At 38.7% G+C, this 142,853-nt stretch overlaps 10 protein-coding genes, 1 long non-coding RNA gene and 1 pseudogene across 15 annotated transcripts in view; 5 read left to right on the forward strand and 7 right to left on the reverse strand.

Moving 5' to 3' along the window:
• Positions 1–4,927: 4,927 nt before the first annotated feature.
• LOC143854347 (transcription factor HHO3-like) lies at positions 4,928–10,415 on the reverse strand. Its single transcript, XM_077364242.1, has 5 exons — positions 9,956–10,415; positions 9,612–9,874; positions 8,155–8,386; positions 7,235–7,311; positions 4,928–5,615 (listed from the first exon to the last, which is right to left on the reverse strand). Exons 1-5 carry the CDS (start codon positions 10,056–10,058, stop codon positions 5,280–5,282), a joined length of 1,011 nt encoding a protein of 336 aa, XP_077220357.1. The 5' UTR covers positions 10,059–10,415; the 3' UTR covers positions 4,928–5,279.
• A 5,164-nt stretch (positions 10,416–15,579) lies between these two features.
• On the reverse strand, positions 15,580–21,940 carry LOC143855062 (transcription factor HHO3-like). Its single transcript, XM_077365229.1, has 5 exons — positions 21,613–21,940; positions 21,258–21,529; positions 20,517–20,730; positions 19,121–19,197; positions 15,580–16,234 (listed from the first exon to the last, which is right to left on the reverse strand). Exons 1-5 carry the CDS (start codon positions 21,785–21,787, stop codon positions 15,899–15,901), a joined length of 1,074 nt encoding a protein of 357 aa, XP_077221344.1. The 5' UTR covers positions 21,788–21,940; the 3' UTR covers positions 15,580–15,898.
• Positions 21,941–24,222: 2,282 nt separating this feature from the next.
• Positions 24,223–31,398, forward strand: LOC143854918 (uncharacterized). 3 transcript variants are annotated; one of them, XM_077365058.1, is made up of 11 exons: positions 24,223–24,452; positions 24,736–24,864; positions 24,949–25,060; positions 25,184–25,296; positions 26,244–26,386; positions 26,491–26,664; positions 26,768–26,858; positions 26,959–27,130; positions 30,707–30,823; positions 30,912–31,007; positions 31,166–31,398. In XM_077365058.1, the coding sequence occupies exons 1-10, from the start codon at positions 24,366–24,368 to the stop codon at positions 31,004–31,006; spliced, it is 1,233 nt and encodes a 410-aa protein (XP_077221173.1). In that variant the 5' UTR covers positions 24,223–24,365; the 3' UTR covers position 31,007; positions 31,166–31,398. The 3 variants fall into 3 exon arrangements, with proteins under 3 accessions (XP_077221173.1, XP_077221171.1, XP_077221172.1); XM_077365056.1 differs by having other exon boundaries at positions 24,949–25,296; XM_077365057.1 differs by having other exon boundaries at positions 24,949–25,296; positions 26,494–26,664.
• Positions 31,399–34,974: 3,576 nt separating this feature from the next.
• LOC143855056 (large ribosomal subunit protein uL24z pseudogene) lies at positions 34,975–35,671 on the forward strand (annotated as a pseudogene).
• A 17,575-nt stretch (positions 35,672–53,246) lies between these two features.
• Positions 53,247–54,662, forward strand: LOC143854541 (AP2/ERF and B3 domain-containing transcription factor RAV1-like). The gene has a single exon (XM_077364562.1). The coding sequence runs from the start codon at positions 53,532–53,534 to the stop codon at positions 54,441–54,443; it is 912 nt and encodes a 303-aa protein (XP_077220677.1). The 5' UTR covers positions 53,247–53,531; the 3' UTR covers positions 54,444–54,662.
• Positions 54,663–66,199: 11,537 nt separating this feature from the next.
• On the forward strand, positions 66,200–77,310 carry LOC143854659 (TPX2 (targeting protein for Xklp2) protein family). 3 transcript variants are annotated; one of them, XM_077364726.1, is made up of 9 exons: positions 66,200–66,457; positions 73,734–73,816; positions 73,896–73,957; positions 74,077–74,169; positions 75,085–75,204; positions 75,302–75,400; positions 75,484–75,549; positions 75,627–75,721; positions 76,999–77,310. In XM_077364726.1, exons 1-9 carry the CDS (start codon positions 66,414–66,416, stop codon positions 77,135–77,137), a joined length of 801 nt encoding a protein of 266 aa, XP_077220841.1. In that variant the 5' UTR covers positions 66,200–66,413; the 3' UTR covers positions 77,138–77,310. The 3 variants fall into 3 exon arrangements, with proteins under 3 accessions (XP_077220841.1, XP_077220842.1, XP_077220843.1); XM_077364727.1 differs by having other exon boundaries at positions 66,211–66,457; positions 75,484–75,543; XM_077364728.1 differs by having other exon boundaries at positions 66,429–66,457; positions 73,734–73,820.
• A 3,559-nt stretch (positions 77,311–80,869) lies between these two features.
• Positions 80,870–83,984, reverse strand: LOC143854459 (uncharacterized). The gene is made up of 5 exons (XM_077364448.1): positions 83,598–83,984; positions 83,466–83,510; positions 82,854–83,129; positions 82,499–82,695; positions 80,870–81,419 (listed from the first exon to the last, which is right to left on the reverse strand). Exons 1-5 carry the CDS (start codon positions 83,806–83,808, stop codon positions 81,258–81,260), a joined length of 891 nt encoding a protein of 296 aa, XP_077220563.1. The 5' UTR covers positions 83,809–83,984; the 3' UTR covers positions 80,870–81,257.
• Positions 83,985–91,905: 7,921 nt separating this feature from the next.
• Positions 91,906–105,838, forward strand: LOC143854133 (uncharacterized). The gene is made up of 9 exons (XM_077363939.1): positions 91,906–92,085; positions 96,323–96,496; positions 99,230–99,632; positions 100,235–100,509; positions 101,022–101,090; positions 101,197–101,253; positions 103,202–103,254; positions 103,398–103,473; positions 104,643–105,838. The coding sequence occupies exons 1-9, from the start codon at positions 92,042–92,044 to the stop codon at positions 105,673–105,675; spliced, it is 2,184 nt and encodes a 727-aa protein (XP_077220054.1). The 5' UTR covers positions 91,906–92,041; the 3' UTR covers positions 105,676–105,838.
• Positions 105,839–109,631: 3,793 nt separating this feature from the next.
• LOC143855119 (proteasome subunit beta type-5-like) lies at positions 109,632–116,479 on the reverse strand. The gene is made up of 8 exons (XM_077365311.1): positions 116,327–116,479; positions 115,341–115,464; positions 115,124–115,253; positions 113,322–113,428; positions 113,000–113,134; positions 112,813–112,916; positions 112,634–112,734; positions 109,632–110,129 (listed from the first exon to the last, which is right to left on the reverse strand). Exons 2-8 carry the CDS (start codon positions 115,452–115,454, stop codon positions 110,002–110,004), a joined length of 819 nt encoding a protein of 272 aa, XP_077221426.1. The 5' UTR covers positions 115,455–115,464; positions 116,327–116,479; the 3' UTR covers positions 109,632–110,001.
• A 7,413-nt stretch (positions 116,480–123,892) lies between these two features.
• On the reverse strand, positions 123,893–130,749 carry LOC143855015 (coiled-coil protein (DUF572)). The gene is made up of 5 exons (XM_077365174.1): positions 130,595–130,749; positions 127,481–127,623; positions 126,325–126,433; positions 124,950–125,109; positions 123,893–124,838 (listed from the first exon to the last, which is right to left on the reverse strand). The coding sequence occupies exons 1-5, from the start codon at positions 130,595–130,597 to the stop codon at positions 124,318–124,320; spliced, it is 936 nt and encodes a 311-aa protein (XP_077221289.1). The 5' UTR covers positions 130,598–130,749; the 3' UTR covers positions 123,893–124,317.
• A 4,948-nt stretch (positions 130,750–135,697) lies between these two features.
• On the reverse strand, positions 135,698–136,649 carry LOC143855140 (uncharacterized). The gene is made up of 3 exons (XR_013237707.1): positions 136,599–136,649; positions 135,879–135,934; positions 135,698–135,767 (listed from the first exon to the last, which is right to left on the reverse strand). It is a non-coding gene; the product is annotated as an uncharacterized LOC143855140 (long non-coding RNA).
• Positions 136,650–138,788: 2,139 nt separating this feature from the next.
• PAB5 (poly(A)-binding protein 5) overlaps positions 138,789–142,853 on the reverse strand; it is an 11,593-nt gene continuing 7,528 nt past the window's right edge. The window contains exons 5-7 of the mRNA XM_077364210.1: positions 142,022–142,321; positions 140,010–140,228; positions 138,789–139,158 (exon numbers count right to left, since the gene is read on the reverse strand). Of these exons, the coding sequence (XP_077220325.1) occupies positions 138,964–139,158; positions 140,010–140,228; positions 142,022–142,321 (714 nt within the window). The 3' untranslated portion in view covers positions 138,789–138,963. The remainder of the gene's footprint in view (positions 139,159–140,009; positions 140,229–142,021; positions 142,322–142,853) is intronic.

The raw sequence follows: 142,853 nt of genomic DNA on the forward strand, positions 1-142,853 counted from the left end.
CTGTCCCCTTGTCGAGAATAGCACCCTCATAAAATTCTAGAAAGAAACGAAGAAGATCCGGTTTGACTGTGTCCCAACACGTCTGAAAGAAAGCCAAGCAGAATTCATCAGGACCAGGGGCTTTATCCTGAGCTAGAGAGAATAGAGCAATTCGGATTTCCTCCTCAGAGAAGGGGATTTCCAATCTAGCAGAAGCTTCCAGGCTCAAATTTGAGAAGCAAATGTCTTGGGGTATTGGGCGAACAAGCCCGTCAGCGGAGTACAAAGATCGGTAGAATGCAATAGTTTCCGCAATAATCCTCTCCCGGTCCGAGACAACAGCCCCTTCCACTTCTAAAGATTCAATTCGATTCCTTCGTTGGCGAGCACTGGCTATGGCATGGAAAAAGGCTGTATTTTTATCCCCTCCCATCAACCACTTGACTCGGGATTTTTGCCGCCATGAGATTTCTTCAAGCCTTAACAACTCTTTATGTTCTTGGATGAGCCTTCCTTGATTCTCAAAATCAACCGCCGTTGCCGATCCCCGATCAGCCAATGAATGGATCTCCAACAATCGCTCCTCAAGGACCCGCTTCCGGCCGAGGGCAATCTCTTTCTGCTCCTTAGCCCATGCTTTTAATTTCCCTTTGATGAACCTTAATTTTTTGCCAATGACGACATCACTGGGTCCCGAGAAGGCACAGTCCGCCCACCATCGGACTAATTGAGCCTCCAAGAGGGGATTTTCCAGCCAAGCTAATTCAAATCGGAAGGGAGGGGGGCCCCAGGACTCCATTTGGGGGGACAAAAGAAGAGGGAGGGCAATGATCGGAGACAGAATGGGGTAATGCCTGCTGGTAAACGTCTGAGATAGCTGCCAACCAGTCGCCCGATACAAGAAACCTATCAAGCCGGCTCCGGTTCGAACCTCTTGCCCATGTGAAAGATGCACCACCCAACGGTAAATCGGCTAGCTCGTTGTTGGCGAGAAAATCAGCAAAATGTCTCATACCCACAGTAATGCGCTGACCCCCAATTCGATCTCGTGAATCAAGAACTTCGTTGAAATCCCCCCCAATACACCAAGGAGCGGAACATTGGCCACGCCTCTGATTTAATTCTTCCCAAAAAGAACACTTTTCGGAAGGGGACAAAGGACCATACACGCCTGTGAATAACCATTCTGATTGATCATTACATTTGCGGAAGGCTACAGATAGTGGAAAGACCCCTCGCCAAACATCGGAGCTGGCCCACAAGACCATGCCACCAAGATACCCCCTGAAGCTCCTTTGGATGCTACGAATGCAAAATTCCATTCAGAGTTGAACCCCATGCTCCTCATATCTATGGAACTGATTTGCTCCATCTTAGTTTCCTGTAGACAAACCACCTCGGGTCGTCGGTGTTTAACTATTGCTTTTATTTGAATTCGTTTTTCCCGAGAGCCCAAGCCATTGATATTCCAGGATAGAATCTTCATCAACAACTAGAGTGCGGTAAGATCCTCCCCTCCCCAACTCCAATATTTCTTCCTTTTTTCTTACGCTTGAGACCACTGCTATGCGATCCAGAGTCATAATTGATATCTGAGTGGAGCCGTATCAATTCTCTCTCCGTACGTTTCAGATTTGCTTCGGATATAGGAGCAGGAGATGACACTCTAGCAAGCTCCCTCAATTCTGCCGTCTTTATGTTGGATCGGTAATCTTCAACTGGCCCCGGATAAACTAGGCCCAAGTGGGAGCTGAGAGACACGGTATGATCCACCATCAATTCAATCACCTGATGGATAGTAACTGGACCAGAGTCAACCCGGGAAGAAGAGAGTGAGGGGTCACAAAGCAGGGGCTGGAGGACTGCCTTGCTACACCATCTCGGAGAAGAGGGATGGGAGGATTTGCCGAGTGAAACCTAAACCAGTGAACAAAAGTGCCACCCCCTAGGGGTACCATAGAATAAAGAACTCATATCACCCCAGCAACAATTGTCAAATAGCACCACCCTTGGCCCCACCCGGCACTGAAGGGAAAAACATTCTTCTCGAGGTAAAAAGAAACACCTGCTGGTGGGATTTATTGTCTTAGGTCCTCTCAACATGCGGACCCCAGACTCCTCTGCTGTCGCATAAGGAGATCGATTGTTGCCCGAGATACGGAAATTAGAAATAAGACTCATCTGGGGAGAGCTCAAAACTGCCGAGGAGGAGGGGGCGGTTGATCCAAAATATACGTGATGAGGCCCGAAATCCCTCTCCCCTTCCTGGGACCCAAGATCCACCAGCGAAGAATCCCAGCTGACTTTGTCGCCAACCCCTTGAGCATCAATTTCCGTGCGCTCCGAAGCGAGCACGAGACTGACACCCACTCGAGAGGAGTCTCTGTGATACGGAGAAGATAATACGGATATAATATCTGCGTAGCTGTTAACCTGGGAGTACGGAGAATTGGAGTAGGAAAGTCCCTGAAGAGGCCGATCGGCACTGTGCCACCTGGGTGCATGTGTGGGACCCGAAAGACTGAGAGCCGGCAACTCCTGCTGTTCCCGAGAAGAGGCGATGGGAGGGAGCACGGATGCCACCAGACCGGTGTTGGCAACATTGAAGGCCGACTCTGAGAGGATCTCTGGGGCGACAATGGATGTAGTGAATGCATGCTGGACTTCAATGATGGATGCATTAAATGCATGCTGGACTTCATTGATGGATGGTAGAGCTTCATTGATAGCACTCATGTTGTTAGTAATGAGAAAATTAACTTCTCCATCTACACCAACCTCTCCCCTATCCTCATTTAAATTATGAAGGACCACCTCCTCCTCAACCAGCATCCCATCTGTAGCAATAGCTGATATACAGTGTTTTTCTCCTTCGTCAAGTTCCCGGGAAGCGAGAATCCAGCGAAGGGTGCCGTCGATAGAGCTCGGGATAGAGAGTTCATTGCCAGGGCGACCTGCAGTGACGATTTTCAGCCTACCCACCCCATACCCGAATCCAGCATAGCATGAGACACCCACCTCCACCACCTGGCCTAATTTTTTACCGATGCGCCGAAAATTGTCTGCACACCAAGCTTCAGGCGGAACGCCTTCGATTTTCCACCAGGACGGCTTCCCCCCCTTAGAAAATTTTAGATCCCAATGTTGCAGGTCTGCCAAAGGAGAATCGAATGAAGAGCTCCAGTCGCTGATCAAATCCGAACGATTAACACCTGCAGGGATGGCAATGTGTATTTCCAGAGGAGCAATTTTGTACACCACTGCTGCACTCCCTTGACGGCTATTCTGAACAAGCCACATCTCCAGGGCATCCAGATCACCATCCCAACCCTCCTTCATCTTACCCCATAATCCCAAGTCTGTATTACTGATAGATTTAAGGGGGACTACCTCAATGTTGAAAGCTACCCTTTCTGAAGTTGCAGGAAGCAGAGAGTCCGATCTAATTGTCTCGGCAGGGTGCTCCTGGGGTTGAGGAGGAAGCGGACGACGCGCCGCCGGAGCCGCTCTCTGTAAGTGTCGACCAGGAAAATTGAAGTCCCAACTGGACCAAGCTTTGTGACATTTCCAGCAGCTGGCCCTTCTGCTAAAATTCCGGAAATTACACCGGTGGCATTTCCAGTCGCCCAAGGCTCGACTTTGTCTGCAGTGGAAGGCATTCTCTAGGCGTCTGTTCTTCCTGTTTCGGACGGGAATCCAAGCCGCCTCTTCAGATCGGAGAATCCGGAGGTTCACCTCATCGGTCGGCCCCGACCGAAACGGATGCCCACAATCCGTCCGGGCACCCAATTGACTAGGTTCAGGTTGGAGTCGCCGGAATCCAAGCAGGGTTAGGTTCGCCCCCGTTGCCCATCTAGAGTTCGCCCCCACTCCACGGCTGATCCCGCCGGAGTTCATAAAGATCACCAACGGTTCCTCCACCCAGCAAAATGTGTCGCCCTCCAACTAGTGTGAATCCACCGGATTCGGAGTCGGATCCCCAAGAGGAAACCGAGAGGGAGGAAGACACCGAGTCAGAGGGAACTGAAGACGGAGAGGAAGATGATACAGAGGAGGAATCCGATGATGCAGCCGTCTATAACGCTGAAACCTCCTCGTCGGAAACCTCTCTGGCGGGATCGGAGAGGGAAGAGTTTGAGGCGATGATGGACAGCTACAGATGGGGGGAGGGATCTACGGCGGCTACGGCATCTCCGATGCCGGCGAACTCAGAATCACTCCGGATCGCTTATCAGCCGCCCGAAGTTCGCCCATGGGAGAGCTACCCCCGCCGAGTCCCGTATTTTTCCTTGAAGAGACCTCAGATTCCTCTTCTGAGTAGATGGAGCGCGCCCATGGGAGGCAGGAGGAGAAGGAAAGACCGAAGATCGACCGCCGCCGGAGAAGCCTACTCGCCGGAGATCATAGATGTGGGTTTAAGGTTGGGTTTTTGTTACGAAGCTACAGTGTCTGGGTTTTTTGAAATCGCTGCTACAGTATTTTTTCCTCAGAGCCTAGATTAGAACAAGGCTGTTTTTTTGAAAATAATACGCAGATTTTACAATCTTGGATTCCCTCAAAACTGTAGATGGGGGATGAGAGAAGAAAGAGATCAGCCGTCGTTTTCTGATTTCTTACCCCTCTATCTGACAGCAAGAGAGCAGGAGATCATTCCATGTTTCCAGGTTTTAAAAAATCTTGGATGGGGGAGAGATTTATAAAACCTGTATTTCTTACTTAAAATTCAAGAAATGCTGTCATAACAGCATACAACAGCTTGATCATGAACCTCTTTTGCACTGTTTTCAAACTAAAACCTAGATTCTAGAATATGCATATCCAAACGGCCCCTAAATATTATACAAGTTAGGGATTTTTATTTCAAAAAAAATAAATCTTTCTTTTCTTAAAGCATTCATACCACAAAGGCAACCACTCTTAGCAAGAACCGAATCAATAGATCGAAAGATTAAAAACAAACATAATAAACTGAAAAGTAAGTGTTTTGTCCTCTAAAATAGTACAACAAATAAAAAAGCAGTAGAACAACCATTAGATAGCCTGTTCACATGCTAAGTATCTCTTTAATCGAGCATTATAAGCTAATTAGTCAATAGAGTTTTGCTCATTGAATGTGGCCATAGCTTATTTTGTTCATCGAAGGATTAGCTTATCCAAAGATTTCTATCCCTATGGACAACATCCACAATAGAGATGTGTTCATATATCAAACTTGATATTTATAACTCCCCTCAAATGAGAGATGCAACAGTACAAAGATTTGCTACAAAAAATAATTTATCAGTGTGAAATGAGTAGAATTATAAGGGAGGAGATGTGGTGGTGGATGTGGCGGGAGAGTTCAAATTGGTGTCATTGTCGTCTCCGAGACTATGTTCTTCTCTAATGCTCCTTTCTTCCAAATGCAAGGGACTCGTGGAAGTCTGCTGCGATTGGTTTGGACACTGTTGGTGCAGAGAGGGCAATGTGGCTACAGGAGCATAGATCTCGTGGGTGGCAATGCTCGCAGATGCTACTGATGATCGATATTCGGACGGTGGGACCCATATGCCCCCTACTAAAACGAATTGATGGGGTTGAGGGGTCCCATTGGGTGGAATTGTTGGGGTGGGTCGCCTTGTGTGCAGCCGATATTTCTGAAACAAAATGCAATCAACGTGTGAAATCCTTCGATGGGCGGAGGGGAAAAACGAATGCAAATGTAGGGGAAAAAAGTTAACACTAATTCAGTGAAGGCACCTTTGGCTACCATGATTTTTTTGCATGATAAACTAACAGTTACAAAGTCCAGGAATAATTTAGTGAGGAAAATATCTGAAAGATTAAGAAGTTTTGTAAAAGTTGGGAAAAGAGTTGAGGAAAACCCATGTACTTTTCTATATACAACACGCTATGTCGCTATCGTGTGGCTGGCCCGGGGAAGAAAAGGGGTCGAATTTATCCAAAAGATAACACTAATTCAGTAAAAGTTGGGAAAAGAGTAGACAGATTTGCCCCCTTTTCTTCCCAGTGTCGCCCTCGTAGTGTAAAAAGAGAACCATAAACAAGGTTTTAAATTTCGACCGAAATCCGAAATTTCGGTCCGAAATCATGAATACACGAAACGTTACAAAATTTCGGTCGAAATTTCCCGAAATTGCGTCCGAAATTCAAGGAATTTCAACCCAAATGTCGCTATTCCGTGGATTTTCCCTTGAAATCAGGCGGATTACTTTCTTTCCCGCTTACTTTTCACACAAAAAAGTGTGGCTTATCCTTGCTAAACTGCTGTATGAGGTATATAGATAGAGAGAGAGAGAGAGAGTTGCAGAGATAAAACCAGAGATGAGAGAGTTCTAATTTGACGAAACAGGGGAGAGAGATGGGGGGGGGGGGGTTGTTGATGTGAGAAAGAGAGAGAGACGTGGGGGTTGTTGATAGATATTAAATTTGACAACAGCTTAATGGGACACGTGCCCCATGGTACCCAGCTTGATTCCACTTTTCACACGTTACCTCATTTTTTAAATTATTATTTTATTCTATTTCATAAATTTCATCTGAAATTTCGGGTTCGGTGAGGACCGAAATACATTCCGAAACTGAAATTTGAAACCTGGACCATAAATACGGTGCTGGCCCGGGGAAGAGAGGGGGCGAATTTATCACTTCCCTTCTCCCCCCCTTTTTTTATTTTTTTAATTTTATTTTATTTTATTTTTATGACGAAGGGTGTCGGTAGGACTATTCCCTACGGATGCGTACAGCACTTTCCCTTCTCCTTTTCAAGGTATTGATTGACGAAAACGAGCAAAACGCAGCATACCCATATGGGAGAAATTATATGGTGGCCGACGGAGAGAGAAAACATCAACTCCTTGATTTTTTATCAAGGAAAAAGTCAAAAAAGAGAGTTTGACGTGGATCAAAAATTAAGAGGGAGAGTTTTCTCTCTCTGCCCTTATTGGTGGACGGTCGGCCACCATATAAAAATTCCCCGTATGGAGCTCGTGTTTGGTGATTAAGACAGTCGGTTTATCATATATTTACAGCAAAATTTACCAAACTGACTTTGTTCTTTCTGTCAAATTTAAAAAAAAACGCTACTGTTTGGTTTCGTTGAAGAGAAAGGCATGGGAAGAAATGAGACAATCGCAGTAGAAAATCAATGCAAAGATATCCAAATATCTTCTAACAGTGACATCACGTGATAATCTTATCCATTTAAAACCAAAATCAAAGGTAGAGAAAGAAGTTTTGAAAAGGGAGAGCTCACCTGTAAATGGCTTTTCACTTCGTCGTTGGTCAGCCCATCTACCTTCATCAATTCTTTAACCTGCTTTGGAGTTGCAGCTGAAACAAAACCACACGAGCTTTTTCAATTTGTCATAGTAGGAAATGATATTTTCACACCCATTTCCAGCATTTACCCCCTCTTCCTTTTCTTTTTTACAGCCCTTGATCGGAGATCTGTGATGGTAGTGATCATATACACATTGCACACAACCACATGCATTGATTTCTAAATTATATAATATGTATTATATATTGTGAATTGACAAATGTTTTTCAACTGTGATTAAAATCATATGGCATGTGCAGTGGGGGCACTAGGAGAGGATGAGTTTGCCACATCTATTTGTGAACCAACATAGAATGGGGTGACTCATTAAGTGGTTGACAATATCGAACCTTGTGAAAGAGTAGTTATCTTAGGTTAGTGTGTATAATTGGTAGTGATGGACCACAGTAGGAATGAGAAGTACTATCCCCAAAAATATTGATCTTAGCCATTCATTGCTTGTGAATGGACCTCAAACATGGGCTACGAATGGAAGTCTTCCAATTGAGGGGATGGAAAACTTTTTTAAGGAAAATTGGGGGAAAATAAAGCAAAGGCCACTGCATAGGGTATGGATGCTCGGAGAATCAGAAAAATCATCCATGTGATTACATATGCGTTGCAAAAGAAAGGATTGACAAGGGTGCTATAGAAAAGAATCCCTAATCTCACTTCCAATTTCCCTTTCATCATCCAATCGCTTAATCCAGGTACCTTATTTTTGAAGGTTCCCATGTATTCTTGCAGGATCTTCACATTTCTTTGTGTTTTTGTAAAAATGAAGTTATTTTTAATAAGGGGTGGAAATATCATTTTCCAAACACAATATACATGTTAATTTATAAGAGACAAACCATGAGAACCACCCAGTTCTTGAAGTGCATGTAAGAAGCGCTGGTGTAGCTCCTGCGACCAGCATCTCCTCGCCTTCCGATTAGATGATTGCCCACACTTCTCATCTCCGCCACCAGCACTCGAGCTCCCTGCCGCGGTAGTTGTTTCTGTTCGTTTGTTTTGATTACAAAAGGGGTGAAATGCACCCCCACCCTTTTTCGGTTCCACCACTAACTGTTTCTGTGCTGGATTCTGTAGAAAAAAGAAGGCAGAAGAAAGATGTGAAACAACCAATTTTACTCCAAAAGCTTAAGCTATTAAAGTAAACGAGATGATAAATTAGCACCCCTGGATGATTAGCACTCCTTTAGGGTGAATTGACGTCAAAAATGATTAGACTTTAACGCTTTTTGACGTCAATTCATGTTAAAAGGGTGTGAATCATCATACGGGAAGTGCAAATTTATCATCCGCCTAAAGTAATTTAATCATTTATACTTAACTAATGCGGATGCTTAAGAGGGAAGAAGAAGAAAATTAGAAATCAAGAATACAATAAGAGAGGAAGAACCAAAATGGGAGCAATGCTCAACCCAATTGATATTCCATCAATTACATAAGTTTGTCAACATCCAAAATCCCCTCTAAAGATGGTTTCTAACTCTTTAAATAAAATAAAACCAAAGCAAATTCGTTCAAGCTCCTCCACTAGCTAGCTTAAGGACTAACATAACATCAATTGCACTGGAACTCACTAACTTTGACTGTTTTGGACACCTAAAGACACAATCCACTAAAACTACCATAACTTTCTAACAACTTGACCAATTTTCAAGCACAAATACTTGTTGGAAAGATCTCAAAAAGACCTACAACTTTGTACTTTACCACTTTCTATAATTCTACCATTTAGAGGTCAAAAGCCGAGGTTAAAAAACATGCCACCAACATTACTGCAGAAAAGCACCTTGGAACTCCACCGCAACCACTTAAGCATGACATGGCTGCCATGTTGGCACTGCATCATACACTCTAAGTGCCTCTGTTTTCTTTTGGGGTTGTTGGGTTTTGAACCTAAGACTCATACCTTGTGAAACAACCTATTAAGCTTTTGAGGTAATTGGTTGTTTCACAAAAGAGAGAAACTTCCCCTAATTTCAATAGCTTAGAAAAAAAAAAGATTTGCTAGCCAATTTCGAGGAAAGCCGTTTCGGGGTTTGATATTGCATGTGAGAACAGCCACACAGGTTGACATTTTGGAGATCTTGTCTTATTTATTTAATTCATCTGGGGTGGCTGTTCTCATTTGCAAAAGCAAGCAGCGAAATGGCTTTCCGTAATTTACTAGCAAATCAAAGTAGAAATATATGAAAGGGAAATGATATATCCACATCCTATTTTCACAAAAGGGGGTGGAAATATTAGTGAAAGGCAAGGTGAAGAAATAACAATTAGTGGGATTAAATAATAAAATTACATGTTTCTCGGGAAGAGGTGGGTCAGATTGAGAGTCTTGATTCCATAGCTGAACGGATCTAAGCCAATCGGGTTTGTTGCCATCATCATCTTTATTCCTGGTACTCATCCCTTGTTGGTTTTCATCTTGAGAAGAAGAAGAAAAGCTACGTTTGAGAGGTATGAACTCTTCTAGACGAGGAGGACTTTCACTAGAAGTTGCTTCACAATCGGATCCTTGGAATAATAACTCAGTCCGAATCTGATGTTTACAATCCTCAATTGCTGCCAAAAAAAGACCCAATTAAGTTCTTGAACACATAGAAGACTGGAAGAGAGAATTAAAGAGAGAAAGATAAGATATACCTTGGGTGATAAGTTGGAAACTCAGAGGAAGTTCTCTATGGAAGACCTCAATCTTCTTAAGCTCTTCTTCTAATGCTTCAACATATTCCTTTAATCTAAGCATCTTATCAGTTAATAAAAAGCAATGTTTTGAGATGGAGATTGGAGATTTTGGGGAGGAGATTGGGGGATTAAAAGGGTTTTGAGCATTGAGATGTCCGGAAAAGGGAAAGGAGAAGGAGAATCTTAGGGGATCTGTTTTAGATTATATTTTGAGGAAAGGGAGGATAAAAATAGTCGGATGATTTTTTCGCCCCCAAGGATAATGCGCCCCACTGTTAACGTGATTTGACGTCAAAAAGCGTTAAAGTCTGCCCGCCATTCACGTTAAGGGGGCGTATAATCCTACAGTGGGGTGAAAAAATTCTAGGTAGGAAAGTAAAGATTAAGAGAAAGGGCGGGGGACGGCGGAGTCGAAGTCGAAGTCGCGGCGTCGCGTATGAATATAGAAGAAAAGAAAGGAATCTTTGAGAGATGAATATTCGCTCTGGTTATGACGTCAGCAAGAGTGGGCCCTAAAATGGGATAAGAACGAAGACCTCGACACCCCGAATATTCTGAGTCTTTTTTCGCGATTCCATGGGCCACCAACTTTTCCGGTTTCTGTCATGGTAATGATATCAGCACAACCATGTTTTGATATTTTCACTAAATTATCTTGTCTTTTAGTATTCAAAGAGCTGTCAAAACTCAAAACAAAACCCTAGTACATTACCCAAAAGGCTCTCAGGAGCCGATTAAAGAAGAAAAGACAGTTGGGTTTGTGCAAATATCAAAATATGATTGTGCTGATAACATTTTCCTTATGTCAATTTTGTCTATAAAAACTTAAATAGCATGACAAGTGCTAAAAAGACTAGGGTTTTACTTCACCCTCACTCTGAGCCTCACACTTACTACATAATCGAGTTTGTTAATCTAATCCACGAACACAAGTAGCAACCTATTATGGGTCCACCTACCGTGATCAGATGATCTTAACCCTTTGTTTGTTGGCTTATTTTGAGTTTTGTTACCATGATTTTATGGACATTATGTCCGTGCCTTGGTGATGTACATTCACCCTTTTTTTCCCTGGGCCACCCTCCTCTCTAGCAAAGAAAAGGGGGTGAAAATCTACATAGGGTGATCCTAACCCTTCAACCTACTATAGAGGTTTTTATAATGGGTGGCCCCTATACATATCGAAGGGTTAGAATCATCCGATGAAAATGATTTCTTTGGGGCATGGCCTATCTACATTGGAGCCCAACAAATGATTCGTTTGGATCTTCAAACAACGTGGGACTGAGTTTATTGTTAAAAGAAATATGCAATCCTCACACCAAAAGAAAGCAAGAACTGCTAGGCGAACAGTCACCGTCATTATCAAAGTGAATTATCAATTTTTTAGTGGGGGCTGCATTAGCATTATCTTCTCATCCCAAACAGATAAAATCAATCTTTTATCTCTTCTTGACAGAACCCTAAATGAGGTTTATTTTTTAACATATTTTGTTATAAAATTAAAATTGCTAACATGTCCTCGTTTCTTCGCGGAGAATAGTCACCATCTATGGGTTGCCTGCCTCTCAGTGTTCATAGCTGCAGTGATTACCATTTCCATAATGTTAGTATTACAAAATAAGATTGCGACCTTGAGATCTGTGAATTTCGTACCGCTATTTTTTATTTTCTTTCTCCATTCCTTATCCTATATACTTGCAAAATATATATTTTAATTTGAACGAAGTTTTCTAGTAAGGGAATTATTATTTTTTTATGGGTAAGCTGACCCCCACCAGATACATTTATAAGAATACAGCAGGGAATACAAGGAGCAGCCCCAACTCTAATAAGAGGGGGAACAAGCTAGAAAAGCAAAGACCAAAATAACAAGACCAAAGAGCAACAATAAACAAAGGCCACAAAAAAGCCCCGAAGCAACTAAAAGGCAAGCAAAATAGAGAGCTCCAAAAAGAAGGGGCAACACCAAAACAAGCCCAAAAGTAGGACCTCCACAATTAACCTTTGGGGAACGTCTTAGAGAGGGAGGAAAGCACACATAATGGTGGTTGAAGGAATAATGCAGGTTTCCCCCTCTTTTTTCTGAATTTTTTGCCAATCACTTTTTGAATCGACAAGTGGTGATTTCAGCTTTTCTTTGCCCTTGGCTATGGGAAGATTGGGGCTAGGGCTAATTTCTTCCGCAAGGGAAGCAAAACTGTTAGAGAGAAGTTGAGAAGGAGGACTTGTAGGGGCTTTAAGAGGCTGCTCAAGATGAATAGGACTCCTAATGGGTTCATGGGCAGGTTCGATTGTCCTTTGGACATGCCTCCATACCATCTTTGGAGGGGGTGAGTGAGCTGGACAATTACCAGAGTGGTGGCTGAAGTCCATACAATTTGAACAGGCTTTTGGCTTTCAATCGTATACAATTTCCTGAATGATTTCACCGGAGGATGTACGGAGTTTAATAGAGTCTGGGAGGTGTTGCTCAGCTGAAACCTGAATACACACTCTTGCGAAGCTTAATCTTGAAGCCTCAGCAGTGTGGCTATCCATAAAAAGAGTTTTTCTGATCATGCTACCAATTCTACTCAAACAGTGGGGATTCCAGAATTTCAGATGGAGGCCAGGAAGTCGAACCCATATTGAGATTTCTGGAAGTTTTTTCTTAGCAGGGGGGGAGTCTAGGTCCCATTTCTGTAGAATAAGAGGTTTTCCACCATAGTGCAGGTTGTTTGCTTCTAAAACCCTGGTGCATTCTTCATCGGAAGAAAATTTGAGAAGATCCTGAAACATAATTTCCATGCTAGCTTTTTCCTCTTCTCCTGGAAAGATATGGTTGAGCTTGGTAGGAGAAGGAGGGCTAGGTGAAGCTGGGGTGATAGGGTTATCATTGAAGAGGTTTTTCCAGGGAGAGTTCTATCCTTTGAATCGGAAGCACTCTTCCTGGTACGAGCATCATCATCCTTTGTAGATTTCAGAGGAGTAGGATTGCAAGGAAGAAGGCTTCTAGCTTTCAGAGGTGAATTGGGAAGAATTGGATTGAAATTAGATGATATCTCAGGGTAGTTCCATTTCAAAAAAAAAAAAAAAAAAAACCATTTCAAAAAAATATCTAAAGTAGTTTTTCCCAAGAACTTCACTAGAAGCAAACTCAGAGGACAGGGGAAGAGTGCTGTCATTTCGAGCAACTAGGGGTTGAGGGTGGTGGATCGATAATCCAATCACAAGGAATCTCTTATATCTTATATCACTGATTTTTTTTTCTTATTAAGCATTAGAAATAAGAGAGTTCATCCTCTGAGCAATCAGATATAAAAGATTATAAATTTATGGAACTTAAATTACTAGAGCACCAACTATATTTGTTTTTCTAACAAAAACCCTAAAGAAAGGCAAATAATTACACTTTAAGGGTTAAAAAAATGGCATCTTTATTTAAAAAAAGAAAAGAAAGAATGAATACCAAATGTATTTTGGCATAGGTATTATTTAAGGATTTAAAAAATAAAAAAAAAGGTTACCTTGCTGATTAAATCATGATTCTCGCTGACTAGACAACAAAATGGCCGTTTGGATACACAGATTTTACAATCTTGGATTCCCTCAAAATTGTAGATGGGGGATAAGAGAAGAAAGAGATTAACCGTCGTTTTCGGATTTCTTACCCCTCTATTTGACAGCAAGAGAGCAGGAGATCATCTAGCCACTAACCCATGCAACTTAGCAACTGTCAGGTAATGAGCTTAGCAATAACAGTGCTTGTAGCTCATCATCTAGCACCTTTTTCATAGCGGCAAGCTGATTCACGATGCTCTTCATCTCATTCAGATGCTCTGTAACTGACCCATTCTCTCTAAACTTCAAGTTCACAAGTTTTCTGATCAAGAACGCCTTATTTCCAGCCGTCTTTCTCTCATACAAATCATGCAACTTTTTCCACAATGAACTTGCACTAGTTTCTGTTGCCACATGGTGGAACACAACATCATCTAGCTATTGTCGGATACAAGCAACAGCTTTCCTATCCAAGTTCTTCCAATTATCAGGTTTTACAGATTCTGGCTTCTTCCCTATACCTTCAATCGGCAAATAGAGGTCTTTTGAATATAACAGGTTTTCCATCTTGGCTATCCAGATTAACCAATTTCCTCCGTTTAGGGTAATCATCCTTGATGAGGTACTTGCCTCCATCTTTGATTCACAGATAAATAATAACCAACAACGAAGGCTTTGATACCAGTTTGTTGGGGAAAACACGGATACACCGCGGCGGCTAAATTTCCCCCTTCTATCTGCGAATCAAGAAAATAGCCACGAACAAGAAAAAACAAAGCGCAGAAATAGTAATTCACCACACAAATCAAGAACACACGATTTTAACGTGGAAAACCCTTCGATGTGAAGGGAAAAACCAAGGGACAAACTCCGAAAGAAATCCACTACGAAAAGAGAAATACAAAGTCTTTCTTCTCAAGTTTTCCCAAAAACTTGAGAAATACACAAGAATAGAAGATTAACAATCAAATCTTGGAGGAAATACGGATTACCTCATGAAACCCTTGCAAAAGAACGCTTTCCCACCTCAAAAAACCAAGCGTGAGAGATCTTCTTCTTCTTCTCTAAGAACCACTCCAAAACCCTAGGTTTTGGCTTCTTTTCCCTCTTCTTTCTTGCCCAAGCAAAGACTTCAAGTTTCAATGGAGATTAGGATTTCCAAACCCTCTTTAGGATTACCTCAAAGCAAACCCTAGATGCCCAAGAGAAAAACCCCTTTTCTCTTCTCCCTTTTTCTCCTCTCCTCACGTTTTTGTTTTTGTTTTTCACTGTTGTGAAAATGCCACCACGGACTATCTCTCTCTCTCTTTTAATTAAGAGACGAGTGGGTGGGTTGGGGTCACATGGGGATGGACCCCACAACAATATGTGCATTCGCCCCTGCAAGCAGGAGTCTGTTGTCGCCGTATGTTAGTATCACACAATATGGTTACGAGCTTGAGATCAGTGAATTTTGTAACCGTATTTTTTATTTTCTTTCTCAATTCCTTCTCCTATATACTTGCATACAATATATATTTTGAACAAAGTTTTCTAACAAGTTAATCTCTTATAACTTATATCACTGAATTTCTTTTATTACGTATCAGAAATAAGAGAGTATATATTATCAGCATAGGGAACAGTGTTGGTTCATGCCCTAAGCAATCAGATATAAAAGATTATAAATTTATGCAACTTTAATTACTAGAGCGACAACTATATTTGCTGTTCTAACAAAAACCCTAAAGAAAGGTAAATAATTATGTTTTAAGGATTATAAAAATGGCATTTTTATTTAAAAAAAGGAAGAATATCAAATGTATGTTGACATAGGTACTATTTAGGGACTTATTAAATTTTTTTTAATTTCTTTCTTTGGAAAAAAGGTTATCTTCCTGATTAAATCATGATTCTGGCTGACTAGACAATAAATATTATACAAGTTAGGGATTTTTATGTGAAAAAAAAAATTATTTTCTTGACTTATTCATAACATAAAGGCGACCACTCTTAGCAAAAACCAAATCAATAGATTGAAAGATTAAAAACAAACTTAATAAACTGAATAGTAATTGTTTTGTCCTCTAAAATAGTACAATAAAAAAATAGTAGAGCAAACAATAGATAGCCTGTTCACATGCTAAGTATCTATTTAATGGAGCATCCTAAGCTAATTAGTCAATAGAGTTTTGCTCATTGAATGTGGCCATAGCTTATTTTGTTCATCCAAGGATTAGCTTATCCAAAGATTTCTGTCCCCACGGGCAACATCCACAATAGAGATGCGTTCATATATCAAACTTGATATTTATAACTCCTCTCAAATGAGAAATGCAGTAATACAAAACATAATTTATGAGTGTCAAATGAGTAGAATCATAAGGGAGGAGATGTGGTGGTGGACGTGGCGGGAGAGTTTAGATTGGTGTTATCGTCATCTCCGAGACTATGTTCTTCTCTAATGCTCCTATCTTCCAAATGCAAGGGACTCGTCGGAGTCTGCTGCGATTGCTTTCGACATTGTTGGTGCTGAGAGGGCAATATGGCTACAGGAGCATAGATCTCGTGGGTGGCAATGCTCGTAGATGCTACTGATGATCGATATTCAGACGGTGGGACCCATATACCCCCTACTAAAACGAATTGATGGGGTTGAGGGGTCCCACTGGGTGGAATTGTTTGGGTGGGTCGCGTTGCGTGCAACCGATATTTCTGAAACAAAATGCAGTCGATGAGTGAAATCATTGGATGGGCAGAGGAGAAAAACGAATGCAAATGTAGAAAAAAAAAAAGTTGACACTTATACAGTGAAGGCACCTTTTGCTGCCATGAATTTTTTTTTTTTTTTTTTTTTTGCATGATAGACTAATAGTTACAAAGTTCAGGAATAATTTAGTACGCAAAATATCTGCAAGATTAAGAAGTTTTGTAAAAGTTGGGACAAGAATTGAGAAAAACGCATGTATTTTTCTATTTACAACACGCTACAGTGGGGCTGGCACGGGGAAGAAAAGAGAGTTCTTTTAAGCTCTGTTCACTTGTTTTCCCAGGGAAGGAAAAGAAAATGTTTCCTAGGAATCTGCGTGGCATTAGGAAAAGAAATCCAGGGAATCTGTGCAGGAAAAGGTTTCCCCTGACTGTTTCTGGACTATTCACTTGCGCAGGAAAAGGTTTCAAGGGAAACTGCTTGCCCTACTTTTTGCACTAGTTTCCCAGGGAAAAGAAATCCGTGTGTTTTTGGTCGGAAATGAAATCCCTAAAGAAGGGGAAATGGGCTTTTCCATGTCATTTTTTGACTTATTGCAGAAATTTCACATGTATAGTTCTATTTTCACTGGAAAGCAAGTGAACACCAGAATTCTGTCTTGTCAAGGTCTTGTCAAAGAAAAAAGAGGTTGTTTTCCAAGGATTTGCTTTTCAGGGAACGCAAGTGAACAGAGCCTTAGTGTAAAAAGAGAATCCTAAATGAGAAAAGTACAGAATGTGGGTAAAAGTTTCGAGAAATTACGGATTTTGCGTACTTTTTAAAACAAGCATCAAAACGCGAGTGATTCTTCAAAATTGGTGGGAAAAAACCCTAGTGCCCTTTTGACATCAACAGAGTGCTCGTATGTTGCCCTTCTTGACAAATTGACAACCCAACGTCAATCATTATCTTTAAAGTAACATTTTATTATTTCTCACTTATCTTTTAGGTGAAAATGGCTACATTATTGAATACTAGTGGACAACCCGTGCGAAGCACGAGGCAAAATATAACTAATTCGCCAAAATTTTGCTAATATACGTAGGATATTGAGAGATAGAAACAATTTTGCTAAAATCATGGGACATAGTGGAGATTTTTTCTCCAATAAATAGAAACAATTTTGCTATTATACGTGGGATATTGAGTAATAGAAATAATTTTGCTAAAACCGTGGGATATGGTGAGATTTTTTCTACAGTCCAAATATATTGCCTTATAGAGAGAGTTTTACGTTTTTTGAGGAGGGGTTCCACGTGGCACACCCACATATTCCAGGATTTTGTTTTTCACCTCTTTTGGTTGAGAACGACGACGTTAATAAATATTTTATTCTTTCTCACGTCTCTTTTGGCTTATAACGTCGACGTTATTGATATTTTATTATTTCTCACGTCTCTTTTGGCTAAGAACGCTGCCGGATTCTAGAGTACGCCGTCAGAATATCAAGTACGCCGCCAGATTCAAGGAACACCCACCGTTCAAAGATATTAAGTACGCCGCCGGATTCAAGGAACACCCACCGTTCAAAGATATCAAGTACACCATCGGCAAGGAACACCCATTGTTCAAAGATATCAAGTACGCCGCCTGATTCAAGGAACAACTACCGTTCAAAGATATCAAGTACGTCGTCAGCAAGGAGCACCCACTGTTCAAAGATATCAAGTACGCCGCCGGATTCAAGGAACAACCATCGTTCAAAGATATCAAGTACGCCGTCGGATTCTAAAGTACGCCGCCGGAATATCAAGAGGTACGCCGCCGAAAATAAGGTGCAAGCAGAAATAGGGTGTGCGCCGACAGAATTCAGGGGTACACCGGCGTTAATAATGGGTACACCGAAGTTAATAATGGGATACGCCGACGGAATCTCATACAAAGAGACGATATTATTAGAAGACGCCATCGTTCCATATTGATGTCCACGTGTCGTGGATCCGACTGTCTATACATATTGACGACAACCAAGATTTAAACGAATCCAAGGGATTCTGGGTTCAAAGGAAAATTTCAAATCCAAACCAAACTAGATGTGTACAGAGGTGCCATCGTTCCAAATTTTTTTTAACTCGTGTAAAGTACCCATCCGTCTTTGGTTATTTCTGACGGCCAAGATAGAAACGAACCCAAGGTTACGTTGGTTCAAATTCACATTCAGACAAACTAAAATGAAGCTAAAGAACGTTTCTGTTGATGTCAGAAGGGTACTGGGGTCTTTTAATACCTATTTTTGAAGAATCTTTTTACCACCCATTTTTTTAAGAATCAACCAATGCTTCTTTTAAAAAGTACAAAAATTTGTAATTTTTCGAGACTTTTACCCACATTCCGTACTTTTCTCACCAGAGGGTGCTGACCCGAGGAGGAAAAGTGGGCGAATTTGTCAGCATACCCACATGGGAGCTCGTGTTTGGTGATTGGGACAGTAGGTTTATCATAGATTTAAAGCAACTTTTTACCAAACCGACCTCGTTCTCTGTGTCAAATTTTTTTTTAAAAAAGCTACTATTTTGGTTTCCTTGAAGAGAAAGGCACAGGAAGAATCGAGAGAATCGCAGTAGAAAATCAATGAAAAGATATTCAAATATCTTCTAACAGTGACATCACGTGACACTCTTATCAATTTAAAACGGGCAGTGATATTCCCCCCTCTCTCTCTCTCATGGCCCCCTTAAACAGTTTTCGTTAACTTTTATGAAGGAGTGGAGAAGCAACCGTTAACTCCGAAAGCATAAAATTTAACGATTTCTGTTAAAGGGGGGAAAATATCCATCAGGAGGGGAGTATCACTGCCCTTTTAAAACCAAGATCAAAAGTAGAGAAAGAAGTTTTGAAAAGGAAGAGCTCACCTGTAAATGGCTTTTGACTTCGTCGTTGGTCAGCCCATCTACCTTCATCAATTCTCTTATTTGCTTTGGAGTTGCAGCTGAAACAAAACCAACCCAGCATTTTCAATTTTTCATGTACCATTTGTTAGAAAAATTAGTAGGAAATGATATTTCCACACCCCTTTCCAGCATTTACCTCACTTCCTCGTCTGTTTTTCCATCCCCTGATCGGAGATCTCCGTGACGTTAATGATCATTGCGTGACAATCCCCATACACTTTGCACACACCCACATGCATTGATTTCTAAATTATATAGTATGTACTATATACTGGGGAGTGATAAATCGACCCCATATATCTTAAATCGACTCCCTATGTGTCTTTCTCTCATAATGTGTCCCATATGGGGTCGATTTATCACTGCCCCAAATATTTTCTATTGAAAATTGATTTTCAACTGTGTGTTTATCAATCATATTGCATGTGTAGTGGGAACATTGGGAGATGATGAGTTTGCCACACGTATTGGTGAACCAGTTTAGTATGGGGTGACTCATCAGGTGGTTAATAATATCACACCATATGAAAGGATAGTTGTCTTAGGTGAGTGTGTATGATTGGGGTGGTCGTACATGAATGGAAATGAAAGTCAAAGGAAATGAAATTTTTTTTAAGGAAAATTGAAGGGAAGATAAAGTAGAGGCCTCTACATAAGGTATAGATACCTTGAGATTCAGAAAAATCATCGATGTGATTACATGTGTGGCAAAAGGAAGGATTGACCAGTCAGCACCCTCCTTAGAGAATAAGAACTCACTGAAGAAAAGAATCCCTAATCTCACTCCTAATTTCCCTTTTAGCATCCATTGGCTTAATTTCATAAGCCTTATTTTTGCAGGTTCCCATGTATTCTTGCAGGATCTTCACATTTCTTTGTATTTTTGTGAAAATGAAGTTAATTTTTAACACGAACAGACAAAAGGCTGGGATATATATATGAGGAAACTGTTGGTGAGCTTAAGCTCACCAAACTTATGGTGAGCTTAAGCTCCCCAATCACATGGCTCCCCAATCACATGTGGTGATCCAAACCATTCATTTGCAAGGCCTTATGATAGATAGGGGGTGTACCAAAAATCAGCTCCATAGGATCATCCTAACCCCTCCATTTGTGGAGGACAAAAAATGGGCAGATTTGTGTCTGTCCATTTTTGTCCTCCACAAATGGAGGGGTTAGGATGATCCTATGGAGCTGATTTTTGGTACACCCCCTATCTATGTAAGGGACTTTAAAATGAATGCTTTGGATCATCCTAACAAAGTGGGCCCCCATGTGATTGGGCGCTTAAGCTCACCATAACAGTTTCCTCATATATATATATATATATATATATATATGTTTATAAGAGACAAACCATGTGAACCACCCAGTTTTTGAAGTGCATGTAAGAAGCGCCGGTGTAGCTCCTGCGACCAGCATCTCCTAGCCTTCCGATTAGATGAATGCCCGCCCTTCTCATCTCCGGTACCGCCACTCGAACTTTCTGTTCGTTTGTTTTGATTACAAAAGGGTTGAAATGCTCCCCTACCCTTTTTGGGCTCTACCACCAGCGGTTTCTGTGCTGGATCCTGTAGAAAAGAAGACGAAGAAGAAGAAGAAGAAAGATGTGAAACAACCAATTACTCCAGAACCTTAAGCTATTAGAGTAATTTAATCATTTGTACTTCAAAACAACCAACTCTTAAGTGCCTTCAATTTTTCCTCCTCCAATCCCTCTGATAGCAAGGGGTGTGGAAATATCAATTCCATACTTACTTTTTGCTTTAGAAGGGATTTATATTTCCCACCCCCTGCTATTAGAGCAATTAGCAAGGGGTTGGAGGAACTTTGTTCGAAACAAGCAATTGATTTGCTCGCAAAACACGTTGACATTTTGGCAGATTTTGCCTTATTCATTTATTTCATCCGTTATCACACGCCGCAAATTGGCTTTCCTCGAAATTTCCTAGCAAATCAAAAGTAGAAATATATGAAAGGGAAATGATATATCCACCCATTTTACTGACCCCTTTGTCTAATTTTTGGAAGAAAAGGGAGTGGAAATATCATTGCAATGGCAAGGGTGAAGAAATTATAGATTAACAAATAAAATTACATGTTTTTCAGGAAGAGGTGGGTCAGATTGGGAGTCCTGATTCCAGAGCTGGACGGATCTAAGCCAATCGGGTTTATTCTCATCATCATCTTTATTGCTGGCAGTGATCCCTTGCTGGTTTTCATCTTGAGAAGAAGAAGAAGAGCTACGTTTGAGAGGTATGAACTCTTCTAGAACAGGATGACTTTCGCCCGAAGTTGCTTCATAATCGGACCCTCCACGCAAAGGGAATAACAACTCAGTCCGAATCTGATGTTTGCAATTCTCAATAGCTGCCAAAAAAAAAAGACCCAATTAAGTTCTTCAACATATAGAAGAGAAAAAGAGAGAGAGAGAGATAGATAAGATAAGATACCTTGGGTGATAAGTTGGAAAGTGAGAGGAAGTTCTCTATGGAAGACCTCAATCTTCTTAAGCTCTTCTTCTAATGCTTCAACGTATTCCTTTAATCCACCCATCTTATCTGTTAAAAAAAGAAAAAAGGTATGTTTTGAGATGGAGATTGGGGAATTGAAAGGGGTTTTGAGCATTGAGAGGTCCGGAAAGGGAAAGGAGAAAGAGAATCTGAAGGGATGTATTTGAGTATACTTGGGAGACAAGAAACAATAAAACAAAAGGGAAAGGGGGAAAAAGGAATGAGAGAGAAGGAGGACGGGGGAGTCGAAGACGGGGCGTCGCGTATGAATATGGAACAAGGAAAAGGATGGAATCTTTCAAGGGGTGGAAATATGAATATTCGCACTCCTCTTGTAATGACGTCAGCATGAGTGGGCCCTTAAATGAGATAAGATCGAAGACCTCCACACTCGAATATTCTCTGTCTCCAACGGGGAGAGAGAGAGAGAGAGAGATAGAGAATTGGACACGTGGCGAGTGGACAGGGGTGGTTGGAAGGTCTTTTCGCGACTCTGAAATTGTATCTTGACAGATGGCCCATCTCTAACACCTAACATTAAACGGTTTGCCTGCATATGGCCCATTCCCCCCTTTTCTTCCCTGCCAGCCTCCTCTAGTAGCGGGGGAGAGGGGTTGGGGTGGCCTGGCAAAGAAAAGGGGGTAAAAATCTAGATAGGGTGATCCTACCCCTTCAACCTATAGACAATTTTAATAATGGGTCTCCCCTCTACACATCGTAAGGTTAGGATCATCCGATGAAAATCATTTTTGGGGGCACAGCCTATCTAAATTTGAGCCCAATAAATGAATGGTTTGGATCTTTGAACACGGCGTGCTTGACCTTATTGTTAAAAAAACATGCACTCCCATGTGTGGAAACCTTATAAACTCTCGAAAGGGAGACCGAGAGAGAGCTAGAACCGTTGGGCGAACAGAATCACGCAATTGGGGCCGTTGATTAGTCGGTCCGATTGTGAAATAAGAGCTGAAAAAGAGGCAGGTAAGAGTATAGACTATAGAGGGCATGGAGAGATCACAAGAAATCCGTAAAAAAAAAGTGAAAGATTGGGTTTTTACCTGTTTTTCAAGGACTTTTCAGGCTCCCCTCAGTCCCACCCTCCCAAGTATCTCCCTCTCGGCCCGTCTCTCACAATTGGCCTACCAATATTTTATCACGGCTGCCAAACATGCCCATGCCCTTAGGGTTCGGCAAAAGTGAGTAAATCGTTGATGTTTGTAGGCATTCATGTTATTGATGGAATATCAAATAGGTACCGGAGTTAGACCTAGTGGGTTACCTCGTGATGGTCTACTAGATTGATGATCTTGCTCCACAAACATATGACATGTGAACCCAAGATTCATCATTTGGGTCAAATCGTAACAATTATCATTGGCTAGAGGAGTGTAGGGGTGCAACTCGGGTAGGGTTGAGGCCAACCTTATCCCAACCCGAGATAGCATTCCCTAAAACCCAACCCAACCCGACCCGAGCCTCGGGTTGAGGATGGATAACCCTAACCCAACCCGTCTCAAATCGGGTCGGGTTGAGTTCGGGTTCATCTAGGACCAAATTTAAAAATACAAGGAAAAAATATAATCCTAAGAAAATCACGAAAAAAATTAGAGGATGGAGGTCGGGTTCGTGTTGCCAAGGTCTCAACCCTAATCCAACCCGAAATTAGATTGGGTTCCCTTTTCCCAACCCTAACCCAACCCAAGCCAAAACCGGGTTGAACCCGTCGGGTTCGGGTTCAGACCGACCCAAGTTGCACGCCTGGAGGAGGGTGTTCATATATTATGGATGCTCATTTTTTCCAAGGAAAAAATAGAGGGAAAACTACAAGTGGGGCCCGTTGCTCAATGATCAAAACCATTTATTTCCCTGGCCTTTCCGTGGATGGGTCACACAATAAAATTCAGCCGTATTACGTGATTCTAACACACCAATTTCTGGCGAATACGGTGAGAAAACAAAAAATAATTGTCTTTATTCATCAAAAGAAGCATGTGTCAGCCCGCATAGTCCATTATTTTTTCAAAAAGTACTGTACGGACCATACCATAGGTTGGTCCAAACCGTCCATTTGATGGGTGACAATGTAAATAGGATGTGGCCCAAAAATCATCTCCATAGGATGATAACAACCCTCCAATATATAGAGGTAAACATAATACACTACCGATTGGAGGGCTATGATCATCCTATGGAAATAATTTCTCGGGCACAACCTATTTTCACTGCGACCCATCAAATGGACGGTTTGGATCATCCTATGGTGTTTTCTCTACAGTACTTTTTGAAAAATAGTGGACTACGAGGGCATACACCTACCTGCCTGCCTTGATATTTGATCCAACAGCAGTACTATCTTCATGGGATATCTATAACAAAGGCTTAGGAAATAAATGATTTTGGACCAAAAACAAGTGGCCCCACTTGTCTCAATGGTTGGATATTCACTCTCTGTGGGCCCATTCCACGTTGCTTCCTTCAGGTGGAGAGCGGGAATGTTTCAAATTTCAACATTTCACCCTACAAAAAGGTTTCCGACTATGAAATGAAGAAACCCGCCACAATTTTTTCACCTCTCTCACCCGCCAAAATCAAAACCGAGAGTAGGCCAGAACAACAATTTCTCACAACATTGCAAGCAAAGGAGCAGGACCCACATCACCAAACCCTAGCTTTTGCTCCATTCTGCAAAATCCATGGCAATGGAACCCACGAAATCTCCAAGGGTTCCCGTAGTCTTAGGCCCAATATACGATTCTGAGAATGGCAAGACTTTCCACCAGGTTAAATTTCAAATACCCACATACCAAAACAAGTAAAAATAGAGCAGAGAGAGAGTCTATACGTAGTAGCATTGTATTTTCTCTCTGTGCATAAATCTTTCTTTTGTTTGTTCAAACAAGGATTTATACAGAGAGAAAATACAATAATACGACGTTTAGACTCTCTTCTTATGGGTTGAATGCTAATTTTTTTGTTTCTAGCAAGGTCAGATTTTTTTTTTTTTGGGTGACTTGGTTGACAGGTTTATGTGTTGTTTATGACACATCCATTGATTTTAAACAGAGCTTATTACCTTATAAAAGAAAGTTTGGAAAGGAAAACCCTTCTGTTGAACAATGTGGCTCGAACTTGCAATGTAAGACCATTAAAGATTTACCCACATCTCCGAATAAATCGGATGTCACTAGCAAGGTATGGTAATTTATTCATTGTTGGGAAATTTGTTTGAATGCTTTGTATTTTGGTTGTTATAATCCATCCATGGGTTTTTGTCAGGGGTTAAAGCCTACGAAAGGATGCCTTGGAAAGGAAAACTCTTTTGTTGAACAATGTGATTTGAACTTGTGTAAGCCTTTACATGGCTGTAATTATCTGAAGGTGAACTCTGGTGAGTTAGGAGAGAGGCAGCAGAAAAATAATACTTATTCTGAAGCCAAGCCTTTTTCGATTGGTAAATGTTGTCAAATGGATAATTATAATGTTAAAAGCCATAACGAAGATCCCCGTTCAGGTATCAAGTTGCCTCAGGGCAATGTCTTACCAAATGTAGCTGGCATTGAGTTATATGCAGATGATGTTGGACCAGCCTTGCAGTTTTTGGAATTTTGTTCTGCTTTCGGAAAGGTAAAATGTAATATGGTTTTGTTTTCCCTTTGGGGGATTAGTCTACATGGAATAGATAACTGAAAAATATTTCAAACATTTTGCTCTACATTGAGATTGTTGAAGTATACACGATTAGATGACACCAACTCTAACAGCTTAAGCTTTTAGACTAATTGGTTATTTCACATATTATCAGAGTCATTGCCTCATGGCAGGTCCTGGGTTCAAAACCCAACAACTCCTTGATATTAAAAATCCATGTGTGCACGTATCACAAAAGAGGGGTCACATGTGCCACGTGTATGGCCAGACCAAAAGAAGAGGGGTCACACTCGAGGTCGAGTTTTGAAGTATAAATGATTAAATAGCGTCAACTCTAACAGCTTAAACTTTTAGAGAAATTGGTTGTTTGAAGGAGTTAAAGATTTCTTATAGCTTGAATGGATGGATTGGCGTGTTTTATGATAAAAAGTATATGCTTGACTTTTTTGAGCTTCTAATGTACAGTCTGGCAATGTCTGTATGGTATCAGTGAGTTGTTGGTTCTGGTATGGATGCAGATTCAGATCTAGTTTGTTATGTGAAGCCTTTTAGTTGATGTTTGTAGTTTGAGTTCAAAATTAGAACTTGCTTTTGATTTTTATTTCATTTTTTTGTCTGAAGTCCACCGCAAAATTATGCCTCTATTCTGATCAGAAATCTCTGTGCCTACATTTGGTAGCCATTCTGGTTGGCATTGGATTTACTACATTATTGTTTTTTCTAGCTTTTATCCTCAAGTTACATATGACACTGAATTTTGCAAAAAATTTGCTTTTTATTTTTAAGCCCTTTTTATTTCCAGTACATCAATTTCTCTTTATTATGTCTAAATAAAGTCTTAACTAAGGTTTATTTGATTTGTACTCTGAGCTTTGTTTTATGTTGTCCCATGCTTTACTTTTAAGACATTTGCTACTTTTTAGGCTCTTAATCTAAAGAAAGGTGAGCCAGAATCAGTTCTTCGAGAACTAACACGTGGGCGTACCAGGCGTCAGGGATTGTATTCTTCAAATGTGCAGTTTCATATCAAGTTGCTGTCCCTGATGCAGAAAGGCTTAGGAAAAGAGTGAATATTTTCCCTTGCAATTTTATTTGAATTTTTCATTGAGAAAATCATTTGATTGTATTTAATTACTTTTCTTCTATATCTCCTCCATTACATTCCTCAAGCAGCGGTAATTCATGGTTTCAAGCTCTTGGGAAATATATCTCTAAATCACATTATGCGTCAAAGGATTTTCCCCTTGGTTGTTTTAATGGAGGTGTTGATGGATACGATAAGCTAGATTCTTCAAAAAAGCTTAGACTCTTAAATATTCTTTGTGATGAAACTCTTGGCACAGAGTAAGTGATACTCGGGTCTTCGTCTTATAATAGTAGTGTTTTTTCTCTGACTCTCTTTCTGTGTTTTCATATCACATTGTAATTCACTAATTTTCAATTTTAGATACTTGAGAAGTTGGATCGATGGGGAAAATTCAAAATTCATTGAAAGAAAGAAGGAAGCAAACACAAAAGTTCTGGCTGCAAAAGAAAAGGTACTCACTTTTTTCGAGCACATAGTTCGTATCTTACCTTCAAATAAATTTATTGTGGTGGCTGTTCTAAAAATGGATTTGTTTATGTATTTATCTGTAGGAGAAGATCATGAAGCAAAAGCTGAAAGATGAGGTGGACCAATTGATTCTCTCCTCAAGAAATGATGGTGCTCTTTTAACTCCTGAGCATGCCATCCATTTATCAAAAATAAGAAGTGAGAGAGAGAAAGCTCGTGTTGAGAGGCTAGAAGCAATGTATACGGTATCTACAAGTACGTTTTGGATATGAAGCTCAACAACTTTGTTAATCTCATTCTGTTTCGTCTAAAATGAATGAAACATTCCACTCAAATGCCTGTTCTGTACCAGTACCATCTCATTTTGCTATGTTTTGTTCCCATCGGACGAAACATGATGAAACAAGGCATTTGGCGAAATGCCCTATTTCTTCTAAAATCAAATTTAAATTATAGAAAAGCCCCACAGTGGCTATATTTTGGTTTTCTACCTTGTGACCTTATTTTTTGGCTATTTTATATAGTATTTTGGTTATTTTATTTCTTTTTACCTCCCTCTCAATGAATGACCACACCCGTGCAGCTGCTATATCGTGCACGATCCAAATCTGATGATCAATAACCAATAGAATACAATGCCCTTGCACAACAACATACTAAATTTTATATTTTATTTGCATTCTTTCGGGTTTGAGAGATGAGATGTGATCTGTAAGAAATTTGAACATTTCAAACTTGATTTTTATTTTAAGTATTTAAGTTTTTTTAGCCCTTGCATTTTTTTTTAAAACGAAACACCCGCGCATTGATCGAATTGAAATGCTGGATGAAACAATATTCATAACTATGAAGTACGCATAGAGTCAGTCACGCAGTCAAACTGACCAAAGCAATCTTTGATGATGGGGTACCAAACTAATACCAAGGTAGTGCTTTAGAATTTTTTTTCTCATTGCAATCCAATCAATGTTCTTGTATACACTCATATCTGATCAAGAATCATCACATTGTCTTCTACACCTATACCATAGATGTCAACCATATATTGGTCTACACATGACCAGAGAATCAATTCACGGGATGTAAGGAGAGATGCAACAATTCACATGTTCTAAATCCAAGAAATACCCATATACTCCACAACGAAAACCTTAGGGAAATAAACTGACATAATCTATAATCCAAATACATGAAGTCAATGGTTTTCGAGGGACAATGTGACAAAAAAAAAACTTCCACTTATCTTGAAAGCCAGGGAGACATGAGACATAAACCCATACAACTAGTGTGCCTTAGAAAATTGTAAGACGACAAACCTTCCGTGCAAGGGTCAGCCCATCACACATATTTGCATCTAGGCCCCTCTCCTCTCTCCTTAGTTCCTATTATGCAATAATGCACTGCTGAGCCTACAAAGGAAAATCATATATTCCAATTCAATTTGTATGTATCCAGCCAATGAAAACATTCATTAATTTTTGCAAAATAATTATATAAACATATAATACCTTTAGAAATATAGGTGAATAAAAAATAGCCAGTTCACCCTTTTCTAGTTGTGAAATTCATCAATTTGTTGGAAGCCATAAACTCCCAACCCTTTTTTGCGACAATATCATTGCAATATTTTTATGTGAGAAATATGGATTCCACAAAGCTCTAAACGTATTGAGCAAAAAAGTTTTAGTGGTTTACAATGTTGTCAAGGGGGAAGCCGTGGAGGTTGAGAAGGTTGCATCAAATAAGCTGTTTTCTACTCTTAATCCTTATAAACTTATTGATGCTTCATTTCCTATTAACTTAGGAAAAGGGACAATTGAAGTTAATACTAGGTTGTTTTGATCTTCTATTTTGTAGATTCTGAAACTTGCTTTTAAACTCTATATCAACGTTTTGTTTGTTAGCATTTGTACTAAGGCCTTAAAATTATTTCTATTTCCTTGATCAAGGTGTGTTTTACGACTTAAGGTAAAGTGGATGATTTTGGAAATTCTGGAAGTGGTGGATCAAATATCCTCAATGATTATTAAGTCCTCTTATATGGGTTAGAAGTAGAATACGGATCATAAAGCTTTTTCACATGCTTGTTAAGCCCTCTTTCTGTTGGCTACACAACATCTTTTGGCAATTATGCACCTCGTACTGGTACTAGATGTACGAGCCCTTTTTAAGTTTTTTCATTTTTTAAACTTATTTTCTTGATGAACAGACTCATGTAACTTATTATACTTTTCTTCATTATGATCTTCAAGAGGAAGCTTATTTGAAGCATCCAACTTTGGGTTTAAAGTTCTGATTAGGAAAAGCTAGTCGTGGATTTAAGACAAACTCCTAAAGATTGGTTTAATAGTTATTGTCATGTTTAAGATTCATTTCAAGAGGAGACATTCTAATCATGCCTTATTTGTGAGGTGGTATAGGAACTTCTATCCTTATTGTTCGTGTTTATGCTATTATTGTAATTGGAGTTTTTCCCTAAAACTATTCATCTACTTACGAATTATTTGAATCGGTGTGATATTAAAGTCTTGGTTTCTTTGAAATATTTCTTTGTCATTATGTCCGTATGATTAAGGAGCAGGTATTTTCATTTATATGCTTTGTGTCTTTTGAAAGAATATGGGAACTTGGATCTAAACCATGGTTTATTTCGATGGAATTAGTCTCTTCATACAAATATTAGTGGTGTTTTTGAAGATGTTGGAATGTACTAGACTTAAGTTATTCTATGTTCCCACCACTCAACCAGATATAACATACACATTGTGGCAAGTCATTTTATGCATTTTCCAAGTGTTTTCTTCTTGAGAAGATTTGTATGTTAACCATGTAGATATGTTGTAGAAGATTTTTTGTAGTATAGATTGGGCAGGCAATCGATTGATAGCCGGCCACTTAGGATGTAGAGTGTTGGTTGGAATAAATCTTCTTATATGGAAACACATGAGACAATCCAGGTTGAACGGCCAAATTTCAAAGTTCAGTATAAGGCTATGTCATCCATGAGTTGATTTGACTCAAAACTTCATTAATGAACTTCAAGATTAAAATTAAACTTTTCGTTCGAAACTATTTGATGATAATCATATTATGGGTTTTATATCCTTGAACGTAGTCTTCCATGAGAAAACTACGTTCGACTAGAGGAGGTAACAAATTTGTTTGAGTTTCTTATGTTCGACTAGAGGAGCAACTTGTTAAGATTCACACACAGGCACACCTTACTGATAAATAACGAATACTTGATAGATATTGGATGATTACAGTGACCCCTAAACTATGCTTATATTAGAGCACTTAGGGATAGGTAAGGGAAGATAAGAAAAACATGAGAAAAGATAATCTTAACTAACCTAATCAACTACCTTTCATCTAATCCTTGATGATCCAAGGGTTGAGATATCTCACATTCTAACACTTACCTCTTTCAAAATTGATGTAACTTTTGTTTCCATTCAATGGGGTTTGGAAGGGAAACGTTGGGTATGCAGAATTCAGGTTTCCACATTGACTTGCGCACGATTGTGAGAGTGGGTTATTCCCATCTCCATCCATTCCACACCCAAGAGACAAGGCTGATCCTTGTTTCTTGCCAGGGTTTCTCCAAGGGTTGACCCCTTGAGCATTTTCTGCTTGAATCAATTGTCTTCTTTTCTCTCTTTACATTTCATGTTCCTCACTGAGCTTAGCAGATTTTCGATATTTCAAGTGGTTTTTTGGTGCACCCTTTCTTTAGCTAGTTTAATGGGCTCATTAAATTTTTAATGTGTATTGTTTTTCTTTTGATTTATATGGGCTACTTATTTATTTATTTATTTTGTTTCCCATCAGTAACTGCAGAGAAACAAAGATCAGATACTGTTAGAACAGATCCAATTCTTTTGAATGGAAATGGTCAAGTGTATTGGAGATTGAAAAGCTGTTCTCGTTCACATCTCGTGCTTCAAGGTTTTTATTCATCGAATCATGTTAATGTTCTGATGGTCTGCAATCCTTCTATGGAGTTCTAATGCCATTTTTTCCTTTTTATTCACAGAAGTTGATAACTGGGATTCGATTACATGTCATGACAAGTGGTTTATCTATGACGTTGAACAGGAAAGACAGTTGAGAAATATACTTCGTCTTTAAGGTGGGCAGAAACTTTTGCTTAATATTTTACTCAATGGGTGAAAAGTATTAATATGGCTTTGTCGTAGCTTTAGAATTATTCCTTTGGACTGTATCCACATGAGTCCGATGATAAGATCTTACCAATTTGATTTCATAACTACAAAGTGTGTTGTGCAGATGTCTTCTATTTTGGCAGTGATGCAGTACCTGTACCCGGATGGACTAATGTTTGCTGCACATTAATTTTTGGTTTTGTGCTAAAGGGTATTTCAGTAATTTTCTGATGTAGTGGCATTGATATATAAGCTACATGTTGGGATTACGGGTTGTGAGGTTCTTTTTGAGTTTTCTTAGCTACGAAGGATAGTTTGTAACCTTAAATTGAAATAGTGAAACCTTTCTCCAGTGGATATAGGCACACTATCAAATCACATAAATCTTGGGTTCTTGTTTTGTGTGATTGCATTTCTTGCATCTCTTCTTGATGTTAGGGCTGCACATGGTTCGGTCCGGTTCGGTTTAGGGAGTTTTTTTGAATTGAACCAATCACATCGGTTTGGAGAAAACCAAACCATAACTAAACCGATTGAGGTATAACCAAACATAACCGATCTTGACCGTTTCGGTTCGGTTTGATTCACGGTTTATCCGGTACAAATCTAAATCAAGTAGTTAAATGCGTTTATCTATAATAAAAAAAAGGTTTAAATACGCCCCCCCCCCCCCCCCCACACACACACACACACACCCACCTCTCTCTCTCTCTCTCTCTCTCTCTCTCTCTATATATATATATATATATATATATATATATATATATATATATATATATATATATATATATATATATATATGAGAAAACGGTTCCTACACATATGTGTAGAGAGTTCTCTACACACTAGCTTAAAATACAGTGGGGGCGCACATTGTTTGGGTGATCCAAGCCATCCATTTTAAAGGCCCTCACATAGATAGGGTGTCTACAAAAAATCAGATCCATAGGATCATCCCAACCCTACGATTTGTGGAGGTAAAATGGATGTCTTTAAACCTTCACAAATTAGTCCATTTTTTGCCTCCACAGTTCGAATGGTTAGGATGATCCAATGGATTTGATTTTTTGTGGACACCCTATCTATGTGAGGGCCTTAAAAATGAATGGTTTCGATCACCCAAATAATGTGGCCCCCACTCTATTTTAAGCTAGTGTGTAGATAACTTATCTACACATGTGTGTAGGAACCGTTTTCTCTTTACGGAAATATAATCTAATTTTTTTTTATAAATTTAAGCATTATTCTAGAGGTATTTTGGAAAAAATAAGTTATGCATTTTTCCAATGATTCTTATTTTTAGTATATTTTTCCTTTAGCTCTCCGAAGTGTTGAGCCACCCTCGTCTCTTGCTTCTCTAACCATTGACCCTACGTCGTCCCTAGCCCACTACATCGTCACATAGTGGTTCACCCTCGCAACTACGGGACACGCTCGTGATTGTTTCCCTTCCCCTCTTTTGAAAATTTTAACTCTTTAAAATGCAAGTAGGACCCAATAACACACTCTGATGGACAGCCCGATTTAAAATGGATCATTATCCAGACACAGTGCAACCTAAATAACACTCCGAATCCGATCCGACTGATAAGTGATTTTTGAATACATCATGTCTAAGACACAGGTGGATCCGATCCAAAATGGTTCCGTTGGCTCCCTTAATTGTGGTCGGACCTAAGGGGAGAAATGTGATAGAACCTACCAAAAGAAGGGTGGATCACACTAACGTCAAGTGTGTCTGCCCATATTTGTGTCAAGGAATTAACAGGATTTTAGTCGTGGCTTATAAGAAAGGTTGCACTTGGATTAGAGGAATCTCGTTGAGAGTTTAGTCGTGGCTCCTATTTTTGCAGACAATAATAATATGCAATTAAGTCGTGGGAATTGCTATGAAATATCACATAAAGCCATTTCGCGGCTCACTTTTGTAGGAGAGAACAACCACATCAGATGAATTAACCTCATGTTTTGTTTTGATAGGGTGGGACCGAACATTTTATAACCATGCCTTAGCATGGGTTTGGCCCACTGTCTTGCACCTCATTTTTTGATGTGGTGGGCCCACCATCTCCACACAAACCCATGCATAGGGTGGGGCCCACTATTTTACACCTCAAGTTATTGATGGGATGGGGTTACAGCTCATGTTGTTGATGGGAAGGGGCCTACCATCTTACACCTCAGGTTTTGATGGATGGGCCCCACCATCTCTACCCAAACCTACGCATGGGGTGGAGCCCACCATTTTACCCCTGATGTCATTGATGAGTTGGGGTCCGTCATCTCTACCCAACCAACCCCATGCATTGGATGGGGCCCACCATTTTATACCTCATGTTTCAATGTTGTGGGGCCTATCATTTTACACCCATGCATAGCATGGGCCAAGGATACTAGTACACTAATTATAAAAGCCAACAGTGAGCTTAGTCTTAGGTTGGAGGTTCATGCATTAGTATAGCAATAGAATTACCTTGCTGAACCCAAGCACAACCATTAACACCTTAGTACCTTAAAAAAATTTCAAGGAAGCTAATCCTCAAACCAACTTGGGGACTCTTTAAGATGCCCAGCACAATGAAAGTTCAAATCAAGTGAAATAAAATTAAAAATCCTACATAAAAATGAAAAGCAAGGTATTTGTAGAAAATTGAGAAATACCTTTTCAAATAAGGATCCACCACATTGTTCAACAAAACATCAAGTTGGCATGCACAAAAAACCGGCGAAACCGAGAAACCGAACCGAACCAGGCCTTTTGGTTTGGTTTTTCTTGGCATTGGTTCGGTTCACTGTTTTAGAGTTTTAATCCAAAAATTAACCGAACCGAACCGAGAAATGAAGGAGAAGACGAAATGACTTTGTGTCATTATCAAATCTAAGGTGAGTTAATATCATTTGCAAAGAGAGGATGGATGATTTAAACAAGAGAGGTGTGTCTATATCAATTGGTTGTATTCAACAGTAAAGAATACATTCACCCCTTCCCCTTAGACCACTCCTTAGAAGAGTAAAAAGAATAGTCCTAAATACTGGGCTGTCCAAGAGAAGAAAGGGGGGGGATGCGAATATATCATCCCCTTTATAAGGCCCTCAATTAGGGTTAGAGGGAGGGGTCTCTTCATTTTTGTTTAATGCAAATATATATATATATATATATATATATATATATATATATATATATATTATATATATATATAGAGAGAGAGAGAGAGAGAGAGAGAGAAAACGTGTAGAGAACTAATTTGTGAAAAAATGGATCACCCAAACAATGTGCGCCCCCACTGTATTTTAAGCTAGTGTGTAGAGAACTCTCTACACATATGTGTAGGAACCGTTTTCTCTTCCGTAAATTACTATATGAAAACCGGATCGAGGACTATGCTTATTCCGATAAGAAATGAAATAGTAAAATGATTATTCATCAAATGACTATTCATCTATTGTTATTTTATTGTAATTGTAATTTCAAAATGGGTAATAATTTTGGATTCTATAATAAGAGAATTTATATGATGGGTGGCCGTGAAAACACGTGAAGTCTTGTAAAACAGGTACGGCCCACTTTTTTTTGATGATCCAAGCCGTTCATCTGTTTGGGCACAACGTAGATAGGTTGTGCCCCAAAAATCATTCCCATAGGATGATCCTAACCCTCCGATCTGTAGAAGATTCCATAAATGGTTTTTGGAAATTTCCATATTCAGATCAGTTCAGATCGGAGGGTTAGGATCAGGTTCTGAAATAAGCCCACGCATCATGGTAGTGGGGAGATTCTGCGTAGTTCGGATTCGGATGGTCTGGTCTATTGACACGGTCCATTAAAGCTCCCTAACCCTAATCTTGTAGAGGGCATTTTAGTCAAATTACCCCAAACCCTAGCAATTCTCATTCCCCATCCTCCTCTCCACATATAAAAACTCAAAACCCCCAAATACATAGAACCCCTCCCTCCCCCTTCTCCCACACCCCCCATCTATCCCCCAAAAACCAACCATGAAGTACAACCCTAGAGTCTCAAGCTCTCGTCGCAAATGCAGAAAAGCCCATTTCACCGCCCCATCAAGCGTCCGTCGGATCCTGATGAGCGCTCCCCTCTCATCCGACCTCCGAAACAAGTACAACGTCCGGTCGGTCCCGGTCCGCAAAGACGATGAAGTCCAGGTCGTCCGGGGCACCTACAAGGGCCGGGAAGGTAAGGTCGTACAGGTTTACCGGAAGAAATGGGTCATCCATGTTGAGCGAATAACACGCGAGAAGGTCAATGGATCTACTGTCAATGTTGGGATAAACCCTTCAAAGGTAATTGTTACTAAGCTGAAGCTTGATAAGGATCGGAAGTCTCTTCTTGATAGGAAGGCGAAAGGGCGTGCTGCTGATAAAGGGAAGGGGAAGTTTACTGCTGAGGAGGTCGCGGCGGGGCCGTCTCTTCAAGAGGTTGATTGATTGGTTGAAATGGATTGAATTTTATCTTATTATGAGGGTTTTAGGGTTTTGTCTTTTTTTTATTTTTATGTTGTTTGCTTTCTTGGATGTTGGGTATTTGGATTAATGGTGTCTTAAATGGTTGAAGTTTTGTAATGCTTATGCTAGATTCAGTATTATAGTTCTAGTTGTATTTGTTAGTCAATTGCTTGTTTTGGGTGGTTATGATGCTTGTTTTTGTTGTTGAATTTATGGATTGGGCATCTTACTATGCGGGTTTAAGATTAAGTGTTTTTTTATTTGTTGTTGGTCGTGTTTTAATGTTTAATGCGGAGGAAGTGGTTGATTGATTGTTAGAAATAGATTGAATTGTTTTTTGGTGTTGATTTTATGGACTATGTTTCTTATTATGTGGGTTTTTATGATTACATCTTTTTATGGGGTTTTCATCTTGGATGGTGAGTATTCGGATTAATGGAGTCTTGAATAGTTGAAGTATGGTAATGCTAATTTTAGATTGATGGAGTCTCAAACAGTTGAAATTTTGTAATGCTAATGTTAGATTAATATTCAGATTAATGGAGTCTCAAACAGTTTGGGCGTTTGGATACAAGGATTTTAATATTTTATAGACGTGGATTGTACAAGCTAAAACTGGATTTTATAAGCTAAACCTGTATTTTATAAGCTAAAACTCGGATTGTAAATTTTCAGGATTGTAATGTCTAGGTTTTAGCTTATAAAATACAGGTTATAGTTTGCCAAATCCAAGACTTTACAATCCTGGATTATAAAAACCATGCATCCATGCGGCCAATTTTCGTAATGCTAATGTTAGATTCAGTATTCAGATTAGTGGAGTCTCAAATAGTTGAAATTTGGTAATGCTATTGGTAGATTCTTCATTTGACTTCAGTTGTGTTTGTTATTGAATTGTTTGTTTTGGGTTGTTATGATGGGGTCCTTTTTCCTCGTTCTCCCATTCTTGAAGATGAGCCGAAGAAGATGAATTCTTAGGCTTTATTCAAGAGGAGCAATCATTCTCATATTCACAATAAAATAAAATAAAGAAAAGTAACAACCAAAAACGTCCATCTTGCATTGGATGCTGATTTTTAAATAGATAAAAATACCAACACCTATTAGACTCTTACTTGCACTTGATTCCTATCAGATAAACGCAAGAAATAAAGATAAGAAGAAAATCTCATCAAATCCAAATCCCTAATCTTCTCAACCACACAATCTCCTAGAATCCCATGAAACTCAAACACCCAAAAAATACACCTATCATGTTCTATTCCCCACATTTTATCAACTCCTGATGCAATCAGCTCTATGTTTCTGTCCATTTCAAGAGTTGGGTTTTATTTGTTTTTGGTTTCTACATTTTGGGGTGGGTGGTGGGTGTGTTGGGGTGGGGGGGGGGGGGGGTGTGTCTATATGGTGACTTTTTTGTCTGAGCGGTTGGTTGTGATTGGACCAGATGTGTCCCAATAAACATTGATATAATTTGTGATATCTGATGGAACTGTTTTACTTATCTTCTATTAGTTGGGAGAACAGTTTTCTAGTAGGGTAACTATCTTCATATATTTACGTGGCATCTTTGTGGAATAGGAAATCTTCGTCTGGTTGATAAGCTATCAAGGATGTTGGATGTGTTCTTTATATGATTGTATCTGCACATTGTTTCAATGTCTATTGCTGTTATTTAATTGTGCAGTGTCTTTAATAATTGGCAGTGTCTTTAAAGGCAGTCTCCTTAGCCTTCCTTTGTAGTTGGCTTGATCACTTAACTTTTTCTGACTCTTAATTTTTTTCATCTGTTCTCAAATGATCCCATTTTTATTAGCTTACCGTAACAAATATCCGGGGGATTTGTTTTTGTGAAATGCGAATGATGTTTCTAAAATAATTCTTGGGAGCTTTGAAGAAGGTCTTGGTACCAAGTGGCAGAGCTTGTGTGGTGTACTTGTGAACTTTCAGCAAGGTCTCTCTTGTGATGGGTGGTGCGAGCTCTCATTGTTATCTTCGCCTTTTGATGTAATTGTGCGAACATGAGTACTGATCTTCATTGAATTGTTTAAAGGTACTTGTCTTCAACTTTGACACGTTGGGGGGAAGACTTTCAATAAGTTTCCAATTTTATGGAATGTAGATTTGTTACTCATTTGACAATAGACATGTATTCCATAGCCTACTGTCTTGATACTTGTATTTATAGTCCTTTGATTTTATGCAAGAATTTTGGATTTATGATCATTTGGGTAATAGGAAAATATTGAAAATTGGTTGGAAAGTATAAGGATGATTTGTAGAGTGTTATGGATCCAATATTTTAGAGATCCATCGCGTGATGACTGCGTATCCGAATACTTATATTTTTGGAAAGATGGAAAAAAGGAAAATGAACTCTGAAGCCTCTGAACTACACCTTGAATGTTAGCTAAATGTATTAAAACTATCTAATAGTTGGGGGGGGGGGGGGGGGGGGTTCTTGACTGAAGGTCTGTTCCTTACTCTCCTGGAAGAGACGAAAAATGGCAGGGCTCTTTTCATAGTAATAGTGTTTGTGTGGGTTTCATGACATCTATGCCAGCCATCAGAATCAAACGAAGGTCGGAAGACCATTCGATTCATTAAAGGACAATGAGCTGCGATACCTATAACAGTGTTTATAGTATTTTTGTCTAGCAACCAGAGCTAATGCTTCTTGAAAATCTATACCTAGTTGACTGAAGGTCTGTTCCTTACTCTCCTGGAAGAGAAGAAAAATGGCAGGGCTCTTTTCATAGTAATAGTGTTTGTGTGGGTTTCATGACATCTATGCCAGCCATCAGAATCAAACGAAGGTCGAAGGACCATTCGATTCATTAAAGGGCAATGAGCTGCGATACCTATAACAGTGTTTATAGTATTTTTGTCTAGCAATTAGAGCTAATGCTTCTTGAAAATCTATACCTAGTTGCTAGCCAATGAGAAACCTTTAGCGGTCTTACGCTATTGCACAGATCCATCCACATTCCACTTTGTTTCCATTGATTCAAGAAACTGCTGAAGAGGGCAAATAGCATGAAATGGAACCGTGTATTGACCAATACTTGAGAAGCTTGCATAATTGATGGAAGATATGTTGTTACGACCATCTATATGCCTCGAGGAGAACAGAATTGATTTCTCATCAAATGGAAGGGTCAACCATCAATAGGGGCTAGATTTTAGTGGAAGATTGCAAGTTCTAAATTAGGAGCTCTATGGTTATCGTACAGAGGTTGACTTACTGTAGTTGAGCTTCTCCATTGGTGGGAATTTGCTTGGAGAATGTACCATAGAGACGAAATAAGCCTAAATATTGATGAAATTACGATGCTGTCGTACATTGGATGAACATTTTGGTACATGGGGCTTGAGGACCTTGTGTTATTTTTCTTGTAATAATTGTCATTCAAGACTTTAGAAGTTAGTTTGAGTGTGGGAACTCCTTTTTGTTGAATCCTATGACCAAAAAAATGCAATACAAAAGTTCTTTATATATTTCATGAATCACCAGGTCTTTGTTTATGGGTTAAATAGTTTGCTTTAATTTGTGGACTTTGGTCCATAATTGATTTTTATCTTTTCAGTAAGGTTGGGACTTATAGAGATTGGTTGAAGCTGATCATAGAGTTTTAGTATGTGTATAAGCATGTGGGTTGGGATTTGGGAGGGCTCAATTAGTTGTCTCCGTCTCTCCATCTTTGTAACTCTGATGATGACCTCAAGGGCTCATGGAAAGCCACACCGCCGCCAAGCCGCATTGGCAACAAAAACCTGGATGCCAACTAGACGCTAACCAAGTGGTCGAGGACTTGAAGACCTGCCACGAGAGAAGTCAAGCTCAAGTCAAACAGTGAGAGGTGGTCTGAGGGCTTCCCTCTGGCCTCCAAGAACAAACAGAAGGATCCGATAATCATCAGACCTTCTGTACTGATATCTGCTGAAAATTGAACATGTGATGGGTGCATATCAGCAGTTTCCAGCATATATGATGCCATATCTGCTGGTACAATATTGCATGATGCACTGGTTGCGTAAAAATGAACTCAGCTCGTTTTTCACCTTTGACCTTTTTCAACCTTTCAGTTCATTTTCTCCAGGTTCACGAGTTGCATCACCCACTTTTTTTTTTTTTTTTTTTTGACTTTTGTATCACCGCTTTTATTGACATCTCGATTTGAGCATCATTAAGCACATGGGATCGAATGCAGATCAATATGGATCTAGAAATTTCGTCTTTTAAGTTAAATGCCTCCCCCCCCACCCAAAGGGTCTAGTTCCAATTTTTCAACAGCGCATTTTTGTATCTGTTAATATATGTTTTGTATTCATCTTTATTTTTTAATATTTCTACATGTTTTCGACACTAGATCCACTATTCCATGCTTATTTGGGATTGCTTTTCTTTTTCTTTTACGGTTTTTATTTTTATGTCTATATTTTCATATTTATTTTGCTTTCACATATAATATGTGTAGATGTTTAACGCCCATTGAGCTAGATCTACATATCTTCGAGCTTGGTCCCCGTTCTGTATGGGCCTAGATGACCATTTTTTGTTACTTTTTGCATTCTTTCATTTTCTTTCATATTTAAATTTGGGTTCAATTACTGTAGATGTTTAACGTCCATTGAGATAGATCTACATATCTTTGAGCTTCATCCGCGTTCTGTATGGGTTTATCTACCCATTTTTGTTTTTTTTTGAAATGATAGCCAAAATTTTATTGAAGAACAATAAGACCAAGATGGTCAAGCTATAGAAAGAGGAAAGCAATACACAAAGAGAGAACAGCAGGAAAGAAAAAATCCTAGAAGGGAGCGCAAGAGAATCCTTAGAGACGCCTTCCCTAGCAGGCTTGTCTGCCTCCTAGATGGCCGAACGACAAACATGGCTAAACTCAACGGAGAGAGATCACCCCCAATCTAACATCTCGTAAAAAAACCGATCAAATCTCCAAGGAGGCTTATGGGATCTCTTCAGCCAGCAGATGGCATTTATAGAAATCCCCTTTGGTCACAACGTTGTTCAACCCATCTCTCACCAACAACTTGAAGCCCTGATAGACTGCATGCACCTCAGCTTCCGAGGCGTCCGTCTCCCCAATAGGGCCCTCGAAAGCCCCCATACCACCTCCACAAGGTTATTTGCCCTTTTTTGTTACTTTTTGCATTCTTTCATTTTCTTTTATATTTAACTTTCGTTTCAATACCCATAGATGCTCAACTTCTATTGAGCCAGATCTACATATCTTCGAGCTTGATCCACCTTCTAAATGGGTCTATATGCCCATTTTTGTAGATGTTTAACATCCATTGAGCTAGATCTACATATCTTCGAGCTTGATCCATGTTCTGTATGAGCCTAAATGCCCATTTTATGTTACTTTTTGCAAGGGAAACACAAGATATATGTTTTTATAGATTTAAAATTTGTTAATTTCAAATTTCCATGGAATTTTATGCATAAATGCATCCATTTATAATTTTTTTACAATTTTTATTTAAGTTAGAGGCATACATAGTTGATTTATGTAGGTTATTTTTTTAGCATACTTTTCTAGTTATTTGTATTTTTATTACAAAATATGTTATTGTTTTCTTTTTTAATATCTATGCACATTTTTTAATTTGTTTTTTGCAGAACAATTTTTGTAAGTTTCACATAAGTTTTTCACGCATTTCTCATACGTCTCACGTGTTTTACACATGTTTCACATAAGTTTCTCATATGTTTCCCACACGTTTCCCATATGTTTCCTGTGCGTTTTGGAAATGTTTCCCCAAGTTTTTTTTTTATCATGTTTCGGAAACTTTTCCGAAACGCATTTCAGAAGAAAGCCCTCCCTCTTTCATTTTCTTCATATTTAACTTTGGTTTGATATATGACATTCATTTGATTTATATGACAGTCTATGCGTAGGTACTTGTGGATTGTTATTTTTTGTCCCCTTTTGTCACGTTTTTCTTATTTATTGTGCTTTCGTCACTTCCCTCGGAAGCTTGCTTGCGTTTGATTTTTTGTTGATGAAGCTCTTATTGTAGTTGAACCAACTTCTTTGGCACACCAGTCAATGGCAGAGCTCTTATTTTTTTACTCTAATCTTACATAACTAAAATGGTTGCGGTAAACTGTGCGTTTGTTTGCTTGCTTGCCCGTGGTTGTTTTGGTACTTTGGTAGGCGGCATGCTTTACTTGCCATAGCTTTAGTGATGCACTTCCTTCTATTTCTTGATTTGAGATGAATAATATTCTGGATTTTATATAAATCTCTTGATTGTGGTTTATAAGTTGGTTACTGAATAGTCACGAGCTGTTACGTTCTTTTTCCTTAGAAAATGCTGCTTGAAAACCTTGATGTTCAATGTCCATTTAAATTTCCTTGTCTTGAAGGTTCTCCTCTGTATTCCTGTATTCCGGTGGCGGAAAGTAGTACATATATCATAGTAATGGCTTACGAAGTTTGTGGGTTTAAATCAAGATTTCTATTAATTGTGTCATGCCATACTTTTTTTTTAGGTCCATTTCCGTTGGAAGTTGGACCAAGTGATTTTGGGTATGTTAAATTTTTTTTTTTTTCATGATTAGTGATATTTGGAGATGCTCATGTAGATTTAACTGTGTTCTGGAAATGTTTTGGATTCCATATCTGCATTGCATTATTCGGAAATTTCTTTAGGGAGATGATATTTCCCCCCCCCCCCCCCCCCCCTTATAACGTGATTTGACGTCAAAAAGCGTTAAAGTTGCCCACTTTTCACGTCAAATCACGTTATAAGGGAGCGTGCGCGTAATGCAGGGGGAGTGAAAATATCGTCGCCCTTTCTTTATAATGAATAGTTTTCTCATTAAATTGGATCATTTAACACCAAATATCTGTTTGATTGCGAGATCTGATAATTACTTCGGAATTCAGTTGTTTCTATTGCATGTATTGATGCATCATTTAGCACCAAAGGCTTCTATGGATGGTCAGGGAAGAACATTTTTTGAATGAAGGTTTCCATTTTTGAGGTTATAGTTTGCAAGGTGGAAGGTCCCGATGCAGTTCGGTAACAAGTCTGAATAAAAGAGGAGATTTCCTTTTGTAAAGTTGGTAAATGATTGTAAAACTGGTTGTTAGAAAAAGCGTTATGATATCACATATGTTATAGTTTGGCAATATATTCTGGTAGGGGATCCGTATAAAAGTTCAGTGACTGTAGGATGTTGAAAGGGCTGCTAAATAGATTTGAGGTTGCCAATCTAACAGTTTTCAGTTGTCAGCTTATTGTGGCCCAATGACCCAATACATTATACAAGGAAACAAACCTCTTGAGGATTGGTTAAGGAGGTGTATAGCAGTTAGATGTAAGTTTCCAGCAGAATCAGGGATGCCTTGAATAGGTGCTAGCGATGGCCTATTTGCTAAGAGGGCAATTTTTTAAGGTGGGTGGTATCCATGTTGTTAAAATTGTACGATTCACGATCTGAATCTATTCAAATCAAATCGAGGGTTAAACAATTCAAATCGGAATGAAGAATCATTTTTCGTAACCAGTTGCTATCCACTTCCTGCAAAAATTGTCCATTGAACAATGGTCTATAGGAACAAGAGACTAGAACATAGAAAAGCCCTTCTCAAGTTATGCTTTGGATGTGGGCTTGCATCTGATTGGGGAAACTGTTGAAGCTACGAGGTTAACAGCTTTTCAGGGTTTGCTAGTTTCTGTTTTTATTACTGTAGATCCACTTCCTGCAGAAGGGATGGCTTGAATAGGTGGTAGCTTTAATTAAAAGTTGACGTGAGCTGCTGGTCTTAGTAGAAACATAGGGTGGGGTGGGTGAAAGGAAATGAATCCCCTAGTTATATTGATAGAGAACACGAACATGAACATGTGTTGGATTCCAGTACTTAAAGGATTCTTTGCGACACTTGTAGACCTTTTTTATCTGTTTTTTTTTCTGAATATTACTATTGTAACTTTTCAATTATTCATGTTTTTAGTATAATTACTTTAATCCCAAAAGTTGTCCTAGTTTGGGTTTGGACCCCGTTGAGTATGTTTCTTCTCTGCATAGGCATGGTGTAGGACTGCTAATCCTCGTCGCTCCTAGTCAAAATGGGACATAGGAAGCTTGTTACCTTACCATATTCTCATAATTCACAAGCTAACATCGTAAAGATGTGAAGAACCACGAGTGATTTGAGTGAGATGTAGTTAGCTTAAAGATGTTAAGAACTAGAAGTGATTTGAGTGAGATATGTGAGTACTGCTATATTATAACCTAGTAAGATTTGTCTCATCGATCCGAACTTTGTCCCCCAAGCAGCGCCTACCTAGCATGTCCAGTGACCCAATATTTGTTGCAATGAAACCGACGGAGGGAGAATTCCAACAGTAATCATGTTAATATGTTTTTGACCTTTTATATAATCATGTTGATATTTAACCATACGAAACATTATTCTGATCATCCACTTCCACTTCCAAGCTCTTGACAGTTTTGTGCAGGTTTATACACGTCTATTTTTTGCCTCCACAGTTCATACGGTTAGGATAATCCTATCGAGCTGATTTTTCGGGCGCACCCTATCTATGTGGGGGGGCCATCAAATGAATGCTTTGGATCACCCAAACAATGTCGTCCCAACTGTTATTTTAAGCTAGGGAGTAGATAAGTTATCTACTCCCGGGAGTACCTACTCTTTTCCCTTACAAATAACCATTGGGGTTTGTTATTTTCAGACTTATGGGGGCCCTCCTCCCCTATTGCTTCAGTTAATGATTATTGTTATTGTATTAGTTTCACTTATGCCTTTAGTTTGTTTCCTCTTACTATGAAATCAAATGCTTTGTTTTCTTTTGTTAAACTCAAGAATAACATTAGGAAATCGTAAGCAGTTATTGCAACAAAGCACTCTAGTATACCTCCATTGATGCTCACTGATGTTCCCAAATAAATGGAAAACACTTCCGAAACAGAACCTTGTTCTAAAAATAAAGAGGAAAGTGAAAATGATAGCCGATTTGGCCATTTTTAGTGTTTTTTGGCATTGGTTGGGATCCCACACAAGTGGATTCTATGTATTCTTCAGCCCTGATCTTACCTAATACATCTCTAAGAAAAAACCTACCATTGCAAGATCTAGCAGTGATAATATTGGTGCCACTCATCTTTCAACTGATTCACACAAACACGACAAGATTGATTATCATTTCGTTCAGGAGACACTTTACAATAACTTGCACGCCATTGATTTCAAACTCACCCTATATTCAACCCATCAATTTATCTTGTAGTTTGGATTTGCAAATAGTTTCTATTTTCTATGTTAAAGATACAATCTATTGTCTATTTAAGAAAGTGACACATTCCTTCCCCAATAAATAGGATATCAAATATATAGTTAGCCAGAGATTGTAACTTACACCTACCGAGACTCGGTCATTTATGCCCTGCTTTCGGCATCCAGTTGAGAAATACTGCTCAAGAAATGGGTGAATTAGAGCCAAGGGAAGTGTGAAAGCGACTCCAATTCACATCATGGATTTTGCCTAGAACAATGGTTGGGGGAACACTTCTTTTCTTCCATGCTTCCAAGTGCAAGTTTCATGGCTGCAGTCATCTATCCGTTTCAAGGGCATTTTTTCTGTAGTAATTCTTTCACTTTTATGAGAGATGTATGGGGTTTCCTCCTGTGGTCGAATTTCCATAGGATGGACCGACGTGTAAAGCAAAATTGAAGAATAAATAGTCAATTGCCTCCCACTCGGTTCTTCAAAGTAAGCAATTATAGTCCATTTTATCTCCCATGAACTCACATCCGATCACTTGGGTTGACCCATCCATGGACGGCTTGTCATGTTGTCAAGTCATGGTTGGGGACGTGCCCCGTGAACCATATGGTTGTTGCCCGAGGCTTAATAGGATAAATGGTTTGAACCATATGGTTTGAACCTGTACGGGTGTGGCTCTTTGGTTCTAAGTCATGGGTTTGCTCCCCATTGACGTGAGTTCGAATCCCCCGGGCTCACTTGATGTGCGTGGTTTACGGGTGATTGTGTGCATCACCCATCTTTTACTCATCAAAAAATAAATGGTTTGGATTTTATTCCAAGCACTTTTTATGGTGAAGTCTTCATCATCATTTGGCTTCCATATCGCTTGATTGCTTTGCTTAGAAATGACTATTGCCTTAGGGAGGATCTCTTTGATGTCCATTAGCAAGGGCTTGTTGAAAATAGAGTCCCATTCTCCTTCTATAAGGACTTGATCAATGTTGAATTCAATAATTTGATCAAAACTCTAGTTTATATATTTCATATTTTATTAAAATCAAACCCTACATGGACATTTCACAACCTATGTTTCAATAAAGGAAAAAACTGTTAAAACATTTTTTGCATGCTATTGTTGCTAAACCAAACTCTTTAACAAAATCAAGAACTTGGGTATGCAACTAGAGCAAATTAATAAGTTAATAAATAATAAATAAAAATAAAGAATTTTAAAAAATAAAATACACTGGGTCCACACTATATTAGTGGTGCAACTTGGGTCGGGTTTGGTCGGGTTGAGGCCACCATTAACCCATCCCGAGATAGCAATCCCTCAACCCTAACCCAATGCAACCTGAGCATCTGGTTGAGGATGGTCAACTCTAACCCAATCCGCCACCAAATCGGGTCGGGTTGAGTAAAGTTGGGTTCAGGTTCATCTGGAGCCTAAAAAAATACAAGAAATTTTTTTTTTCCTAAGAAAAGGACGATGAGTTTTTTGCCCCGTATGATAATGCGCCCCCTTTTAACTTGATTTGACGTCAAAAGCTTTAAAGTCTGCCCACAATTCACGTTAAAGGCGAGGAGCATTATCCTAAGGGTGGCGAAAAAGTCATCTGCCTAAGAAAATCATGATAAAGTTAGAGGACGGAGGTCAGGTTCGGATCGGGTTTCCAAGGCCTCAACCCTAACCCAACCCGAAATTAAATCGGGTTAGCTTTTCCCTGTCCTAACGCAACCCAACCCAACCTGAGATAATGCAAACCCAACCTAAGGCAAAATCGGGTTGAACCTTTTGGGTTCGGGTTGAGCCCGACCCAAGTTGCACCCCTACACTATATGGGTGATCCAAACCATTCATCTGTTGGATAGGTCATGCCTCGAAAATCACCTCCGTAGGATGATCCTATATATGTCATCCATTTTAAACATCTTAAGATCGGAGGGTTAAGATCATACAGAGATATCTTTTGGGGCACGTGCTATTTAAGTCGGCGGGCTCAACAAACGATTGGTTTAGATCATCCTAATAGTGTGGGCGCCGCACCATTTCTTTTGATGCACTTGCATATCAGTGCAAATACCAAGCATATGGTGCATGTGAAAAGAGAAAAGTTTGGAATATAATCTGATGTTCTGAATCAATCAAAGGTTAGTCAGAGTTCAACAAACGCTTGGTTTAGATCATCCATTACTGTAGGGCCCACTTTATTTCATTTGATTCACCTGCAAAGGGAAAAAGGTTGGAATATGATCTGATATCATAAGAGGTTCCTGCTAGAAAATTTTCAAATGGATATCGAATCCAAGAGAACCAGGAAAGTGAAGAAACAGGAATCTATTTCCCTTTCCTTAGATAGGAATCTATTTTCCTTTCCTTCTACTTATATCCACATACATCTGAATGGACACTAAGTGATCGATGATTCTAACCCCTCAATAGAAAGCATCCTTTTTGACGGTGGAGAGTATTTTTGACCAAAGAGATGTCCACCGAATTTGGGTGGGGGCTCACACCCTTTAGTAGTATCCCTTTTTTTAACTTTTCCTCCCAATTCTTTTTACATGGGACAACCACAGAGGGGCTGATTTACTTCACGGGGGTCGGATTCAATGACCCTGATTGCAAAGTACACTGGAGTTGGATGTCCCATGTAAAAAAAAGAGGTGAATTTATCATTTCCTTTTGCTTTATGTATCGAAACATTTTCCCAAGGGAGTTGATTTCCTTGCTTGTGTTTTTATAGATATCAAAGTGAGCAAGGACGAATGTCCTTATTGAAAGGAGGGAGTGTTGATTATTTGCAAATAATATAAATAATAATCTTAAAAAGAATGAGGAAAACATTGGCGCACTATTTTTTTGGTGCGCTTAAGTTGTTATAACGCCTCCCATTGGTTCATGTGTGTGGGACCCAAACATTTAAACAAATGAGAGGCGTTATAACAACTTAAAAGCGCACCAAAAAAAAATGGTGCGCTTAAATTTGCAAATAATATAAATAATAATCTTAAAAAGAATGAGGAAAACGTTGAGCGCACCATTTTTTTTGTGCGCTTAAGCGGTTATAACGCCTCCCATTGGTTCTTATATGTGGGACCCAAACATTTAAACGAACGGGAGACGTTATAACCACTTAAGCGCACCAAAAAATGACACTTTTCTCATAGAATTATATAGTTAATATCCTGATTAAAAATATGATCAGACTATATGATTTTATTTGCAAAGAGAGAAATATTTTGGAGGCATTCAAAGAGGTCCCCTCAGGTAAGGTTAAAGATAGCAAAATATCTCAAACATAGTTCAAATACCTAGAACTAGAATAGGACTTGGTCAAATCTAATAACTAAGGTGACCTAGTAACTTAATAACAAAAGAAAATAAAAAGCAAATGACCAACAAAAAGCCAATTTATCCACTTTCTCTGGGAAAATTTGGGATGCCATTTTAAGACTTATCTGTCCACATAATTTCGTTCCCACCGACTGAAAATTTAATGCCGACATGCACTCACAAACAAAAGACTTTACAATCACTTCACTTGATTATTTTATTTTATTTTATTTTGTCGTGGATGAGCTTTTCCTATCTTTCTTGCTAATTTTGAGAGCCATTCATTATAGATGATAATAAGACAAAACAGATGAAATTATGCATGCAAACATCAGGAGGATACTTTAATGAGTAACGTGTGAATTGACACCTGTTGTGGAGTAGAACACCTGGCTGATAATGGTAGGCTGCCCTAGAAAGTCTAATATTTCTTAAACTTCTGAACGATTTCCCCTCTTTGGTGACATCAATGTAAAACAATAAGGCTGAGTTTGGATTGCCAGAATCAGGAATTATAATTGGGAGGTTTGTGTGCGTTGAAATGGCACACTAAGAAAAAGAGTGAAAGGATCAACTCAACTCAACTCAACTAAGCCTGTGTCCCAAACTAATAAAGCCATAAATCAGGATCCCTACTATTCACCACCAGATGGAAGGTGGTGGTTGGCGACGAGGATAGGGTCACTCATCCGAATCAAGCCATAAATCATCCATTCCGTAATAGATAATTAAGATTAGACAAATTGGAACGATCAAATTTAATTCCTTATCTTGAAAATCGGCTTTGAAAGGTGGTGGTTGGCAACCGTTAGTTGATCCCTGCTGTAGATAGGTTGTGCCCAGAAAATCTTCTCCGTAGGATGATCCTAGCCCTCTAATCCACGGAGGTTTCTATAATGTGCCATCAATTTTAAACCTTCACAAAGCAGAGGGCTAGGATCTTCTATCTGGGCACAACCTATCTACATAAGGGCCCAGCAAATGAATGGTTTGGATCACCCAAATAATATGTGCCCTACTGTCTTTCTGGGCTGCACGTTCGTGCACGGCCTTTCACCAAATAAGTTCTCTCACAGTGTGAGTCCAAAATTGATTATTGTACTCAAAACAAAACGTAGATTTGTGTTCAATCTGTACTCAGTTTGGACTCACAATCGTTCTCAAATTGGAAGACAAACTCAAATAAATTTTTTAAGAATTGTCTACTATTCATCGAGTAGAGTACATGTTGTGATTGTGGTTAGGGAAGAGCAGGCATTATAGATTTATAGGACGGATAACGACATTGAATCCTGGGCTGCTTTTTTTCTACTAAAGTTGGGAAGTGCTCATAGAACGCACTCTTCCCCTCGTGCAAAAAACAAAAACAAGAAAACGAAAGTGGAAAAGTATACATGTGCATATGATATAAAATCTGGTACGAAGAATCTATGAACAGTATGCAAATATGCAAAGAGAAGGTAAAGACCATAGTCAGCAAAACATGATTAGGCAAAAAAAAAAAAAAAAACGGTTAGGAAAAGTTGGAGTTTAATACGGTGTTTGGTTCAGAAAATGTATTAACAAAACCCAACACATTTAAAATTGTCATTTTCAAATGGGCAGGGATAAATCGACCCCTATATACCCCCATAGGGCAGTGCTTAGAGACTGATAGATAGAGGTACGAGGGTCGATTTAAACGTCTTCTTTGAAAAAATTCCCTTGTAAAAGTTTTAAAGGGAGTATTAAACGGTAAACCTATAAAAATTGTGTTTTGGTAACTAAGGTAAAGATGTACCTATCTCTCTCAATATCTCCATAGGCTTTGAAAATTCAAACCGACAAACATGTTTATGTCATAGACAAGTAGTTAGGATAAAAACAAGATAGGTATACGGAGCTTTTATTATGAGCAATCGAACCAAATCATATAGATTTATCTACAAGTTGCAAATGATAAAGGAAGGTGGGTCGATTGCTCAACGTTAGAGATATTTGACCATTTGCCTACTTGATTGTGATTGTTCTTATTATCTTTTTTCTCACAAACTCCTTGGCTGTGAGTCTGTGTTTTTCTCATTTATAAAACCCATCATTTCAAAAAATTAAAAAAGAAAGTTAAAGGTGCTACCGAATGACGCGAATTTATCTTCATGGAAAGGATTATAGAAAGTATATTTACATGGTCAAAGCTGAAAGTAAGATCATAATTAGGTTCTTTCTTTCTAAGTTCCAGGTGTCAACACCGGAAAGGACAAATTTTGTGAAAATACCAATTACCCAAAAAGCTTAAGCCATTGGAGATGGCATTATTTAATCTTTTATACTTTAACACTCCCCTCACTCACGTGTGGCCCCCGTTTTTAAGGGTTGCCCTACGCGTGGCACAAGTGGCCCATCTTTTGGGTTGGCCATTACATGTGAATTTTTTTTGTTAATATCAAGGAGTTAGGAACCTAGGACCTTTGCTCTGATACCATATGAAACTACCAGTTACTCCGAAAGCTTAATCCGATGGAGATGACGTTATTTAATCTTTTATACTTTAACAATTTTAGACCTACCATGATCGTATTATCTTACCCTTTTAGAATATATTTTTTTTCTATTACATGTATAAATCTGCTTATTCAACTGTTATAGGGTACTGGTTACTTGCTGAGTTAATTGTCAAACGCACCCTTTTCCCTGCCTGTTTTACATAACAAGGGATATATTCTTGATTATGTCAAGGACCCCAAGGGAGTGCTAGATTAGCTGATTATGAATTAGACTTTGATTAATTCGTTTACCAGAAACTTAGAGTTTTTATTCATGTATTGTGTGAATCACAATTGTGATTTGGAGTTTTATGGTCAACTAAATTATCTTGAATATATTTAATTCTTCATTTCTTTAGCAAATTTAGATTCCTGTGTATGTTTATGTAAAGCACATAGTTAGCGTTGCATGCCTATGGGATCAAACCTTGTGGGTATGCAGCACTGTCACATGGCTAGCCCATGATCTCGGTTTGGGGGTGTGACAGAGGCATCTCCTATATGTTAATTTTAAAGCATCTCAAGTACTCAATAATGTTTGATGTACTTTTTTCAATGAAAGCAACTGATGCCACAATAGATATTCACACGCTTTTGTATGATACATGTTTGATCCTCTAAATACTTCCATACAAAGAATGAGGTAGAAAGTTCGGGTATTTCTATCATAAATTCTTCAGAGAGAATGGCATTGATCCAACTTAAGATTATCTGATGAGTAGTCTACCACGTCATAGGCTGGATTCCTGAGTACAAAAAGTGTTTGATTCTTCCATACTAGGTAGTTTGTGGATGATACTTGATCGACATCAAATTAGCTATTGTTTGCGAGATTGGGGTGGAAGGGATTGTGTTTCTTCCCAAACTGTTTGTAGAGGTAGAAGGGCCAGAGAGAGTTGAGTGATCTAAATATAGAGAGCAATGACTGTTACCATAAGCAAATTTTATAGAAGTATATTGATTTACTTCAATAAGTTCCATGTTAATTTACTTCATATATAGTGTGTATAAGATAATGTGAGAATAGAATACACATGGACCAATGAGAATTATCAAATTTTTATGGCTATCCTATGTGAGGTGTTTGACGTCCATACGCCCATGTAGTGGCTGCATGATCAAGTTGGTGAGGTTTGTCCTACAAGATAAGATATTTGCGCCATTAGGTTGGTGAGATGTCTCCTACAAGACAGGTGATAGCTCCTTTAGTTTTATGTGGTGGATATAAATCTTGCTTCTTTTACGGAGGTTGCTCCACTTTGTGAGGAGAGTAGTAGCTAGCGGCCAATTTATGAGGTGGAGCCTTCTCATGAGGAGGTTGTTGATTGATCTTATCAGAATGTTTGAAATAATCCTAACAACAAATATCTGCATAGTCCAAACTCATGCCTGGACAAATTAATATGGACCCCATGAGCATGATATTGTTTGGAGTCATGGTAACACAATGCATTTGGGATGCAAATGATAATTACTCTCTCTCTCTCTCTCTCTCTCTCTCTCCATATATGCATCTAGGGGTTAGCTAGGCAATTTCGTGGAAAGGCACTTGGCGACTAGTCTTTGCGGGGTCTGCAGAGGGCTAGATGTTTGCAGCTTACCCTTGCTTTGCAGAGAGGCTGTTTCCATGACTCGAATCCGTGACCACCAGGTCACAATGGAGCAACCTTACCTAGTCAATCAATCCCATATATTAATATAGGGATTTGCTTAGGCCATTTCGCAGCTGACTTTTGCAGGAGAGAACAGCCACACATGCTGACTTTTTAGTAGATTTTGTCCTATTCATTTAATTCATATGGGGAGGTTGTTCCCTCCTGCAAAAGTGAACCGCAAAAATGCTTTCTCTGAAATTGCCATGCAAATCCACACATATGACAGTGTGTGTGTATAGCTATTCTGCACCCCCAAGTCAGTTTGTTTTGATTTGGTTTTAAGTACAAATTCATCTGGGGTTCCATAATTTTGAAGTGTCTACACTAGCCACCTCACCCCATACATAGTTAAAACTAAAAAACATCTGCAACCCAAACTATAAGAAAGCTTTATTCAACAGGTAGGTAGTGGTTAAAAGCAAGGTTTTAAATTTCGGCTTCGGTACCTATTTCGGACCCTGCCGAAATCTGAAATTTCGGTCCGAAATTTGGTATTAAGCTTGGAAATTTGGGACTGAAATTTTGTAACATTTTTTTTTTAAATGCCATTTTCTCGAAATTTTGGGAAATTTCAGTTTCGGTCCCCACCGAGGATTTCGGTCGAAATTTAAAACCATGGTTAAAAGTAAAGAGCATCTCGAATCCAAACTAGTAGTAGTTTTATTGAACTATTACTAGTTGAAACTAAGTATTGCTTAGCAATTTATAGCTAAATTAAGAATTAAAAAAATGAAATGATATATTTGCCCCATTTTCATTCCCCGACCATCCCCTTGTGGTGTGAAAAGAATAGTCATGAATAAACTAGAGGAGGTGGCCCAGGGAAGAAAATGGGAAAATATGTCACTTCCCAACAAAACTGATAGGTACACTCCATAATTGCATTCTTCATATTTACTGAAATTCTTTCTTATAATTAGCACCAGGTAGCCTGTTGGGAGTCTATCCTCCACTAAAAAAATGAAAGCCCGACCCTACCCAAGAAACTATCTTGGGTAGGGCCGAGTCTACGAATCTCAGGTTTTCCTGTAAAAAATTAAACCCCACCCTAGATAATTCTTGGGTAGGGTAGGGTAGGGTTTTAGAAAACTGCTCGACCCGAGTTGCACTCCTAGTATTTATATTCCATACAAATCTCTCCTCCCTCCTCTCATCTGTAACCATCTCTACCCCTCGGTGGCCATTTGATACAAAATAAAGAAGAAAGGGACAGTGTCTTTTGGTGGTTTGGGAAAGATAGAGAAGAAAATGGAGTGTAGTTTTATAAATGAGAGCTCTAGTAATTCGATTTCTCCATCTCCAGCGAATAGGTTGCCGGAAAAGAGGCCTTTCGCCGGAGCTCTAGAACGAATGGAGGTGGAATCTCGAAAGCTTCCTTCGTCTCAGTACAAAGGTGTAGTCCCACAACCGAACGGGCGGTGGGGAGCTCAGATCTACGAGAAGCATCACCGTGTTTGGCTCGGAACTTTCAACGAGGAGTCCGACGCAGCCAAGGTCTACGACGTTGCCGCCCGGAGATTCCGAGGCCACGATGCCATCACCAACTTCAAGCCGACGAACTCCGGTAATGACCTAGAAACCCATTTCCTTAATAGCCATTCTAAAGGCGAGATCGTGGACATGCTCCGAAAACACACCTACGATGACGAACTCGAACAAATGAAGAGAAACTCCGGTGGCCGGAAGAGAATGTCCGACGGGTTTTCCGATTCGGGTCGTGAAAAGGAGAGAGAGCAGCTTTTCGATAAGGCGGTGACGCCTAGTGATGTTGGGAAGCTTAATAGGTTGGTGATTCCTAAACAACACGCGGAGAGGCACTTTCCTTTACAGATTGGGAGTGGTTGTAAAGGGGTGTTGTTAAATTTTGAGGACGCTGGTGGGAAGCTTTGGAGGTTTAGGTATTCTTATTGGAATAGTAGCCAAAGTTATGTTCTTACTAGAGGGTGGAGTAGGTTTGTGAAGGAGAAGGGGCTGAAACCTGGGGATGTTGTGAGCTTTCAAATGTCGACCACGCCGGAAAAACAGCGTTACATCGATTGGAAGCCGCGGAAAATAAACAGCTCTAACAATAGTAGAGCCTACATGGCAGAGCAGCCGGTTCAGGCAGTTCGTCTATTTGGGGTAAACATTTTCAAAGCAAGAGGAAGAAGCAATGCATAGAAGGAGCTATGTAATGTTCTTTTCATCCTGCTCTCTTCTTCTTTTTTTAAACTTGTAAATATAAGTAAAAAGAAAGATATATAGGGGAAATACTGAATTTTGTGTTTTTTCCAAGGTAAGTTTCTTTGCATCACATCCATTTTCTCTTGTTTGCAATGCATAGAAGGAGGTTTGTAATGTTCTCTTCATCTTCTTTTTCAAATTCTTCTTCTTCTTCTTCTTCCTTTTTTTTTTAACTTGTAAATATAAGTAAAAGAAAGATAGGTGAAATACTGAATTGGGTGTTTTTGCCAAGGTAACTTTATTTGCATCACGTCCATTTTCTCTTGTTTGTTTGCTCTGGTAGTGTCTTTGGTCATTCTAAGGACATACTGGTTTTGGATTTTGAGATTTGATTTTGTGTCAAAAACCATTCTTGACAAAATTATATATTTGTTTTGTAGTTGGGGAATTGATTTTAGACTAAAATAGATTATACATGCCAATATTGTTGTGATGTAGAATTGATTTGAATCCAAAATCCAGTCGGTCAACGCCGATCTAGCTTAGTCGTCTTTGATCATTCTAAGGCCATATTTGTTTTGGATTTTGAGAATTGATTTTGAGTCCAAAAAACCAGCCTTGACAAAATTGTATAAATATTTGGTTTGTAGTTCTAGTATTGATTCTAAACTCAAATCGATTACACATTCCAATAAGAATACACATTGTTGTGATGTAGACTAGATTGTGTCCAAAATTAAGTAGTGTCACCGCCTTTCCCCATCTAGCTTAGTCGCCTAATCTAACCAAATATTTACATTTTGTTTTCTAGCTCAGTTGTCTAATCTAAGCAAATTTGTACATTTTATTTTCTAGCTTAGTTGATAATGACAGAAATCCTAATCTAACCTAACTTCCCCATCTACCTTAGTAGTCAAATCTAACACTAAGATGATCCAACATACTCTTAACCCATTCTACACTGCCAACCAAGCATATAGTATTTCTAAGAATCAGTTTTGGACTCAAAACCGATTCTCAAAATCCAAAACAAACAGAACCTATAAAATAGAAAAAATGAGAAATAGAGAGTAAAAGCTTTGATGAAAAATATATATGGGGGTTGGAAATAAGTTGGAAGTTGAGATCAGGCAGCTAACATAGGATTGATCGAACTAGGTTCATCCTAAAGGGTCAGAACTGTTGTTCCCTTTCTTTTGTTCCTTTTATTGATTCCTAATAATAGCAGACGTGAGCTGTGATACTAGTTGCAGAGACTGAGTGGAGATGGGCCTGCCAAACTGCTTTAGCTATCAACCAAGCTTGAATCTAAAGTCCAAGTGGTGGACCTCAATGTTAGATATTTATATATTAATTAAAGTAGGAGAGGAAATGTTCATTGTTTGCTAGTTTTGATTTAGTATAGAAAATTATGTTTCAAGTCAACTTAGCTGCTTTTTCATGTATTTGTTTTTCGGTTAAGATTTTCTTTGAGGTTGTAACATTAATTAAGTTAATGGGTCTGATCTCAGCTTGCCCACATGTATTCAATCAACCGTTTGGATGTAACATAATGTAGAATTAAAAGGAAAGGAAAGGAAAGGAAAGGAAATTCTCTTTTCTTTTACTTTCTTCTTGTTAATAGTAACTTGGGGGTGCAATTTGGATCAGGTAGGGTTTAGTTTTTGCTAAAAAAGGAATTAGAATTAACCTGAACCAGACACAATTTTATGATAAAAGCTCAACCCAAATTCTAAAAAATTGACCCGTGTTGCACCCATATAGTAGATGGTAACACAAAAATACTGGGAAATAGGAAACATATATTCCTTTTGACTTTCCCTATTTTGGTGCAACCAAAGGGGTTAAAGATAGAACTGTGATGGCCCAATGCAATAAATTGACCGACATCAGAACAAAAATCTAGCTAATCATTAAAATGAGAAACTATTTGGTGTAAGGCCTTACGACAATACCCCTTATATCTGTTGGATCAAATGTCAAGGGCGTACAAAGGCCTTATTGTTGTAAGGCCTTACACCATATAAAATCTCAACTAAAATATACCATTCCAAATATTAGTTTCTTAATTTGGTAACAAATAAGTAGGGTGTAGTTCATGGGTTAGGGAAATGGTTTATCCCAGTCACATCATCATTAAATTCTACTAGATTGCAGTTTTGTTTCTGTTTGGCTTTAATAAAAGTATCTACTTTAGCCAAAATAGATATTTTGTTTCAGGTTTGCAGATATTTTTTATGGCATTGCCCTCTCCATGCCGACAAAACTAATGAGAAGTTTCCACCAGATGATTTGCTGTCTTGCACAACACTACTTTTCACTTCTGTGTTTGTTTTATCATTGTGCAACTCAAATCTTGAAAGAAATAAAAAACTTGGTGAAAGATATCCTAATTAACCCTCTTGTTGGGAACATCTGATGACTAGGATGAGATGAAAATACAAAAATAAAATAGAATAGAGAAATCAAACAAATGGTGAGATTTTGCCTAACTTCATAGTAATGTCTATATCTGTGGGAGAAAACTACTGTCGCTATGCCATGATTATAAAGTTATATCAAAATTCTGCAACTAAGATCTTAAAAAGTAACTTTGACCTTAATCCTATAGATAGTAAAAGTTTCACCCAAATATACAAATTATGTGATCTGCACATTACAATAATACAGCCAAATTCTGCTAACACAAATTATGTGATCTGCACATTACAATAATACTGCCAAATTGTACTGACACAGATTATGTGATCTGCACATTACAATAATACTGGCAAAATGCATCCAAATGTGAGAACACAATCTTTCAATTTCTAGAAGGCAAAATTGTAATGATTACAATGGATTAACATTAAACTGACAAACCCGCAACTTTTCCCTTTGCCTTGCACAGATTAATCCTAGAGAAAAACTAAGAAGAAGCACTCTCCCTCTTTCTCCCTCTATCTCTTATTCTCTCAATTAAACCCAGGATTTGGAAGAAAGAAAAGCCCTCCTTGTTTTTCTATTTCATGCAGCTGCCCCTTTGCCTCGACCTTTTGGTCATGTGTTATTTAGTAGGTTTTATGTCTAGGTCTTAGAAAGCCATAAGTATGCCATTTTACTATTTGGCTTCCCACTAAAAGCAAAGAGAATAAGTTAACTCCCAACAATCTTCACCTTGGCTTGTTTCGCAGCCACACAAAGATTTTCCGTTGATGTCACACCGGTCCATTATCGTCACAAGCCACTATTAACCTTCTGAAGTACCAACTACACATCAACTCTAATCATAATGGTTCTGACTCCACTTGAATCAATTAACACATTCGATGCCTGTGTAGTTGCCAACTCATTGAATCACCCAGTTAATCTTGGAGAGGGATCTTCAACCGTCCTCCCCATTGCAGAAATAGTTACCTCCTCCTCATCATCTGCAATCTGAAAGCCCATATATGTACCAACTATGAGAGAACCTGGTTCATCGTACAGAGCCACAAGTATTTTCCCTTTCTTTGGTTTCTTTCTTGTTTTTACTTTTATTGATTCCTGATAATAGTAGCTTTGAATTGCCGCTCTAGTTATTTACAACGATTGAATCTAAAGTCGAAGTGGTGGACCTGAAGGTCAGATATTTATATATTAAAGTAGGAGAGGAGATGTTGATTGTTAGTTAGGATTGATTTAATCAGTATAGAAAATTATGTTTCAACTTGGCTGCTTTTTCATGTATTTGTTTTTTTCTGTTGGGAGATTTACTTTGAGGATATGACGTTAAGTACGTTTACGGGTCTGATCTCAGCTTGCCCACAAGTATTCAAAAGGAAAAGAAAACCGATTTTCATTTCTTTTACTTTCTTCTTGTTAATAGTAAAATTTAGGGGTGCGATTTGGGTGTAGTGGGGTTGAACTTTTGCTTAAAAATGAATTGGAACCAACCCTAATCGAATTCAAACCAATTAAACAATACTAAAAAAATACTTAGGAAAAGTAAAATATGTTAAATTACTTTGATCTCCCCTATTTTTGATGCAACCAAACGAAGTAAAAAATAGAAATGTGTTGGACAGTGAGGCCCCAGTCCAATTAAGTTATCAACTATTAGTTTCTGACTTTGGTAACAAATAAATTGATATGGTTCATTAGAAAATGAGATTGCCAGTCACATCGCCATTGTACCTTCTTCATTACTTTCTGATCTGAAGATATTTTTCTCTTCTTGTTTTGGTTTTATTATAAAAATATCTATCCTATCTATTCTACGGGAAAGAGATATTTTTCTTCTGGTTTGCAGATATTTTTCACTACATTGTCCTTTCTATACCGACAAGCAAATGATTTGCTGTCTTGCACAAACACTATTTGTCACTTCTTTGCTTGTTTGTCACTGTAAATCAAATCTATAGTGGAAGTTGTTCCAAATATCCCTCTTGCAGGGGAACATCTAATCCTAGAAAATACAAAATAGAATGGAGAAATCAAGCAACCACACAAGAAGCGAGATTTTACGTAGTTTCTGTTGTACTCGACTCGACTCGACTCGACTCAGCCTTTGTCCCAACTACGTGGTTTCTGTTGTCATTTTCAGAATGGGAAATGATATTTACGCCCCTTTCACCGGGGACACCCATTTGCCAGTGTACTTTGCAATCAAAGCCACTGGATTTTTCTGACATAAAGTACATCATCTCCCTTTTTGCCATTGATACACTGACTTGGGTGTCCCTGGTGATCAAAAGTGGTTCTGAAAATGAAGTGTGAAAATAAAAAAAAAGTCTTTATTTTAGAAAATGCGTGCTCGTGAAAGAAGACTCAAAATGCTTATGGGAAGGCTAAAATTTAGTCACACATTGGAAACTAAGAAATGTGAAGAGGGGTTAATAAGTACCAATACACTTTTCCTTCTTATTTAAAAATTCAAATGAACATGGCGGGATAAATACGACGGTGCAACGTACGATGAGCGCGGCATGCGTAGTGGACTGTACGGTGCTAGTGGCGTTTTTTGGCGCACTTTGCTCGGTCAGATAAACGGTACGGGAGAGAAGTAGCTTATATTGATCTTGTGACTCGAAAGAGTACATTTCATTATGAGAAAGTACTAGATGGATGGTATAATCATGATTTGGCATGATCTAACGGTAGATAAGTAGCTTATATTGACATGAGCACCAGATTGGTGATAAGCATAATCCTACGGTCAGATAAACGTTACAGGAGAGAAAAAGGGTTTTACTAAAGCCAACACTCACTCCAAAGTCGATCTGGATGGTATAATAATGATTTGGCATGATCTAAAGGTAGATAAGTAGCTTATATTGATCTTGTGCCTTGAAAGAGTACATTTCATTATGAGAAGGTACTAGATGGTTTATAAATAGACCAGAAACTCACCATTTCTGTAAGACCTGAGATTTCATTGTGGAGACCATTCTAAAGTGAATTCCATTGCCTTCTCCACTCTCAATATTTCTTGATGCAGGAGCATCTAGCCAAATCGCACAGATCAACGGTTCAGATCGACGGTTGGGCCAATGAGATGATGTCCCTACCAAATTTGTCCTTCCCTAGTTTCAACAGTTTCTATTTTTAATAGTTATTTTTTTTTAATTTCCAAATTTATATTGTTTCGGGGTTACAAACTCCTTTCCAAATGTTGTTTGTGATATTTAGGAAGTTCCATTTTCATGGTTAGTGTTTTGGCCTTTTCTATTTCTCATAGGTTTCTAATTTGGGCCATTCGTTTAGTAAAATTCTTATTTTCCGTGTAGTGTTTAGGAGCTTCCCAAATTTTTTCAAAGACAAGTGAAGAATTTCCATTTACAATCTATCAAATATTGGCATTAATTTCATCTACTCATTTTCAAAAATAGGAAATAGACAACTGGTGCAAGGCCATGTTTGGGAAAGTTTTCCCTTTCTTTTTAGCCAATAGAGGTTAATTCTTTTTAAGTATTTTTTTTCTATTTACAATTGCAAATGTAATGACAATTTCCTCCTCTAAATATATGAATGAAAAGATAGATGCGGGGCCTGCTTTTTTTACAATTAAAAGATTGAATGAAAAGTGTGTTTTGTGGAGAAAAGTGTTCTTACTAGGGCTGCAACTCGGGTCGGGTCGGGTCAGGTTTTTTTTTTTCCGGAAAACCCTTGATTCTCAAACCCGGCCCTACCCATGATAAATCTTGGGTCGGGTCGGGTCGGGTTTTTTTACGTTGACGCAATTTTTTAAGGAAAACTCTTGTTTGGCAAGGCAACTCAACTCATAGAAGTAGAAAAATTCAAGCTTGGCAAACTCTTTAGTGCATTAACTAATAACTAGTTCAAAGAGAATAAATTGATGCATTACCAAATGAAAATGATTATACTCATGAGACAAACAACAAACTACTTAGTGCATTAACTATTTAGTTGAAACTTGAAACCCGAGAGCTAAAGGGGGGAAACGAACAGAAGATGGAAAGAGTCCATATTATTGCGTGCGTGCGTGAGTTTTACTTCTAAGTTTTCACTTTTAAAGTAACAAAGTTTTAGAAAAAAAAAAATACATACTATAACTTAAGTAACTCGGGTCGGATCGGGTTGGGCCCCTTCAAACCCGGCTTGACCCGAGATTCATGCGGGCTTTTGGATTGTAGACCCGGCTCAACCCGAAACCCGAGAAACATGAATCCAACCCAAGCTATTTTCAGGTTGGGTTGATGCGGGTCGGGTAAAACCCGGCCCAAGTTGCAGCCCTAGTTCTTACACCTGTTTCTTGGAGTTCCCTACAAATGAGGGTTAGCTTTTAAACCACACGATTATCATTTGTAATCTTTTTTATCGGATCATCTTCTTTGTTGTCGTTTGTATGCTATTCCTACGACAACTGGTATCAAAGCTAGGCTTTGCATGAGTTTTATGTACTGTGGATCCGAGAAGGTGATGATTCTCTAACCTATAGAGTCTTGGTCTATTTGATTGCTGGATTTGTTCGATTTCAACCTTCTGATATACTCGTTTGTTTTTTAGATGTCCCATTTCCATGTTTGCTCTGTTCTTCTCATTGGCTTGCAGGTACTGCTGAAAACACAATTTGAGGTGCTTATTTTCTTTAGTATATTTTATTATTCTTTTCAATGCTTCCCAATGAGCAAAATAAGGAGTAGTTTAATATCTCGATATTAGGGCGGCCGCGGGATATGTCAAATCCGACCTATTATACAACATTTCATACATCAAGCTGCTAATTGTTTAAGCATACGAAATATTAAGTCTTTCCTGTCCTTCACCCGGACATCGACTTATAGACAATTTTTTGACTACCACTATAGGCATCTACGCTAGATTACAATTTTGCATTGCAAAAACCTTTGAATAATGAACTTAAATACATTTCTTAGCTTAAACACAACATTTAATTCTTCCTGCCCCTAATGAGTTTAATCCCCAAGCACAGAGGATGCTTCTCCCCGTATCTTTCACCGCGAACCTTAGGGTGAGTTTCGAGTTAATACTATGCGTTCATTTCAAAAAAAAAAAATCTCTTTTAAGTATATCATCTACATTCCAGAATAAGATAGTAAACTTGCTCCCACTTTTTTGGACACATACAATAGTCAATCTGTGAACCACATAGCCAAGTTTGAGAATAAACTCGAAACCCCAAATTGTCTTGACATGAAGATTATTTTAGACTATATAGATTTCTTCATAATCTTATCTAATTGGCATCTATGAAGCCGCCAATGATTTTATACTCTTGAAGCAAAGTGTTCAACATCTGCTTGCTTATCTTATATATGCTTCTTATATATGCTTTCTCTACCGACTGCATATATATATCATCTTTTGTGACAATGCTAGTGAAACTCATCTTGATGCCAATCTTATCCTACATGGACGATTATCATTTTGTTTGTAAATGAGTAGCTCGACGTAAGCTTAAGCCATGTTTGGCAACCATAAATTTTTTCATGGAATATATTAGCTTACCAGGTGTTGAGACAGGTAGGGAGAGTGGGAGAGGGAGAGAATTGAGAGGGCATAGTGAGGAGATAATGCTGAGTGGCTGAAAAATAAGGAAAACAATAACACTATTTTGAGTAGAGATTTCATTTTTCCTGTTTTAAGCCACATCTAACACTTTCCTCACGCCCTCTCAATTCTCTCCCATTTCCACACCCTTTGCCCTTCTCCGAGCACTTGATAAAACAATATTCCATGGAAAAGAATTTCATGGCTTCCAAACATGACCTTAACATTATCCCAATCACTTACCAAATCTTTAATTAGATCCTTAACATTATCTACCTGGGACAAATTAAAAGAGGGCATGTCTACTTTTGCTAAAAAACAATAGTTATTTAATTGGGTTTCGTACTTTAATTCACGAAAAGAAAGGGCTGTCTGGGACCTCGGTGAAATGGGGATGTCTTCCTAGTAACTCCAATCTTTTCCCATTCACTTATCAAACAACGTAATAGAATTTGGCATCCTATTCCGATTCTTCTTCTGATTGCCCAGTAAACCAAATGGAAAAATCCAATAAAAATTTAAGGCTACTGATATTGGCACAATTATGTTTGGGGAATTATATTCCCCCCCTCTGATGGATCAATCCCCCCCCCCCCCCCCCCAATCGTTAAGTTTTAAAGGCAAAGAAAAATAAAAAACGGGGTGAATTTATCCTCAAGCAGTAAACCATTCTCCCAAAAACCGTTAAAGGGGGGGATTTTATCCCTTTTTTTTGGGGGGGGGGGAGGCGTGGGGTTCATTTCCCTAATGTTTTTTATAATTTCACTATCTTGCATTTTGTTAAAGGTTATTACTTGTTACATTTCCCAAAAACCACTCGGAAGCCAAATTAAATAAATAAAAAAAAAAAGCAAACTGAGTTTGTGCAATTATTTAAGCATGGCAGTGCTAATATGACTAACAGATTTAGTTCTGACCAGGGTGGAATCAGAAGAACACCACTTGGCTGGGAAATTAAATAGATTCCATCATTTTCACCCCATCTATTCTACCCTTAATATCAATATGTTTGATGTTTTAGTGCATGTATAGAAGATCTATTCCATCAAGTATCAAAGTCAAGGTGAGAGCATGGATATCATGGCTTGAACCAGTGATGGATATCAGAAGAAACCAAAGTGAAGATCAAGGGTTGAAACCTCTTGGAGATCAATTGAGCCAAAGTAAAGATCAAGGCTTGAACCACCCATAGAGATCAAATGAGCCAAAGAGAAGATGAGGCTTAGACCATTCATGAAGATCATGTGGAGCCAAAGAAGAGAAGAAGTGACCCATGAACACCAAGACTTGAAATGTTGAAGACAAAAAGAAGAATCAAATATATTTTCAAGTCTTTAGAATGTACAAGTCAAATCCTTTGCTTAGGGCTGCTTAGAGGGTCAAGGAGACATCAGTTAGAGTCCCAAAACATGATAATATAAGTGGGACAAGACCTAGCAAACACACTCTAAAGATTGGAATATTTTCAGCCTTAAATTGCAAAAACTGGCAGGGCCCCATACTCCATTCGACTAGGCATTTTTCAGTTTGCACGCTATTTGGAAACAGCAAGTGGACCAGTCGACTGGCCTGGGTTGAAAAACTAGCTAGCCTTTAGAGCTACAACGGCTAGTTCTTGGGCACTTCACAGAATTTAACAAAATGCACTCCAAACGGCTAGTTTTGGTTTCTAAGTTAATTTAAAGGTCCCCAAGTCTTGGAAACCCATCTGTTGCATGCCAAAACCCTAATGGAACACTAATAGAGTGAGAGAAGCCTCCTTGAGCCTCTACTTGGTTATTTTGAAAAGGATTGGGAATAGGGCTTACTTGTACATCTTCTTGAAGCTTGTTGTAACCCTCTTGAAGGGATTTTTGGTTTTCTTCTTATTGTTTGAAGATTGTAATTGGACGAGTGTTCGGAGAAGCATATGCCTCTCTCCGTCGTGAAGGATCGCCACCAAGGTTAAAGCGGTTGGATTGTAATTGGCACCGGTCTTTACTGAAGTTAAGAAGATAGTAAATCCATCAACGTGTTTAGTTTGTGGAGTGCAGTAGGCCTCGTGGGTTTGAGGACCGAACCACTTTAAATCCCCGGTGCACTCTCTTCTATCTCTTGCTCTTTACTTTCATGTTTGCACTTTGGATTTAGCTTTGTGTGCTTGATTGATTTGACTTTTAAGTTTCATTGGAGAGTTTTAAAACTGGATTTTAAGTTTTCAAAAGGTTTAAATTTTGTAGTATACCCAATTCCCCCTCTTCTGTTGCCATTTTAGGTTGGGCCCTATAGTCTAACAAATATCGTTTACTGCGAATTCATGACTTGGGTACGCAGGTGGTGTTGTGTGATTATTGTTATATGCTTGCTTCGCTCGGCCTGAGGAAGCAAAGATCTCATGAGCATTGGGCATTTACGTTACTGTTATTCCCATGACTATTCATATATATATGAACTGCTACCCTTATCGTTTAAGAAATTACTATTTCATTGCATATATCCTTATATGTTGGCCACATGTTATTTTTGGTATGCCCGGATTTGTCATGGATCCCCATATAAATGTAGTTGATATCATTTTACAGATCCTGAGAGTTAGCTTGGGATGTGGTCAGGAGCAAGGTTTAAAATTTCGGTTTCGGTACCTGTTTCGGACCCCAAAATTTTGAAATTTCGGTCGAAATCTGGTACCACAAAGAAAATGGTATTTTATTCAATCTGAAATTCGGTATAATATAAAATAAAATAAAAAAACTAGTATTTTGTGTGAAATTTTGGAAAAAACGAAATTTCAACCGAAATAAATGATCGTTTCGGTTTTTGGTGGTTTCGGTGTCGGTCTCCACCAAAATCCGAAATTTCGGATTTCGGTCGAAATTTAAAACCAGAGTCAGGAGGCCAGGAGTCCGAGTGACGGCGTGATTGGATCTTTTTTATTATCATTATCTTTTGTTTTATTCGTTTATGTGAGTACTATTGAAAACCTTGTGAGAACTATATCAGATGGTTGATTGTTAATCAGGAAATTTGGGTCATTTCGCTATGGATCAATGATTTAATGGAATGCGGTTTCTCGTTACTTTTGGCTTGCATGTCAACGAGGTCGCTTGTAGGTATGCGGCTCTGTCCGTGACACACCTAACTGTGCAGGGTATGCAGTCAAGTAGGATTTGAGGACTGTGCCATCTACACAGTGGGACCCACATCAAATGTATGGTGTGAACATTATGGACATCAAATGGGTGGGCCCATTGAACAATTAATTCTCTGGTACAATAATTCGTGGTGTCCACATGCACGTAGACGAATGCTAAACCACTTGTTCTCCAAACTCGTTCTCACCATACAAATCACATCTCGGTGTATCTTATGCCAAAATGTATTGACTCATCATGCCTTGACTTGGTGATGCATAAAAATGTTGTATCAGGGCTCTCTTTCTCGTCGTCATATCTGCAACACGAGTATCAGCAGGTAGGATTTGAGGCCTGTGCCATCTACACAGTTGGACCCACATCAAATGAATGGTGTAAACATTATGGACATCATGTGGGTGGGTCCATTGAGCAATTAATTCTCCAAGTTCAATAATTGGGGGTGATACATGCAGACGAATGCTAAACCATAAATTTTCCTAACTCTTTCTAACCATACAAATAAATAGCATCTCAGTTTATCACATGCCAAAAATGTAATGACTCATGTATTGACTTGGTGGTACATAAATATGTTATGCCGTGGCTCTCTTCCTCTTCACATCTTATGCTGTGAGTTTCAGAGAGGGCAGTTTGGTTTTCACATTCTTGTGTTGGAGGGTTTCTAGGAGCTTTTTTACCTTGATTTATCTGGTAGTCATGATAAGAAAGCTCTTTGAATTGACCAAATAAAGAGGCATTTGGGTACCATGTTCCCTACTTTTCATCTTAATTGGGCTTGAAGAGGTTGATAGAGTGTTAAGCTCTCACCTAATACATGCAAGAAGTCGACTTTTCCTCATAGATGAGGAACAGGGAACATGCTCTACCCGAATGCCTCTATTTTGAGTAAGTGAATTCAAGCAGCTTTCTTATCGTGATTTATTTGATAATTATAATATGAATGCTCTTAAATTGGATGCAAAGAGTGGTTTGGGTACCATGTTAGTAGTTCCTCATCCAAAGTAAGTTTCAAGAGGGAGATATAACATATCACTAATGATAGTAGTGAATATCCTTCTCTATTATGCTGTGATCACTAGATTCTTTGCCATGAATTTTCATGTCCGGCTGTGATCACTGCATTCTTTTCCATGAGCCCTCATGTCGTGATTGCAAGATTCTCTAGTGAAGCCCCCTTCTTCCTGCATTTCCCTCTCTCTCTCTCTCTCTCTCTCTCTCTCTCTCTGTCTGTCTCTCTCTCCACCCACGCTTCCCCTGAAATCTTCTTCACACTACACTTCTTACATATCCTCTCCTTCCCAATGGCCAATAAAGACCCACTGATAGCGCTCGATTCCCATGGCTAACCTCAAACGCTTACTTTAGAGGTATAATTCCTCTTCTTCATTAATTTTTTTTTTTCTGTTTTTTCATCTCCCCCACCGCTGACAACCATCGTTGCAACTCGGAAGAGGAGGAGCAGCAGGAAGAAGAAGGGAAAGTTGGAGTTCACAAAGAAAAATTGGGGTCTGATTGATAATTGGAATCAAAACTGTGAGATTTTGGGGTCAACTCGGGTAAAATGGGAGATTCAGCCCCTATTTTACCGAGACAACCTCCCAATATTCCGAATTGACCTCCAAACTGCATGCATCTGTTGGGTGCCCTAAACGCAATCATACTAAGTATAATTACGGGAAAAATATAGACACACCCCCTTAACTTTCTGACATTTTCAACTATAATCCTGACTTTTAAAAGTCACTAACTACACCCCCTGAAATTTTAATTTGTATTAGGTAGACCCCCTCAGTTGACGGTTTGTCCACAGATTGAAAGGTTAGGATGATCCTATGGAGCTGATTTTGGGCACACCCAATCTATGTCAGGGCCCATCAAATGAACGCTTTGGATCATCCAAACAATGTGGGCACACTGTGTTTTTGGTAGCGTTTGTATTCGGCGATGGGGTTTGGAGGGGCGTATGGGGTCTTCATTAGCATTGATAGTGTTTCAAAAGAGGGGGTCTACCTTATACAAATTGAAACCTCAAGGGGTGTAGTTGGTGATTTTCAAAGTCAGGGTTAGACATGAAAATATCATAAAGTTGAGGGGGTGTAACTGTATTTTACATACAATAATTGGAAATTCTGTAGTTAATTCATTAACTTCGATCGATTTGGACATTTCAATGAGTATCCGCAGGGCATTCATCACGCTATCTTGTGTAGTTACCTATTCCCCATACCAAAGAGTTCATGCAAACAGAAATTTTCTGCTCAAAAATTTTGGGTACAAGAGGTTCCAAACTGACAATGGTCTAGCTTGTTTGGACAAGGGAAGATGAACAAAAACTCTGTTTAACAAATAGCAGGGGAAAGAAGGTCCCAAACAGACGACAGTCCCATCCATTCGACCCATGAAAATTGACCAAAAACTTTCTGCTTAAAATAAGCACGAACAGAACGATCCGGTTGATTTATGCTATGGAATATACACGACCATGACCTCTGCTTTGCAGTGGGAATGCTTGGTAGGAACCAGTGAAACCCAGTATAATTACATTGGAATGTTTTGAAAGTACTTAGATACCTCAAAAGTACTAACGAATATGAACTGGTTTACAAAGGTGTGGAACTAATATGGTTAATAACGTTCTTTGGGAAATGTATGCTGGGAAAGTAGGTCATAGGAAGTTAGAGGATTGTCTTTTAGGCCAGGTGGGAGTTGTTTCCACAATGAGCTAGCCGCTAGGTGTCTGGAATGTTAAACTGGCCGACCTAGTTAATGCTGGGATAAGACCACAGAACACATCGCAGTGGTGATAGGACCATGAGACCTGTGAATAGTATCTTTAAGCCTGGAAACATGGTACTTGGACTGTTCCTCTAGGGCATGTCTGAAGGGATCGACTCCTGAAGATGGTTGACCCTATGTGCCTGACAAAGCACATGAACTAGTGTATTGGGTGTGTCTCACACTAGAATCTACCCATTCACAACATATGGAAATACACTCTTGTGCTTGGGATCCGATATTCTGCCCAACGTTTTTTTTAACAGAAACCTTTTGTTTTCATCTGACCAGAACTTTCTGCCCATTGTTTTACTTAACAGAAGCCTTTTCTTCGCTCCTTCCTCTAACCATAGCCCCCTTCACTTCTGTTTCAAATTAACCTCCTTCCCTCCTCCTTTAGCTGTTCAGATTGTCACGTGTCTGTTCGGACGGCAACCCTTTTGAGCCAGGTGTGAAAAACAAGCTCAAAAGGTGAGCCTTAATTCAACTTCATTCGGACATCAACTTGTAACATATCAATAACTAATAGGAGCTCCAGTAATGCTTTTGCTTCATATTTCACTTCAGGTTGGAGCTAAAATTTGTCCCAATTTCACATGGCAAATTGACACACTTGAATCTGATTTTCTTAACTTGAAGTGGAGGAGGCCTATGAAGGATTCCTGTCAGTCACTGTATTAGATGTAAGTAGCAATTCTTTGAAACAAAATAAAGACCATCTTAAGCATGTAAAACCTCTTCAAAAGAACCAAAGATAAACTTAGAAGTTGGAAAGGAAAACATTATCTGTAATGTGCACAGTTCCAGCTATCTCAAGAGAGAGAATTGAGAGTAAATAAAAGAAGGCAACTAGTTCAGAAATTTCTGAACTGGTATGGTAGAATTGGAGCAGGATAGCTTTTCTCCCAATCAGAATTAAAATTCTTGCAACTGAAACAGTTAGGTACTAGCTAGGGTATCAGCTCCTTTCACTTTGGCCAACCACGAATTCCCTTTCAAGTATCAGCCACACTTTCATTAGCATCCGGTTTTAGGAAGCTGGATAGTTGGTATAATGTTTGGTCATTGTGCTAGTAACCTCTCTTGCAGCAAATCCAATTGAATGGCCAGTCATCTTTGCATCAAAGGAGGAACAAATACAATGTTTAAAATTGTAGTGGAAGGTTGTGATTGGACCAATTATGGGTGAAAGTTTACTTCAGAGTCGTGATGTTGTAGCTCTTCACATGAGTAACACAGTAATATAGTTGGACTTAATGTGTTAAACACAAGTCCTCTGTTGAGGACCAGGAAGGTCACGGTCAATCTCCCAACACAGTCCACTTGCACGGACAGAAAACTCGGCTTCTGTACTCTTCACTAAATTTGATCTGCAGCATCACATGTAATTTTCATGGAAGCTAGAAATTGACATATCAAAGGATTCTAATGAATATTTAACCACAGACTCGCAAGCAGTCCAAATACACTATTTTTTTTTCTCTTCGAGTGAAATCACCAAACAGTATGCAAGCCTGTCTCTTCAACTTTGAACAAGCTGAACAAATTAATTCTTCTTAATATTGGGTTCTGATTATAGCACGTGCATGCTTTCATTAACCCAGGATCCCATCAATTCTTAACCACAACTCAATTCATAGCAAACACAGAATTCCGCACATTCTACACCCACTCTCTGTTCCTTGAAGGAGCTCACAATCACTTGTATAAGGTAAGTCCAATAAAAAATAGTGATGAATTTTCAGTAGGTGTTACTTTGGGATGAAAAATGAGGAGTCCAAACTATAATAATCAGCTTCTGAGTAAATCATGTAGGATAAAAATGTCAAATCCAAGTTCGGTGAAGCTCAACTCTCTTCGATGCAAGTGTCAATGAGCAGGTATTGGTGGTTGGATACACAGAGACAGGCTCTATCCTGCAATTGGAAGTGATTTGCAGAAACATCAGCAAACATTCCTCCGCAATGATACAGGCAAGCACGAACAGTCAAAGGCAGACCTGTGCTATTTTCAAGAAATTTCTTTCATAGTGTTGCAACTGAGCATGGAGAAGTTCTGTTCTGTAACATGCAACTCAAACCCCTTGCAGCTGCCTCAATCACAATTCAATAGTTATATCAAAGCTTTTAGGATCAAGGAGCATCCTACTATTACCTTGTTAAAGTCCTTTCCTTACACAAGTTTTGCGGGAACAGAACTCTGTGACCGAAATCCACTTGTTTCAGCTCATTCAATTGAGAGGCAAACCAGCTATAAACATCAAAGGGAAACTCCTTGATCTGTCTCAGACCTAATGTAATTCAGCTTACAAGAATGCTTCAATTATGAAGACTAACACTTAAACAACTCACAGTGTAGCAAAATAGTCTCGTGCATCCATGTAGTATGGAATGAAGTCTAGGTATTATCTTAGCTGAACATATAACTGTTTAGGTTGCAGCTTTGGGCATTATAACAAGCAATTGCAATTCAATTGATGAGAATGCCTACAATATAAGATTGTGCAATTTCTGGTGTGTAAGTTGCTGGTCTTTGTGAACATTCAACGGAAGAGAATTACTAAGAGTTTGTGTAAGACATTAATCAGCAACACAGAATGCTAACATCAACAGACTCAATGGTGAAATATCTAAGCCTCGTGCACATTCAACAGATCAATGGCATTCATGAACAACACATTGGATATTCTAATAGTAGAACCTTCTAAATCCCATAGCAAAGCCAGAACTCCCATTTCACACAAATTCAAGGGAACCTTAATTCAATGGAATTTTCTAAATGGTACCTTAGGAATCCGACACAGTACATCCTTGTAGGAGATGAACATAGTCACAATTTCTTTGTTAACTACCACTCAAACTAATCCTAGCAGAATTACAATTTCTTTATTAAATCTACTCTAATCACAAACAAAGAAACGAGTATGCTTCTTTGACTCTAACAACCATCAGAATCCTAATTTAATAAAACCTCTAAAACTAACCACAAGCCACGACTCCTAGTTCCACCAGGATTCGTCTACACCGGTTCCGCACTTGCGTCGTGTTGGCCCGTCCCCTCCGGCACCGTGGAGAGTTGGCGATGACTCTCAACATTATGCAAGTACTTTCCATCCACATGCCGTTTCTAGTCATCCATCGATATCATAGGGACAATAGTCACCGAGTCTTCGACTAGATGATATAATATGTCACACTCGGTATCCCTCATCTTTTTTAGCTTCCCATCATATCCCTTCATCACGTTAGATAGTCCATGTTGCACAAGTATGTCCTTCACCCTCATTTGCTATATATAAGGTGAAATTACCCTTTCCGTCAAACTTGTCGATGTTGAACTAGATAACAACTAATTTCACCGCCATCTCATATCAATCTCGATGCGAAGCTCCACCTTGAACGACAATCTCTCCGATAATCTTTCTACCCTCTAATGATCACTATAACTGTGATCCAATCATAAAACATACGATCACTCCACTCGACCTTAATGATCTCTCCAACCACATCTTTGATACTACTTGTTGAGAAAATCTGTCGGGCAAATCGGATCCGATCGTGCACATGTAAAAGAAAAAGTAAATAAGAAAGAAGCCACAAGATGAACAAAAATATTTTACGCAGTTGTGGGAGCCGGTAGTTCAGCCAAGATTCCTACGTCTACGGGAGAGAACACAATCATCCGCTATGAGAGGACAAAATACAATGATTACAATAGGATTAATCTGCGACCGCAAAATCGTAAACCGCAACCCTTTCCTTGTCCTCTTAACTAAGACCGTACACAAATATAAACAGGGAGAAAAACCTGTAAGAAAACCCTTGAGAAAACCCAAGAGAACTCTCTCCATTTATTCTTCCCTTTCTCTCTTTTCTCTCACCTTGTTCTTGCACCTCCCACTCTCTTATGCCATTTAAAGAGATTTTATATAAATAGGTTTTGGAAAAACATAAAAAATGTCATCTTTCCTCTTTTAGTTTCCTACAAAAAGAGGAAACAATGCAACTTTCAAGACAAAATCATTGGTTTTTTTTTTATTAACTTTCCCAATTTGTTAATTAACTCTCGCAAAGTTGTTGTAAAGAAAGTGCCATCTAAATAAAGTCAATGCAAAGTGAACCCTTTTCCTTCTCCATATTATGTTGATTTGACAACATAGGGCTCACCAATTTGTATTTAACAGTCAATCATTTGGCTAATAATATATTAATAATAGTAGCTGCTCCCTCTCCATTATCTTTAGGTGAAAGTGTTCATGCTTCCAAATGAAGAGAAATCGGATATCTAATGGCCAAAAGGTAATGGGTCAATTAAGAAGGATACTTGCAGATGGGTTGTTAACAACCTTCACTTTACCCACTTCGAGATGCTTAATAATTAAGAGGGAACATGTGGGAAAGGAGGTAGGAGTTTCTTTGCCTGTTGAACATGAAGAATTTCAGAAAGGAAACTGATATCTGCACTACCATAGTCAACATCCAATCATAAAAATTTAGAACATAATGAGTAGGTTCGCATCAAAATACTGAAGTACGGATAGCACTCCCCTTTCTAGGGCTGGGCTAGTGGGGTTGTAACTTTCTTATAATACCGCAGGAACTCAACTCAACAAAGCCTTTGTCCTAAACTAGTTGGGGTCGGCTAATTAAAAATGAAGACATCCGTAAAAAGGTGGGGGTGGCACCAATTGAGGAGACGATGAGAGAGCACCACTTAGGATGGTTTGGGCATATCCAACTCAATGAAGCCTTTATGACCCAAATCATCCAAACAGCCCCTAAAATAAAAAAATTTAAGGGGCTGTTTGGATTCTGGAAGAGAAATAGGAAAAGGAAACTGTGATGTTGGCTGACCACGAAAGGATTGGAAGAAGTAGGAATGGGAAAATTTTCACACTCCAGGGTGTGTTTGGTGGACAGGGAAAGGGTGAAGCAGAAAACACGATAGACCGGTTTTTATAACTTTCAATTTCCTTCCTCCTTGATGGATATTAGTCTTGTATTCTTTGTGTTTTTTATTTATTGGTAGCTATGTACTTGATCATCTCGATGGGTGCTTCCCATGTGTTTCTTGTTTACTTTTTAGTAAAAATTTTAGTGGGGCTCGAATGTATCACCTCCCTTACACTTGTATACCATCTTCCATTATTTTTGCTCTCTGTGTATCACAGGTACATTCTAGTTGTACTACATAATTCCTACGCATCCACACACCCTTCTAGAATAAAAAGAGCAGCCATAAATACACTAGTGGGGGTGGCCTGGGGAAGAAAAAGAGGAGGAATATATCATTTCACTTTTCGTGTTTTGCCTTTTTGGTCGAGTAAATTGAGAACCATTGTCTTGTTACAACTTATAGAAATTTGTTTGTTGAATATGTTGGAAAGGTCATTTAAATCAGAAAGTTTGGTGATGATGGGGTTGGCAGTTAGAAGGCAGATGAATAAGAATCTTTCAAACTCCCAAGCAAGTAGGTAAGGTGGCAACAGAACCGAAAACTCATCTTCTAACAAACATCCAAACTAACTTCCTCTTTATAATCTATTCAGTGAGAGTTTTTCAACTAACACATTCCAAGATGGAAGACTCCAAATCCATATCTTCAATCAAGGTTTAATCATTGCTGTTCAATGTTCATTCTCTTATTCCTTCTTTTAATGATTTACTTCATTGAGGGAAAGGAGTTTTAACTGAAGTACCTTTCTTTTGCTTTTGTCTGAGTTTTTGAAGGATCATAGTTCACAGTCTTCTTCTCGTTCGAGTTCTGCTGAGAAACGAGCGCTGCGATCTGGGCAGTCACAACCTTTTAGACTCCATACGGAGGTAATACCTTTGTCCCTAAACTCTCTTCCATTTGTGGTGTCTTTTTAGGGTCTCTCCCCTGTGTTTGCTCATTAGGCTCGACGGTTCGTCCACCTTTTTGTAGTTATGCTTTTATTTATAAATTTTGAGGTTGGCCTCAAGGCCGCATTCTTTTCCGGGTTAAAGAAAAGAGTGGATTTCACTTCTGTTGCGACTAAGTGAGTCGCCTAAAATCAGCCAATTCACTTTTTCCTGAAGGGTTCTTTATCACTTTGGAGCCATGCGAGATAAGTCGCATGCATGGTTTTGAATGAGCCAAAGAAGTGAGGAATCCTTTTTTCGACTCTTGACTCTTGACTCTCCCACTCCAATCGTTGCTTTTCTTTCAGTTACTTTAAACTGGCTGCTTCAACTTCAGCAACTCGAATTTTCAATATTCTTTTTTATTTTTCATCAAATGAATGGTATCATCTTCTAGATCAGAATTGATCTATATCTTTCTCAAAACAAACGAAAAGGACAAGAAAGATGAAACATAAGTCATGGATGAACTTAAAAATCAGTTTTTCAGTTGTTTTTTCTGTTGGACTACTATTCACCAAAAAGTGAATGGGCTGATTTAAGGCGACACACGTAGTCATGACAGAGGTGAAATCGCCTCTAAAAAAAACCTTGGTCCATAACCCAATATTTTAAAAATTGACTGGTTAATCAGTAACTCGGCTACTTCGAGAGTCGATAAAATAACTTGAAAACTCAAGACCCAGTTAACTCTCGTACTTACTCGACTGTGGTCCATGGCTGAGTCCGAGTTGTTAAGCACTGGGATCTTCATCAGAGTTTTATTTGGCAGATACATTAGTTACTAACCAGGTCTCTTGAGAATAGTAAAAAGGAACCAAGAAGAAATTGTTCTTATACATTTAATTTTTGCAGTCTAGAGGACAGATAAAACAGCAGGCATTTCTAAAAAGATTACAAGAATTGGTAGCTGAGGAGGCAAAGAATCGAATTCCAGTAGCCCAAGGCTTGCCATTGACTACTGATAAACCTGAAGTCTCTCTCTCTCTCTCTCTCCCCCTATCTGTCTGTGTGTCTGTTTTTCTATCCATCTATCTATCTATTTATAGTTCTGCCTAAAGTAAATGAACAGATTTTATACAAACCTCCATCTAAAGAACAGACAAAGCCACTGGATATCAAGCTGCACACCCAGCAAAGAGCAACTAGGCGTGCTGGATTCAATGATCTGGTAAGTGTCTAAAGAAAAGCTGCAATCATGCAATAGAAGGTATTTTGCAAGTCATTTGAGCAAACTGAGTCTTATGTGTGTAGGTTGCGATCAAACTAAGTTGGCTAAAGGAGCAGAGACAACAAGTTGAGAAGATAACAAAGGTACAGGTAGCTCCAAAACAATCACCAATTATAAGATAACCATAAGCAGATTTCACTACATGAAAACTAATTTTGGGAAACAGATGATTGAAGAAGAAGAGATTAGAAGTTTGCGGAAGGAATTGATCCCAAGAGCCCAGTTAATGCCTCTATTTGACAGGCCATTCTTTCCACAAAGGTACAAATATGTTCACTTGGATCTTTTATAATATAAAATGGGCTATTACTGTTAGCTTAGTTCAATATATTAAATGCGGAAATGGAATCATATAAACCTCGGTCATGATGATTAGATGGAGTTGCCAAGTGATGAATGTGATCTGACTGTTAAAGACCCTCGCAATGAATACCATCTGTTGACCACTGGAGAGATTTTCCAATCTACACAAATTCGATGCACAGATCAATCAAATCTAGGGCTTTCCTTGGTAGATCAGGAACCACCCAAAGAAAACCGTAAATCACTCCTAGTGCCTTAATGTGTTGCTCCCATGCACTAAGAACTCTTTCTAATATTAGACATTTAATTGAGATTAACCTTAATAAGCCTTGAACCCTAAGTTGAAAACTCTCAACCTAATTAGTCTAGGTTGCACTGTAGGCCCCTTAATGGATAACGTTTCCAACTATTATTATTGGCCCACATTGAATTGATCGATTATGTCGATTATGCAGTGTTGTAATGAAAAAGAATAGATAAGGGAGCTAGAGAGAGACACAGCCAAAGGGCCCGTGTAGAGCTCTACTAAAAACACAAATAAAACGCCAAAATAAAGAATTCTATATATCAAAATAACTTACAATTGACATGATTTTCTTTTACCTTTTTCCTTAGAATCTCTATGCTTCTTCTTCTGCTTTTCTGTTGTTTTTCTCATTTTCAAACTTTAAGCTTTACCCTTGGAGCTTACGCTTGAATCTTACAATCTCTACGTAAGTGACTGCTTACAGACACAAAACACTCCAAAAATAGTTAATTACATTAAATACTTTGTTGTAGTCCCCATGAGTCCTTTAAGTATCCTAAGCAACATCATAGGAACTCACATTAGATTCTTTGATAATTTTGCTTAAACATTAAGGACACTAGAAAATATACAAGGACTCTTCCATTTTCATCTAATAATAACTATCCTAGAATCCAGAATGACATTTCACAAAACAATTATCATTGGTTTTGATTTACAATTTGCAACAATTATAACTTAAATTATCTCATCTGTTACCAACTAGCTTACAAGTTCAGAGTAATTTGTTTCAAAAAATCTCTGTAAATGATCAGAACTTTGCACTGTTAAAACTATATAGAGAAAAACAACATGAATATCTTAATTATAGTGAATCAGCCGGTTTCAGTGCCATTTAAACATGATAGAAACTTTTATCTTACATTTGGCTCATCTTCTCTTAGATATTGAGCTTAAAATTTGTTTTTCCTCTCATTGCATTTTGCAGATCAACGAGGCCTTTAACAGTTCCAAGGGAGCCAAGTTTCAAGATCTTGAGCAACCAGTGCTGGAACTGTATGTCCTGCAATGGAAATCTATACCATTTTGACCGAAGACCAAACCAAATTATGAAGCCTATCAAATAATCATTTGTTCAGAAGTTACTACATTGGGCATGTACTCTACATAATGTTTGAGTGTAATTAGCATAGGGTATAGATGAGTAGATTGTGTGGTTAACAATATTAGATGTTTTTGTCATTATAAACATCTTAAGATTGTATCTTCCCCGATTGATCTTTGAATAAAATGATTTCGAGCAAAATCATGGATTCGGTTTTTTTATAACGTCTCAGCCGCCATTCTCTATATTCCGGTCTGTTTATTTATTTAGAATGGCAAAGAATTGGAATTAATAGAGAAAGAAAACAAAGGATACCCCTGGCGAACGATAAGATCAAAGTAATACAAGAAACAAGAAAACTACAACAAGATTACACCTCAAAGAGGAAGAAAATCAAAGACTTCCAAATCCGACCTAGCACAACCATCCTGCGCTAGCCAATCGGCCCCAAAATTCGCCATTATCCTAACGTGATTATATGAGATAGAGGTACCCGGCCCACGATCGGATATTTCATCAATCTATTTGAGCAAACAGCTGTGTAAGAGATGATCTACTGTCTAACCATGTTATCACTTTTAAGGACTCTCCCTCCACTACAGGGGCGGATGCACATATAGTGAATGTGAAGCTCGCCAACCGTGCGTGCTCGCAAGGTTCTGCCTTGCTAGTGCACGACGCTTGTCGCACCTACGGGTTGGGGGCGTGACAAAGGGATTATGTTATGTGCCTAATTGGCCTTAACGAAAATAAACAAAAAGAAAATAGAAAAAGAGATGGAGAGAGGTTGATTCGAGGCAACCGGACCTCCTAATGGCTCGATTCGAGAGGAACCATGACTCTCCAAGAACAAAGTTTCCTTTGCTGATGTAAAATTCTTTCTTTTTCATTTCATTATAATACAACTACTAAATACAAACACAAAGTAGTTACACATCACCCATCCATTTTCCCACTTACAACACACTCCATCAACAACCAACACCCACTACCCACTACCCTAAACACATAAACCATAACTAACACCCATAACGATAAAAAATACTCCCACAACTAGATAATAACTAGATTATAACTACCCATAATCACCATAATCATATGCACATATCAGATTATGCAAATATGTAATTATCCCTTCAATCAAGGCACTGTCCCTTTCTATAAATCTGTAATTATTATTACAATCAATGATGATTGCCTTTTTCTTTAAGTTACTGATTTACAACCATGGCAACCACGGAATGCATAAAGTGAATCTAAATGGAAACCATACACATGGACCAGTTACCTAATAAGTGTAAAAATCAGTACATTGCAGAAGAGAAAACGCCAGATCGAGGTGTGGAAGTCATTGTTTTTAGTGCGGTATATATCTTTTGCGCCCCTAGAAATTTATTCCAATTGCTTGGTCTCCCACCCCATTAATTTTAAAAGGTCGACCTGAGTCTGATGTCCTAACCCACACAACAATTATCGTGGGTCTTGCGTACGAGCATTATAAAAGAAAGTATGACAACAATTGTCCTATGTTGTCCCATTTTTTTCCCTTTATGATGTCTGCCTTGAAAACCCCGTGTAAGTTTGGTTGCCACCTAAATATTCTAAACCTGTAGATGACGTTGCATACGGGAAAAATGTAAAAAATGTTAAAAGAAAGTAAATGACTGACAAAAGGAAATGATATAGTCGCCCATTTTTCTTTCCTAGACCATTAGTGTAAAAAAAGATTACTCCAAAAGCTTTAGTTGTTAGAGTTCTTTAATCATTTATATTTCAAAACTCCCCTCACAAGTGTCTCCTCTTTTTTGGGGTTTGTAACGCCCCGACCCCACAGTAAATATTGTTAGGTTATGGGTCTCTTACCCTCCCTAGTTTTATTTTCTAGCAGCACTACCGTGTCACTCCGTGGGCCCTGCCCCCTTGTGGATGCTGAAAAGTGTACACCCTCCGTGGGCCCCGCCCCTTGGGGATGCTGAAAAAGTGTACACTCTACTGGAGAGTTCCGGCTCTGATATCATACTGTCATGCCCTAACCCTACTATGTAAATATTGTCCGGTTCTAGGTCTCTTACCTTTCTCGGTTTGATTTTCAAGCCGGTTCTAGGTCTCTTACCTTTCTCAGTTTTATTTTCCAGCAGCACTACCGTGCCCGACCTATCCCGTGGGCCTTACCCTTTGGGGATGCTGAAAATACGTCTACACAGGAAGAGGGAGAATCCACATATATAGCCCGGCAAAATTTCCTCCATTTCCGATGTGGATCTCACAATCCACTCTACCTAGGGAGGTCCGGCTCTGATACAATAATGTAACGCCCCGTAACGCCCCAACGCCACTGCGTAAATATTGTCTGGTTATGGGTCTCTTGTCCTCCCCGGTTTTGTTTTCCGATAGCACTACCATGCCTAAGCCACCCGTGGGCCCCGCTCCTTGGGGATGCTGAAAACGCATTTGCACATGGAGAGGGATAATCCACATATATTGCCCAGCAATCTTTCCTCCTTTTCCGATGTGGGATTCCAAAGGGTTAGCTTTACACGTCGCACAGGCCCCGTTTTTTAGTTTTGAACCCAAGACCTCCCTTGAGGCAATAGCTCTAATATCATGTGAGACAAGCAATTACTTCAAAAGTTTAAGCTGTTAGAGTTGGTGTTATTTTTATCATTCATACTTCAACAAAATACACTAGGGGTTGGCCCGGGGAAGAAAAGGGGATGAATATATCACTTCGCATGAAAATATGTGTTTAGTTGCCATTTGTTAGTAGAAAGAAAATTATCAAAAGACATATTTCAAATTGGTGCCATTACCATTATTAGTAGAGGATATTTTAAAGTTGATTTTTTTTTAATGTCTCTTGGCTATTCATGAAGACATCTATATGCAATATGAACCGTTGGACATGTAGAGCATCATGGGGCAACCCAAGTGGTCGTGGTCCCGTATGCATAGTACGTTAAAGAACCGCAAAAATCAAATATTGTTTGTACTGTTTGTCTTTTCCATTTGAAATCATATTTTGCAGCTCAATTTGGGAAAAATGGGAACAAAAAATTAAATATCAAACTCAGCCGACATGGAATCCAACTCAGTTGACAAGTAGAAAGAGATGGATCAGAAAAAAAAAAATTACATGACAACAACCAAACAACTTAGGGAAAAGAAAAAAGTTTTCATTTTCCTTTTTGTAGTATTGTCTTGATGAAGAAACTCACCTTAATATAGTCTTTTGTAATCCGAGTGCGTTTTCGGAAAGGAAAGAATATGGAGACATGCTATTTTCCTTAATAAAAAGCAACAGTGTAATATGATAGTTTGCCAAGCGTCATCGTCAACTTTCTTTTACCTTGAGCACATTCCACATTTTGCCCTATAGAGTTGATAAAAACTCCTTTTGACTCTCCCCAATTATGACCGTATTAATAGAGTACTCAACCGTGTCAACCGAGCACTCAATCGTGTCGTGCCGAGTTGACTAGGATTTTCTTCAGACTTGCATCCGTGTTTTGAAAAACTGTCTTTGGCTATCGGAATTTCTATCTGAAAATTCAAAGTAGGTTTTATATCGATTTGTCGCGGTTGCTCCGATGTTGTCTCAAATAGCGGCATTGGCAACCAAGATTGCTATGGTGTTTTGGGTGTTTTTAGAAAAGGAAAAAAAAAAAAAAAAAACAGAATCTTCTCATAGAAGAACAGAGAAGCTGTTTGAATCAGTGGTACTGATTAACAGCCTTTAACAAACAACTTGAAAATATAGATAAAGAGGGGTTTGCCAATATCATTTCCTATTTCAAAAAGGTGTATTCATTTGTCATCTTTGATGGATTTTCTTTTGTCATAACACACAAGATTTTTGAAATGTGGATATAAAGTTCCTCTGGGTCATATATAGTCTCTGCAGCCTTTCTCTCCATAAATTTCAATCTAAAACTTCCACCTGAATAACCAGCTGTCCTCACTTCACAAAAACAAATAAACAATACACCTCTTTGACAGGAGGTATTGGCCCTATGTGTTTGCTTCAAAATTTTCTGCAAATAATGCACACCTTTGGAGGGTTCTCATCATTTGGGAATCTTTTGACTCCTTGTCTCTTGTTTCTCTGCTTTTACAGAAAAAAAATCTATTTAGGCCCATTTCTGTCATTGCTCTTTGTGATTTGGATTCCTTCTTCTCTGCTTTTTTCTCATCCACAAACACCACACTGAGCATTTTCCATCCCTGAATTTTTTGGACAGTTCATTTTTCTCTTCTATATTATCCTCCTTCCTTTCCGTCTCTTTCTTGTCCTTCCATCCAATCTCCTGAACAGAAAAAAAGTACAAAGATATTTACAAGGATAGAAGATAAAGCCAAGTATAAATGTAAGATAGTTAATATGTATTGTAACAACTTTACATCTTTTAAATATTTAATAACTATGGAGAAATTTATAATTGTAAACTATTCTATAGATAGGTCCCCTTCGTTTTAAATTTTGAGAACCGTCTGTGAGTCTAAAGCCTATTTTCGGACTCAAAATCATGCTTAATTTTGAGTCCGGTAATCGGTTTTAGACTCACAAGCGGTTGTCAAATCTAAAGCCCTGTTCGTTTCAGATTGTGATAACTGATGGTGAGGGGGCCCCGGCCAATTATTGGCCCAATTAAACATAATTTTGGGCCAATAATCGGTTGGGGCCCTCAACATCGGTTCTCACAATCTGAAATAACAGGACCTATAATAGCTTATTTGTAATCTTTTTTTTTTGTAAGATCGGATTCATTATTACCGTCACTGTTTCTTAACATGTACAGACGGATTCATTTCGCTTGTTATGTCTCTTTAGTTACATATCAGCCATCGCTATAGATAGTAAATAATCCTTTTAGTAGGTTTTTCTATTAATTTCTTTGGTGACGGATCTAGTTTTCTGTCGCTATATGTGAAATTAGCAACAATTAAAAACCTCCACATGTATGGTAATTAAAGTCCATCAACACAATTTCATGTATTCTCATGGTAGGAAAATTTTACAAGTAAAATATTCCCTGCAAAATGACTAGCTTAGCCTTCCTCCATCTAACAATCTCATGTGAGACCCTTAATGGGCTTTCCCTTAATGGTACTTAAAAAGAAATGTTTCTATGTATTGCTTTTGTACTTAAATTTATACAATGAGCATTTAAATCTTATCAATAAATTGCTTATGTACTTGAGTAGAAAAAGATCTTCCATTGCAAAGGTATACACTCTGCTCTATATTATGTCTTGCATGAAATGAAACTTCAATTTTGAATTTCATCCTTGCACGTTCCCTACGTGCCCATGTGAATGTGCATGCGAGAACAAAAATTAAAATAAGACTCACGTTCATAGTCAGTGTTAATTTTAAGGGACTTACCTCAGCTCCCTTTGATTGCTGTTTGTTGTGAAAGCTCACCACTTGTGCTCTAATTTTGCAGCTTCTTGGGGATTTCTCTTTGGGAGGAGTTGAATTAGGGCTACTACTGATTGGGCTAAGCTCGTGTGGAGTACTTTGAGTCCCCACATCTCTAGTCGAAAGTATATAGCTCACTACATCTTCCCTTTTCTCATTCTCTGAAATTAAAACCCAAAACAAAGATGACCCAACTCAAATTTTTATCAAAGAGAAGGGGTAAAAGTAAAATAGTTGTCTTTTCATGCATGTGAAATTTGTTGCCAACAATCAGAGAAAGAAACAAGAATTTAACGTCCAAAAAAGAAACATGTTAGACCTTCAACTTGATCTTCTTCCTCAAGTCTAATAGTAGGCTTCGTATGTATAATGCGTGTGTGGCTGTATGTTAGAGGAGCAGATTCCGTAATTCTGCTTGACATCGCCCTTCCACTCAATGTTTTGGCAGACAAACACTCCATTGGAACTTCACCAGAATTTGGGTTGCATATATACTTCTCGGCTTCGCTCCACTTAGAGTTCAAAGCGTTACCATCAGAAATGCTTCTGATAGAAGATAAACATTCCCACCCGGACCCTGATCGTGCTTGCAAAGCTGTGAAGAAAAATTATCATGAAATCATTAATACAACACTACCAAGACTTGTGAAACAACCAATTACCCCAAAAGCTTAAGCTGTTAGAGTTGGTGTTATTTAATCATTTATACTTCAACACTCTCCTCACGTGTGACTCCTCTTTTTTTGGGTTGCCCGTACATGTGAATTTTTAATATCAAGGAGATGTTGGGCTTTGATCCCAAGACCTGCCGTGAGGCAATAGCTCTAATACCATATGAAACAACCTATTACTCCAAAAGCTTAAGCAGTTAGAGATGGTGTTATTTAATCATTTATACTTCAACAAACCTCCCAAAAATCTTAATCCTTACCTTTGAGAGCAGTTGTAAAAGAGTATGTAGAAGGGTCGATTTGGTCTGTTAGATGTTGGAGAGTGTGAGAAAAAATCAATTGTATTAAGAAAGAAACCTTGAAAAGTTGTATAATAAATTGAAAAGTAGTACCTCTTGATGTGTAACCGGGGGAGGACGCCGTGCTAGAAATGGTTGTGGGTTTTCTGAAGGACCTGGTTTCCTCTCTAAAGCTGTTAAGATTTGAAGCTGAAAATCTTCTTGACCGCGTGTTCTCCCTAGAGATTCTTTCTTCGAAAAGCCCTTCATTTAGATAGAAATCTAGCGATCCTCGCCGCAGGGGACTCAGAGGGGGGCGTTCCATTGTAGGGGGAGTGAGAAATGAGTGTTCTTCGATATGGTTTTGCTACATTTGCTTTTCTTTCTTTCAGATGTTGATACTCTTCCCTTTTACTTCAATGTATTATCTTTTTTAGTTTGATTGGTGGGTTTCATTTGCCTTTTTTTCCCTTTTTTCAGCTTTTGATCATATTACTCTTCACTTTTACTTCAATCTATTATCTCTTTGATATTGTCATTGTTGGGTTCTTTTCATGCCCGGTGGATGAGAGAGAGAGAGAGAGAGATGGGGGCTGGGGGTGAAACGTAACGTTAAAACAAAAAAGGGCCACACGTCAAAATCTTGGTTCGGGGTGGATTCATCAACACAGTTGTCTCTGGGAAAAACATTTGTGCCCTTGTTGGATTTTGAAAGGCTGGGAGTAGCTGCTTTTTTCGGAACGAATGAGTGCTAAATTTAACTTTGTTAGGAGGAAAATGTGGAAAACTTTCCAAAGTCCAAAGTTAGTTGTACGATTACTGTTGAATGGTCTCTTTTGATTTTTCTTTTAGCTAGGCCCCACTTTTTTGTTTTTTTTTGTGTTTTTTGAATGGCAATCTAATCTAATCTAATCTAACTACTATATATAAAGGCAAAATGATGGGTTAATTTCTTCCACCCTTTGCCTTAATTTCCCATTGTATCCCATATTTTTCGCCACGTTCTTTCCGTCTATTCCCTTCCACGTCCCGCCTTGAATTTCGTTAAAACTTCCACGTATATCCTTTTTCTGCTACTTCTTTTTCGTCATTTCTGCTTCTTATATACCCTTGCAGATGCGTAAAAAAGAGAGGCCAGCTGTCACCTTTTTTTAATGTATTTTATCTACTACAATATCGCGGGAGGAAAAAGAAATTTCTTTTCTTTTACCATTAACCCCTGATATCTAACATATATCTCTATGAGAAATTATTTGAGGGTAAAATCGTCAATCTACATACAAAAAGTACCAACAGACGGTAACTGTCTATGATAATTACGGCAAAAAACTACCAAGAAGAGGTATAGACATATGACAATGACGAAAAAACTACTTTATATTACTCATGCAGGACACTTGCAAAATATTGGCGGATTCCGGGCACCTAAAGAGGAACAACAATATGGAAACCTCTATCGATTGGAGGGCTAGGATCAGCCTATGGAAATGATGTTACGGGCACAACCAATTGATGTTGAGTTCCATCACATGGACGGTTTGGATCAACCTATAACCCTCTATCGATCGAAGGGTTAGGATCAACCTATGAAAATTATTTTTGAGGCACAAATTATTTAGGCAGTGGCCCATCTAATGAACGGGTTGGATCATCCTATGGTATGGGCCATACCGTACATTTTAATAAAGTGAGGAGTGCGATCATCAAAATAAGGTGAGGGCAGTATCAAAATATGTGATTCCGTGCCATTATCAAAATATGGTAGTGAGGGCATTGGACTTGATATATATATATATATAACAAAATATTATGATCAGACGATCCTAACCGTCCATTTGGAATGGTTGAAATTCCGTATTGGCCTCTTTTCAACTTTAATTTGCTCACACGATAAAAGGTGTTAAGAAGTTGCAGATTTATCCATACAATGAAGACAAAGGAACCAATAAAGGAGCAAACATGTATCATTTAGCACTATTCAATTTAGATTTAGAAAATCAGTTTTCACCCTATTCTAAAACACATTTCTTTAGTAAATGCGTTAATCCTTCTCTCTTTTTTTCTTCTATTATAGGGATTACCGGACAAGTTGATCATTCCCGTGCTTAGCTAAAAAAAAAGATAAGTTACAAATCATTGAAAAAAACATGTTTTCAATTTTTTTTGGATATTTCTCAGCAGCAAAAGATCCTTTTATGTTATCATTTAAATTTTAAATGGATAGCACATGCATCGCACGTGCATTTTTACTAGTGAATTAAAACGGGAAGACCTGGCAATCTAGATCCAAAAGGCAAGAAGAAAAAAAGAAAACTCATAGCTACAACACATTGTGGGGAGTGGAAATAAAAGCCGTCCAACTTGGCCCTAGATACACCATCCCTTGCTATTATATTGGCCTCACTATTAGCCGATCTTCTAATATGATGAAAAGAGATAGGCCCCACTTGTTTTTTATGTGGGGGTGTTTCTTTAATTCTCACATAATTTTCTTGATTTCCCTTCTATTATGGAAGGAAATAATCGTAATCAAATCTACCTAATCAAATCTACTTTCCTAATCTTTTTTTATCCAACGGTGAGATCTTAACCCAATCCAACGGTTGGATTCCACATATTCTAACATGGTCTTTAGAGATTACTTTGGGTCTGGCATGCTTACCTCGTTATTCATATAGACCATATTGACTTTCGTAATTCTCATGACATTCTCTATTTTGTTCATGATGTGAACCTTCGATCTCTTTGAGCTTCTTATGGGACTATGCTTAAACATTGTTTTCTATCATTTCTACATATTCATTTGGCAATATTTTGATGTGGACACTTGTTGTGGAGGCTTAGGTTATGTGGACCCTACCAATAGGGGAAATGCATTGCTTATGTGGTCCTTCCAATGGGGTTAGTTCATTGGCCGTGTGAATCCCGCCAATGGGAAGGAATGCTGGCCCTATTGACAGGTATGTGATATGTGAGGAACTAGTTCCGACATCGTGGGCAGCCGGTGATAGCAATAACATGCTTTTTGGACTAGGCCGATGACCCTGAAGTGATAGTGTGCTTTATTCGACTTTGTTCATTGATCAAGCATGATACATGATTCCTTTGAATTGATACATATGTTCTAAGATTGTGTTGGCCATGCTACTCTCTTGCTTAGTCATTGCATGTGGTTTATATTCCTTGATTCATGACATCATTCCATGCGGAACCTTGTAGATGATCCAAGCAGTTCATTTGTTGGGCCACGACATTAATAAGGTGTGTCCCGTTAGTCATCTCCACAGTACGATCCTAACCCTCCGATCTATACATGTTTCTATAATGTGACCCAACAAATGAACGGCGGGTCATCATATGAAGTGGACTCCACTGTACTTGTGAAAAATATCGGATCCAACAGCACACGTGTGAAATCTCTGATGAAAAAGAGTGCGCTCAAAGTAGTCGATGATTGATGCAGTTCATTTTTCGTGAACTCAGGTGAGTAAGGAGTTAACTTAGATAGTCATTGATTTATGCGGTTAATTTTTCATAAATTCAGGTTAATCAAAAGAGCTTTAATCGACTTGGTAATGCAAACTTAATGAGCAGACAAATTTTACACCCATTTTACATCGAAAGAATATAGAGGACATCGTGAAATTGCTATGTTTAAAATGATTTTCAAATTTCACTGGAAGCTTCAACAGTATACGTAATAACATAGGAAGATGGGTGTGCATGGGCAAGATAAATGAGAAATTCTAGGATTAGGCTCTGTTTGATTTGGATTTTAAGAATTGATTTTGAATCCAATAATCAGTTTTGAATGCAAAATGAATTCTCAAAATCCAAAATGAATAGGGAGCTTCTTCATTAGCCGGCTCTCCACAGGTCCAATGATCCTAACCCTTTGATTAAGGCCCGATCATCCTGATCGTTCGATGTGTTGGATTTGTTCCAATAAATGAGTTTCAAATCTTCTATTAAATCTTGAACATGTATCTAATAATGATGAACATTGTATATAGAGATTCATGCATGATTCTTTGAATTAGGATTCATGTATGGCTCTATATTTATTGAAACATTCAATGTTAGAAGTTTCAATGAATGTGGAGATTCATGTATGTCTCTTAAGGACTTGGAATTTATGGAGAGTCATCTAGAGATTCATGCATGACCTTTATGATTAAGGATTCATGTATGACTCTTAGAAGACTCACCTATAAATACATGAATCCATTAATGTTCACCTTTAATGGGTGTCCTTTGGGTTGCTACTTGAACTCTATAAATAGAGCCCTCATTCTAGCACCCAGAGAAACCAAGAAAGGAAACTACTCTAGAGCCTCTCAAGAAAAATATAAAGTATTCAATAGAGAGCTTGCCTTATAAGATTGTTGAGTGGTGCATTACAACAATCAATTCTCCTGCTGTTCCTGGAGGTGGTTCGGTCGTGTGATCCATGCACTGGAGTTGGGCCGAATAACACTTTAAGGTGGGCGTTCAAGGACGTACGGCAGTATCGCAATCAAGATCATTATTAATCCATCCTCCATTCAAGTCAGTATAATTTTATATTTTTGCACTGTTTTTCATTAGTAGATCCATTGTTTTCAACCGCTTGCTCCAGCACGATGATCGTGTGGTTCTGGTAGAGGTAGGAACCACACGAGACTGAAATCTAGGGCAGCAATACAATAACATGAGAGATGAATAAACGGAAGGAAATAATTAACTACTTCCCAACATTATTGTGAATTTACAACTTTCAGATTTTGATCCCCTTGGTGCGGATGAGGGAGTGGAGGCGTAGAACTCTCTTTCATTTCTATTATCCTTATTTGAATTAAGAGACGTTAAGTATTGTTTGAACATTTGTAATAGACTACGTTTGTTTGCCTATTTTGGGTGAGAAAGAGTGAGAGGTTGATTATCTTAATTCATAAATGATCCTTTTATAGAATTATTGCTATAGATGGTTCAGGTTATCTTTGTTCATGGTTGTACACTCGTAGGGATTTCTTTGCAGGTGGTGTATGGCGTTGTCATGTTCTAGGCAGTGTAAACAGTTTGGGGCGTGAAAAACCCATTGTGGGGGGAGGAAATCAAAGCCTTCCAACTCCGCCCTAGATACACCATCCCTTGCTAGCCTATTACTATTAGCCGATCGCATGGTGAAAAGAGATGTGCCCCACTTATTTTTTATGTGGGGTGTTACTTTAATTCTCACCTGGAAAAGGGGAAGGCTCTCAAAGGAGGCAAAAATTAGTGCAAAAAGGGTGGTTGCTCCTATGAAAGGTTTTGTAGTGAAGCAAAACAAGGTTTCTCCTTCCTGACTGCTTCTGGTGGGGTGTTGCACCAGTCCACTTCTACTATTCTACTTGTTATGGAATAGTTTTTCTTTCTTGCAGCCTAAGCATTATATTGGAGGGTTTCCAACTATTTATTGAAAGTGATTGTTCCTTGGAAAACTTTTTAATTTATAATGGCATCCATTTGGTTGTAAGAAATTTTTTGGAAGACTTTGGAAAAGAAATTCCCATTGTTTGATTACAAATGAAAAAAGTAGCTTGGGACACAACAGTTCAAGATTTATTTGGAGGGAACTTCAAATTATAATGGCATCCATTTAAATAGGGCAATGATATATTTGCACCCTTTTAACATTAAAAAAGTGTTATCCCTCCTTTACAAGGGTGTGAATTATCCTACAAGGGGTGCGAATTTATCATCGCCCTTTAAATAACTCATAAGTAATTTATTTCTCTCGTAATCATAAAGATGGAATTTTTTCCAAAAAAAAAAAATCAACAAGGAATAATTTATTTTTGGCAAACCGCCGGGTTGAAGAACAAAGCCTTGACCATTGAGCTAGCTACTTGACATGTGAAAAATTTAATTCAAACATGCTGCTGTGACAAACTGTATGAGTTTAAATTTAACTGAAACATGCTGCTGTGCGAAATGGTAAAACATTCATAGTATCATTGGAAGCGCGGTATGATGCTTGTTGACCATTGCCCCCTCTGCTTGAAAGATGGTGAATCTGTGGATCATCTCTTCATGCATTGCTCCTTTACGCGTCAGGTATGGAGTTTGATATTTCTGAGATTTGGCATATGTTGGATTTTTCCATTTTCTATTCCAGAGTTGATTCTTCTTTGGACCTTTGTGCCATGGAAGAAGAAGGGCAAAGTATTGTAGAATTTGTGTCTTCTTGCAACATGGTGGGTGATATGGAAAGAGAGAAACTCCCGTGTCTTTGAAGGAGTTGCAAAATCTCCGTATTGGATATATATGAAAATTATTGCGCTCACTATTTCATGGGCGAGAAGTTTACCGGCTTTCCGTTTTGTATCAGCCTTTGACTTATGGGAGGATTGGAGGATTGTTTGCTTTAGTAGGAAGATCCGGCATCCGATTGTTCAGAGATGGGAGGCTCCGCCTATTGAAATGTTCAAAATTAACTTTGATGGGTCGAGTATTGGGAACCCAGGCCCGGCCAGTGTTGGTGGGTTGTGTCGGGATGCTTGTGGTGAAGTTATATGGGCTTTTGCCGGCCCTCTTGGAGTTTGTGATGCGTTGGAGGCCGAGGTGAGGGCGGTTTATCATGGCATAAAAAGGCTTGAGAGAGATAGCATGGATATCACTATTGTGGAGGGAGATTCTTTGAATGTGATTAAATGGTTGAAGGGGTTGGTGTCGCCTCCTTGGAGATTTTCTTCTATTTTTGATGAAATAGATGATTTAATTGCGGGCTCATCTATTGTTTTCAATCATGTTCGGCGATCTGCTAATGGGGAGGCGGACTCCTTGGCTAGAAGTGGGGTTAGGAGGTTGGAGTTGGAGTGGTTTGACTTCCTCCCTCCCTGAGATTTGTCTTTCTTGTTATTGTTGTTTTATTTTCTTGTAATTTTGGTTGAGGCCCACCTCGGTCCCCTTCCTTTTTAATGAATTCATCTTGCCATTTCAAAAAAAAAATTCATAGTATCATTGGATTTTGAGTGATTATATTATTTAAGAAGCTTGTGCTTTCAGACCGTATTTGAGGAACTTCAATCCATTAAAAAAGATTGGAATTCCAAATGAGATCTTATATGGTATGACCCTTTTATTCCCGTATTTTTCCCCTCCGATCTATAGAAGTTTCCATAATATGCAGTTCCTCTATAGCTCGGAGGGTTGGTATCATCCTATAGAAATGATTTTTTGGACATCAGCTATTTATGTTGTGGCCCATCACATGGACGGTTTGGATCATCCTATAGTGTGGTCAGTACAGTACTTTTTAAAAAATACGGGACTATAAGGCCCTATTATGAATACTGGCAGTGGCCCCTTGAATGAATGGTTCAGACCATTTACTATGCTAAGACCTTGGATGAGTGCATTGACGGCCTAGATCGTTGGACAATGAGACCACATGAAGAGTGATGGTTAAGCCTTAAACATTTTCGTCAACATTTCATCCGTTACAAAAATAATATCCATCGTGAACTACTACTGTCTAGATTGAGGAATGCTAGAATGACAGGCGCCCTTGCGAGAGAAAAAAAAAAAAAAAAGGGGCAAAGGGCGCCCCATTGTTCAAAATCCATTTAAGATGGCACAGAAAATTACAATCATAACCATCTTAAATGGATTTTGACCAATGGGGGCACCCTTTGTCCCTTTGTTTGCAAGGGCGCCTGTCATTCTAGCATTCCTCATCTGGATTAGATCTCAATAGCCAAAATATAAAACCTGTGGATCGGATCCTCCTGTGTCTCAGTAAAAAGACAAATCAATACGTAGATAGAGCGATCTGAACCATTCAATCAATGGGCCACTGGCATTTAGACAGCATCCACCGTAGGGCCTACTAAATGTTAAGATTTATGAGATTGAAGGGTGGTAGATTAGGGCAGTTAAGATTAGATAACTTGGATTAGGATAATCTTATCCATCTTGTGGAATGATAGATGCAAGGGCCCTCCATCTACATCATTAAGTGCAACCGAATTCAGTTTTCTTTAAAAACGACATGGTTCTCTATTCAAGGGGCCTTCTCCTGCCCTTCCATAAAGAGGGCCCTTGCATCTATCACTCCTCGTCTTATCTTTATCCTTTCTTCTTATCTTCTAAGTGTTCTATATAAGCACGATTTAGTAGTTGATTGCATTTAATCCGAGATTAATAAAAAAAATCTTCCAAATTTACCACTAAATGAGCCAACCCAAATCATCCAACCACATTAAGCCAAGTGTAGATCATTTAAATAATCAAACCCTCATATGTTCCTCGCCTGTTATTTAGCAAAGGCAAAAAAGAGAGTTGGAAATTATAAAGACTTCAATCTGAAAACGATTATCAACCACCATGACAAAAATGTTTGACTCGACCGGTCGACCCTTACGTGGCTACTCGGACAGGCTTTACCGACTCAAACACGCCAAAGGCGTTTTTTTTTTATATTCTTCCTTGTCTTCCTTGAAGAGAGAAGAGAATCCAGGATTTCCTTTAAATCGACCCCTTTTTTTTTCCCTTTTCCTCGCTTTCTTTTTTGGGTCTTCTGTAAATCACATGAGGGGATGTTGCAACGATTTGTCGATAATTTTCTCGCCATCACCAAAGAGTAAGTCAGATTTTTTTTATCCTTCTTTTCTTTGAATGTTCTTCCGTTTTTGTTATTGGATATTAGAATTCTTATGTATGAATTATCTGGGTTGAAGACATAAGGTTGGCAAATTCTCTTTGTTGTTATTGGGATTTCAAATATAATCTTCATTGGGTGAATTACATTCTGAATCATGTATAAGAATGTTGTTTTTCAATTTTTTTATTTTTTTTTATTTTTTTTTTATAGTAGGATTGCTGGATTGGGATGACAATGATTGATAGGGATTGGAATTCATTCGAACATTTGATTGATTGTATTTGTTACAGTCCTAAGTGAGGGGTATAGGACTAGGTGGGACCCAGTCTGGTATAGAACAGGAATGGGCTTAGCCTAACATGTTCCATCTTGGGGCTTTTGGTATATTGGTTAGGTAGCTAACATTTGGTATCAGAGCGAGCAACCACTGTATCACATGTTTGAGTTGTGGAAGAGGCAACTTGTGGAGAGGCTTCTTGGAAAGGGCTACCAAGAAAGAAAAAAAGGCTTGAGTGAAAAATGTTAGGGTTTGCTTGGATGCAGTTTAAATCCAGGGATATGTAGAGTTCAGGAAGAGACGAGAATTGTTGGGGGTTTCACGCAAAAGCAAAGATCCCACATCGAAAAACGTGGAAGGATGTAGATGGGCTTATAAGGGCTTGGGCACCCTCCCCTTAATGGCTAGCTTTTAATGGTGAGTTCTACTCGGATCCCAACAAGTGGTATCCGGAGCATGGTAACTCCTGTGTGCCTCCGAGGACGGAAAAATCCCTTGGGGAAGATCTCGTAGTTCCCACGTTAATCTCACGTGGAGGGGCAAGATTGTCCACTTCCGCGTGGAGGTGTGTATGTTTGTTGCGTGGGTTGGGGGGCTGGTGTAATTGTTTGGGGTTCCACGCAAAAGCAGAGTTTCCCACATCGGAAAAATGAAAGGATATGGATGGGCTTATAAGGGCTTGGGCACCCTCCCCTTAACGGGCTAGCTTTTGAGGGTGAGTTCTACTCGGGACCCAACAGGAATTTGAAAGTGGGAGGAGAAAGGAATTGGAAAGTGGCTAGCATCAGATTCCTATGTTTTATAGATTCTTTAGGATTGAAGTACCTGTGTCGGACACGTGTCAAGTTTCAATTGTCACATGTTTTGAGTTTTATCTATCCTGGTAGTAAGTTTTTATATGGAAACATACTATTATATTTACTCAACCTACCAAAATTCCCAATGTATAATCATGTAAAGAACTAGAATTAGCTGAATCTACAAATCCTTTTTCTTTTAAGGTTAACCGAATCTGACACTAGATACCCGTCCGGATTCTAACACTTGTATCCATATCCATACGGCATAGTCAGATTTCCATGCGACCATAGGATGAGGGGATGAAAGCCTTCAAAACTAGAGATGTGATATATGAGTGGATCATCATGCCATTTTGGCTGTCCAATGATTGAGTTTTTGTCGGTAAGGCCAAGTCAGCTTACGAGACCTTTCAAAGGATAGTCGCAATTTCGATACAGTGGGCTAAAAGCTCTTCTCTGTTCTTTGGTACCTCTGCTTATGATTTGTAGGAGGGGTGGCTTATCGTTTGCTCAGAAGGTTCTTCCAAGCCAAAGATAGTCCAACAATGGTCTAAACCTCCCCCCGGTTTCTTAAAACTTAATTTTGATGGAGCATGTTTTGGGAACCCTGGGATGGGGGGACGAGGTGGTCTTCTTAGAGATGAAAAAGGTTTGGTAATTTGGGCTTATTCAGGACCGTGTGGTCTTTGTGATTCTAATGAGGCGGAAGTTAAAGCGGCTTTTTCCGGAATCTTACATCTGGAAGAAGGAATTTTGGACAAAGTGATTATAGAAGGAGATTCATCAAATGTTGCGAAATGGATTTCGGGATCTGCTCCACCTCCATGGAGATTCCTCTCCTTGATTGAAGAGATCTCAGATAGACTTTCGGGTTCTCTCGCCTCTTTTAGTCACGTAAGAAGATCTGCCAATGGTGAAGCAGATGGTCTGGCCAAATTGGGAGCTATTAGATCTAGTGTGGAGTGGTTTGATTTTATGCCTCCCTAGTTGTTTCTGTGTTTTTTTCTCCCTGTATTTTTTCTCTCTTTCTCCTTGTATTCTTTTTTGTGGATCTTCTCGATTCTTTTAATATACTATCATTTCAAAAAAAAATAAAAAATCATGCCGTTTGGGCTGTCCAATGCACCTGACACCTTCATGAGAGTGATGGATGAAGTTATGTGACCCATCATTGAAGGTTAGGGCTGAACTTACCTCCGATCTACAAAGTCTTCATAAAACTGTTATAATGATATTGACAATTATGTATGGATCTTCACACTTAACCCTGTTGATCATCAAGGCTCGATATATGATTGTACCTCGATGGGTTCAGTATGTTACTAAAAATGGTATTATTTTTATAGCCCTCTTTCGACCATTTGGTCCTCACCCGTTGCTAGTCAAATGGTCTTATCTATAACTTTTGCGTTTTTTTTGTTTTGATCTTACCCATAACTTCATCTTCAGTTTTCTTATGACTGTTTGCCCCGCCCACCCTTCTACCATGGATGATTGCCACCATTATGATTCCTTTATTCTGTCCATCATACCTGGTTCCTGCAACAACCAATGTTCAAATGTGAGAGGCACTGATGCGACAAACCCATCCCTGATTCTAGCAGTATCGGGCAATGGTCTGATGTTGGTGTAGCCGATGCCTTCTGGATCACTCTTGGGTGGTTATGTAGCCAATTTGAATCCACTAAGAACCTTTCTAATCTACTAATGATTGAATTAGTCTGATGGTTGGACCAAGTGTACTGCGCTCCACACAGGGGGCTATCAATCCACAAGTTTCTGCCCACAAGGAGGTCCGAGAAGTCAGTTGTCCCCTTTCTTTTCCAAAACAAACTACGTTGAATCTTGTCCCAAGCATCGCAATACTCCCCAACTTTCATTTACCTCCTCCGACTCTCTACATATCATATCTCTGAGCTTTATTTGGTTCATACTTCTGAGGATGCCCCCCTTGACTCCTTCACATCTAATTTCTGGATTGAAACCCAGTCCATCCAATGAGAATACCTTCTAATGCCATGCCCCTCTTGACTCCTGGTACACCCATTCTACTCTTCATTTGCTCCATACTGACCTGCATAGAGCTTATTCAATTTTGATATTGGTTTCTTGGAGTGTGAGTGTGTGACAGCTGCCCACTGTCTGCTTCCCTACACATGACTTTATTATTTCTCTCTTCTCTGGAATTCCCAAGCCCCTTATTCCATCTTAGCATCTCCATGAAGTCATGATATCTGTCCCTTGCTCCTCTCCTGCTCTGTTTCTCCCAAGTTATATCTTCTGGATGTATGGAGGTACCGGCTCTGCCGGATTTTATCAAAGTTGAAAGATTGGCCTGTTCTCTCTTTCTCCTACTATTGTCTCCCTCTCCTCCCCTTTAAATACAAATCCCTAAGAATTTGCATGCGTGCAGCACGGTGCCCTCCAGCCACTGCACAGTGCCCTCCACCCAATGAATGTTCATGCAATTTAAAAATCCCCTGTGCCTCCTTGTTAATGATTTCTTATGAACTTCCCACATGCTGACTTCTTCTAGCCGATCTCCGCGGTTGGATGAGCCTGTGCCCTACATGTTTCTGATTTTCTTTTCTTTTCTTCCTTTTGTTGAAGGGAGAGCTATAACGCTTCTATATCTACAGGGGCAGTTCGGAAGGAAAGAAAGCCAAGAAGACACCTAAAGAAATATAGATAGGAACATAATTATCATCGGGAATTCTCTGCCTTGTTACTAGTACGGTTGACCCTTTCTTCACTATATTGATAAGTATGTTATTGTTCGAAAAAAGAAAGAAAAATAAAATCATTATGAATATAGTTTTTGATTTCATCATCAATATTACTTTGTGTACTCCTAGAGGCGTTTGCTTTTTATCCCTATCTAGTGTTACTCTGTCTATAAGAATGTTGCAAATTAATGCATCTCTTGTTGGGGTTTTTTTTTACAAAGGATGAAGATCTCCTATCCTTCATTTTTTTATTTAACTTTCAGATTTTATTCTTTCATCAATTTTATTTTGTGACCCTAGCAATATATACCTTCCATGCATAAAACTGTTTCCCACTTTTGATTTCTGCTACATATTTCTTGAATAATTAATGCATATCTGATGAGATAAAGTGAACATATTGTTATGTGCAGATCGGTTAAGACATTCACTTATGAATCGTTGAACAACATTGTGAGGGTCATAAATGGCTTGTCGGCCCTTGTTTTGGCTGTATTGCCAGGCAAGACTACCATTCTTGAAGGCATCCATGGCTGGGAGCTCAAACCCACATTCCGTGGACCCCGGCTTCCTCGTTGGATGGAAAAGTAAAGTTTGACTGATTTATTTCTTTTATCTAAATATTTTGTGTTCAACATTTTCTCATTCCCTTATTTTTCGTGTATAATGGAAACTGTTTTTTTTTTAATTATTATTGTGGAAGGGGATTCCTTAAATGTAATTCGCTGGCTTTCGGGTGAGGCAATACCTCCTTGGAGATTTTTGCCGCTTTTCGAGGAGATCGAGGATCTGGTTCAGGGTTCTTCTATTGTGTTTGACCATGTTAGGAGATCAGCCAATGATGAAGCAGATTCTCTAGCTAGGGGAGGCGTTTTTAGGATAGGTTTAGAGTGGTTTGATTATCTTCCTCCTTGACTTATTGTATTTTCTTCTCTTCTCTTTGTTTCTCTTCAGGACCATCTCGGTTCTATTTTAATATAAATCTGCCTTATTCAAAAAAAAAAAAAAAAAAGATGATGGGAATGACATGTAAATGCCGTCCACTGAGTAATATGTGCTTGCAGACAATTAGATGTAATTCTAACAAGCAAAATAGTGACTAGTTGATATTTCATAAGAATCAATCTAATGATAGACTAACCTTATTCAGAAATATATACTGAGGAACGAGTTGACCTGATATAATGTGTGATTGCAGACAATAAGATGTTATCCCTAACAAGCAAATAGTGACTAGTGATACTTGATAGTGAATTCCTAGTTGATCTTTCATAAGAATCACTCTAATGATAGACTAACCTTATTCAGAAATATATTATCTCTTTTCACGTTCAGACCCTATCTGTAAATTGCTCATACGATGTAACAACTTTCCTCTTAAGTAATTGATCTCATGTGTTCTGCCCAATTAAAGCACTAACCTGATTGGGGTGTTTTCTTTCGTGCCTTGTTAGGAGAGGGGAAGCTCATTTGATCTGTCTGCCTTCCTGCTATCCTTTGTTCATTTGAAAGGGTAGGAATCAAAGGATTACTTATAGGAATTCCAAGCCGATTGTTGTGCTAAAAAGCATTTTGTTTAGCTCTGATATTCAGTGAACCATTGTTTCTAAACTCTTCTCGGGTACTTTTGGGCCTGATCTTGGTTTCGATTCTCCTTCCCCTTGTTTGTGACCGCTCTTGAGCGGTCTTATAAGCTTGACTTCAATGGCTCTAGCTTTGAAAACCCATGCTGGTTGGCATGATGGGGATAATAAATGACATTAATAACCATTCAAAAAGTAAATAAATAAATGACATTAATAGGGAGGCTAGGCTGGATTTTTGGGGCCCCATTGAGAGGAGGTGTTTGCTTTATCAGGTCCTGTCGGGGATTACTATCGCCTGTTTAACATGGATCTTTCAAGGGGAGTGGTAGCAGGACGCCAAGGGAGAGATGCCAGTGCTGGTTAGGCCTCCTTGTGTCTCACTTGAGCTCGGCCTCTTTGTGCATCAGATGAGCATTCAACAGTCTGACTAAACATGTGGCAGGAAGGGAGTGTCTTTACCAGCCTCGATGCATTCCCTGTGCACCTGATGTCATTTTACAAGTCAACTCAACTAAGCCTTTATCCCAAACTAGTTGGGGTCGGCTAATGAATCCTTTAGAAAATTTTCATGAAGAAGGTGACCTGATGTCGTTTTACATACTTTAAATAGTTGAGTTCATACCCTGGTCCAACATTACACCATTAAGTGTAGAATCGTCATAGTTATATATAGGGAGTTGATAAATTCGCACCCCTGTAAGGTGAATTGGCGTAAAAAAGCGTTAAAATCTATACACGTTACCCTCCTTTTTTACACTTTTTGACGTCAATTCACATTAAAGGGGTGCGAATAATCCTACAGGGGTGCGAATTTATCATCACACCACACGCACGCACGCACATGCCCGGTTGCAGAGGTGATCCACTGTTGTTCTAACTTTCCAGGTCTTCATATTAAAACTTCTAGTGTTGTTTTTCAACAATCCTTGACATACAGTTTGACTAAGCTCTAATGCCCATGAAGATGAAAAAAGAAGGGGGTTACACCTTGTCTTTTATATTTTTCGTGTTGGACACGCCATTTTAGCACTATTTTCTATCGTATTCGGAACAAAATTTCAAAGAAGTTAATTCACTTTATCGATGAATCGACTTTATCGTTGAATCAACTTACTTTTAAGAAATCATCAAATCAGAGTTGATTTTCATGTCAATAAGCATTGCTATAATGAAAATCTATTCCATATAATAGATGCACCCAGCACATCTATTTCAGCTGGCAGTTGTAAGATTTAAATCCTTGGGCTCTAATGGAAACTGCTGGTAATTGATCTTATAATTAACAGGATAACTCCACTATTTCTCCTACGTTATTTTTGTTCTTTCATTATAATTTTTGTTTGTCTTGTTTAGCATGGACAAATGAATGATATTTTCATCACGTGAATCTCTGGTTTGTACTCATCTTTCATCAATCTCTTTTTCTGTCCTTCACCATAAAATTATCTATAACACAATGTACTTTTATTGGGTTTTTTTTCTTTTTTTTTGAATGGCTATACTTGTATTTTTATGAGAGATTCTTATGTTCTTATAAATGTTTTCCTTGATATAATGTTCGGGAGCCCTCAGTTGCACCAGTAATTCCTGTTTTGTAGTCTTTTTTAAAGAAATCCATATCTTTTTCCAGTTATTAATTCTTACAGTACACCATCTTTTCAATGAATATATGTTTTGTAGTACAAATGCCGGTTTTTATTTTCTAACATGTCCACTTTGTTTTGTGGATGATAGTGGGGTGTCTTCTTTCAACCAATTCATTTATGAACTTTCTGTGGACTCCGATACTTCCTCGAGTGAAGAATATTTATCTGGAGAAGAAGATAATGATGAAAAATTACCCCCTTCTCCATTATCTCAATCCTCACACTTCTCGCGGGCAAGCAGCTTCACTAAGTATGACAGGCATCAAAGGAACTGGATCAAATATTTGTTTACATGGATTTTGTGGCCTGTGACATTTCTTTGGGGAATACCAAGTCATATTTATAATTCAACTTGGTTTTCAAGATTAGGAACAGCCCCTAGTACTTCAGAAAACTACCAGTCTTCAAATTTACATCCGACAAAAAAATCGAGCTTTGTGAAGGACCACATTGTTCATCGTACTACCGACAGGAGGCGTGGAGTAGTCGAGGTTGTGACAGGGACTGATCTTTGGAAATGCTATGCTTGTTGTGATATTTATTCATTTATTTTCTGAGAAAAGGGTACCTAAGAGTTTGCATAGGTAGCTTACCTATGCAAGCTCCCAGAAAACTGCTTACTGCCAGCGGCCGAAAAAGTTATCCAGCCAGTTGTTAGTATCATTTTATTCCTCTACGACCGGCAAATCACCCCTAAAGTTTCAAGTCGATTCAACAGCCAGATCGGGAGAAATTCAAAGTGAGTGGCAGTTTCTGTAAATTACCACTCAACTTTGAAATTTACAGAAACTGCCACTCACTTTGAAAGATTCATTCTCCCTATCCGGCAGTCGGATCGACTTGAAACTTTAGGGGGTGATCTGCCGGTCGGAGAGGAACAAAATGGTACCAGCCACTTGCCGGAAAAAATTTCCAGTCGCCGGCAGTAAGCAGCTTGCATAGGTAAGCTACCTATGCAAACTCTTAGGTTCCCTTTTCCCTTATTTTCTATGCACGTATTATGATGTTTCTTTCTTGTTTTCTTCTGGGTCTTGCTAATGTTCCTCCGAAAGGAAAACCTTATTGTCTCATACATGAATGTCATGTTTACCAGGACCTCCAGCTGGCAATTGAGATATTCATAGAATCCATTTTCGACATTGTTCACAAGGGAGCGCATTATATTCTTTCCCCTTCAGAAGTTTGCAGAATATTATTTAGATGGTTATATGGTCATGACAGCTATAACCAAGATATCTCTTCCAGTGTATCCGTTCCCACGGCTGCACTTGGAGACACAGATCCAACTCCAAGAGAAAGACACTCGACCTTTCATCAGTCTTTGAACACAGATGCTCGAACATGTCGGGATGTCATTACAGAACTTGGGTAATGTTGAACTACTTGTTCATCTACAGTAGATAATTCTAGTGATCTCTCTAGCCTTAGTTGACACCATTTTTCATGAATTAGCTTACTATTTCAGTATTCATGGAAAGCCAACTAGTTGTCTTCTGCCAGTTGTCGCTTTATTTTGTCAAACGACCAATTAGTCCAAAATCTTAAGCTGTTGGCAATGGCGTTATTTAATCTTTATACTTTAACACTTCCCCTCACTTGTGGCCCCTCTTCTTTTAGGGTTGGCCTACACATGGCACATGTGGCCCCACTTTTGGGTTGGCCATTGCATGTGGATTTTTAATATCAAGGAGTTTTGAACCCAGGCAGTTGCTTTGATACCTTAAATGATCAATTATTCCAAAAGCTTTAGCTGTTGGAGATGGCATTATTTAATCTTTTATATTTTAACAAATTTGATTTATTTACCATGTTACATTTAATATCCTATTTAATTTATTTTTGAAGCTCCGATTGGAAGCATTAACTTTCCGATATTTCAGATATCCATATGAAGCGATTCGTGTGGTTACTTCTGATGGATATGTTCTTCTCCTTGAAAGGATCCCAAGGTATAAATTGAACTTTTTATTCTTTACAATTAAAATCTTGACATCAAAATCACTCAAAAATATAGATGCATGATACCTGCATTGGTGTGTTCTTGGCATGTTGAAGGCGTGACGCACAGAGGGTTGTGTATCTACAACATGGAATATTGGATTCATCCATGGGGTGCGTTTCCTGATCATTTCAAGTTTTGTTTATATGCACCATGATTTGAAATGGTGTTGAATTGTTTATATTTGCCTTTAACTTTGCAAAGCTAATGTTAAAGCAGTATGACTGTTTTAAGGTATGTATATCTAATGTACTAATCTCTTTGCCATTTCCACTTTACTGCTGGTACTTTAGATCTATCCAGGATGCTGTGAAGCTCCTTGAAGTGACAAAACGCTATTAGAATTATCCTATTCTTCTAAAGAAGTAGCATTATCTTAAGTAGCACCTTTTCACTGTCAAGGGCTGTGAATTTCTAATAACTTACCCCCTTCTATTTCATTTTTAAGCCATTTCATTTGTTAGTAATAGTTGAATAAGGTAGTATTTCTTAGTGTTAGAACAATGCAATGTGTAACTAGGGTGTTAGTACAATGCATGCTTAGATAACTTAGATATAATGATTAAGGTGGTTATTTTTTAAGCACTTGTCATAAGTATAAAGCATGCAGCTTTCAACCATCATGAGTTAGGCTCTGGGGTTAGGCCCTCCCCATGGCCTAAAACTCAGAGATCCCTGTCTCAGATAGGTCGTGATTAAACTCTCTCTCTCTCTCTCTCTCTCTCTCTCTCTCTCTCTCTCTCTCTCTCTCTCACACACACACACACACACACACACACACACATTGCAGAACCCTATCATGTTGGTCTGGATGCCCTGAAGTTTGCTGGGATAATAATTCCTCTATTCATTTGATGTGATATCTGCAATAAGACTTGACTGACAATTACTGAATGGAGTATGAAAATATATGGTAAATTGGTAATATATTAGTAGTAATGAATGACAAACTATCTCGTACACATCAAATCTTAATGAAGATATAGCTGCAACAAGACTTGACTGACAATTACTGAATGGAGTGTGAAAATATATGTTCATATATTAGTAGTAATGAATGACAAACTATCTTGTACACATCAAATCTTAATGAAAATATAAAGAAACAAGATTTTGACTAGGGAGGCAGTCACCTCTGGATGAATGTGGACAGGCGTAGTCCGATATAAATGTGGTCATGTTCAAGGTTTTGAATTTCGGTTTCGGAATGCGTTTCGGTCCTCACCGAAACCGAAATTTTGGCTGAAAAAATTTTGGACCAAATCTATCGAGATTAAATAAAATAATGTTTTATCCCGTCCCGAAATTTCAGCCGTAATTTCAGCTGAAATTTCGGGATAATATTAAATAATAACTGAAATCCAGATTTTTTCGTTATACCCGAAATTTAAGGGAAAATGAATTTTCGATGAAGGGGACTATTGATCTGATGGGCCACCATCATGTGGCATAATGGTTCCAGCCCTGTTCCTAATGCCAATCCTGACCAGAAGATTAAGGCATTCTAACAATCAACATTAAATTTCTACCTAGAAGGACACCATTTTCATTGTCTTGATTAAGGGGCTAGGATCATTTGATCAATATGGTACAAATGGCAATGGGTCGGGCTTGTGATGGCCCACAAGATTGATGAAACTGATCACTGTACATTTTCCATTGGCCCATATCCATCCACATTTGCATATTAATTATGACGGCCACTGTCATCTAACTCTTTCCATTAAATATTTCCAACTGAAGGAATGGATTTTGGCTCTCACGAGATATTTACTTCTCCAGAAATCATTGAGAACACAAGTTGGGACTATAAATTTTATATTGAGAGTATGTCTTCAAAGTTTTGCTTTTATGGATATTGTGTTAATATTCCTTTAATGCTTGCTTCAAAGTTTTGCTTTTATGGGTATTGTGTTAATATTCATTTAATGCTTGCTTCAAAGTTTTGCTTTTATGGGTATTGTGTTAATATTCATTTAATGCTTGCTTTGTGGCTTATCGATTATGGGTTTGTGTATTATTACCTACATTTGGTTTTTGATTTATTAATTTCCTAGCCAGTTGGGTGTCCAATGGAGTTGTCGGGTCTCCAGCATTTGCCGCCTTTGATCAAGGTATGTGTTACGTTTCTTGCATTGGTTTTCTCTTCAGATTAATTGTGAAAGCTCAAAACATTTGAAAATTAATTTCTGATTCACACCCAATTTTACGCTAACCTGGAAATTGATCAAACTGAAGTCAACATCTTATTTTGCAGGTTGTGATGTTTTCCTTGGGAACTTACGTGGGTTGGTTTCTAGGGAGCATGTTGACAAGAATATCTCCTCACGGAAGTAAGTACCTACTGGTCACTCGATACACTTATACTAATTAATAACATATTTTATATAGAGCCATGGTACGCATAGGTTACAGCTCAGATGTTCAAATATGAGAAAAAATAGAAATTTGAAATCTTCATTTTGCATAAGACCTCCATACATGAGTATGGATTCATTATTGAGTTATCATTCATAGTAAAAAGGTTCCTAGTATAATGTCTTCGTGTTATGTTGAACCTTATGAAATATGTTTCGAAAACAGACCTAGCTGGCCTATCCATTCTAGTTCGACCAAACTCGGGTAGTTTTTCGCCTCGGTTTGCTCAAGCTGGCATTAGTTTCAAAACACTGAATGAACCACCCAGTATTTTTTTATTAGACCACTATAACCGTTTGAAAAGGCCATTCCAGCGCTAACTGGAAGGTTCATTTATATACTATACTTAGCCTCTTAAGTACTTAATAATTCATTACCTTTAACCCTAGAAAGGTAAAAATTAAAAAGCTTAATGTGTACCATTTATCAAGTTACCATATTAAATAGAAAATCTAAATTAAGGCTCTTGATTTCTTGATTTTCTTCTTACTTTCTATGTTTGAACTTTGAAGTCATTTAGGATTTAGAATTTTAGCCTCTCGTGTAGTTGAATTATCTACTTAATTACCATGTTAACTCTCCCTAGTTACCTAACGTAGAAGTTCATTAATATAAACTAATTAATTAACTTTGTTAATGAATGTTAATGAAAGAAATTTATTGATGTTTCTTAACCAAATTAATTAATTAACGTAAGTTACTATTTCCTGTTATATTTCCCTATTTTTCTTATTTTATCTATTTTATTTTTTCTTTAAACATTCATTTTTTGCCTTCTAATTTCAAAATTAATTTTTAATGGCATCATGGTACAACTCAGGAGGTGTTCGATGTGATTAAGCCAATATGGATGGCTTTCTTACTTATGTGTCGGTTTCTAAGTATGTATTTGATCTTATTCTAGCATTTCCCAAAGTTTCATCTTAAAATTTCATCATTTGCATATGTTTCCAAACGTTTCTGTGATTTACATGATTTCCGCCGAAACCAAAATTTAAAACCTTGGTTTTAATCAGCATTCCTTATGTGTAATAAGTTTATCACTATGTTGAATTGATGTGCTAAATATGCTCATGCAAAGCAGGTACTGGAAATATTCGATCAATGAACACGGAACGAAAGATATACCAGCTATGATTGAGAAGATTCATCAGCTCAAAACATCTGAACTGAAGAGCAGCCAACCTGATTCTGATGATGAAGCCAAAGATCAGCCTTATAAGCTTTGCGCAATTTGCCATAGTCTAGGAGGAGCGGTAATGCTAATGTACATAATTACACAGCGGATCGAAGAGAAGCCCCATAGACTATCAAGATTGATCCTATTATCACCCGCTGGCTTCCACGAGCATTCGACCATAGCTTTCTCATTAGCACAACATCTGGTTCTTGTGTTAGCTCCTATTCTGGCTCCCATTGTGCCCGCTTTGTATATACCGACGAGGTTTTTTAGAATGCTCGTAAACAAGTTGGCAAGGGACTTTCAGAACTACCCCGCTTTGGGGGGATTGGTACAGACTCTCATGAGTTATGTTGTTGGGGGGGACAGTTCAAATTGGGTGGGGGTGATTGGGATGTCTCACTATAACATGAATGACATGCCAGGAGTATCCCTATATGTTGCTCATCACTTAGCACAGATGAAGAGAGCGAGGAAATTTATAATGTATGATTTTGGGAATGAGGCGGCCAACATGGCGGCGTATGGGTCGGCTGAACCATTGGATTTGGGAGAATATTATAGGCTTATCAATGTGCCTGTTGACTTGGTCGGCGGTAGGAATGATAAAGTGATCCCGCCGTCGATGGTTAGAAAGCATTATAAGTTGATGAAAAATGAGGGTGTGGACGTTTCTTATAACGAATTTGAATACGCACATTTGGATTTCACGTTCTCGCACAGGGAAGAACTATTGGCGTATGTTATGTCACGCCTACTGCTTGTTGGGCCGGCAGCGAGGAAGGGGAGAGAATCCAGTCATAAAGAGATGAAATTGAAGAAGTCAAACAGCAGAAGGTTAATCAAATCCAGTAGAAACTTGTCATCTCTGTCATCAGATTGGAATGAGATAGAAGATACAGGAACCAATGAGATTGTCTCTCTGGGGCATGAATAGTTTTTTTTTTTTTGGCTGGCTTGGGTTGGTGCGCTTATGTTTATATACTGTACACTTATTTGTTGTAAATGAATTAGATCTGTTGTATCCTTTTTTGCTGTAAATGAATTATATCTGTTGTATCGTTCTGATCTGTATGTCATTTTGATGTGAGATTTTCACATCCTAATTGTACTCATAGTCATCAACCACCCCCCCAATAAAAACAAAAATCCCACTTTTCTTTTGAACTAAACACCGGAATCACACAGTTTTGGGGATTTACTAGGTGTTTTGACCGGTTTTACAGTGCTATGTCATCTACTGGTAGCGCTTGCTTTCATGTTTTGACTCAAACTACTAAGAGGCTACTTATATGGTCTGTCCATTGCCCATGTGGCATGACTTTTGTCCTCCACCCAAGTACTTGAAAAAATGGGTTTTTGCTAGTAGAGTCTTGGGGTTTTGCCTTGCTTGCAGCGGAAATCGGAGAATCGAGTGCTGGTTGGATCCAGGTTGTGGAACTGCATCTTTCGGATTTTCTCCTGGTTGGATCCAGGTTGTGGAACTGCATCTTTCGGATTGTTCTGTTTTTCTCATTTGCCAGATTTTTTTTGTTTTCTTTTTTCTTTCTTTTATTTTTTGTGGGACCAAAACTCTTCTTTGCTTCTAAGAGATTTTAAATATTTGCCTATATTTAATCCATACTATATGTTGGGAAGTTGCCTAGTTTCCTACTTTGTGAAAGTGCGGTGGAAATCAAAATAGAAAGAACTTGTGTTTAGGTTTTGGAAAACCTAGATATAAAGCCGGCTACACAAGAGTGGAGGCTACGTGGAGAGAGGGTTTTCTCCCAGTGTTGGCATGTGTGTTGGTGGCGTGGGGGGGGGGGTGTTCTTCTTGATTTACTCTTGTATTTTTCTCTTGAGTATTTTCTCGGGTTGTTCTATGTGTGTATGATCTTGGTTGAGAAGACAAGGAAAAAGGTTGCAAAGTGCGGGTTAATTTATAGGTTAACCATGTTGTAATTCTTGTATTTTTATTTTCATAGTAGATTGTGTCCTCGCCCTTGGACAGAGACTTTTTAGCCGAACCATGTAAACTCTTGATCTTCATCTCGTGGCTTATTTTAACTTTATAACTTTTCTGTTTATTTGTGCAAGACCGAATCGGATTTGCCCGACAAAATTTCTCAATAAGCGGTACCAAAGCAGTGGCTGCTGCAATCATCGTTGGGTCGCGGAGCGATCGTGGGTGTCGTTAGATCATGTTTATAGTGTGTCGCTAGATCATAGTTAGAGTGATCGTTGGAGATAGAAAGATTGTTCCAGAGATTCTCGTTCGAGGTGGAGCTTCGCATAGCCCAATTCAATATCAGCAAGTTTGATGGAAAGGGTGGTTCACCCTATAACATATTAGGGTAAAGAATATCCCTTTTACACAGGGCCTAGCTAAGGCGTGGAAGGAAAAGGATGAGAAGCCAGAGAAGCTAGATACCGGGTTGGAAGATATTGAGTCGAATGTGGTCGGCACAATTCGAATATGTATGGAAGTAACGCGGTCGGCACAATTCGAATATGTATGGAAGTAACGTTGATTTCAATGACAGTAAAAAAAAAAGCCCCTAAATTATGGGGAAGCTTTGCACGTCAAAAGGCTTGGCCAATTGGCCAATCACAGTATTCCATTTCAATCAAACATTTTTTATATGGGATTTGCCAGGAACCATCGCTTAAGGCATTTTGCGGACAGTCTGGTGCATGAAAGAGCACACGTATCATGACAAAATCTGTTGAAAAGTGACCCAATGTGGCTGCTTTCATGCAACATCAGCGAAATGCCTTTTGCGATGGTCCCTAGCAAATTCCTTTTTATATTGGTCTACTATCCAATTCAAACAGTCAAAATCTCATCTCTGTCCCTTTCCCTCTCTTGCTCCTTCTCTCTCCTTAAAATCCATGCTTCCCACCCATTTGTCCTCCTTCTCCATGGTCACTTGTAGAAAGATGTTATCACATCTAGTTGGAGGTCTCTTTTGGGTCTCTCTCATTTTATTCGCTATTCATGGGTTGACTCATTTGAGGTCTAGGAGGAGTTTCTTTCATCCCACTTTGATCTTCAATAGGAAGTCATTGATGAACAATGATGAAATTTCTTCATGAGAAACGCAACTTCGAAACCGATCCCAATCCAAGATCATAGTCTCCGAACCAGAGTTGATTGTTGACAGAGATTGATTCCCGATGCGGCGTCGATAAGATATGGTTTCCATCGTCCCTGGACCCAACCCAATTCAAAATCGATATGTCTTCAAAGGAGGTGTTTGTTTATGATGTTACCATAAGGCAGAGAAATAATTGGTGAGTGTCTTATATCATTTGCATGATCCCATTTATATTTTCAGTGAAGAGGAGAAACCCAATGGAGATCAATAAGCTCTTGAAGATTTTGTTTACTGAGTTTAGTTTGTATCTTCCATTCCACCATCCCTAAGAAATCAAATTGTAGAGTTAAAGTAAAATAAATATTACTTTCCAAGAGCTATTTGGTTGTTCAGCATATTGGGAAGGAAAATAGTGGGCAGGCAAATCCACTATAGCTTTATTATGAAGATGTCAGTTTTCTATAATTTGGTGATCTCAATTAATTAAGATTTTACTTTTCTTAGAAAATAACAATCTCTAATAAACAAAGAAGAAAACCTGCTGATAAATGTTATTTTACTATCCAAGAAAGTAAAATTCTTAAAAAATCGAGGTGCTACTTACTGTCTCTATCTTCCTTCTCTCCCCCAAAACCCCCCACCCTGCAAAACCCCTTCAAACAATTATCAAATCCAGCAAGTGCCAAGGAGATGAGCTGATCCTGACAGAAAGAATGAGTTGGCCGGCAATGGTCTCGGCCACAATTATAGGGTTTCACTGGCAAAGATTATAGGGCTAGGGTTAGGATTTCACTGGCCATTTTTTATCTTTTCTTGAATCTCTCCTCTCCCATGAGTATATAATTTGTACCCTAATGGCTCCTATTTTCTGTTGTGGGACCTTGCTTACTTGATCGAGTAGTCCCTGCAGCATGTTTGCTGTTTCCAAATCCATCTTGCTTTTGACCTATATCGGCCATGATTTTCCACTTGGATCACAAACAAGTACAGACATATTTCTTTATAGGGATTGGCTAGGGTCCATCGCAAAAGGTATTTCGCAGCTGCTCTGTCGCATTTCAGACCAGCGACCTCGTGAATGAAGACAGCAACTTTTGTCTCCATTCACGATGTGGGTGGACTGAAATGCGACAGACTAGCTGCGAAATGCCTTTGGGGATGGACCCTAGCAACTCTCTTCTTTATAATACAAGGGGCAGAAGGGTGGATCCGGAACCCACCCCCTCCCCCTCCCCCTCCCCCTCCCCCTCCCCCTCGCCCTCCCCCGTTTCAATGATTCTAAGAAATTCCTCTCATCTTCAAGCTAAGGTCGATCCTTACAAATTCCAAGAATACCAAACCGTAAAAAAGGGAAATCCAGAAAACAATAACCTATAAAAAAAGTTTCCAAGAAAATTTTATTTTCCATAATTTTGAAATACTTACATCCAAGTGGAGATGACGGTGAAGTCCGCTAAAATACAAGAAACAAAATCTCAGAAACTAGTGTCTCAGGTGATGAGAAGTTGCTAAAAATCCAGAAACAAAGAACTCTAGTCAACCCGATCAACCTTTTCCGGGATTTTGTTTCTAGAATTTTAGACGAATTAACCCTCATCTCCACTTGGAGATGCCCGATTTATCATGAAAAACAATTCCTAACAGCCAAACTTGCCCTTAGTGTGTTTGCTGACCTAGACTTTTTCATCCCTTGTTTAAGGTAGTTCATGTGTGTATAATTACGCTAAGACCCGTTTGGATTGTAGGAAATTCAGGAAAATCCTGGGAAGGGAAATCTTTTTTCAGAACTTCCTACTTTGGTTGATTACACATGAAAGCAAATAACTTCAATCAGCGAAGTTCATGTTCTAAATAAGCCAAAACTACATCGTTTTCCTCCAAATCGTGGAAAGGAAAAAAAACTCCTTGCCACTGAATGTGGAATAGAACAGTTGAAGTGTTGTTCAGTACCAATGAGAGCAGAACAAAAGGGTTTTGATGGCATCCATATAATAAATATGCTGTAAAAACAAAGATTTCATGCTTACACCGACTGCAAGAACTCCACTAGCATCTTTACCTGCAAAACATGTATTCTGGACATTCTTACACGCAAATGTGGCGAGGAATTGTAGTCAGTTGTTCGAAATCATCAAATAGGAAAACAAGTGAGATTAGAACCAGGACTTGCATGAGAAAAAATCTCATGAAGATGCCACCTCAACCATTTCCTGTTCAACGATGCTGGGCGCGACTGGGTAGTATTTGTAGTGGAGTTCGCCAACATCATCACCAGAAAGCTTTTTCCAACCGTCAGGTCCAACATAATACACTGAAAAGCAAGGCCATAGTGGGTTTTAACAACTTAACACATCATAAAGATTTACATTTATATGCACACTTCCATTTCTCCATGTTTACGCTCTGCAAACACATTCCCTATAATAGCAGGCTAGCAGACAGATGGTTTGTTCAGAAGAGAAAATATGTAATGTTCATAATGCAAAGTGAGACGTGAATTAGATATTGATAATAAAAAATGTAGCAATATAAGAACCGGAAGGGAAGGTTGCATTAACAGCAAGGAGTCGTTGAAAATAAACAAGTGACATTTGCTATCTAATGGACTACTGTATTTTGGTAATAATGATGACAGAGGCGCTGAGATGTTTATGCTTATGATGTTACAATATCATATGATATATATAGACACACACACACATATATATATATATATATATATATATATATATATATATATATAGAGAGAGAGAGAGAGAGAGAGAGAGAGAGATAGAGAGAAAATAAAGTATGTGCAGCTGCACAGATAAGCCATCTGTGCATGGGTATATAAGACATCCCTGTTGGTTCATTACGTGGGGATCCAAAGCATTCATTTGGAAGGCCCTTCCATGGATAGGGTGTGTACCAAAAATCAGTCCTATAGGATCATCCTAACCCAATCAAAGTTGGAGGCAAAATGGACAGCCACTGTGTGTCCATGTTTCTGCCCATTTTCCCCTCCACAAATGGCAGGGTTAGGATGATCCTATAGGGCTGATTTTTGGTACACACCCTATCCATGGAAGGGCCTTCCAAATGAATGCTTTGGATCCCCACATAATGAACCAATAGGGATGTCTTCTATACCATGCACAGATAGCTTATCTGTGCAGCTGCACATACTTTATTTCTCACATAATATATATATATATATATATATATATATATATATGAGAAAAGGGTTCCTGCGCTCGAGTGCAGGAAACAGGAGTGGGGCCACATTGGGGGGTGATCCGAAGCATTCATTTGGGAGGCTCCATCATGGATGGGGTGTGTACCAAAAATCAGCTCCATTGGATCACCATGGGGTGTCCATATGTGGGGGTGAAAATGGGCAGATACTGTTTGTCCACTAATCTGCCCATTTTTCCACCCCACAAATGGACACCCTAAGCTGATCCAATTGAGCTGATTTTTGGTGGACACCTTATCCATGAAAGGGCCCATCAAATGAATGCTTTGGATCCCCCCCCCAGTGTGGCCCCACCCCTGTTTCTGTGCTAGTGTGCAGATAAGCTTATTTGTGCTCGAGCGCAGAAACCCTTTCCTCTATATATATATATATATATATATATATATATATATATATAGCAGAAGAGAAAATGAGAGAATTATTTGAATTTCTCCCAAAATTCTATGAGAATTACACATCATATATATATATATATATATATATATATATATATATATATATATATATAGCATAAGAGAAAAGGAGAGAATTATTTGAATTTCTCCCAAAATTCTATGAGAATTACACATCACTTTTTTGACTTTTTTTTACATAGGCACCCCATTCAACACACATATTTCAATCCTACCCTCCCCCCCCCCCCCGCCCTCCTTTATGCTTTTTAACAAAGGCACCCATTAAAGCCACATAATTTCAATCCTACCCCCCTCCTTTATGCTGTTTTAATTATGGAAACCTCTATAGATTGGAGGGCTAGGATCAGCCTATGGAAATGATATAGACTAGTAAAAAACCCCGTGCGATGCACGGGCCGACAAAGAACTGTACATACCACATCATCAGTTGATCCAAACCGTCCATTTGATGGAACACAACATCAATAGGTTGTGCCCGTAAGATCATCTTCATAGGCTTATCCTAGCCCTCCAATATATATAGACTAGTAAAAAACCTCGTGCGATGCACGGGCCGACAGAGAACTGTACGGACCACATCATCGGTTGATCCAAACCGTCCATGTGGTGGAACACAACAGCCATAGGTTGTGTCCGTAAGATCATTTCCATAGACTGATCCTAGCCCTCCAATCTATAGAGGTTTCCATCATATGTTGTTCCTCTTAAGGTGCCCGGAATTCGTCAATATTTTGAAAGGTGTCCTGAATCCGTAATATTATGTAATATGTTAACAAAAATCCGTAGTATTATGTAACATATGCACCCAATCCGTAATGTTTGCAAAAACAAAAACGCCACCATGACTTTGTCCACTTTTTTTTTTATGAAAAAAAGCATAAAGGAGGGGGGTAGGATTGAAATTATGTGGCTTTATGGGTGCCTTTGTTAAAAAGCATAAAGGAGGAGGTAAGATTGAAAATATGTGGGTTGAATGGGTGCCTTTTTTAAAGAAAGTCAAAAAAAGTGAAGTGTAGTTCTATTAGAATTTTTGGAGAAATTCAAATAATTCTCTTATTTTCTCTTCTACTATATATATATATATATATATATATATATATATATATATATATATATATATATATAGAGAGAGAGAGAGAGAGAGAGAGGAGAGAGAGAGCTGACCGCTAGCAACTCCACCACTAGCTCCATCTCGAAACGTTGCATGATAAATAGCTCGGCGAGCCAATTCACCGGCTTCTTCAATTGACATGTCATACCGATACCTGATACAAACACAAAGTTATCAGAAAAATATTGATCAACTTTTGACCATAAAATCTAGTAGTAAAAGGCCCACCTACCCATTATCCAGCACACCATAGGCGTATGGAGAACCAGATCCAACAGAGAATCGTGTTCCTTTGAGCCTGCCACCTTCACTGTCTACATAATACAAACCAGGCCCCTAAATTGCACATGAAAGAATGATTTAGTTAAAATATAAATAACTAAGAAGTAACATTAGATGATAAACAAACTAGATTATACCGTTTCATCCCATCCGGCAATCATGGTTCCAACTGAAAGGCCCATTCCACGGTATGAGTAAAGAATATTGGCCAATAGCTTGGACGCACCAGTGACGGAAATCCTGCGCTTGTTTGCCAGCTCGTGCAGACGACACTAAAAAAATAGAATCAATGAACATATGAAAGTATTAGAGAGGCTATAAACTTGTGGCCCGACAGCAACATCTTATTCAACATGGCTACTGTAATAGCAGAAATGGTCAGGACTCGAAAGTTTAGATCGAAATCAAAATATTCAGATTAAAAAGGAAAGGAAAGAGAATAGAGGATTAGTAAGTCACCTTGGTTCCCAAATTTCTATGCCAAAACTGGCAATCAGCAGCCCCTCCAGCCATAGTCCCAATCATATAAGGATTGATTTCAATTATTTTCTTCACCGACTGTGATGCTGCAAAACACAGAATGGATAAATATTTTGAATAGTCATGAAACATTTATAAATAACTATCGAGAGAATAACACCAAGTATTTAAAGTCACACGGCCATGTCAGGTGAAATTATATGAAGTCCATATCAGGAAACACTTTAGATATACAACTGAACTTCATGGGAAATCAAAATGAAATCTGTTATATGGGCAAGGTCATAAAAGGCCGAACATTCGAGGAGAGATGTTACTCCCTTAATGATGAGATGAAATGTTAACAAGATGCAAATCTTTGCAATAACCATAAGACATCAAGCTCCAGAACAAAGTAAAGATGATTTCATCTAACAGTCTCCTGTCCGGATTGAGCCTGTATCTCAATTCGATGAGGCTCTGTGTCTCAACCATTGCGGTTAAAAGTCCAATCCTGCTAACCTACCCAAAAAAGGAAAGAAATTCTTCTGTCCAAATTTATCTTGTGCTTCATTGCACAACAGTAAATCAGCGAAAGAACATATTTCTGTAGTGTTCTGCGATAGTCAAAAGCAAGAACTTAACTCCAGCTTTATAAGCCCAAACATTCATCAATTGGACCAAAAAAATGATCAATAAAAAGCATGGGTACACGGTTGTTTACATGCGCATTGAGCAACTTGAACTCACCACCGTTCTTCAATCTCCAACGCATCTTTCAAAGCATTATAAAACAGGTGATTTCAGCATGCCACATGCAACAGTTCAACCAAATTTTATGGACTAAAATAAGGGAGTGAAAAGACTAGTTGTCCTCCTCAAATACCACTAGGTCTTCAATCATGACTTTTCATTTACTCAATAACCACTTGGCTTCACTCTTATGACTTTTCATTTGCTAGGTACGAAAAATGCAGTTTGAAAGCGAGACTGCATAGCAATATTCACCGGGCAGAGCCGCGACTCATGGCACTAACTTAGACCCAAACATTTACAAGATGGCCCAACACAAAAGAACCAGCAGACCTACACATGAGCTATGCAACACAATGAAATCAACACATCTCTGTCTGGAACTTCCGTGGAGACTAACCTGCGTTTTTTCCTTGTTTAGAAAAAAATTGTCAAAGCATGTCTTGATACCAATAAGAAAGTGGACTATTTAGAGGAAGATAACGAACCAGAGCAAAAACTAGAGAGAAAAGAAAAGAGTAGAGAGGAGATTTTGCTGCGAACGGGAAGTCAAGAGATAGCAGAATCTATCAGGGAGGGTAGGCGGAAAGCGGTTCAAATCAGAAGAAGAAGGAGACTAGAAAAGGCGGAAAGGGAAAGAAAGGAGAGAAGGCTGGGAGAATGGAAATGCTCCAAGTGTGGTCTGGTCAATTTAGATGGAGAGAGGGAACACTAGAGGTGCCACAAGGTCTGGTCTAGAAACGACCAGAATATTAACAGTCGCTTTGGCCCCCTAGGTGAACTATGACACCTCAGGTTTTCAAATTTATTTTACAGATTCGAGAAGGAAGATGTTATGGAAATATAGTCAGTTTCAGTTAACAGAACAACATGAAGATTCTCTATAAGAAATTAACATTTAAATATACATCATCAATCTTTGCTTGATTCAGCTGACTCCATGTTAAGTTAAATTGTCCAAAATAAAAGACTATACAGCATGATCACTTAAACATAATACAGCTTAAACAAAAAGCACTAAGCAGAAGTGTTTAGAATGTAATGCGTACAGATATATCCTCCCATGCTAGCTCGAGAATCAGCAGCCACCATAACACCCTCCTTAAAAATGAAGGCCAGTGTCGTCGTCCCTTTCGCTGGCTTTACCATCTGCACTGCTTTCTTCTGAAACCCATCAAACTGGAAAGAGTAACAAAAATTAGCATCTCCCACTCCCTCACACATTTAACTCAATGCCTAAGAAAAACCCAACATGCAAGAACTCACATCGACACTAATGGGAAGCTCGAACGACGGGACAGATGTAAATCCTCCACAGAGATCATCACTTCCCCCACGGAAAGTGGAAAATGATTCAAGACCATTTGTATCTAGCTTCATGCTTAAACACCTAGAAAATATAAAAACTGGCTTAATCAATATATATCGTATACTTATTATACACCACGAAAAAAAAACCATTTTTTTTTAAATTTTTCAGTTTAATGCTTATACACCTAGACATTATAAAAACTGGCTTAATCATTCTATATCGTATGCTTATTATACACCACGAAAAAAAAAAAAAAACTTTCTTTAATTTTTCAGCTTCATGATTATATACCTAAAAATTATAAAAACTGGCTTAATCAAATATATATTGTATGCTTATTATACACCATGAAAAAAAGAAATTTTCTTTAGGCCTTGTTTGGATTGCAGGAAAAACATTTCTTGAGGGAAATTTCTTCCTAGGAAACTTTTTTTTTTTTCACTTTCACAATGTAGAGGGAAATGATAAGCTTTAGGGATATCATTATAAATTAAGGGTCCCTACAAATAAAACTTGGGCAGTGGTGGTTCAAGCCATTTTTTTCATGTGTAATCAAACAATAGAAAGGATGAAATTTTGGAAAAGTTCTTCTTTTCAAAAAATTTCCGAAAAATTCTTGCAATCCAAACATGGCCTTGTAAATATTTTTCTTTTCAAAGGTAACAAAAGAAAATAAGGAATCAAATCATAATAATAAAGTAGAAATTTTTTGAGAGAGATTTTGCTAGCAGAATGTGACGTTGTTCTATAGCATTCAGAGAAAACCCTAGAAATTTAACGAACATGTTGATATGATACAGTAAAGCTAGAAAATGAGAAAGAGAAAAAAAAATCGATATTAGGTCATGAGAGGTTCAAAGGACTGTGTTTAATCTATGGAGATTTGAAAAGGGTAAAAATAAAATCGAGATTGAGGAGAACAGAAAAACCCTAATCGTACCTTGAAACTAGAAGCAGAAGAAGAAGAGAGGATTGGTATAGATGAAGATCTGGAGAATATGAGACATAAAATGAAAGCAAAAGGCTTGCGAAACAAGAAACGATGGAAAAAAAAAAGGTGATGATTTTTTCGCTCCCCTGTAGGATTATGCGCTCCCCTGTTCACGTGAAATATGGGCAGACTTAACTATTTTTGACGTCCAATCACGTGACAAGGGGCGCATAATCCTACAGCAGGGCGAAAAAATCATTGCCCGAAAAAAAAAAGGGGTCTATAAAGCTGAGTTTTTAGTGTGTTTGGCGTACCGTTTGAAAAAACGGTGTTTTGGTTCGTAACGGCGTTTTGCCAAACTGCATTTTCATGTTTGATTGGCCAGATCAAAACGGAGGTATTGTGTGTTTGGTTGCAAATGCCCCAAAATGGAGTTTTACTGGTAAAATGACCAAAAAGAGCATGGTTTGGTTGGCCTCAATGTAACTCAACTACTCTCTCATTAGGCCCAATATTAAAAGGTCATTAGGATCTCATTCAAACACTGTTAAAACTAAACATCATTGCCAAAAATAAAAAAGGTTTTACCTTTGGGGTTCTTCTCCTTCTTCTTCTTAACGGCCGGATTTGACGGATGAGTGGAGGCGCTGAGGCAGTGAGGCGTGAGAGGGTTTGCAACTTTACAAAGTAGATGAACAAAGTAAGAAACTAGGGTTTCTTTTAATTCTTTTGTCTTTAAAAAATCAAAATTAAGAGATCATATATCAGCAACCCCTTGTTTTGAATTAAATATTAACAATTTAACAAATTTGTGTCCTCAAGAATGATATTAACACCCCACTTTTTTGGTATTTGACGTAACGCATAAAATCACACGCATATACGTAAAAATGGAGTTTGGTGAGGGCAAACACGTAAAAACCCACAGCCTAAAAACTCCGTTCAAAATGGCGTTTTGCAAACGGACCTCTCCCTCCGTTTGCAAAACCCCGTTTTGAGGGTTCAAAACGGTGTTTCAAACAGCGTTTCAAAAGGTGGCTGTGCACCCAAACACTCTCAAACGGCCGTTTGGCCCCAAAATGGTGTTTCAAACGCCAAACGGTGTTTTAAACCGTACGCCAAACATGCACATAGTCCCTTATATTTTTCAAAAAGTACTGTACGGACCATATCATAGGATGATCCAAACCATCCATAAGACAAGGTAAATACTAAATAGGATTCTCCCCAAAAATCATTTCCATAGGTTTCCATATTACTAGGATCATCCTATTGAAATGATTTTTGGGGAACAGCCTATTTATGTTGTGTTCCATCTTATGGATGATTTGGATCATCTCATGATGTGGTCCGCAAACCCACAACCCTCTTACATGGATTAACCAAAACTCACAAACCCGCAACCCTTTACTAGCTCCCCAACCAAGGTCGTACACCGCAAGTAACCCGAGAGAAACCCCGATATCAGCTCTGTTTGGTTGCAAAAAGTAGGGAAGACGGCTGAGCATTTCTAGGAATATGAAATATCAAATGTTGTTTGGTTGTCATTTTTTAGCTCAAATCCCATTGGACTACTAGACATAGAAGAGACATCATTATTAGCTTTTTGCTTAGGTGGCGCCTATGTGGCCGGATTGTCCCTCCCCTACTTTTCCAATGCCAAACCTTGTTTTTGGTAAATTTTAGAGGGGAGAAGAGTAGAATATGAAATGCCATGTGTAATCATTACTTCTCTCTCTCTTTCTCTCTCCTTTTTCTCTCTCTTCTACTATTTATTTTGTTGATGACACCCCTCCATTCTCCCACATGCTTTGACATCTAACCAAACACACTACCAAAATTCCCCAAAATTCCCTCTAATCTTCTCAGACAAGTCTACACATATCCCATCCTTGTCACCTCCTTGTTGACTACTACTTCCACTAAAATCTCATCTAACCAAACAGATACGATAAGAAAACTCATGGAGAAAAACCAGAGACAGAATGTGTCTCTTCTCTCTCTCTCTATGTCTCATTCTCCCTCTTTCTCATGTCCTAGGTGCTTTAGAGAGATTATATCCTAGGTTTTAGAAAGGAGTAATGCTAGGGAGACTGAGAGTAGGACCTAAAAGGGGACCGAACAAATTGTTTCACGCCACAACATCACTAGTGACGTGAGCAATCTCTTAAGTTTAGGGAAATAATCAAAAAGTAAATTTTTCTTTAACACATGGCATATTTTCATTGCAGATCCTGTTTTAGGTCCTACTCTAGGTCTCCATATCATTTTCCATTTTGAAAAATGATAAAGAGACTGAGAGTACGACCAATGGAGAGCCCAACAATGAGAATGTGCTGTGTGTACAAAAAATGCTTACTTTTTTACAGAATTTCCAATTCCTAAGGCTGGGCTTATGTCACCAAACCTTAGACTTGTGGAGGAATCCGAACCTGTGACCACTGGGTCACATCTTCAAGAAATGTTGTCGCAAATCCTTTGTAGATCAGTTCTGATCTTGTGACTAGTTGATTTGGAACTAGTAAAGTTTCACCTTATGGATCTAAGAGTCCCAGTCCATAACCGTAAACGCTGGCCTAGAAAGAATCGTGTATGCAAGGATGAATGATGTGATTAAGACAGGTCGCAAAAGCTTGCAATCGCAAGATACAACTGTATGCGACCGCTGTGACTTAACACTAAAATTTGCGATCACAATGAGTGCTTGCATTTTCTGCTACCCAAGAGATCATTTTCCCCACTTTAATCTATTCTTTACAACTGGCGAATCTAGGATAATGAGATCGGATTTTTTCGAGAAGGAATGGTGCCTGACACCTTCCATTCCTAACCAGACATCGTACCCAATCAAATGGAAAGTAGACTAGAAAAGCAGAGTCAAAATGGGGCCAGGCCCACTTCTAGGTGGTGACTCTAGTCTAACCCCTACCAGGTCCTGATCCATGTGGGGAAAGGGGTTTAATTCACCCCTTGATTTTCCAAATTAAGAGATGGGTTACGCAAGCATGATATGGAGAAAGGATTGCCAAGTAAGGGATGAGAGAACAGAACCTAAGTAGTGAGCTGGTCCACAAATGCAAGTCCTCTAGTCAAGGGAAAGGAAAACACGAAGAACACCAAGTAAGTTGTTCAAGGTTGTACGATGTACCCTTCCATATTTTTCTTGGTTTGCATTTTTTTATGGAACATCATAATCATCCGACTCGTCATCCACTGAGCCCAACTGAGAAGTGGATTCCGATTATGCTAGAGATTTGGATAAGAGAAGATCGATTACATGTTATACTTTCACGCTTGCTGAGGACCTGTCAATTTTAGGTCCACTTTACAGTCACTACAGCTTTGTATACTACAGAGGCAAAGTATATGGCATAAATAGAAGCAGTGGAGGAAGCTTTATGGATGAGAGGAGTCGCAGGTGAATTTGGGGTAGAGCAAGGAAATACTTGTGTTTATTGCGACAACCAGAGTGTACTGGACTTGGCAAGGAATCAAGTTTTTCACGCGAGGACAAAACACAGACGTGAGGTACCATTTTATTCAAGTAGTCATTGGCATGGATGAAATTTCCTTGGAAAGGGTTGATATAAAGAATAATGTCGTGGATACATTGACTAAGCCTATGCCGACGGAGAAATTCAAGCATTGGTTGGACTTAAACAATATTCGACATGTTGGGTTGAACTAGCACCCTTCGGAGTGGGGTGGAGAAGACTTTGTGATGAAAGATATTCACGGATGGTGGATGAATCAAATTCAAGCCAAGGTGAAGAATGTTATTGTTGCATTGAATATGAAAAGGCAGTAAACATATTTGAATAGGACTTCTATTAAGCGGCCATGGTAGTGGGTTTTATAAAAAGTTGTCTCCTATTTACATATGAAATCTGGAAGTCGGTTTTGAAGGGTTATCAGTCAATGAAAATCAAGGGGCCCTGGTGGTGTACAACTTCAACAAGGAAGATAACAGAAAATGTTATTTTGAGTTGGGTTTTTGCTGGTTGTAAATAAGAAGGTGAAAAACAAGAAAAAAGGGCTTCAAGAACGACTTGTAGAGAGAAGAGAGAAAAACGAGCATTTTTGGGCACTTGGTGAAGGTTGTGGCTTTCGGCTATTTCTTAGCAAGAGGAAGAAGGTGATTGAAGCACAAATAACTAGGGAGCAAAGGCACTTGGATCCTAGATGGCATAGATTATATCAGGTTTGTCTCTCATGTAATTCTGAGGGAGCTTTGGGCTTCTGTAATCTGTGAGTGCTTATTGTAACCATTTTATTTCCAGATAGTGAAATCTTTTGAAGTCTTCTCTAATGAATGTAGGGTTGGCTGGGCCCATGTGTTTTTAGCCGACCGACTAGATTCCTTGCCCATTTGAGGTTTGGAACATCAACACTTAGAATATTCTCAACAATATTTATTTTATTTTGTTCTTGCAAATCTACTTTGGAAATGCTACGTAATATTATTTTATTTTATTTTATTTTATTTTGTTCTTGCAAATCTTTTTAGGAGACTTGCCAGGTTGAGCAAGCAAAACGTCGAGTAATTCCCTTAAACGTGCTTAATATTTAGGAAGATCCCAATAACCCAAACCTTCGACACATGTTTTTTCATTCTTGCTCCCTGTGCGTCTTCTGTTTGGGTAATGGCCAGAGTTACTAAATTATGCGCTAAAGTGGTCGTATCTTGAGAAGTTTGGTCTGGATTGGCCAACGTTTTAATGTTCATAATTCCCAATTCTCATAATTCTCAAATTGGAATGAAATAAGCAGAATTCTAGAGCTTTTCTATGCTGACCAGGAAGAGGGCTTGTAATATAGGGCTTGATCCAACCCTAATCTACATGGTTTCCAAATCAAACTACTTAATTAAGTTATAAACTAATTTTAGGGGAAAGGCCTTGGGACTTAGGATGTGATTGACCCTAATTCTCATTGTCTTTCCCCCCTTTTTAAATCAGATTAATCAAAAGAAGAGACCACCAAACTAATTTGTTTGGTCTCTTTTTCGGCTCCACTCTCTGTCTCTCTAGTATTACTCTTTTGTTTTTACCACTTTCCTTGTGATTAAGGAAAATACTTACGGTAAAGTCACTTTTAGGGTCTTATGTAAAAGACAGTTATTGGTCCTCATTTCAGCCTCATCTACATGATTAGATTTGTTGATTTTTTTTTTTAGTCCTTTTATCTCAAGCTATGTCTGTTTAAGATGGGATAAATAAATGCGCCTAAGTAGGACTCAAAAATTGCCTTATATTGATAGTAAAAGCGACTTTCTACCCAGTTCTTGTCTATTATTAATGTGCAAGTGCAACTACTTATTAGTAATGTATAATTAAACATGGCGAATCGACTATTTGAGAGGGTTGTTATAAACATCCTGACATGGGTGTGCAATACAGGGAAGAGAAATAGTGGGAGGAGGAGAAAGGGAATAGAAGAAGAGATCGAAGATGAATCTATAGATGGAGAATCTGTATTCACTTCAATTAATCATCAAAACTAATAATCCCTAATACATGAGGTGTATGTATAAGCAATTGAAATAAAATTCAATGGAAAATAAATAAATTTCCTAATTCTAAATAACATGAAAAATAAAAGTCCTAAAACTATATACTAAGGGTGCAACTTGGGTCAAGTTTTACCCGACCCGCATCAACCAGACCCGAAAATAGCATGGGTCGGGTTTAGAAATCATGGGTCTTGGGTAGGGTCGGGTTTTAGTTTAAAAATCCGCCTCAATCTTGGGTAGGGTGGGGTTTAAAGAAGAAGAAAAACCCGGGACCTGACCCGACTTATCTAAGTGTATTACGACATTTTTAATTATCTCTTGAATAACATAGCAAATTATTTTTCAATATATTGATATAATTGTTTTCATTGAGGTGATCATATTTGTGATGGGGAAATATAGTTTCCTTTTAAATTTATACACTTGATTACATAAATTTAGAGATTTTTGGTGTGAAGATTTTATTTTTTTTTCTACAACGCGTCAACGTGAAAAAACCCGACCTGACCTGAGAATTATCATGGGTAGGGCCAGGTTTGGGAATCGTGGATTTTCAGGAAAAAAACCCGACCCGACCCGAATTATTTCTCGAGTAGGGTAGGGTTCTTCAAAACCAGACCCGCCCGACCCAAGTTGCACCGCTACTAATACCATGGAATTAAAAATCATAGAAACTAAATAACATGGAAATAAATTCCTAGAAGTCTTAATGGGAAGATATGTCTCTTATTGGGCCTACAATCAGCATCACTGTGTCTTTCAATCTGTTTTCACTTGGTCAATTTGGCTGTGGTAGTTACCTCGTAAAGTAGTGATAAATCAAAACTTAAGTAGTCAGCATATAAAATAAAAGCCAAGTAGGTCTCCTCGTAGAGTAATGGTAAGTAGTGTATGGTTGTCAACCTCATAAAATAGTGGTAGGGGTTGTCATTACCTTATATATGGCATCTGACCCTACTTTTCCATTGAGAGAAATGAAAGCAGTACAGGTAGAGACCAATTTTTAAACAATTCCTACCATTCATTAGCTAGACCCCATCATCATGCACACAGGCCATGCCTCATAAATTCTCCCCATTGACAAGACAAAGAACTAAGATTGCCAAATGCGGGGGGCTTTTGGATTATGAACCAAACATTGTGAGCCCTTAACATGTGAATGGTTTCAAATCACCATATCACCAAACCCCACTACCACTTTTGCCACAAGTATTTCTTTAAAAGAAATATACATGCAACAATAGAAATCCCTATTATAAATAAAGAAGGACCAAAGGAGGGTAATTCAAAGACAACATTTTGGAGCCCACTTCTATCACATTGCCATACACAATTTGAACCCAAACGGCCAAACCTAGCCCAAAACGTAAGTTGGGCTTAGGAGACTTCACCCAAGCCCAGTTAGGTTGTACTTTCTCATCCCAATTGCAGTATTCAGGAGAGCATAGTCTATAGGACAGAGTATATTCACTCCACACATTGTGTAGTTTTGAAACCCTCCTACAAGTGGGTCAACATAGAAACTATTTCTTTGCCTCTTATATGAGTTTCAAACATCAGCAGTAAGCATATTTTTATACAAGGGCTCCAAAATTTCACAGCCAAAACAAGTATAGACTGAATACAGAGAGAACAAATTAAACGTATGAAACATATGTACATTACTCAAGCCAAAGAGCAGTAATAAATTATCAACATCAGTAATTGTAAATACAGTGAGAAAGCTTAAAATGATTTGTTACTAAAAAACAGTAAATAGTGAAAAAGATGAAACTAGATGTCATCGCCAGTGGTAATTTGTAGACATTGGTCTATATAAGTACACCTACATTTCGCCGCCTTTTCTTCCCTAGGACACCCCCTTGTAGTGTACATTTTTTCTTAATGGGTGAAATTAGTGTGCACTAGTAGTCATAAATACACTAAAGAGGGTCAATGGATCAAAATAGGCAATAGAGCAAAAAAAGGTCCCTCACATTAATAAAATAGAGAGCTGCCAGGAAGAAACACACATGTCAGGGAGATTCCAAACAGCCCTCCCAACGAAGCCACATCCCCAACAATACAAATAACAACCTTTTTTTTTATTATAAAAAAACCCTTATTTCTTTGATAAAATGATAAATACAACCATACTTTGGTAAACATGGCAATATTGGGATGGCTGTCCCAAGCAGCCCAGACATAAGTGTATCTTGAGTTCTTGACATCATTTCCCTATGCAACATTTCTACAACTTCATACCACAGATACTGAGATGCATGGTTGAAGGTAAACTTCTCTACAAAAAAATAAAAAACCATGTCTGCCAAAATTCATCACCAAATCCTCTCAAGCCAAACACCACACTTAGTGGAATGAGTTACAAACTTCAATACAAGATTTCATCACTAAGCCAAATTCATCACTCGTGACTCGTCACAATATGACACACTTCATCATCCAAAAGCTGGTTCAAGGAACATTAGAAGATATCAACTATCAAGTATCAACCACGTCTTGCCGCCACTGTCATTCCCTTCACCCCACTTGAAAAAACAGAACTCTGTGACCATGAAGATGACTTGATCCTCCCAGCCAACAAAGTGGAAGCAGTAGCAGCCTTTATCTTCCTTCTCTTCGACTCGAGCTCAAGCCTCTTCTTTGCAGAACCAGAACCTGAGTCCGAGAAAATTGAGGCAGCATTGATTGCCGCCCGCTTCTCCTTCTTGTTCTTCTCAAATTTGGAAGAGAATTTCACGCGAGAAGCCACTGCATTGTCTTCTTCGGATGTAGGGAGCAGTCGTATTCCAAGGCCCATCTTCTTAGAAACACCTTCTTCTTCAGCAACCCTTTTATTTTGATTTCTGAGTCGGGCCCGTAGAGCCCTGTTGAGGGCATAGTCATCTGAATGTCTGCTATCAGACACTCGCTGGAGGCGCACTAGGACTGGCTCAACTTCTTTTTTCTTCTGTAAGTCTTCTGTTTGATGTTCTAATTTATAAAATGGATCAGCGAGTTTTCCTCGTTCTGCAATAATGGCTTTCAATGAGTATGAATGCTGGAGAGAAAAATAACAAGCAAAATAATGCAAAAAATGTAAAAAAAAAAAACGGAAATTTTCAGATTGGGAATGCAAACCTTCATCGGCGGGGAGCGCAAAGGTTTCTGCATCTTCAATGTCAAAGTCCTCCGTTTTCCGTTGAGCCCCACTAATGATAACATATTCGCAATTCTTGGGGTCTGTATGTATGACAATCTCATGTTTGCAGCAAGCAGATTTCATGGTAAAGCTCCATATCTGATGAAAACAAACAGATGATAGTTAAAATATAAACTAAAAGAGTTGGACAAACAAAATAATACATCAGGAATCACAATGCATTCAGGGGTATAAAAAATGCTACCATCACCAATGCTAATAAGAATCAACCAAGGTTGCATTCATATTCTGGAATAGTTTGTCAAGGCAAATGTCCAAACATTTCAGGAGAAGTTTGGCTTTGTCAAAAGAGAGAGAGAGAGAGAGAGAGAGAGAGAAGATTCAAAACATTTTTTTTTTTAGGACATAGGGTATCCCCACCCCATTTTAGGGCAAGTGACTCCGAGGGGACTCAAACTCGTGTCTATGGGGTGCAAACCCACGACCTAGCCGACGTGCCAACCCCGTCCGGGTAGATTCAAAACATATATATTTATAAACTATACAATTATGTTTGTCTACAATGTTTATAATTTTATACAATGATGTGGCAGTGTGGTTATGTCAATTTGCTCACTTCATAAAGGTTGTGAGTTCAAATCCCATTAAATTTGGTTTTCATAATTTATGACTTTCATATACAAATAATGGGCTTTGCTAGTGACCATCGCAGAAAGGCATTTCGTGGCCGGCTGTTGCATGAGAGAGCAACCACCTCAGATGAATTAAATGAATAAGACAAAATCTATTGAAAAATAAGCCTATGTGGCTGCTCTCTCGTGCAACAGCCCGCCACAGAAAGGCTATGTGGCTGCTCTCTCGTGCAACAGCCGGCCGCAAAATGCCTTTCTGCAATGGTCCCCAGCAAATACCACAAATAATACATGAATAACAAATCCCACAAATAATACATGAATTATTCAATACATTCGAGAACGGTTTGAAATAATCATGATATTTGATAATTCAAAGTTTTTTAACAGAAAAATATTTCACATGAAAATACACAAATCATTCAGAAAATGGCAGAATCAGCTTATAACGAACAGAACTTTAGTGGTTCAATATAAGGTCCTAATAATCCCAACAAATGGGTGGTCTACATGAATAATGGCAGAAGACATTATGTTACACCCAAACAAACAAATGGATATGGTCATTCACATATGTGCATTTTACCTCTTGGATATGTATGGTCATCCACATGTGTGCCTATTCAGCAAGGAACGTGTGTAGATCCATGTTGATAGTCCCTACTCACTAAATTGGCATAATTTAGAAAGTAAAATGTCTATAATCAGGTATGAAACATACCTTTGTAGAATAATAATTTCCCACTTGCTTTTTCTCTGCATTGAACCTTACACCCTTGGCTATCATAGCATTGCATCCACCGCACCATATATTGAATGGCATCTCGAACCTATAACAATAAAAAAGATATCAATAATGTGTAATCCAATAAAAACAAGTAAAATTCACAGCAAATCCAACCTAAAATAATAAAAACATGCTCAAGAATCTTCTGCAAACAAATTAAATTTATCGAATGGTATCAACAACACTCGCTTCTGCTTTATTCAAACCCATAATACCTATCAAATAGGAGAACGATAGCAAAATGCGACATTTACTATTTCAAAACATGCCTCCCAGTCCCAAATCCCAATGGACTCGGATTTCAAGAGGAGAGATGAAATTACTTCACAAAAAAAAAAAAAAAAAAAAAATCTCACAGATAAAACCAAACCAAAAGGCTTGGGGATCATAGCCCCAAGCTTGCCTATCAACTTCAAAAGGGAAAATATAGAGACTTTCCAACAATTAAATAACTGATAGGCAATCAAACTCATCAGCTGTATCAAAACAATCTTTAATAACAAACCTTTCTTAACTGATAAAGTATGAAGGGTCGGTAGTGCTTAAAAAAATGGCTGCCCTGCCACAAATCCTCCTAAAAACTTAATACTTCCCAATACTTCCCCATCAGATGGTGGCGTTTGCAATCAAAACTTCAGCAAACCTTTGGGTATGCTAAATAGTTGGAAAAGTGCAATGAATTTTAGCAAGATGATATATGATGAGCCTTTGTGATGGATCTAGGCGTGGGATGAAAGAAGATCGAGAAGAGTAAAAGGACAGATTGTTAACGGCAAATAGACGGATATCTTTGACAAAGAAGAAAGACCCAAGTGATCTTTTTGAAGAGATTTTAGTCACCATATTATAAGGAATTTTGTACATTTCTCAATAATGAAGCTCAAGTGGTGCAAAAATGTGATTATCCGGTGAGTATCCTGTATTATTCGCATTATTAAAACTATGAGTATCCTGTATCATTTTTTTTTAATGGCATGAGTATCCTGTATCATAACTTCGAGCACTATCAACTGGAACAGAACTAGCTACCATAATAAAATAGAATACGCCAAGCAAGTATTTAATATATATAGATTATATTACTTTTTACCTTATAATTAGAATGCCTTGGTCTATCTTTCTTGCTCTCTCCCTCAAAGCATGTTGGCCATGAAACTTGTTCAATGAACCCTGATTTGGGGTCCATTCTGGAGGGTAGTAAAAATTATCAGCTCTAGCGGCAGCAAGTGAAGACTGCGAGCAACCAAATGAAGAAGATGAGTAACATAAATTACAGGAAAATACACCAAAAAGAAAGAAACATAACAAAAGTTCAAAGAAACACTTGGACTGTTAGTAAAATAGAAATAAGCAACCCGAATTGCAAACCATCTGGCGAAGTAGAAATTATAACTAGAAATGCAAATGAAATAGAAACAAGGGAAGCCAGAAAGCGGCCAAATGAAGAAGATGAGCAACATAAATGACAGGAGAATACACCAAAAAGAAAGACATGCAACAAATGTTCAAAGAAACATTTGGACCATTAGAAAAATAGGAAAAATTGCAACATAAACAACAAACCATATAGTGAAGTAGAAATTCTAACTAGAATTGCAAATGAAGTAGAAATTTTAACTAGAATTTCAAATGTAAGTAAAAATTTTATCTAGAATTGCAAGTTTTCATATTTTAGGGAAGCACCACCCAAGACCTTAGTTATGGATTCGATCAAGAAAAAACTAAATGGGGAAAATTATATGTTTTCCCCTCTGCTGAATAATGCACTGATCCATATTTCAAATTCCACCAAACATCTCTATGAAATGAAATCTTCAATTCTCCCTACAAGAAATTAGTTTGAGGTCCGCAACCCTCACTAAAGTACTAAACAGCCACCTACAATATACTTAATTTATGGGACCAAGGTAGATTCCTTTGATTCTCCTTTATTTACTAATTACTACTGCTTGGATCTCTACTCTATATGTTTCTTTATTCTTGAAATCAATGTATATTTTCTCTCTTTCTATTCTTGTCATCTGAGCTTGATATTGATAATTCCACGAGTGTTTTCTTCAAACTCATGGGTTTCACCTGAGGTTTCTTTTCTTCCTCTTATCTTATTCCCAATCTCAATTCACGGTTTCTTTTCAAGGATTTGTTTTATTTAGTTTATTTACTCATCCCCAAATCGAAATCAAACAACTTGCTCCACAATTTACACCCTTATTCTGTGTTGTTTTAATCATAGTTTCAAAACTTCCCTCGCATCACCATAGACACCCCGAGTCGGCTCCCTTTTATATTGGCCACGTTCTTGTCCAAGCCAACATTTTTCCCCTACAAAGTCAATTAAAACTCCTTTTGACTCTCCAGAGTTATGACCGCATCAACCGAGTATTCAGCCACATCAACCGAGCACTCGACCGAGTCTTGCCGAGTCGACTAGGATTTGCCCTGACTGTAGTTTTACCCGCATCCATATTTTGAATCAATGGTTTTAAACTTTTATTCGATTTTCCCTTTTTGTCTTCTAATTTTTTTTCCAATTTTTTTTGTTTATTTACATATACAGTTTATATGAATTGTGACATATTGTGTTTGGGAAATAGGTTTTTCTGAATCTTCATCTCTTTATTCAAAGCCAAGTAGTATTAATCTTATCTATTATTTTCTAACCCTTTCTACACCTACTCTTTCATCTCGGTTTACTATGACATGTTCTTATTCCTAATCTTATCTTCCTTGATGAATTCTCTAGGTATACATCTGTATGCAGAAGCAGCATCCTTTGTTGCCGGTAAAGTGCTAATTGGGTTAATCAAATCTGATTGTCTTGGACTATAAGTTCGAGTATAAAATCCTCTTATCAAGATTGGAAATTGTATTCTTGATTAATTTTGGGTTATAGGCCTGAAACAAGTGATTTTCCTTACTTGAATTCGTGACTGTCACGGATTGTTTTTCCTAGAACTAAATATCTATATTTCAATGCTAAACCTATCTATAAAAAGCGTTAAAGTTCTAACTTAAACATAGGTTAAGAACTTCAAGTTTTAGGTTTTCTTCAGTTTCTTGAATTCGGCACTTCCAAATATCATCATTCTTGTTTGCAGCTAGAATTTTAAACTAGTGTTTTCTATACTTCATGTTTTCTTTGACTGTGGATACCTTCTTTCTTTCTTTTTTAATTCTATTATTCCTTTATAATATATCCTATAACAGTTTGGTATCAAGAAACACCCCCTTTGAGTTTTCCTACACCACATACACATCTACAAAGTGACAAACAGTTAATTGGATACATGAACTGATTGGTTAAACTATTTCATTTGATTGCTTCATAACACACACACACACTGTAGTATACTTGGATTTGTTGAGATTTCTGGAGAACAGTCCATTCAAATATTTTAAATTTTTATGTGGATTGTTATGATTATATTGTTTCAGAAATTCCAACACTATTTTTCATAAACATATTGTTAAAAACAGGAAACCATTCAATTTACCGATGATAAGATCCAAAACACGTCCTAGAACAGAAATAAACAGGAAATTAAAGGAAAGAGGAAAAAGAAAAGGACTCCCCAACCATCTAAACAAACAATTACAAAACCCCAAATGCAACAGAAAGCCCTCAAATTTGATTGAATTCGATCACAATAATAGAGAAATCATGAAACCCTAGCTTACCATGTCCGATCAGCGACTTCTTCTCAAGTCCTAAGAGATTTGCCGTATCATTAACAGGAATTGTTATTTCAAGCCTAAAACCTAAACCCCCGAACCCTAAAATCGAAACCCTAAAACCGAAACCCTCAAACAGAAACCCTAAAACCGAAACCCGAAACCCGAAACCCGAAACCCCAAAACGAAAACCCTAAAAAAGTAACCCTAAAACCGAAACCCTAAAATTGTAACCCTCAAAAATTAACCAACCTTAAAACTCAAACCTTAAAACTGAAACCCCATGAACATGTTGCTACAAACAGGAAAAAAATTCAATTTACTGATAATAGGATCAAAAGCATGTCCGAGAACAGAAAGAAACACGAAATTAAAGAAAAGGAATCTCCAAAAAACGACCTAATTTATTTATGAAATACAGAACTACGAATACACAATGCAACATAAATCCCCCAAATTTAATTGAATCAGATAACAATTATAGAGAAATCGATAAACCCTAATTCGTTACTCTTGCAGATAGATCGCTTACCATTTTAAAATAGAGGAGCACGGACGAAAGAAAACGCGAATAGATCTATGTTCGTATTCACAACTGCTCTATTACACCATTATATAGAAAAGTCACTCACCAAATATAAAAAAGAGATATGATTTTTTAGCCCCCCCACTTGGATAATGAGCCCCTGTAACGTGAATTGGGGGCAGTCGGCAGACAACGCTTTCTGACGCTAAAGCACGTTACAGTGGGGGCGCATAATCCTACAGGAGGCGAAAAATCTTCGCCCTGTAAAAATAGGGAATTTTAGCGCGCAATTAGCCGTTTTATTCCAGAGGAAAAGGGATTTGATAGGCAATTTCGCGGAAAGCCAGTTTCGCGGCTGGCTTTTGCATGATAGACACATAGGTTGACTTTTTTGAAGATTCTGTCTTATTCATTAATTCACCTTAGGTGGCTGTTCTATCATGCAAAAGCCAGCTGCAAATGGCATTCCTTAAAATTGCCTAGCAAATCCCAAAACATAAATACCTTTTAAATTTATAGAGTTTACATCTCCATTCCTTATCAAGAACTAACTTAATTTTTATCAAAACTTAAGTAGTTTTGTTGTTATCAACAACCTCAAAATTCTTCCATCAAATAAGGCCCACACACATTATACTAACTACTGATCTTTACAATGGCCACATACAATCAGGGGCCGTTGGGATACGCAGATTTTAGAATCTTGGATTTCCTTAAAATTGTAGATGGGAGACAAGAGAAGAAAGAGACTAGCAGTCGTTTTTTTATTTCTCACCCTTCTTTTCAACAGCAAGAGAGCATGCGATCGTCACATGTTTCCAAATTTTAGAAATCTCGCCATGGTGGAGAGATTTCTAAAACCGAAATTTCTTACTTAAAATCCAAGAAACGTTGTCAGGACAGCATATAGCAGCTTAATCATGAACCCTCTTTTTGCACTGTTTCCAAACTAAAACCTGGATTCTAAAATCCACATGTACGGCCAACCCAACAAAAAAAAGGGGCCACACGTGAGGGGAAGTGTTGAAGTATAATAAATGATTACATAAACACCAACTCTAACAACTTTAGCTTTTGGACTATTGGTTATTTCACATTCTAGTTAAGCTTTCTGGGTTCACATTTTTTTTTTTTACTTTTATGGTAATGTGATTCCAGGAAAAAATTACACTTCTGTGTCTTCTTGCAGGGAGAAAGTATCCTTTCCCTTTCTTCATCTCTTTTCTTTCAGCATCTCTCAGTATTATGGAGGGATAAAATTAGTGTTTTTGCTTTTAATTGACCAATCAATCTAAATTCCCTCTCAATTGAATTTGACTGCTGTTTTTAGCTTCTTGACCTGTTCTTTTTTGTTGGGATAGTTCCTTAATGTTGGTTGCTAGTAAATATATTGAGTTGAGTGAGCTAGAGTTGCAGAAACTGCGGCTCAATTTACAGAAAGCACAACAACAGAATTTGCAGCTTGCTAAAGTCAACAGTCAGATGTTAGCGGTTTGTATTTTAATAATTGGATGCCAACTCCATATCATTGTCATTGTGGCCTTAATTGAATCTCTTCTGTTCTGCAGGAACTTAATTTGGATAAAGACAAGGTAATCTTTTTTATTGGGCAGCAATATTAAGACTCCTGTCATTCCTAACTGTGTTGTTTCTTAACTGTAGGGAATTTAGCCGGGTAGAACTCACCCCTAAAAGCTAGCCTGTTAGAGGGAGGGTGCCCGTTCCCTTATAAGTTATAACCCAGGCCCCATCCCCATCACTTTTCCGATGTGGGACTATTTGCTTTTGCGTGGAACCCCAGCAATCTCCCCCTCCACGCGGAAGCAACGTGGACCATCTCGCCCCTCCACGTGGCAGCCACGTAGGAACTACGAGATCTTCTCCGAGGGAATTCCACCGTCCTCGGAGGCACACACCAGTGTTACCGAGATCTTCCCGGGAGTTACCACGCCCCAGCTCTGATACCATTTGTAGGGAATTTAACCGGGTAGAACTCACCCCTAAAAGCTAGCCTGTTAGAGGGAGGGTGCCCATTCCCTTATAACCCAGCCCCATCCCCATCACTTTTCCGATGTGGGACTATTTGCTTTTGCGGGAACCCCAACATTAACTATTATGAAGGCATATTGCAGTATTGCACAGTTGTGAGAATTTTGTTAACTGACCTGAGTTTTCAATTTAGAACAATCCCTCTTGAGGGAGTTTGGAGAATTATGGCGACGAACCCATGACCAGAATACCCAATCTTGTACTGTCAGATGATCCAATCCTTCCATATGGGGGTGCCTCCCATGGATGGGCTCATGGGCCATGGTGCTAAATTGCTCCCTTAAGACAATCTTGACCATTATCAATCTGGTTTGTGGCCTTTAAATGGGTGGCCAAAAAAAAAAAACACTCCACGTTAACGTTCGACAAGCAAAAGGTCTTTGACTTCGTGGTTAGGATTGTCATATTGATGATTACTAACTTATTTTTATTGTGGCCCATCAATTGTAGGCCGCCTGCACGGCCCATCCAGGGTAGAGGCCCCACATGGACAGCGCAGATCATCTGAACTCTAATACCAGCATGTATGATGGTGATGATTCATCGCCAAGTACCAGAAACAATTCAATTTTTTATTTTTTTAGTGTACATGGTTTTATTGGGTGAGATGGTTCGGTTAAATTTGTGTTTTTGTTTTATTTATTTGCAGCTAAAAGCACTACATCACGAATTCGAGTGTACAGTTGGAATGCTAAGAGCAAAGAATTTAGAACTAGAGGTAAATGAGCAGCTTTATGATTTGTGTTAAGTCGTCCTTGACTCATTATTGATAGAATGGCTATGTTTATAAGAAAAAGATGAAGTTTCTTCCTTTAAACAGGAAAAACTGAAGACCATCTCAAAAAATTGGCACCAACGTGAGGCATTTAGTGATACCCTTTAATGACTTCATTTTGCAGAGTTAAAATGGTTTCAGTTGCATTCATATTTAATTATTTATCATTGATAACTTCCTCTACTGTGTGACTTCCCAAAGAAGGAACCTGCTAAGTGCGAGGAGGTAGAAGAGACATCCCAGAGAGCTAATAGTAATATTAAGCCTTGCAATCCCAGGAAGCGCCAATACAGAAATCTGTTGGAAAATGTTGAGGATACTGTTGTTGATAGAAAACAGAAACTTGTTGCTTCAAGGCGTGATATCACTTTCCTTAAGACAAGATTCGCCCCCACTAGAAGTGTGTAAAGGGGATCCGTGAATTGCCTCCGAGATACAATGAAGCCTGGTAGGGAAGGCCTACTAATGTTTGATGACGCGTAGCACTGGCAGAATCAAACCCGAAATGCCCTTCCGAAATTTCAAGCCTTAGAGAAATTTCTAGATAATGTTTCTGCAGAAAAACAGTATCTAGAACAGTAAACAAAAGAAAAAAGTATTTAGAAATACTTGGGGATTTTGTAGGAGTGTAGAAGAGAGTGTAAAGTCTGTCAGAATTGCCAATTCGTTTTTTTATATGAAATGACCGAATTCTGCACATTTTGTAGACCACCTGGTGTCTTTTCAGTGTGAAAAACACCTCTACAGGGCACCTTTTCAGAATATTTGAAATCTGACCGTTAGATCGCACCCATTGATATTGAACGGTCCTGATCAATCCTAGAGGTGACTGTTGGTTTGAGTAAAACCTCTCTCCAACCCAGTTATCGTTAGATCAACCATCTATGGTGTGGATCGCACCCCCTTGGCACTTGACCGTTGGAGTTATGGGCCCGTTGGGCCGACCATTAGGCCCGAACCGAAGCCCAACCCAACCGAACCAAGTGCAAAGTGCGCCTAAAAAAGCGCCACTATACACCCTATAGCCCATTGCCCATTGCCCACGCAGCGCGCGCGTGTGCGAACGGTGCGATGCACCGTCCCGCGGGTCCAACCATAGGTTCAACCCAATGTGCAATCAAACAAGTAATAGAAAAGTGTAGTGCTTTATAAGCCATTCTCTTTCTTTTTCTCTCATCCGGTACGGGACTATCTTTTCAACTACACTTCTACATCCTTTTGTAAAAGCAAATCTTTCCAAGAAAATATTTTCTTTTTCCCAAACGCTTTTGATAAAACATTTTCCAAAATACTAAAACATGCAAAATACATGATTTTGAAAATCCAAAATCACTAACAAAATCATTGTAATCTCTGAAATCCAACCAGCTCATAGATATTGGGCTTGCTTGCTTGTTTATTATTGCTTTTTTATATTTGTAATAATAATTTAATACCCTGATGGATGTCTAGCAGCATCATGCGACCCTTCTACTGTGAACCCGCAAGTACTAGCAAATGAAAATGTTGAAAATAAAAGGTGTGTGTTTTATAATCAGTTCTGTAATTTCACTGGGTTGTTATGTTCATATTATTATCCTTATTATTGGTAGGGATTTGATAGGGACCATCGCAGAAGGCATTTCGTGGACCGGTTGTTGCATGAGAAAACAGCCACATCGGCTCGGATTTTGTCTCATTCATTTAATTCATCTGAGGAGGCTGCTTTCTCAGGCAACAGCCGGTCCGTGAAATGCCTTCTGCGATGGTCCCTAGCAAATTCCTCATTAGTATTTATCTATTAATACCATGTCCATGATTTTTCCATCCAATTCTGTCTCTAGCAAAATTTTATAGAAGCCTTTACAATGTAGTTAGTATAGTTCTCAGGTACAAAGAATATCAAAATTGTTAGAAACAAATGGCAATCTTCACCTTTTAATCATTCTTAGTACATCATTCAAGAGGAGGAAGATTGCTATCAGTCATTCATCTTAGCCCCACAAAAACCTTTCGTCTTACGCCCTCCCCCCAATTAGCCAACACCACCACCTCAACCTTTCATCCTCCCAACCCCTATTCCCTTCATACCCCTCGCCCTAGTTCAAGAACTGTTCATTTTACCTCCTTCACAAAAGCAATTAATTGTATCATCTCCATCACAAAAGCATTTCACCATCCCTCTACAGTCCAATGTGATCATGCCTTCTCCGTCATAAGAGCTATGCTCTCTCATTCCATCATTTCACTTATTGCCTCCACCGCTCCAACAACCTTTCATCTCGATTCCTCTGTAACATCTCTCACAACAACTCCCCCCACCTTCCTCGAATAGAAAGTTGCAAGTGATCTCCTCATTAGATAGAGATGGTGTCCCTTGCAGACAAGATAGATAACTAGATGTTAAAATAACATTTTAAGAATTGATTTTCTAATTAAGAGTTTACCAATGAAGTGTCATAGCTATGATGAGTCAGGATAACTCACTTATATGATTGTCATATTGGGATGATAGTGATAATTCTTGATCACACCACATGTAACTGTTGGCCCAACTCACAAAGATAAAAGTTATGAGAGAAATCACACTATTTGCGTTACTCTTGACTCAGGGTTTTATCCATAATTATCAGGTTGGGAAACAAATTTAGGAAGTGAACATGAAAAGGAAGCAGGAAACGCGGGAAAAATAGAGAGGAAACAAGAAACAAGGAAGCAATAGAAACGTGTTTCTCAAGTGTTTCCCATGCATTTTGGAAACGTTTGCCTAAAAAAATTTCAAGTTTTGAGAACATTTTCAGAATGCATATCCCAGGAAACACGTTTACCAGAAATATGATCTCTAACGAAAGGAAAAAAAACCATATTTAGATTATGGTTTATAGCATAATTTACTAAGATGAAATATTCCATTTTCAGCGGATTTGTTGGTTTATGCATTCCAATTAGTTCAGTTTATTTGATGCCAAGGAGGGAAGGATCATCAACCTTGGTTGGCACAACGTGCCCATGCCAAAGAAACACATACGAGTCTGTATGTTTTAACTGAAAATCTAAATTTGGCTAGCCCAAAAGACTGTCTCCCACTTATTTACATTGATATCTTTGTAGAAAATACAACTCTACATGAGATGCTTTCATTTTTTATTTGAAAATTATGAAATGCATTCGTTAAATACAGTGAAACCGCAAGAGAAAGAAGATCACCTCATAGCATTAAAGAAGGTTTTTCATCCATTGAGGAAGTTTCAATGTCGCAATCTATCCAAGTGCGTGAGACGATCCAAAATGTGAAGGCTCACCCTTCGAATATTAGGTAAATATTAGGTATTATTGTCATGGTTTTGAATTTCCACCGAAACCTACACGAAACGATTGAAATATTTTTGTTTACATCCCCACCAACTCGCATACCAAAATCAAAGCCACATATGCTCACTTTTCAGCAGATTTTGTCTTCATTCACGAGGTGGCTGCTGTCAAAAGCAACAGACCATCCGCGAAATGCCTTATGGACGCTAGCAAATCCCCAAAAACAAAGTCACCAGATTATGAAGCTGGTATTGTCAGCAAATTTGTTTCTGACTTCCCTTTGTCTGCCTTGAACTAACCACGTTTGGAAAGTTCAACTAAGATACCGTGTTGAAAACTTGAAATAGAAACATGCTGACAAACAATAGAGAAGCTGAAATGGAGTTGCAAAAACGGGATTTCAAAACTGACACCCTATAGCCATCGAACACTTGGCATTTCAATGGCTATGGAATCCGGTCCATAAAGTGCATATAATTTATTTTCATATTACACACTACACATTAGACCATCAGAGTTTCGTACACCCAATGATACAGGTGTAAAACAAAGAATTTGAATGCTTCCTACACTAAAGATGCAAGCCAAAACATTGAAAGTTCAAAACGAGGTGGACCTTTTGAGTTGAGTCGAGCTCAACTAAATTTGAATCAGTAAGTTTGGTTGGGAGTTGGGACTTGTTAGGCCTAAAATATACGGCAGTGACGTAAGAGCTAAGCTGGAGGACCCGAGGAGCCGAAGTGAAGGAGCTGAGTCCTGCGGAACCGAAGTGAAGGAGCTGAGTCCTGCACAAGGAGCAAACGAGGTCAGAAGACCAACCCGGAGCCGTTACTCCGGACAGGCCCTTCGACACTCAAGTCAATATGAGCAGGAGTACAGAGCGAGTTTAAGAGTTGTAGGTCAGAAGTTATTACCCTTTGGTTTGAGCTCTGAAAGCCCTTTTATAGAGGGAAACCTGGGGTGGTTGGATTACCTACCCCAGGACGGGTGTCGGCCTGTTATAGGTTCGAGTTTACCTACTCTGAGGTAATTACCATATTGCCGGGCAGAAAGAGTTTCCGGACTGATTTCCAGGCCGGACAGAAAGATTTTCCGGACTCATTTCCTGGCCGGACAGAAAGATTTTCCGGATTGATTTCCAGGCCGGACAGACAGACTTTCCGGACTGATTTCCAGGCCGGACAGATGAAATTTCCGGACTGATTTCCAAGCCGGACAGAAAGATTTTCCGGACTGATTTCCAGGCCGGACAGAAGAAATTTCCAGACTGATTCCCAGGCCGGACAAACGGCTTCGCCGGACAGACTCCCCTCGATCAGGAATGTAACTCACCACACTTCCCCAAATCACCACAATGACTTGGAGAACTGGGGGCAACTGATGGGGTATAAAAACAGCAGCGAATTAGCTGCCGACACGTGACCCCATGATGGCCCACCACAAGCCCAACTGCACAGGGGCAATATGGTAATTACCTCAGAGTAGGTAAACTTGAACCTATAATAGGCCGACACCCGTCCTGGGGTAGGTAATCCAACCACCCCAGGTTTCCCTCTATAAAAGGGCTTTCGGAGCTCAAACCAAAGGGTAATAACTTCTGAACCTACCTCTTTTAAACTCGCTCTGCACTCCTGCTCATACTGACTTGAGTGTCGAAGGGCCTGTCCGGAGTAACGGCTCCGGGTTGGTCTTCTGACCTCGTTTGCTCCTTGTGCAGGACTCAGCTCCTTCACTTCGGTTCCGCATGACTCAGCTCCTTCACTTCGGCTCCTCGGGTCCTCCAGCTCAGCTCTTCCGTCACTGCCGTATCTGTTACCGATTTTAGGCCTAACAGGACTGACTCATGTTGCAACCTAATTTCAATACCATAGAAGACAACAAAAAATATGCATGAGTTGCCATCCAATATTGCAACTTAATAACGGATACATTTTCGTCACAAATCTGCTGAAAGTTTGTCATCGTTCCTAGATTTCAATCTGAAAGATATTTAGATTGCAATTTCAGTAAAAAAAATTGCACCCAACAATAAGAGCAACCAAAATAAACTCAAGCAATATAACCACCAGCAAAGGCTAACAAGGATAGAAGAAAGACTGATCCATCCACCAAGTACGCTGAAATTCAAAATTGTCAGCAATCCAATCATAAATATTTAACCTAGACAAAAAACCACCCATAAACCTTTTCTATGAAACCCCAAAATTCCGGCAATTAGCTACCGGATATAGTGACCCTACTAACAGAATATATCAGCTGTTTACAACATAAAAACTGCCCCTTGTGCTTGCCGGAGGACTTCCACGGCTTCAGCGACTTTCTTCTTCAGAGCGTCGGGGGACTCAATGAGATGCAGAACCTCAGTTTGGTCCATTTCCAGCAGCATTCCAGTGACTTTTCCTGCAGCATCATGCTCAAGGCGCTCGACAAGTGGGAAAAGCTGTTCACCCAGCATCTGAAATTGGGAACGCCAAAGGCAATAAGAACCAACGTAACAAAGATAAAAATAAAAAGAAATTCAAGCAAACAATCCTAGAACTTTCATAGGATAATGATTCAAATGGGGAGAGTTTATGCAAATTGATCTTACTGTTGAAGTATAAATGATTAAATAACACCAACTCTGACAGCTTAAGCTTTTGGAGTAACTGGTTGTTTCACATGGTATCAGAGCAAGGTTGCCTCAAAGCAGATCATAAGTTCATAACCCAACAACTCCTTGATATTAAAAATTCACGTGTACAGGCAACCCAAAAAAAAGAGGGGCCACACGCGAGGAGCAGTGTTGAAGTATAAATGATTAAATAACACCAACTGTAACAGCTTAAGCTTTCGGAGTAATTGATTGTTTCACACTTATTGTATAGACCAAATTTTAAAAAAAGTTCATGATTGTATGGGGAAAATGATATATTCACCCTTTTTTCTTCCCTGGGCCACCCCCCGTAGTGTAAAATGAGCAGTCATAAATACACTAAGAAGGGGGTGGCCAAGGGAAGAAAAGGGGGTGAAAATATCACTTCCCTTTTATAGATGTAATTAGTAATAACCACAACAAAACTGATGCTAAAATGAAGCAAAGTCATAATCTTATTAGATGTTCCGAAGTTAATGCAACTTGATCATATCATATCCCGACAATTTAACCAAATCCATGATTTAATGGATTAATTAGTAATAACCATACTCTTATGCAATGTTCCTTTTTAAATTTATACTTTTTTGGAGATACCCTGGATAAAAGAATATTCTGATAAACTAATCACAACAACTCATAAGAATAAAGCGGGAAAAAGAGTAACATACTAGTCGTTGGTGCTCAGGACTTGCAGAAGCTAAAGCTGAGGCAAGTGCTGTAATCGGCACTGGTGCGGGGCGCAGTGCATCCATGGGCGCCACTGACATTCCAGAAGCATCGAGCGGCGTCATTGGACCCATCAAACCCTGTGGTACCATAGATGGGTCCACCCCATTACGAGCATTTTGCCCGTATCTGAAGCTCTGATTTGCATTACGCTGAATCAACTGAGATTTACAAAACCATCAGGAAAAAAAAGACACATTAAAACAATCAAAAGACAAACACAAGTGAATGAAAAGAGAATCCTTAATACACAACAAGCCATCTTTACAGAAATAACCAAGTTTATATTTTGATAATTGAAGCTTTCCCAACAATCATATCCGGCCATAGAATAATGTTGACATAAGCATAGAGATAGATACATAGAAACAATTAAAAGCAAAGCATCCGCAGTTCATAATTAATGATAGCTTGGAGGAAAAGTCTTAATCAATGTACCCCAAAAGCTTCATAGTGCATACAAATCATAGAAAGAAAGAAAAAAATACGTGTACCACAATATCAAAAAGACCATCATTTTAGTAGCCACTTTCCGACCAGTCCAGATTACACATGTTAAATACAGACAAAATCAACTCCAACCAGGACAAAGTATTTAACAATTTAGAAGCCACTTTCTGACTAGTCCAGACTATACGGGTTAAATACAGACACAATTAACTCCAACCATGACAAAGATGTATGATTCAATGCCTTAAGCTTATTCTTTTTGTGGACAACAAGAATCCCAACCTGATTTAAAATGAAGAGAAAGAAATTTGAAACCAGTGCCAATTGTTGGGTGTACTTCTGAAATACATCAAGGCACAGGCCATCACATCACTCTGATTAAAATGAATGGATACCATCCGTGAACAAGCTGACAATGAAAACTTGAAGTCCTCCATGGCTTGGGCTATCTTCAAATGAACCAATTTAAGGACACCCCCATGCTTTTCGGAAAATTTGATGTCTTTTCGGAAAATTTGATGTCATTTGTCATATTGACATATGTTTAAAAACTCATACTAAGAACTTCCCAAGGCACATCTTTTATTGAGTAAAATAACCCAAGGCAGAGATTGCCCTAGATATAGCAACAATCTAGAGCATACTAACAACTTCCCAGGGCATATCTTTCAATGAGTAAAATAATCCAGGGCGAAGATTGCCCTCGATATAAAAACAATCTAGAACATACCAAATACAGCTTTGGCTAACCCATCAGCTAGATCATTAGCCTTTAGTGCATGAAGACTGGATTGACTCAGAAGATCAAGGGACAGTCATCTCAAAGGCATAATAGAGAAGTTCACTATAGTCATCTCAAAGGTTCAAGGGCCTCCTGAGTAATGTGGCATCTCAGGTATATAAAATCAAGGGACAGCCAAATGCGAGAAGCGACGGAATGCAGGTTCAATACAGTCACATAAGAGGTTGAAGGCATAATTTGAAATTTCGGATTTCAGCCAAGGCCGACACCGAAAATACATGTATTTGGTGTCAGCCATTTTAAATTTTTTAAATTTTTTAATTTTTTTTTTCAGATTTTTTTGGTTTTTTTCCAAATTTTTGGCTGAAACGAGCGAACTTTTGTTTTTTTTTTATTTCAGTTTCGGCCACTGCTGAGCAAGGTTTTAAATTTCGACGGAAATCCGAAATGATTTCGGTAGAGACCGAAATCGAAATCATATATATTCGAAATGGTTTTTTTTTCGCCCAAAATTTCAAATTTTCGGTCCAAATTTTGTTTATCCAAAATTTTGCCTGAAAATCAAGGAAATTTTGCCCGAAAATCTAGCTTTATTAATTAAACAATAACGTCCAAAATTTTAGCCGAAATTCCGTACGCTGCTGAGATCGACACTGACACCGAATTTTTGAACCTTGATTGAAGGGCCTTAAAATTAGCTGTAAAATGAGAGAAGGAGAATGGGAGAGGAGAGGGGGGTGTTGAACTGAGAAAATAATGCACCTGCTGCTGCTGAATCTGCTGCGGGGCCCCACCTCGTCTTACACCCATACGTTGTCCAGGCTGTCCTTGTCTCTGGAGGTGGTATGGCATCATAAAGTTTGGGGGAACACCAGGCCGAATTCCAGGCAAAAGCTGTGGCTGGAAGCCATAGCCAGCAGGTTGAGGAGGAATGAGACCAGCACCCTGACCAAAATACAACTGATGTGGGCCAAGCCGAGGTGCACCCGGATGGAATCCTGGCAAACTTGAGGGCATCACAGGTGTCATTGCCCCAGGAGCCCTAAGCTGAGCAAAATGAGCCTGCAAGAGCAAACCACACAATAAATCAATTTTGAATGGATCATGGTTTATAGAATTATAAATGCATGGAAATAAAGGCTAAACAAAAAGCAAACTAAATGGCGGGTATCTAGAGTCCCGATCGTAGAAATTTACCGTGTTTCTCTGGTCGACTACCCAGAGAAAGAACAATCCCTATATCTTACTGGGATAAGTGAGAAAGCATGGCTGTTAGATAGCTAAGTAGCTACTTGATTATGAAATATAATAAAAAATGTACCAATATAGAAACCAACAAAAAAAGCATTGGCTATTCCTACATATTCCTTCAGAACTAAACCAATTACTGCCCAGATTTAATGGATTAAACAATACCAAGCCTCCAACGCAAACTCACAGTCCCCACAAGAGAATAAAATAAGTAATAGTGGGGATAACAAGAGGGGAAGTGGTGGTAGTTTTCAACGACAAAAACCAACTATAAAAGGTTCATCGGAGCTAAATAAGTAATAGTGGGGATAACAAGGGGGGAAGTGGTGGTGGTTTTCAACGA

This window comes from Tasmannia lanceolata, unplaced genomic scaffold, assembly GCF_043159265.1.
Source record: "Tasmannia lanceolata isolate RefF3 unplaced genomic scaffold, GAP_Taslan_0.1 ptg000020l, whole genome shotgun sequence".
In the NCBI taxonomy this organism is placed as follows: Eukaryota; Viridiplantae; Streptophyta; class Magnoliopsida; order Canellales; family Winteraceae; genus Tasmannia; species Tasmannia lanceolata.

Excerpts from the sequence above, each read along its gene's own strand:
- LOC143854347 (XM_077364242.1), bottom strand. The coding sequence starts at position 10,058 with ATGCTTAGATTAAAGGAATATGTTGAAGCATTAGAAGAAGAGCTTAAG. Across the intron at positions 9,875-9,955 it reads TTTCCAACTTATCACCCAAG|CAATTGAGGATTGTAAACAT; the intron begins GTATATCTTATC and ends TTTTTTTGGCAG. Across the intron at positions 5,616-7,234 it reads AAGTGAAAAGCCATTTACAG|AAATATCGGCTGCACACAAG; the intron begins GTGAGCTCTCCC and ends ATTTTGTTTCAG.
- LOC143855062 (XM_077365229.1), bottom strand. The coding sequence starts at position 21,787 with ATGCTCAAAACCCCTTTCAATTCCCCAATCTCCATCTCAAAACATACC. Across the intron at positions 21,530-21,612 it reads TTTCCAACTTATCACCCAAG|CTATTGAGAATTGCAAACAT; the intron begins GTATCTTATCTT and ends TTTTTTTGGCAG. Across the intron at positions 16,235-19,120 it reads AAGTCAAAAGCCATTTACAG|AAATATCGGTTGCACGCAAC; the intron begins GTGAGCTCTTCC and ends ATTTTGTTTCAG.
- LOC143854918 (XM_077365056.1), top strand. The coding sequence starts at position 24,366 with ATGGCAATGGAACCCACGAAATCTCCAAGGGTTCCCGTAGTCTTAGGC. Across the intron at positions 24,453-24,735 it reads ATGGCAAGACTTTCCACCAG|AGCTTATTACCTTATAAAAG; the intron begins GTTAAATTTCAA and ends GATTTTAAACAG. Across the intron at positions 27,131-30,706 it reads AATGTATACGGTATCTACAA|TAACTGCAGAGAAACAAAGA; the intron begins GTACGTTTTGGA and ends GTTTCCCATCAG.
- LOC143854541 (XM_077364562.1), top strand. The coding sequence starts at position 53,532 with ATGGAGTGTAGTTTTATAAATGAGAGCTCTAGTAATTCGATTTCTCCA.
- LOC143854659 (XM_077364726.1), top strand. The coding sequence starts at position 66,414 with ATGAGGAACAGGGAACATGCTCTACCCGAATGCCTCTATTTTGA. Across the intron at positions 73,958-74,076 it reads AATCCATATCTTCAATCAAG|GATCATAGTTCACAGTCTTC; the intron begins GTTTAATCATTG and ends GAGTTTTTGAAG. Across the intron at positions 75,401-75,483 it reads GTGCTGGATTCAATGATCTG|GTTGCGATCAAACTAAGTTG; the intron begins GTAAGTGTCTAA and ends TTATGTGTGTAG.
- LOC143854459 (XM_077364448.1), bottom strand. The coding sequence starts at position 83,808 with ATGGAACGCCCCCCTCTGAGTCCCCTGCGGCGAGGATCGCTAGATTTC. Across the intron at positions 83,511-83,597 it reads CCCCGGTTACACATCAAGAG|ACCAAATCGACCCTTCTACA; the intron begins GTACTACTTTTC and ends AACATCTAACAG. Across the intron at positions 83,130-83,465 it reads TTTTACAACTGCTCTCAAAG|CTTTGCAAGCACGATCAGGG; the intron begins GTAAGGATTAAG and ends TTTTCTTCACAG.
- LOC143854133 (XM_077363939.1), top strand. The coding sequence starts at position 92,042 with ATGTTGCAACGATTTGTCGATAATTTTCTCGCCATCACCAAAGA. Across the intron at positions 92,086-96,322 it reads TTTCTCGCCATCACCAAAGA|ATCGGTTAAGACATTCACTT; the intron begins GTAAGTCAGATT and ends TGTTATGTGCAG. Across the intron at positions 99,633-100,234 it reads GGAGGCGTGGAGTAGTCGAG|GACCTCCAGCTGGCAATTGA; the intron begins GTTGTGACAGGG and ends CATGTTTACCAG.
- LOC143855119 (XM_077365311.1), bottom strand. The coding sequence starts at position 115,454 with ATGAAGCTAGATACAAATGGTCTTGAATCATTTTCCACTTTCCGTGGG. Across the intron at positions 113,429-115,123 it reads TAGCATGGGAGGATATATCT|CATCACAGTCGGTGAAGAAA; the intron begins GTACGCATTACA and ends TGTGTTTTGCAG. Across the intron at positions 110,130-112,633 it reads TAGTGGTGGAGTTGCTAGCG|TGTATTATGTTGGACCTGAC; the intron begins GTCAGCTCTCTC and ends CTTGCTTTTCAG.
- LOC143855015 (XM_077365174.1), bottom strand. Across the intron at positions 125,110-126,324 it reads GAAATTATTATTCTACAAAG|ATATGGAGCTTTACCATGAA; the intron begins GTATGTTTCATA and ends TGTTTTCATCAG. Across the intron at positions 124,839-124,949 it reads TGCGCTCCCCGCCGATGAAG|AACGAGGAAAACTCGCTGAT; the intron begins GTTTGCATTCCC and ends CCATTATTGCAG.